The sequence below is a fragment of the Trachypithecus francoisi genome, unplaced genomic scaffold (genome assembly GCF_009764315.1).
Source record: "Trachypithecus francoisi isolate TF-2019V2 unplaced genomic scaffold, Tfra_2.0 Contig00366, whole genome shotgun sequence".
In the NCBI taxonomy this organism is placed as follows: Eukaryota; Metazoa; Chordata; class Mammalia; order Primates; family Cercopithecidae; genus Trachypithecus; species Trachypithecus francoisi.
The window spans coordinates 37865-182043 of NW_022680596.1; the positions used below are offsets into that span (position 1 = coordinate 37865).

General features: G+C 41.7%; 2 protein-coding genes across 6 annotated transcripts; one reads left to right on the top strand and one right to left on the bottom strand.

Annotated features, from left to right (window-relative positions):
* Nucleotides 1-11412: 11412 nt before the first annotated feature.
* LOC117083475 (zinc finger protein 254-like) lies at nucleotides 11413-115713 on the bottom strand. Of its 5 annotated transcripts, XM_033211162.1 has the most exons (8): nucleotides 115524-115713; nucleotides 102964-103059; nucleotides 100122-100276; nucleotides 50008-50088; nucleotides 29953-30079; nucleotides 29378-29473; nucleotides 14003-15053; nucleotides 11413-13834 (listed from the first exon to the last, which is right to left on the bottom strand). In XM_033211162.1, exons 3-8 carry the CDS (start codon nucleotides 100161-100163, stop codon nucleotides 13303-13305), a joined length of 1929 nt encoding a protein of 642 aa, XP_033067053.1. In that variant the 5' UTR covers nucleotides 100164-100276; nucleotides 102964-103059; nucleotides 115524-115713; the 3' UTR covers nucleotides 11413-13302. The 5 variants fall into 5 exon arrangements, with proteins under 5 accessions (XP_033067053.1, XP_033067071.1, XP_033067062.1 ...); XM_033211180.1 differs by lacking the exon at nucleotides 100122-100276; XM_033211188.1 differs by lacking the exons at nucleotides 11413-13834; nucleotides 14003-15053 and adding an exon at nucleotides 18958-19008.
* LOC117083489 (mitochondrial import inner membrane translocase subunit Tim17-A-like) lies at nucleotides 45637-46970 on the top strand. Its single transcript, XM_033211215.1, is given in 2 exon segments — nucleotides 45637-46080; nucleotides 46082-46970. Coding segments are annotated over 2 exon segments (606 nt in total). The 5' UTR covers nucleotides 45637-45667; the 3' UTR covers nucleotides 46275-46970.
* Nucleotides 115714-144179: the final 28466 nt, after the last annotated feature.

Sequence of the window (144179 nt, forward strand, 5' to 3'; positions counted from 1 at the left end):
GACAAAAAATGCTCCTATTTGACAGCTAGAGAAGAAAAAAAAAATGACTTTCTAGGAAACATCTCCATTGAAGCAGAGCATCCCAATACGACATTTTAAGGTTTGGAATTCTTTGACCTTTATACCTCTCGTCTGTGTTATCTGCTTCATTCATGCTTAGCTATCTGAGTATTTGACTACTGTCTCATGTCTCTTCACATTCCAGGGCTCTTTTATTTGCTCAAGGCAGGAGATCAGATCAGGGTTAGAGATATCAAGACCTGTTTTGTTAGAAAAAAAAGTAATATGACTTTCTGGGATTCTCCAGTTACCAACCTAGTACTCTGTTCAGTAGAGAGGAGAGAATAGTATGAAAGATTCTAGAAACTTAATTCCAAAATACTGTTTTCTGACAGAATCTTTTGAATATTTAGGTTAAAATTTAGGTTACATTTCTAGATCCTTAGCTCTACTATTCAATACTATTGAATTTAAAATTGGTGATGAACATTGGATTTTAATACTTGGGGAACAATACTTTATGCCACTGAATTTCTAGAATTATCATTAGAGTGAAAGATACAGTATCGTTCAAGAAGGGGGAAGGTTCCTCTTAAAACATCTTGAAAATTTTCTTCTCTGTTCCAATAAACTTCAGGTTTTCCTTAAATGTGCTGATCTAAAAATAATTTATACAGAGCAAAAACTCCCAAAATTGTTCTACAGAGGGAGAAAACAGAAGCCTTAAGGTATATTAGGAAATCTGGGGAAAATTTATTCTCACCTAGAGAGAACTGGTTTCTGTAGTTCTCTAACACTGCATCTCTATACAAATTTCACTGAGCAGGATTCAGACATACCCACTCCTCCTGAGAGAATGCTATGGCCACACCCTTGAAAGTTAACATTTTCTAAAAAACCACAAACATCCACACATAATTATCAAGTGGCCATGGGCAGAATTGTTAATTTTACTCTAGGTGTTTGAGAGTTAAGACAACTGGCTCTGTTTTACATGAGACTGAAATTATCCAGTAAAATATTATTTAATAGAGCAAGGTTCTCTAATGTATTCCATCATTCTGAGGAAAGAGAATAAAATAAGATCCACAAAACCAGGGTAGGTATATAGTTTTCTGATGATACAGCATAAAATTTATGGCATAAAAACAAGCATATACAGTTTTGAGTGCCATATTTACATCATACAAAGTTATGTATAGTTCTCATACGGAGAAGTCACAGGAAGTTAGGAGGTACCTGTCAAACTTTTAATGCATACATCAATAAACTGGAGATTTTAAAAAAGTATGTATTCTAACTCAAGACATCTGGGATGAGACCTGAGTTACCGCATTGCTAACAAACTCACCAATGATGTCAATGATTCTAGCTTAAGGAAAATACTTTGTAAAACATCTAGTAAGTGATCGAACCTGGGTTTATTCTAGTGTATAAGACCAGTAAAAAAAAAAAAAAAAAAAAAGACGACAGCCTTCATTTTCCAAAGCAAGGTGTAAACAAAGAGAAACTATTAAGAAAAGGAATGCAAGAAAAATAGATGTGCTGTGGTCAAGAATAGGCCAAGGTAAACATCTGGTTCAGCATGACTCTGTGAGTTTGGAGTGCAGATGTACAATTCTGCTCATTATGTAACCTGGTTGTGTAAGCTCATACTTGGCTCTGAGCCGCTATTAAGTGTTAGGAGTACACAGAAAGGTGGACAGGAGAGGGAGAGAGAGTAAAGCTGCTGACCCTGTACACAGGCCTCATGACCAGGCTTGTGCCCAGAGAGAATAAAGCCATGTCAAAACTCCCCACCATTCCTCGAGTGTTTTTCCAGCAACCCACCACTCACCCACCCACTCCTGTTAGACCTCATCTTGGACTGGAACCTGACACTTGGTGTAACAGGGGAGCTTTCAGATTAAATGTGATTGTTTATTTATGTTAGTCAGAAAGTCTCTCCAAAGTAACTGTGAATAATACAGTTTTTATAAAGTAACTTTATAGTGAAGAAATCCTGGTTGGAGGTGGTGGCTCACACCTGTAATGCCTGCACATTGGTAGGCCAAGGCAGGGGGATCATAATGTCAGAAGTTCAAGACCAGCATGGCCAACATGGTGAAACCCTATCTTTACTAAAAATACAATAATTAGCTGGGCGTGGTGTCTCATGCCTGTAATCCCAGCTATTCAGGAGGTTGAGGTAGGAGAATCACTTGAACCTAGGAGGCAGAGGTTGCAGTGAACTGAGATCGTGCCATTGCACTCCAGCTCTGGGTGACAGAACAAGACTCCATCTTGGGGAGGGGGGAATAAATCTTTCAGAAAACACATTAACCAAGTGAATAAAAGTAATGGCACAGATTGGCATCACGTGCGGATACATATAGGATGATGCAACATGACTTTGGTGAGATTACTGGTCAAAAAACAAACTATAATCTGAATCTGATCATGAAAAAAAATGTTTTATGTAAAGTTCAAGCCACATCTGTTGCCCATGTTTTGTAATTTCTAATAGTGTATCTAAATACTCTCTCTTTAGCATTCTAGAAGGTAAATTTATTTGAATTCATTCCCTTACGTATCTTTCTAAATTATTCCAGGCTATTAATTCCATTCTTTTTAAGTGTGCTTTTAAAAATTATGTTCTTCACAGAGCTGATGGAGCATTCAGGTGGAACATAAATGGTGCACTTTTCTTCCTCACTGATATCTGAGGACCCAGCACCATCCCCAATAAGAATGTTTTATATTCCCACCTGCCCAGGCTGATCTGTTAACATAGGGAATACTTTCAATTATTTCAGCATAAAAATTCAAGGTGAGTATCAGTTGTGATATGTAAGAAACCTGGATGGAGAGAATAAATATAAGGCTCTGATATATAAGGCGAATTATTTTAAAGAGGTCCTTTCACTGTCATGAGAAACGAAAAGGCAGTTGAAATAATCTTCTTAGGCAAAAGCATCAGAAGTAGAAATGTAAATGATTGCAATTCTAAACACATGACATTCTAAAAGAAAATGTGGACACAGTTTTTACCTGGGACATGCTTATGTGAATCAGCCATTTTTTCTCTTCTCTGATTCCTTCTCAGGAGAGATTATCTGAACAAATCACCCCATTTATCTTGAGAATGTGTCTTTAAAGGCATCAGGGCAGACCCTATGAAGGAAGCAGACTGCTCCTGCAGGACCCTGGAGACACTCCAGATACTGTGAGTGCCCCAACTGCAGAAGTGAGAAAGGGAGACCCTCCTCTCCAGAACACATACCCCCACTGGAGAAGCTGAAAGTCTGTTTGTGGGATCATTTCCTGACTACCTGGAGCTGCGTCAAATTAGAGCGCCAAGCTGAGTGAAATACAGGGGTTGAGCAGGCAGCAGGGAGGCCCTGGGGGCTCGATAAATCCCCAAGCAGCCCATTCCTGCCTGGCACCACAGGGATCCATCAGGAGGGAGGACAGAGGAGCAAGGGGTAAAACTCCAAGTGGAGAAGGAATTCCTTAGCTGAACTTTGTAACAATTTGAACGGGGCAAGAAGCCTTCTTGTCAGAACTCAGAGAAAGGCATGAATCTGGCTTGCAGACTTCACAGGTGGGGAAGAAGTAAAGCCCTTTTTTTTTTCGCAGCTGGAAGGCAGAAAGCCTTGGGCAATTTTGAAGCCCAACTAGCCTTCCACCTGGAAACAGACTTGGGGTTCCTGTGGGGTGCACAGTGGGAATGAGACTGGCCCTATGGTTTGCATGGGGGCTGAGTGAGGCCTGTGACTACCCACTTTCCCCCATTTCCTTGACACCCTGCGTGACTCAGCAGAGACAACTATAATCCTCTTAGGTACACAACTCCAGTGACCTGGGATTCTCACCTGCATCCCCTATACCAGCCACAGCAAGACCCGCCCAAGGAGAGTCTGAATTCAGACAGGCCTAGTGCCCCCTGCACCCGATGGACCTTCCCTATCCACCCTGGTAGTGGAAGACAAAGGACATATGATGTTGGGAGTCCTAAGGCCCCACCCATCACCAGTCCCTCTGCACACTACTACAGCTGATGCTTTCTGGGAAGCACTACTTCCTGGCAGGAGGCCCACTAGCAAACAAATAAATAAATAAAGCATTAAACCACCAAAACTAAGGACTCCCACAGAGTCCATTGCACCCTTCACCACCTCCACTGGAACAGGCACTGGTATCCATGGCTGAGAGATCTATAGTCGATTTAAATCACAGGACTCTGTGCAGACAACCCCAAGTATCAGCCTGGAGCAGGGAAAACTCACTGGGTGACTAGACCCAGAAGACACACAACCAATCACTGCAGCTCAGCTCACAGGAAATCATATCCACAGAAAAAAGAGAACACCTTGTGGGTCAAAAAAATCTAAACTGCTTTCAGCCCTAGACCTTCCCTCTGACAGAGCCTACCCAAATGAGAAGGAACAGAAAAGCAAATGACAAAACAACGTTTATCAACACCCCCCTAAAAAATCACACTAGTTCACCAGCAATGGAACCAAACCAAGAAGAAATCCCTGATTTATCCAAAAAAAGAATTCAGGAGGTTAGTTATTAAGCTAATCAGGGAGGGATGAGAGAAAAGCGAAGCCCAATGCAAGGAAATCCAAAAAAATCATACAAGAAGTGAAGGGCAAAATATTCAATGAAATAGATAGCTTAAAAACAAACAAACAAACAACAAAAAATTCATGAAACATTGGACACACTTTTAGAAATGTGAAATGATCTGGCAAGTCTCAGCAATACAAATTAAAAAGTAGAAGAAGAAATTCTGAGCTCAAAGACAAGGTATTTGAATTAACCCAATTCAACAAAGACAAAGAAAATAGAATAAGAAAATATAAGCAAAGCCTCTAGGAAGTCTGGAATTATGTTAAATGACCAAACCTAAGAATATTTGGTGTTCCTGAGGAAGAAAACAATTCTAAAAGCTTGGAAAACATATTTGAGGGAATAATCAAGTAAAACTTCTCTGAACTTGCTAGGGACCTAGACATACAAATATAAGAGGCACAAAGAACAGCTGGGAAATTAATAGCAAAAAGATCTTCACCTTAGCACATTGTGATCAGGTTATCCAAAGTTAAGACAAAAAAATCTTAAGAGCTGTGAGAGAGAACCAGGTAACCTATAAAAGAAAATCTATCAGATTAACAGCGGATTTCTCAGCAGAAACCTTACAAGTTAGAAGGGACTGGGGCCCCAACTACGGCCTCCTCAAACAAAACAATTATCAGTCAAGAATTTTCCATCCCATGAAACCAAGCATCATATATAAGGAAAGATACAGTCATTTTCAGACAAACAAATGTTGAGAGAATTCACCATTACCAAGCCCCTAATAGAAAATCTGCTAAGAGAAACTCTAGTTCATAAAATAAATCCTGGAAACATATCCAAACAGAATCTCTTTACAGCATAAATCAAACAGGATTTATAAAACAGAAATACAAGACAAAAAACAAAAATGACAAACCGAAAAACAAAAAAAAGGCCAGGCACAGTGGTCCACACCTGTAATCTCAGCACTTTTGGGGGCTATGGCGGGCAGATCACAAGGTCAGGAGTTCAGGACCAGCCTGGCCAATATGGTGAATCCCCGTCTCTACTAAGTACAAAAAAGTTAGCCATGCATGGTTGCGGGCACCTCTACTCCCAGCTACTTGGGAGCCTGAGGCAGGAGAATCGCTTGAACCTGGGAGGCGAAGTTGCAGTGAACCAAGATGGCGCCACTGCACTCTAGCCTGGGTGACACAGTGAGATTCCATTTCCAAAAAACAAAACAAAACAAATCACCAAAGTATGCAGGCAACAAAGAGCATAATGAACGCAGTGGTACCATACATTTCAATATTAACATTGAATGTAAATGGCCTAAATGCTCCACTTAAAATAGAACTGCAGAATGGATAAGAACTAACCAACCAACTATCTGCTATCTTCAGGAGACTCACGTAACACATAAGGACTCACATAAACTTAAAGGGGTGGAAAAAGGTGCTTCATGCAAATGGACACCAAAAACAAGCAGGGGTAGCTATTCTTTTATAAGACAAAACAAACTTTAACAGTGGTTAAAAGATATAAAGAGGGGCATTATATAATGGTAAATGGCTGGTCCAACAGGAAAACATCACAACCCTAAACATATATCCACCTAATACTGGAGGACCCAAATTTATAAAACAATTGATAACAGACCTAAGAAATGAGATAGACAGCAACAACGTAATAGTGGGGAACTTCAGCTCCACTGACAGCACTAGACAGGCCATCAAGACAGAAAGTCAACAAAGAAACAGTGGATTTAAACTATACCCTGGAAAAAAATGGACTTAACAGATATATATATATAACATTTCATTCAACAACTACAGAACACACATTCTACTCAACAGTGTATGGAACTTTCTCCAAGACAGACCATATGACAGGTTATAAAATGAGCCTCAACCATTTAAGAAAACTGAAATTATATGCAAGCACTCTCTCAGACCACAGTGGAATAAAACTGGAAATCAACTCCCAAAGGAAACTTCAAAACCACGTAAATATACGGAAATTAAATAAGCTGCTCCTGAATAAGCTCTGGGGCAAAAACCAAATCAATATGAAAATTAAGAAATTCTTTAAACCGAATGACAATAATGACACAACCTATCAAAACCTCTGGGACACAGCTAAGGTGGTGCTAAAAGGAAAGTTCATAGCCCTTAATGCTTACATCAAAAAGTCTGAAAGAGCACAAACAGACAATCTTAGGTCACACCACAAGAAACTAGAGAAACAAGAACAAACCAAACCCAAATCCAGAAGAAAAAAAAGAAAATAACCAAGATCAGAGCAGAACTAAATGAAATTGAAACAAAAAAATACAAAAGATAAATGAAACAAAAAGCTGCTTCTTTGAAAATATAAATAAAATTGTGCTACCACTAGCAAGATTAAGCAAGAAAAGAGAGAAAATCCAAATAACCTCACTGAGAAATGAAACAGGAGATATTATAACGGACACCACTGAAATACAAAAAATCATTCAAGACTACTATGAACACCTCTACACACATAAATTAGAAAACCTAGAAGAGAAGAATAAATTCTTGTAAAAATGCAACCCTCCTAGCTTAAATCAGGAAGAACTAGATACCCTGAACAGACCAATAACAAGCAGTGAGATTAAAATTGTAATTTAAAATATTACCAATAAAAAGTCCAGGACCAGATGGATTCAAAGCAGAATTCTACCAGACATTCAAAGAATTGGTACCAATCTTCTTGACACTATTCCACCAGATAGAGAAATAAGGAACTCTCCCTAATTCATTCTATTAAGTCAGCATCACCCTAGTACTAAAATCAGGAAAAGACACAACTATGAAAGAAAACTGCAGGCCAATATCCTTGATAAACATTGATGCTAAAATCCTTAAAAAAATACTAGCTAACCGAATCCAACATGTCAAAAAGATAATCCACCATGATAAAGTGAGTTTCATACCAGGGATGCAGGGATGGTCTGACACACACAAGTCAACAAATGTGATACACCACAAAAATAGAACTGAAAACAAAAATAGCATGATCATCTCAATAGATGCAGAAAAAACATTCAACAAAATCCAGCATCCCTTTCTAAGTAAAACCCTCAGCTTGGTCTGGCACACCGTGGCTCACGCCTGTAATCCCAGCACTTTGGGAGGCAGAGGCAGGCAGATCACCTGACGTCAGGAGTTCAAGACCAGCCTGACCAATATGATGAAACCTCGTCTCTACTAAAAGTACAAAAATTAGCCGGGCATGGTGACATGTGCCTGTAATCTCAGCTACTTGGGAGGCTAAGACAGGAGAATCATTTGAACCCAGGAGGCGGAGGTTGTGGTGAGCCGAGATCATGCCATTGCACTCCAGCCTGGGCAACAAGAGCGAAACTCTGTCAAAACAAACAAACAAAACCTCTTAGCAAAGTTGGCATACAAGGAACAGCTTAAGGTAATAAAAACAATCTACAACAAACCCACAGCCAACATAATACTGAATGAGGAAAAGTTGAAAGCATTCTCTCTGAGAATGGAAACAAGACTAGGATGCCCACTCTCACCAACATAGTCCCGGACGTCCTCCCCAACATAGTCCTGGACGTCCTCCCCAACATAGTCCTGGACGTCCTCCCCAACATAGTCCTGGACGTCCTCCCCAACATAGTCCTGGACGTCCTCCCCAACATAGTCCCGGACGTCCTCCAGAGTTATCAGACCAGAAAAAGAAATAAAGGGCCTCCAAGTCAGTAAACAGGAAGTCAAACTGTCCCTGGTTGCTGATGATATGATAATTTACCTCGAAAAGCCTAAGGACTCCTCCAGAAGGCTCCTACAACTGATAAAAGAATTTAGCAAAGTTTCTGGATACAAGATTAATGTACACAAATCAGTAGCTCTTTTAGTCACCAACAGAAACCAAATGGAGAATTAAATCAAGAACTCCCCTTTTACAATAGCTGAAAAAAAGAAAAAGAAAAACTTAGAAATATACCTAATGAAGGAGTCAAAAGACCTCTAAAAGGAAAACTACAAAACACTACTGAAAGAAATCATAGATGACACGAACAAATAGAAACACATTCCATGCTCAAGGATGGGTAGAATCAATATTGTGAAAATGACCATACTGCCAAAAGCAATCTACAAATTCAGCACAACTCTCATCAAAATACTACCATCATTCTTCACAGAGTTAGAAAAAATAATTCTAAAATTCATATGGAACCAAAAAAGGGCCCACAAAGCCAAAGAAAAACTAAGCAAAAAACAAATCTGGAGGCACCACACTACCTGATTTCAAACTACACTACAAAATCATAGTCTCGAAAACAGCATGGTATTGGTATAAATATAGACACACACACCAATGGAACAGAGAACCCAGCAATAAAGTGAAATAATTACAGCCAAGCAATCTTCAAAAAAGTAAAAATACATAAAGTGGGGAAAAGACACCCATTTCAACAAATGGTATTGGGATAATTGGCTAGTCACAGTAGGAGAATAAAACCAGATCCTCATCTCTCACCTTATATATATAAAAAAAAAATCAACTCAAGATGGATTAAGGACTTAAACCTAAGACCTGAAACTATAAAAATTATGGAAGATAACAATGGAAAAACCCTTCTAGACATTGGCTAGGCAAAAATTTCATGACCAAAAACCCAAAAGCAAATGCAGTATAAACAAAGATAAATAGCTGGGACTTAATTAAATAAAGAGCTTTTGCATGGCAAAAGGAACAATAAACAGACAACTCACAGAGTGGGAGAAAATCTTCACAATCTATACATCTGACAAAGGACTAATATCCAGAATCTACAAGGAACTCAAACAAATCAGTGAGAAAAAAAAAATCAAATACTGTGCTAAAGACAAATCTCAAAAGAAGATATACAAATGGACAACAAACATATGAAAAAATGCTCAACATCACTAATGATCAGGGAAATGAAAATCAAAACCACAATGCAAAACCACCTTATTCCTGCAAGAATGGTCATAATCAAAAGATCAAAAGACTGTAGATGTTGACGTGGATGTGGTGATTAGGGAACACTTTGTAAAAAGTAACGTAGAGGTTCCTCTTCAAAGTTTTTTCCCCCCATCTAATTAGGAATAAATGGTAACTTTTCTTAGAAGCAAAATTTATTCAAAGACTTGTACTCCTAAATATTTGCCCTGGCATGCTTATAGTGGTCCACGCAAGCATTAGGTCATAGCCTGTTCCTCTTCCTTATTTAAAAGTGGTTTTACCTTTCTTAGCATTCCACAAGTTACTCACTCCTTTCTTTGTTCTCCTTTACCTTTTGCCTCTTTTAAAAACTTCTAAGTTGCTAGCTAATCAGGACAAATACAGAATGTGAGGTCCCATTCCAGCCAACGGAAACCAGACACAGCAGTAGGGTGGAAGCGTCAGGTTATAAATGATCCTGTCTCCTTTGTTCATTGTACTCTCATGGCAAAACTGCTGGTGAGTGTGCACTTTCTGCTGGAAGTAAAAATGGCCTTATTAAACAAATTAAATTTATGTTCAAGTGCTATTTCTTTATGGCACTAAGGAACAAACATTTCAAACAACTTCTACACTGCTGTTGGGAATGTACACTAGTACAGCTGCTATGAAAAACAGTGTGGATGATATTCCTTAAAGAACTAAAAGTAGAACTACTATTTGATCCAGCAAGCCCACTACTGGGTATCTATCCAGAGAAAAACTAGTCATTATTTGAAGAAGATACTTGCACATGCATGTTTCTAGCAGCACAATCCACAACTAAAAAAATCACAGAACCAACTGAAAAGGCCAGCAATCAATGAGTAGATACATACACACATACACACACACACACACCGGACTACTACTCAACCACAAAAAGGAATGAATTAACAGCATTTGCAATGACCTGGATGAGACTAGAGACTGTAATTCTAAGTGAAGTAACTCAGGAATGGAAAACCAAACATCATATGTTCTCACTGATATGTGGGAGATAAGCTATGAGGACACAAAAGCATAAGAATTATACAATGAACTTTGGGGACTTTAGGGAAAGAGTGGTGGGGGGGAGATAAAAGACAACTTATATGGTGGAGTGTATCCTGCTCAGATGATGGTTGCACCAGGATCTCACAGGTCACCACTTAAGAACTTATTCATCTAACCAAATACCACAGGTACCTCAATAACTTAAGGAACAGCAAAATTAAAAAATATATATATTCTTATAATTACAGACCAGCTCACATAATACTTCTAAAACTATTACATAGGTCAGGCACAGTGGCTCACGCCTGTAATCCCAGGACTTTCAGAGGCCAAGGTGGGTGGATCACCTAAAGTCAGGAGTTGAAGACCAGCCTGATCAACATGGTGAAACCTCATCTCTACTAAAAATACAAAAATTAGCTGGGCATGGTGGCGGGCACCTGTAATCCCAGCTACTTGGGAGGCTGAGGCAGGAGAATTGCTTGAACGTAAAAGGCAGAGATTACAGTGAGCCAAGATCGCACCATTGAACTTCAGCCTTGGTGACAGAGCAAGATTCTGTCTCAAAAATAAATAGATAAACAAACAAACAAGCAAACAAGTAACAAAAAAAACAAAGTTGTGGGTCTAGCATGAGTACCAGTCAAGTTAAAACATAGAATTCGCATGGGGAGATTCTGAATCATAAGCTCAAAGACTGTACAGTAATAAATTCAACACAAAGCAAATAGCATAAATTTGGTTTCAGCATTTTTGAAAATTTTTGTTTCCTAGTAAATTAGACACTTTATTAAAATAATTTATTTTGTTCCAAGATTGCTTTTTGCTGCTAAAAACTTTCAAACCTATACTCACACAAATATACTTACTCCATAATTTATTTACACCTAAGGTTTATCTTTAACAGATGTATATATATTTAATTTTATGTAAATCAATTCTAAGAGTCCATATGTGCTTGCGGGCAGAGGCCACATGTTCAAAGAAAAATATATTAAAAATTTTAAAAATATTTATTCAGAACTCAGGAATGTATGGATTTTACGTTTGTATATAATTTTTTATTATGACCATAAAAATGACCCTGTAGTCAATAACAATTGTAAATTTAAAAATAACTAAAACAGTAGAATTGAATTGCTTGTAATAAAAAGAATAAATGCTAGAGGTAATGGATATCTCATTTCCCCTAATGTGATTATTATATAGAGTATGCCTGCATCAAAATATACCATATATGGCATACATATATACACATATTATGTATCCACAAAAATTAAGAAAAATAAATTTAAATCTGAAAATAAGAATAAAAATTTAACCCATAGGAAGAATATTCTTTAACTTATTGGCAATTTAAAGTCACTGGCAAAAAAGATTGCTAGAGATGTCAGTCCATTATCTTACAAAATAGTGTACTGTTATCATCTTTTACCTACACCCTTGAGTAAGGTGGAATAGGTTAATGTTAGTGGCATAAGAACACTTCATTGAATTCACAATAGTATTTAACTAATGTTAAAAATGTTGAATTGAAAAGCGAAGTTCACACATAATTTATAATTTAAAAATATACTGCATATTATTCCATAGAAGTACAATTAATAACATATAACTTAATTCTAACTAAAATTAAGAATATTTTTCATTCATAATAATGAACACCTACCTCATGCATCACTCAATATTATAAGTTAACCACAAAGAGCCTACTTAAATTTTCATCATGCATCTTACATTTTAATGTCCTTATCTTTTCATAGAAAAGATCATAAATAATGCCTAATAAAAAAGAATCTCATATATTTTATGCAGCAACAATTAGTCACATGCTTTCACATGTGAATACACTAGGAATGATGAAACAGCATGAAGTAATTTAAGAGTTTAGCACATTATTCACTTTTTTAAAAATCTGTATTTTTTTAAAAAAGTACTTTGAATGTAAAATTATATACAAATAATGTTTACACAAATTTTAGTTTGTATTATTTTCTACACTCAGCACTGATTTAGTGTACTGTCTAATGTTTGAGCGCCCTAGATATTTCTACTGTGAATTGTTCCCTGATATACACATAGACTTAATTTTGGATTGAATATCTTTCATATTTAATGTATCTACAAAAATATATTTTAGATGAACACCTCGGTGGTTTGTAATTTGTAGTTTTTGAAAAAAATGTTTTTCCAAACTCATTACACTTGCAGGGTTTTCTTCAATATAAACTCCCTGATGTTCAACAAAACTTTAACAACTGCCTGAGGGTTTTCTCTAGTACAAAATGTGTACAATAAGATCTGTGATGCAAGTAAAGATATTACAATCCTCTTCATATTTGTAGTGCTTTTTCAAAATAAATACTCTTCTATAAAGACATATTTTCTGATCTTCTGAGAGTATATTTTAATGCTTTTATTTAGTATGAACTCTATGATTTTGAGTAAGATGTGGGCAGGCATTAATGGCTTTTTTACTTTGCCTATATTTGTACATTTGTTCTCAAGTATAAATGCTTTCCTGTGCAATAAGGTGTAAGCATTGGTTCGAAGCTTGGCCACATTGTTCACACTGGTGGTTTTCTCCAGTATTTATTATCTTACCTACAATCAAGTGTGACAATCATTTAAAGACTTTGTCACATTCTTCACATTTTTAGGATTTTTCAGCAGAATGATTCTCTTTAAAGTTTGAGGTATTGTCAAAAGCATCAGCACCTCTCTCAGGTTTGTAGTTTCTCTCCAGTATGAATAATCTTATATCTATTAAGAATTGAGGACTTTTATAGGCTTTGGCACATTATTCTCTCCAATATGAGTTATCCTATCTGTCGTGAGGTGTGAGGGCTGGTTAACGGCTTTGCCACATTTTCCCCATTTGGAGGGTTGCTCTCCAGTATGAATTCTCTTATGTTTAGTTAGGGTTGAGGACCAGAAAAAGGCTTTGCCACATTCTTCACACTTGTAGGGTTTTACTCCAGTATGAATTACCTTATGTTTAGTAAAAGTTGAAGACCGGCTAAAAGATTTGCCACATTCTTCACATTTGTAGGGTTTCTCTCCAGTATGAATTCTCTTATGGTTAGTAAGGATTGAAGACTGCTTAAAGGCTTTGCCACATTTCTCACATTGGTAGGGTTTCTCTTCAGTATGAATTATCTTATGTTTAGTAAGAGTTGAGGACCAGTTAAAGGCTTTGCCACATTCTTCACATTTGTAGGGTTTCTCTCCAGTATGAATTATCTTATGCGTAGTAAGGGTTGAGGATTGGCTAAAAGCTTTGCCACATTCTTCACATCTGTAGGGTTTCTCTCCAGTGTGCATCCTCTTATGTCTAGTTAGGGTTGAGGACCATATAAATGTCTTGCCACATTCTTCACATTTGTAGGGTTTCTCTCTAGTATGAATTCTCTTATGTTTAGTAAGGGTTGAGGACCAGATAAAAGCTTTGCCACATTCTTCACACTTGTAAGGTTTCTCTCCAGTATGAATTATCTTATGTGTAGTAAGATTTGAAGATCGATTAAAACCTTTGCCACATTCTTCACATTTGTAGAGTTTCTCTCCAACATGAATTATTTTATGTGTAGTAAGAGTTGAGAGTTGCTTAAAAGCTTTGCCACATTCTAAACATTTGTAGCGTTTCTCTCCTGTGTGAATTATCTTATGTGTAGTAAGGGTTGAGGATTGGCTAAAAGCTTTGCCACATTCTTCACATTTGTAAGGTTTCTCTCCAGTGTGCATCCTCTTATGTCTAGTTAGGGTTGAGGACCATATAAATGCTTTGCCACATTCTTCACACTTGTAGGGTTTCTTTCTAGTATGAATTCTCTTATGTTCAGTAAGTGTTGAGGACCAGAAAAATGCTTTGCCACATTCTTCACACTTGTAAGGTTTCTCTCCAGTATGAATTATCTTATGTGTAGTAAGATTTGAGGGTCGATTAAAAGCTTCACCACATTCTTCGCATTTGTAGAGTTTCTCTCCAGCATGAATTATTTCATGTGTAGTAAGGGTTGACAGTTGCTTAGAAGCTTTGCCATACTCTGCACATTTGTAGGATTTCTCTTCAGTATAAATTTTCCTATGATTATTAAGGGTTGAGGACCAATTAAACGTTTTTCCACATTCTTTACATTTGTAGGACATCTCTCTATGATAAATGCTTTTGTGTTGGGTTTTATGTGAAAGCATGTAAAATGGTTTGACACATTTTTTACCTTTGGAAGATTTCTTTTCAGTATGTCTTATCTTATGTCTGTTTGAATTTAAAAATTTAAATAAGACTTTCAAATATTTATCACATTGAAATACTTTGCTCTGAGCAGTTGTGAAACACTGGTTATATGCATTATAACCTTCTTTGTTCACCTTACACTCATCCACACTTTTATAGCCTTTTCTTAACTGTAAATTCTCAGGTCCATATTTTTCATGTCTTCTCAGTATTACTTTTTGAAAAGAATCATCCATGCCCTGCTCTGGCCAAAGGTCTTGAGCAAAATGAGGACATATACCTGAAAAAATAAATACATAAATAAATTACTCCATTTACTAGACTCAGATGAATATAGTTTTAAAATCTTACCTATAAAATTATACAAACTACATAAACAAGATGGCACTGCAAAATACCACAGGCCCTAATTCTTTCATAGACATAAATGTAACAAAAACATACAGACCAAAATACATCTGTGGAAAAGTTATAAATGAGTCAAGTGTGTGCAGTGTCCCAGGTGAGCACAAGGCAAAAGAAACACGTGGAAGAAAAAGAAAAGTTTGTTAAATTACTCAACATATCTTTTCCTGGTTCCCACTATAACATAGTGCCTTTACAACTAAATTGCCAACTCTTGGTTTCTGTTTTAAAAGAAAGGTAAAATACTGGCACATTCATTGTCATTTCTGGCTTTTAGTGGTTTTTCTTGACACTGGTTTCTGTCTCTCATGACATAAAGCACTGAAAGAAATGGTGGTATATTTTGGAATGAGAGTTTGAGTCTGCTGAGACCAAAGAAAAATGTTACAGCAGCAGACAGACTGCAGTACCACAGATATGGAACAGGTGTAGCAAATGATGACTGACTCTACAAAGTAACATGAGTTACTAACTCTCTTAACTAAAGAATAAAAATTTCAGACAACACATATCCTAAGAACATGTTTAAGGAACTCCCATAATCAACAGCCAAGAAAATTATTTTCAGAATATGCCAGGACAAAGCTACATTATGAAGATTTTGACAAGAAGCTTTTTTTAAAGTCCAAATCTCAATCAAAGATTATAATATATACAAAATAGGGCAATACAATCCCACCAAAAATATCATAAAATTTTCTGAAACCATAAAAAAGATGTATACATTAATTTTAATATTTGGTAATAAACTGAATACTGATTAAAATAGGAACAGAGACAACTATGGAAAATTAGAAAAATGAGGATGAGAATAAAAAATATTTAAGATATCAAAAAACAGAAATTGTGGAGATAAAATATACACAAAAAAACTGGCAGATCCTGAAAGTAAAAAAAAAAAAAAAAAAAAAAAAATGCAAAAATAAAAAAGCTCAGCAAACAAACTAGAATAAGAAAAAGATATTTATTACAAACACATACATAAGCACAATTTCAAAAGTCACAGGCAAAAAGATTATCTTTGAAGCTGCAAGATAAAACTGATGTGCCAGGTCAGGCACGGTGGCTCACACCGGTTAATCCAGGCACTTTGGGAGGCTGACGTGGGCTGATCACCTGAGGTCAGGAGTTTGAGACCAACCTGACCAACATGGTGAAACCCCATCTCTACTAAAACTACAAAAATTAGCCAGGCATGGTGGTGCATGCCTGTAATCCCAGCTACTCAGGAAGCTGAGGCTGGAGAACCACTTGAACCCGGCAAGTGGAGATTGCAGTGAGCTCATGTCGCACCACTACACTCCAGCCTGGCTGAGGGATACAGTGAGACTCTGTCTCCAAAAAAAAAAAAAAAAGAAAAGAAAAAGAAAAAGAAGTGATGTGCCATTTACAAACATACTCTTATGAGATAATCAGTGAACGGTTAACAAAAATTTTGCAGGCCATAAGGGAACTGTGTGATATAGTCATGAAAAAAATTGTGAAAAAAAAAGCTTCAATTAATTGAGAATAATACCATCAGTGAATCTGTCATGCCAAATAAAAAAAGTAAACACCTTCCAAAGTAACCAAATTCTAAAAAAGTATATTGGAAGCGCATATGCCCTACAGATAAAAGGTGCTGAAAACAGTTCATTCTACTGAAAATAACATTATTTAAAAATATATATATATATAAAAATATATGATTTTCTGGGAAAAAATATGCAAATACACAAAAGTAGAAATTCTTAGCATTACCCTAGTGGTGCAGAAAACATTTTTAATTATTCTCTGAAATTTGAAGGATAAAAGCATAGAAATCATCATAAATATTCATTAATGAATATACAATATAAAAAGATACCATTAACAACATCAATGACAAATTTGAGGGAAGGTGTAATAAGAACAAATTTTTGTATACAACTTAAGTTTATTTACCAGATTAAAATATGTTGTTGTATCTTTTAGAGGTTATATGTAACACCCCAAGGTACCACAAAAATATTTGTATAAATACACAAAACAAAATAAGTGAAAGCCTATCAATACAAATATCAAAAAGACACAAAGATGGAAAGCGAATAAAAGACAAAGATGGAAGGATCAAATAAAATACTTAATAAAGTAACAATCTTTCTATTTCAGAAAATTATTTAAATATATATAAAATTAACTTTTAAATTGAGACATACTTTCAATAAATAGTTTTATTAAAATATTTTAAAAACCGAGATTCATCTTGCCTTTCTGCAAGAGTCAGTTGAAATCTAATGATAAAAAAAGACTAGAAGAGGCAGGAAGAAAGTAGACATTCCATGAAAATATTAATCAAATGAGAGCAGAAACAGTCAAAATAATCTTACACAAGCTACATCTTAAGTGAAAAATTATAATATATTATAAAATGTACTTGAAATTGAAACTCCAAAGAAACAAAGAAGGACATCAAAAAATAATAGATTTATTCACTGGGAACCTATGAAGAGTGTGTGTGTGTGTGTGTGTGTGTGTCTCACATTAGGGTTCCAAATATACAAAGCAAATATTGACAGAATGGAAGAAACACACAGAAAGCAATATAATTATAGCAAGATATTTTAATACCACACTTTCTGCAATAAAAGTAAAACAAGAAAGAATGTTAATAAGTGAACAGACTACTTAAAGGTAGTATAAAACATTTATTCCAGAGTTATGGAGAACACTCCTCAACAACATCAGAATACACACCCTTCTCAATAGCTCATACATTTTCCTTGATAAACCACATCTTAACCCAAAAAGGAAGTCTTACCAAAATTTTTAAAAGTAAACTTCTATGAACTACTTTCTATGAGTAAAATGGAGTATGAGTATCCAACAATAAGAGAGAAAAACTGAAAAATTTACAAATACATAGAAATTAAACAACACACCCTTGAGTGTGCTTTTATACAAAGGTGGAAATAGTTAATATTGTGAAAAGGTCCATCCTGCTCAATGCAATCCACAGACTTAATGCAATGTTTTTCAAATTTCTCACTGCATTTTTGAAGAAACAGGAACAGCAACCCCAAAAGTATACAGAATCGCAAGAGACAATAAAGTACCCAACAATCTTCAAAAAATAAAAGAAACAATGCTGCAGACATTAAAGTTCTTGATTAAAACACACTACAAAGCTACAGAATTAAAACAATTTGGTATGAGTATAAAGGTGAAAAAGTAGACTAATAAAATAGAATGCAGCACATATATAAACGTTCACATACACGGTCATATAAGGAGTCATTTACATACTCATAATTATTGCAGCATTGTTACTGCAAGCCAATAGGTAAAAGCAATGCAAATTTCTTTCACCAAATCATTCAGTAGACATAATTTGAAATATAAAAATTCTGAAATATTACTCAGTCTTCAAAAAGCAGGAAATACTGTACCAACTGTAAAAATAAATGTTGATGGCATTATGCAAAATGAAATTAGCCAGCCACAAAAAGACAGATTGTATGAGATACATGAAGGAGTTACACTCTTAGAAACAAAGAACAGAGTGGTGTTCACAAAGTGACATAAAACAGAAAAAATTGGGGCCAGGCGTGGTGGCTCACACCTGTAATCCGAGCACTTTGAGAGACCCAAGCAGGTGGATCACCTAAAGTCAGGAGTTTAAAACGAGCCTGACCAACATGGTGAAACTCCATCTCTAATAAAAAATTAGCCAGGCATGATGGTGGGCACCTGTAATCTGAGCTACTCAGGAGGCTGAGGCACGAGAATCACTTGAACCTGGGAGGTGGAGGTTGCAGCGAGCTGAGATGGCGCTACTGCACTTCAGCCTGGGTGACAGAGCAAGACTCCACCTCAAAAAAGAAAAAAAAAAAAGAAACAATTGGTAATCAATATGTACTAAGATTTAACTTTGCAACATAAAAACATTTTAGCAATGTGTTGCATGGCAATGTCAAGATAATTAATATGACTAAACTGAATATTTAAAAATATTTTGTGGTAAATTTTGTTATTTTTTTGACAAGTAAACAATAACACCCAAAAGTGATACAGAGTTATGATAGTTATAAATTATATTCAAATCCAAAAGTGTTTCTCCCAACAAAAATCATATAGATTCATAAATAGGATGTTGAAATTACAAGAATTTTATGAGTACTCATCTACACAGGATTAGAAAACCATTCACAACAAACCTAAACGACAAATATACAAGTAATTAAAACAACAACAACAAGGGTAGCCAGGTGCGGTGGCTCACACCTGTAATCACTTTGGGAGGTTGAAAAGGGAGGATCAAGAGGTCAAGAGTTTGAGACCAGTCTGGCCAACGTGGTAAACTATCTCTACTAAAAATACAAAAATTAGTCAGGCGTGGTGGTGGGCACCTGTAATCCCAGCTACTCGGGAGGCTGAGGCAGGAAAATCACTTGAACCTGGAAGGCAGAGGTTGCGGTGAGCCGAGATCAGGACACTGCACTCCAGCCTGGTCAACAAGAGCAAAACTCTGTCTCGGAAAAAAACAAAAAACAAAACAACAACAACAACAAAAAAATAAGGATAACATTTACACAGGCAAACAAACACAGAAATAATTCCACTGGAAAAAACATATGGCTGATCCATATTTGATTTTTCTCCACATTGTCTTAAATTGTACAAAGTTACATATTGTCATGCACAATTATGATGTATACTACAAAATCAAAACACAAATAATGGATGTGTGGTGGCACACGCTAGAATATATAACACAAAAATATAAAATTGCAAAACAAAATTAAAACATGGAATGTAAAATTTAATTAGATACCATCAAGTAGATCAATATATTCATTAAGGGAATCTTAGAAGAATATGGGAAAAAAATAATACAGTGGTTACTTGAAGATAAAGGGTGAGAACTTCCCAAATTTTGATGTAATAAAAGAAAAAAAATTGTAACCAAGAATATTTGATTTAAATTTATTTCCCTTTAAGAATAAGATGAAAATTAAAAATTTCCAAAATAAAAGAGGGAGTTCATCACCACTAGCACAGTTCTACAAAAAAATGCTACATGGTGGCCAGGCACTGTGGCTTATACCTGTAATTCTACAGTTTTAGGAGGCCAAAGCTGTCACAACACTAAAGACCAGGAGACTCAGATCAGCCTGAGTAATACAGCTGAGACTCTGCACGCTGGGCGCGGTGGCTCACGCCTGTAATCCCAGCACTTTGGGAGGCCGAGGCGGGAGGATCACAAGGTCAGAAAATCGAGACTATCCTGGTGAACACGGTGAAACCCTGTTTCTACTAAAAATACAAAACATTAGCCAGGCATGGTGGTGGACGCCCTTAGTCCCAGCTACTCCAGAGGCTGAGGCAGGAGAATGGTGTGAATCCGAGAGGCAGAGGTTGCAGTGAGCCAAGATCGCACCACTACACTCCAGCCTGGGCAACAGAGTCAGACTTTGTCTCAAAAAAAAAAAAGAAAAGAAAAAAGAAATGGGCCAGGCGCGGTGGCTCACGCCTGTAATCCCAGCACTTTGGGAGGCCAAGGCAGGAGGATTACAAGGTCAGAAAATCGAGACTATCCTGGTGAACACGGTGAAACCCTGTTTCTACTAAAAATACAAAACATTAGCCAGGCATGGTGGTGGACGCCTGTAGTCCCAGCTACTCCAGGGGCTGAGGCAGGAGAATGGTGTGAACCCGAGAGGCGGAGGTTGCAGTGAGCCGAGATCGCGCCACTACACTCCAGCCTGGGCAACAGAGTCAGATTTTGTCTCAAAAAAAAGAAAAAAGAAATGGGCCAAGGCACGGTGGCTCACGCCTGTAATCCCAGCACTTTGGGAGGCCAAGGTCAGGAGATCCAGACCATCCTGGCTAATATGGTGAAACCCTGTTTCTACTAAAAATACAAAAACAAAAAACAAAAAACAAAATTAGCTGGGCGTGGTGGGGGGCGCCTGTAGTCCCAGCTACTCGGGAGGCTGAGGCAGGAGAATGGTGTGAACCCAGAAGGCGGAGCTTGCAGTGAGCCCAGAATGTGCCACTGCACTCCAGCCTGGGCAACAGAGGGAGACTCTGTCTCAACAACAACAACAACAAAAAAAAAAGAAGGTAAAATGAGTCAACTTTGTTTAAAAATAAAATAATACTGGACAGCATCATAAAACCATACATAAAAATAAAGCTCTCTATTAAATGTAAACATACAAATGTATAAATCTTTACTATCATAATCATGACGCATAAAACCCTTAAGAGGTCTTCTGTAGAATATTTAAAACAATAAAAATCTGCATAAATGTTAATACACAAAATAAATTTTAATATTAATACACTGAAAAATATAGAGGTATAATTTTTATATTCAATTGAAGTTGTCATGAGATTAAAATAGATTGTTTTAATTTTTAGATGTTTTACGTGAACTCCATTTTTAACATGATATGGTTTAGCCGTGTCCCAACCCAAGACTCATCTTTAATTCCCATATGTTGTGCAAGGGACATGGTAGCAAGTAATTGAATCATGGGGGCAGATCTTTTCTGTGCTGTTCTCATGATAGTGAATAAGTCTCATGAAATCTGAAGGCTTTATAAGGCAGTTTTCCTGCACAAGCTCTCTTTCTTTTGTCTGCCACCATGTGGGACATGCCTTTCACTTTCCACCATGATTGTGATGACTCCTCAGTCACACGAAACTGTAAGACCAATAAACCTCTTTCTTTCGTAAATTGCCCAGTCTGAGGTATGTCTTTATCAGCAGCATGAAAACAGACTTTTTCATGCTGTTTTGATTATGAAGATAATATTTCTAGAAACAACACAAAACAAAATTTAAAAAATAATTCAAGCTTGTCACTATACAATTAAAAGGCAATAAAACAGTAAATAAGGAAAAACATACCACTCAAACACATAAAACAATAGCAATAAAACTAATAATTTCATTTTAAGAAATAATTTGAAATATAAATTCATTAAACTACTTAATAAAAAGAAATGTAATATCAGGACTTTGGGAGATTAAGGTGGGCTGATCACTGGATCTCAGAAGTTTGAGACCAGTCTCAGCAAGGTGGCAAAACCCTGTCTCAACCAAAAATACAAAAAAACTGGCAGGGCATGATGCTACACACTTGTAACCCAACTACCTGAGAGGCTGAAATCAGAGAATTTTCTGAGTTTGGGAGGTTGAGGCTGCAGTGAGCCATGATCACAACACTGCAAACCAGCCTGGTTGAGACAGTGCGACCCTATTTCAAGAACAAACGAATAAGGCTGGGCGTCATGGCTGATGCCTGTACTCCCAGCACTTTGGGAGGCTGAGGCAGGTAGATCACCTGAGGAGTTCAAGACCAGCCTGGCCAATACGGTGAAACTCTGTCTCTACTAAAAACACAAAAATTCACCAGGCATGGTCGCACACACATGTGGTCCCAGCTGCTTGGGAGGCTGAGACAGGAGAATCACTTGAACCTAGGAGGCAGATGTTGCAGTGAGCCAAGACTGTGTCACTGCACTCTAGCCTGGGCAACAGAGTGAGACTTCATCTTGAAACAAATTAAAAAAATAAAAATAAATAAAAGTTTGATTATTTCCTTAAACCATATGTGGAAAAATCTTTTAATTAGACATAAGAAGATAACGTTTTTTGTTTTTTGAGTCAGAATCTCACTCTGTTGCCCAGGTTGGATGGAGTGCAGTGGCATGGTCTCTCCTCACTCCAAGCTCTGTCTCCTGGATTTAAGTTACTCTCCTGGCTTAGCCTCCCGAGTAGCTGGGATTACAGGCACCCACCATCATGCCTGGCTAATTTTTTGTATTTTTAGTAGAAACAGGGTTTCACCATATTGGCCAGGCTGTTCTCAAACTCCTGACCTCATGATCCACCTCCCTCAGCCTCCCAAAGCACTAGGACTACAGGTGTGAGGCGCCACTCCAGGCCGCATAACTTCTTCATCATTTAAAAATATATAGGGGAAACACATGATAATAATCTTGGCGCCACTTTCTTAGATACAACATTAAATGCATAAGCAACAAAGAAAAAAACAGAAAGATCTATACTACACTTCAAAATTTCTGCACATCTAAGTAAACATTTAATAGAGGAATAGGACCTCACAGAAAATGGGTGAAAATATTTACAAATCACATGTGATAGGAGTCAATATTCAAAAAATATAAACAACTTTTAAAACTAAACAATGAATTTGACTGAATTTATTTAGAAATAGGCAAATAATTGAAATACATTTTCATCAAAAAACACAAATAAAAAAATTTGAAAGGACACACAAAATTTCTCATTTCTAGAGAAATGCATAAAAATCACAATGAAAAAAATTCCCTCACACCCATTTAAATGGCCACTACCAATTTTTTAAAAACACCAAATCTGTTGATGATGCAATAAAACCCTTGGCCAGGCTGTAGTCCCAGCACTTCGGGAGGCTGATGCGGGCAGATTTCAAGGTCAGGTGTTCAAGACCAGCCTGACCAACATGGTGAAACCCCATCTCTACTAAAAATACAAAAATTGGCTAGATGTGGTGGCACGTGCCTGTAATCCCAGCTACTCAGGAGGCTGAGGCAGGAGAATTCCTTGAACCTGGGAGGTGGAGGTTGCAGTGAGTCAAGATCGTGCCACTGAACTCCAGCCTGGGTGACAAAGGGAGAGTCCGTCTCAAAAAAAAAAAAAAAGAAATCCATGTGAATTTTTGGTAGAAAACTAGGACGCACATATTATTTTATAATGTTATAAATGTACTTCAAATAAAAATAAACTTATCAAATACAGCAATTACATTTATGAATCTATATCTAAAATGTGCAAGAAAAGACCTTGAAGACATGTTTGATACAATGGAATATTATTCAGCCTTAAAAAAAATCTTATCACATTTAAAGATACACTTTGAGAATATTATGTCCACTGAAATAAACCGGTTATGAAATAATGGATGTTATGATTTTACTTATATGAAATATATAAAATAGTCACACTCACAAAAACAGAAAGTGGAAGGGTGTTTTTCAAGGGCTGGAGAGAACATAAAACAAGTAAATGTTATTTAATGGATATTGAGTTTTAGTTTTAGAAGATGTAAAACTTCTAGAAGTCTTTAGCAAAACAATGTGAATATAGTTAACATGCCTGAAATATACAGGTTTTTTGTTTTTTGTTTTTTTTGAAACAGGGTCTCAATCTGTAACCCAAGATTGAATGCAATGGCACAATTATGGCTCACTGTAGCCTCACAATCCCAGGCTCAAGTAATCCTGCCCCTCAATCTCTAAAGTAGCTGGGACCACAGGTGTACATCACCATGCCTGGCTATTTTTTAGAAAAAAAAAATGTTTATATAGAGGGTGTCTCCATATTTTGCCCATGTTTGTCTCAAACTTTTGGGCTCAAGCAATCCTCCTGTCCTGGCCTCTCAAAATCCTGGTTTTAAAGATGTGAGCCACCACCATGCCTGGCCCTTACATGTACTTTTAAGTAGCTTTAAGAAGGTAAATTATATGTTAAGTGTTTTTACAACAAATTTTTTTTTTAAACTGGAAAAAATACAATATATGTCTTTTTAAAAATTACCTTCAAATCACGAAAGTGTTTTTCTCACACAAAGGAAATACATATTTATCATTAAACACATGGTGAAAATAAGACTATTTCCAAGGCTACTCACCTAGACAAGATAAAACCAACATTGAAAATGAGCTAAGAGGCCGGGCACGGTGGCTCATGCCTGTAATCCCAGCACTTTGGGAGGCCAAGGCAAGCTGATCACCTGAGGTCAGGAGTTCGAGACCAGCCTGACCAATATGGCAAACCCTGTCTCTACTAAAAAAAATAAATAAATAAATACAAAATTAGCCGGGGATGGTGGCACATGCCTGTAAATCCCAGCTACTCAGGAAACTGAGGCTGGAGAATCACTTGAACCCAAGAGGCAGAGGTTGCAGTGAGCCGAGATCATGCACTGCACTCTAGCCTTGGCAACAAGAGGAAAACTCTGTCTGAAAACAAAAAGAAAAGAAAAAGACAATGAGCTAAGAAAGAATATATACAATATATACAAGTAAACTACAACCAAATTTGGGTTATATTTGTAGCTATAAACACACACATATAATCTGACTGTGACAGACATATGGCTCATTTATCTTTTAATTAAACCAGACACTGACTTAAAGTATACAAACAGAATTGTAAATTGTCTAAAATTATAATACATGAAATCGACAGACACAATAAACTGATATTAAGAAACTTGCACTAAAAAAAACACTAATATAGAACCGTAAGACAATAACAAAAGAAATGTTTACTCATAAAATCTAGTTGGCAACAATAATGTACATTAACAAATAATTTGTCTAGATAACTGTCATTATTTGTCTAACAATGTTTGACTGTAACTGTGCATTCAGGGAAGGCAGGCATTTTAAATTACTGGCATCTGTTATGTGGCAATAAAATTTTAGACAAAATGCAGTAAAATTGTAAACAGGAGATGCTAATGAGAAACTTTTAATAGATAAGCATTTGACAGATAAGATAGTCAATTTTTATGTTTTAAATATATGTTATTTTACACAAAAAACTACTGTAATCCAAGTTTAGAAGCAAAGAATAGTCTTACATTACTAAATTATGTATATATTTAGCAGAATATGGTTAGAGCCTCACATATAAAACAAATATTGGGGGAATAAATTATGTTATTATTTAGATATAGGCTGATAAAAGTGGTTGAAATTTCTATAATTCCTTTTTTTTTTTTGAGACGGAGTCTCCACTCTGTCTCCCAGGCTAGAGTGCAGTGGCACGATACTAGCTCACCGCAACCTCCACCTCCCAGGTTCAAGCGATTCTCCTGCCTCAGCTTCGCTAGTGGCTGGGACTACAGGCGCATGCTGCCACGCCTGGCTAGTTTTTTGTATTTTTAGTAGGGATGGGGTTTCATCGTGTTAGCCAGGATGGTCTCGATCTCCTGACCTCGTGATCCACCCGCCTCAGTCTCCCAAAGTGCTGGGATTACAGGCATGAGTCACTGTACCAGGCTCTATAATTCCTTTTTGCTTGCCTGCATACTAGTTATCTAATTCAGGCACAACGTGTATATTCTAGTATATTGCCCTGAATGTCTGACTCTAAAATTACAGACAAATTTGAAGTAGAAAATAGTAAAAATTTACGTGGAGAGTGACATTAATAAGATAAAAAATTAAAGGTGCCCTATTTGCTTATTCTCCAACAGCAAGAAAATTTGTCAGTCATTGCTGACAAAAATGCCTTTATGAGAGAACCAGGCATCATGGTTCACACCTGTAATGACAGCTACATGGTACATAAAAGTTGGAGAATTGCTTTCGGTCAAAATATTAAGACCTGCCTGGGTTATGTTGCAAGACCCCAGCTCAAAAATAAATGCCTTTAAAAGTAACTCTGAGATCGGCCGGGCGCGGTGGCTCAAGCCTGTAATCCCAGCACTTTGGGAGGCCGAGACGGGCGGATCACGAGGTCAGGAGATCGAGACCATCCTGGCTAACACGGTGAAACCCCGTCTCTACTAAAAGTATAAAAACTAGCCGGGCGAGGTGGCGGGTGCCTGTAGTCCCAGCTACTCGGGAGGCTGAGGCAGGAGAATGGCGTAAACCTGGGAGATGGAGCTTGCAGTGAGCTGAGATCCGGCCACTGCACTCCAGTCCGGGCGACAGAGCGAGACTCCGCCTCAAAAAAAAAAAAAAAAAAAAAAAAAAAAGTAACTCTGAGATCCAGGAAAGGAGTTGTGAAACTCTGCTAAAGCCCAAGATTGAAGGTAATCCTTTTTAGAAGGCAGGCCCTCATTCAGGTGGCAAAGTACAGAACTACTGTTTTTGGCTACAGACAAGAAATTGTTCTACCGAACTTGGTTCCCCTGAGAATTTTAAACTTACTCTGTAAATGTCCCAAACTCTTCCCAGTCACAGTGTGGGGGAGGTCCTGCCTTTCCAGAGGCCTGGAGAAAGATACCCATTTATAGCCATGCTGGCAGGCCTGCAGAACTTGGTCCCAGGAGCATTTCCATGACTCAGTTCCAGCTCCCTGAGCCATAGTTCATGGCCAGTTTTGCCTATGTGGAAACCCAAAGCTACCTGGGAAAATCCGCTCTTGTACTTGTCATCCACATCCTGATATAAAACCCACCATAGGCCGGGCGCGGTGGCTCAAGCCTGTAATCCCAGCACTTTGGGAGGCTGAGACGGGTGGATCACGAGGTCAGGAGATCAAGACCATCCTGGCTAACACGGTGAAACCCCGTCTCTACTAAAAAATACAAAAATCTAGACGGGCGAGGTGGCGGGCGCCTGTAGTCCCAGCTACTCGGGAGGCTGAGGCAGGAGAATGGCGTAAACCCGGAGGGGTGGAGCTTGCAGTGAGCTGAGATGCGGCCACTGCGCTACAGCCTGGGCGACAGAGCGAGACTCTGTCTCAAAAAAAAAAAAAAAAAAAAAAAAAAAACCCACCATAGGCAGGCCTGACTGCAGAAACCTGCCCTTAGGTCTGCCCTGCAGAGCGAAGTCCTGAAGGATATTCACTCTGTCCAAAAATTAAATGAGAATTACAACTATCCAAGCTCCTTTTAACAAGACAGCTAAAGGTGCACTCTTGTGCAAACTCAGCAGCCTTAAGGCCAAGCTACAACCCCGCTTTACTACAAACCTAGAGGGCATTTTATCACTCTGTGGGCCCAACAAAAATACATTTTTACTTTCTGAATCCAGTTTATAAAAACTTAAAGAGGTGTTTGCTCCTTCAATTTTTTTTTTTTTTTTTTGAGATGGAGTCTCGCTCTGTTGCCCAGGCTGGAGTACAGTGGCGCGATCTCGGCTCACTGTAAGCTCCACCTCCCAGGTACACGCCATTCTCCTTAGTCAGCCTCCCGAGTAGCTGGGACTACAGGCGCCTGCCACCACGCCCAGCTAATTTTTTGTATTTTTAGTAGACACGGGGTTTCACAGTTTTAGCCAGGATGGTCTTGATCTCCTGACCTCGTGATCCACTCGTCTCGGCCTCCCAAAGTGCTGGGATTACAGGCGTGAGCCACTGCGCCCGGCTGCTCCTTCAAATTTAGACACTAATGCAAAACTAGCTTCTATTTTAACACAGCGCTCAAAGTATATGGAAGGCAAAATAGTCAAAAGAAAAATTTAAAGTCATTGAAATTGAAGACCAATAAGTAAAATGTTGCTGTTTGTAGATCATGTAATCATATATAGATATAAATATAGTATATTAAAACCTGTTTAAACTAATGAATACACTCAAGTAGCAAAATATAAAATTAATATACAAGTATAAGTTATGGTTCCATACACTTAAAACAATCTGATAAAATAGAGGAAAAAAAAATCTTATATACAATAGCAATGAAATAATCAATTTTAGAACAAATTTAAACAAGGAGTTCATAAATCTTTTAAGTGAAAGATACATCAAAGAACAAAATTAGAGAAGACACAAATACATTTTAAAATATTTTATTTCTACTGAAATAAGTATTGATTTCTATTGAAAGAATAAGTATTGTGAAACTGCTATATTATCCAAAGTGACCTGTAGATTCAATGAACTCCCTATCAAAATTTCAGTGTTTTTCTTCACAGTAATAAAAAATACAATCCTAAAATATACATGAAACTATAATAAACTTGGAATAGCCAAAGCAATCTTGAGGAAAAATAAGGAAGCAGAAGGACATCCTACTTTGTAATTTCAAACTAGATTTCAAGACTACAATAATGAAAACTGAGATGAAATATGCAGGGAAAAAAAAAAAACCAATAGAACAGAAACTACTACTGTCACACATTTCAGATGTGATGCAAAAAAAGAACTTAAAAAACAGTTTAACAGAGTATCTCAAAATTATGGAGATATCTGTCTGTCCACAAAACAAGAAAAAAGAAGTCAGACTGCACACTCTTTTGTATGCCATGAACAGTACTCTGGCTGTCACTGTAAACTAGAAGGAAGATCATTGAAGGGAAAGTAGAATTCTTAGATTTTATAGGCATAAGCAGAAGATACCCTTATGTGAGAGTATAATTAAAAAAATTTTTTTTAGGCTTCCCAGAAACTGTTTCCTTTGGAACACAGCTTCCCAAATTAAAGAGTGGTTTCTTCTTGACTTTGGACCTCTCAACCATGTCATCTGTTGTATTCATTCTCACCTACCTGGGGACTCATCCGCCATCTCATGTCGTGTCATATTCCAGGGCTCTTTTCCTTGCTCCAGACAGGTGATCAGGTCTGGCTTAGAGACAGCAATACCTGTTTTATTAAAAATAACTAACATGAATCTTGCTCATATTCTCCAATTACCAACTTAGTAATGTGCTCAGCAAAGAGGATATAATAGAATATTCTAACAACTTTATTCCAATATACTAGTTTATAAAAGAGATTTTTAAATATTCAGAAAATATTTTAATTTTTTAGGTTCTTAATTTCACTGCCTGGTACTACTGAATCAAATTTGGTGATGCCAATTAGATTTTAAGGTATAACAATATTTCATGCCACTAAACTTCTGAAATTAGCCTTAATCTAAAGTGCAGGACACAGATCAGCTCAGGAATGTGGAAAGTTCAGGTCAAGATGAAACATCTTGAAGAAATTCTTTTCTCAAGACAAATCCCCACTATTTTCTTGAAGACAGAAATCTGAAAGCATAAATTACCAGAAAACATTCTACAAAAGAGAAATGAAAGCTTTAATAATTAGGAATTTTGTATTAAAGTTATCCTCACCCAGGAAGGCCAGGTTTCTGTAGTTCTCTAACATCACATTTCTATATAAATTCTGCTGTGCAATGTCCAGGTGTTGCCACTCCTCCAGAGAGAATTCTATGGCCACATCCCTAAATGTCAACAGTCCCTGGAAAACACACACAAACACACATATTTACCAAGTGGCTATGGGCAGAATTTTTCATGTGATTCAAGGTAAAATTAGAGTAAACAGAACTGATTCTGACTTATAAGAGTGATTGAAATTATCCAATAAAATAATTGTCAACACATAAACATTTTCTAATGTATTCTCTAACTCTGAGAAAAGACAGTGGAAAAATATTCACAACATCAGTGTATATATGATAACTGTCTGGATGATAAAATGTAAAATTGAGGGCATAAACACTAACATGCATTTTTGAGTGCTATATTTACATAATACAGAATGAGTTATGTATATTTTTCAGAAGAAAAAGACATAGTTCTTTATATTTTTCAGACAAAATAGACATCTTGGGTTAGAAGGTTCACTCAAATTTTAATGTGTACAATAAACTGGACATCTTGTTAATGCAGATTTTTTTTTTTTTTAGGAGATCTGAAATAAAGTCTGAGTTACTGAATCTCTGCCAAGCTCACCAGTAATGCCAGTGTTTTGGCCCCAAAAGACTATTTTGTCAAACATCCAGTAAGTGGAAGAGCCTGTGTTTTTTTGTTTGTTTGTTTGTTTCAGTTTTTCTAGCCTGTAAACAAGATGAGAGCTTTCATTTACCAAAGAAAAATAAATGCAAAGAAAATGTAAAAAAAAAAAAAAAAAAAAGGGGGGGGGGCGGCCAGATTAAATGTGATGGTTTATGCACATCAGTTCCATAAAGATGCTTAATGATGAAGAGAAAAATAACTCTATAGTGAAAAAAATCTGTAAGAGAGATTATTAAGTGAGTTATTAACATCAACATCAACTGCACTAGGACAAGTTTTTGTAGTGTGCTGATGCACCCAGAAGGACATGGCATTATTACTGAGATACTGTACTTTACTGTAAAGTAAATTACAGTCTGAATTTAACCATAAAAAAAAATCAGTTTTATGGAAAGTTCAAGATACAGATATCTTTCACGTTCTGCAATTTTTAATAGTGATTTTAAGTAGTCTTTCTATGGCACCCTAATAAGGAGGTATCTCTTGATAATTTTTTCAGAACTTTCTGGGTAATAAATGGCATCCTGTTTAAATGAGCATTTTCTTAATTGTGTAATGCATACAGATAATAAAGAACACAGATAGAACCTCAACATTACACATTCTACATCTTTACTAAGAACCCCAGGGTTTCCCCATAGAAATATTAAGTATCCACACCTCTCCATGTTCAACAGCCACAAGGAGAACATTTTTAATATTGCAGACCACAAATTCATGGTAAGAATTCTGCATGGCATATAAGAAGCCATGATGTAGAGAAGGCTCTGGTATATAGAAAAATTTTTCAGACACCCTTGACTATCATAAACATTTTTAAAAGTAGTTAAGATAAACTCACTAGGGAGAAAAAACACAGGTATAGAAGTGAAGATTTGCAAGTACTAAATGCATGTCATTCCAAAAAGCAGAGTAGACACAGCTCTTGATCTAAGACATGTTTAGCTGAAGAAAAGTCACTTTTTCTCTTTCTCCTCCTCCTTTAGAATTCTTTCTCAGATGAGATTTTCTGGACTAATTACACCTGCATCTTGAGAATATGCCTTTAAAATTCTGAGCACCACATGTTCACCTGTTACCACCACACTCAAAGTCAGAAGGCCCAAGACAGAAAAACTCTACCCGTTTCTGTCCTTTATAACAATAAAGATTCAGGAACAATGAGCTGCTCCACAGAGATAAAAATTTAAGTTTCTCTTTTTTATGTCCCCAGGTGCTCTCCCCTGTTACAAACACTGGCAATTTCTGCTACAGTTATAGAAATATTGAATCCCAGCATTTCGGGAGGCCAAGGCAGGTGGACACCTGAGGTCAGGAGTTCGAGACCAGCCTGGCCAACAGGGTGAAACCCCGTCTCTATCAAAAATACAAAAATTAGCTGGGCATGGTGGCAAGCACCTGTAATCCCAGCTACTCGGGAGGCTGAGGCAGGAGAATCGCTTGAACCCGGGAGGCGGAGGTTGCACTGAGCCGAGATCGTGCCATTCATAAAACTCCAGCCTGGGTGAGAGAGCGAGACTCCATCTCAAAAAAAGAAAAAAAAAGGGCAAGAAATATTGTCCACAGTGTCCTGTCCTTATCAAACCCAAACAGAATAGGTTCCTGGATCGTTCTTTAGTGCAAAGGCGGAACTTAACTCTGATGAATGTATCTTGAACTCCACGTATTTGGTTCTGGCACCTGAGAGTCACATGAGGCACTTAATTAAAACAAATAGATGCTTTCACCCAGAACAGAAACTGTGAAACGGGTACAAGTAAAGAGATTTCTGTGAATTGGTCATGAGATTCTAATTAGCAGCCTGAGCTTATAACCACTTACCTAAGCATTGTCATTCTAGCTTTAATGAGCTTATAAATCACTTAGTAAACATGGCCCCACTCTATGTAATGTGATTCTGCAGGTTTGGAAATGGACCATAAATGGGTGTTCTAAACAAGTCTTCTATCAATGCTGGTGTCACTCTCTCTGGGTTCATTATTAGCATTAGTCAGAAAAATGAGGCACAGCACAGAGCTCCTTACACTCAGCAGTTTTGTAACAACACAAATACTTCTGATGCAAATGAAGACAACCATTCTCTATCTTAAAGTATCATATTATTTTCTAGCTCTTTAAAGTTTACAGAGAAAACAGAAAGCAGCAACCTCTGAGTAAGTCTGCATTTGGAAAACAACATGTGCACTTGTCCTAATGCAATGTTTATTAAGTAGGTACTATGTGATCAATAGGATGTTACAAAGCACTGTGATAGCACATTATTTGATTCTAATAACACCCTGTAACTTGATACTAAGTGTCCAATAAGTCCAAGGATTTAGAATAAAGACCCAGCATTTTAATTTCCTCTTCTGTTTATCTTTCATTGATTTTTTTTTAAATGCACAGAATAAAACCTAAATGCAGACAGTTGAGAAGGATACAAATAGAGTTTAATGAAATGTAGATGAATTTTTATTGTGTTTATATTTGCTATTTTGTGACTTGTGAATCAACTACTATATCTGCAGGAACAGAAAACAAGCTGCTAAATGGAATGTCTCTGTAAACACTGGTTTTAATATAAAATTAATAAATTAAGACCCTATAATACATGTTATATTTTCCAGTTATCTGCCATTGGGTTTCAGAAAATTGTGAGCACCAACTCTAAAAAGGCAACAGGATTTATCACCCAAAACTCTGATCTCTTCTAGTTAGTTGTGTGAGGCAAGACTCCAGGGTAGGGAAAGACCTAAATAAGGCCTTCAAAAAGGGTGAATCTGAACAGGGCTGGGGGAGGGTGTAGAGCTGATGTAAAATTCTGTTCTTTATGCCACTGGGGAGTATTTTTATTTCTGTTTCTTTTTTTTTAAGCTTACCTAAAAGAAAAAAAAAAAAAACTTAAATCTCAAGAGTTTGTGTAATTTTAATCTTTTTTAGCCCCACTGCCCTCTCAATTTTTTATCACATACTAATAAGCAATTTTAACAAATCCCTTAAGGTTTTCTAGAATAATTTTTAGAAGTATTCTTAGCAAGGCAAAAAAATAAATAACTTTGTTTATTAATATATGCTCAGGTATAGACATCAGAAGTCACAATATAAAAAAAATGGCCCAAATAAAGCCCATATTTTTGCACACATCTATTTATTGTACCCACCATGATGCACAATTAAATCATTTATCCAGTTGCTAGTCTAGACTAAAAGTTCCTGCATGGTAGGGACCATGACTGCTTCATCTATTTTTCTAATGACTATATGAAATGGAAGCAATTAGTTTATCTGTTTGAGTCTGCAGACCTCCTCCTTGTTTTTCACCCAAGTATCAGGGAACTGGAGAAACTCTCATCTGGGTACCAACCAAAGACATCTCTTGTATGAGGGGAGGAACAATCACAGGATGATTCATTTCGTTTATACTTAGACAGAAGCAAAATTAACCAGTCTTGTCAGCCTGACGCAATTCTGTTCTGGAGATTCTCAAATGTCTCAAAGATGCCTAGGTGATTGTGAGAGCATTTCCAGTGACTCTGGGCTGACGGTTCAATAATAAGCCAGCAGGAGAGACTCAGGCTGATTCTAAATAGAAAATGGAAGTACCCTGGTGGAGCTTTAGAACCTGGATCACCTGTCCTGATTAGCTAGCTTTTAGGTATGTAGAAGTGCAAGAATACTCTAGTATCACATTCTCCAGGTAGGTATAGTTGTGCTCAGGGATCTAGCTACTTTGTAGCTTTGATCTCTCACTCCTCAGATGCTTGTTTACACTTAGAGATTCTGCCATCAGATTCTATTTACACCTGGAGCCTCTCACATAACTAGCAGGTGAACACACAAGATGTGAAAAAGTCAAAGAGCCACACTCTCAAAGGAGGGATCTAAAATGTCTATGTTGACATCTCACAATGCAGAAAATGCCTCCTGTTGGTTTTCTGTATATTCTCAATCTCAAGTCGGACCCTGTTTCGTAAAAAAAGAAACAGAAATAAAAAGGCAGAGACCAGACCTTATTTGCAGATTCTAAATAAAATAAACATCACTCTGCATTTTTGGCTGTTACAGAAAGTGGAATACAATCAAAAGATCTACTCATAGAGGCTGCTCTTGAAAATTCTAAGTAATATTTTACCTAAAAAAAGGCTGATACAGGTTGGGTCCCATGGCTCATGCCTGTAATTCCAGCACTTTGGGAGGCCAAGGCAGGTGGATCCCCTGAGGTCGAAGATCACCTGAGGCCAGAAGTTTGAGACCAGCCTGACCAACATGGAGAAACCCCATCTCTACTAAAAATACAAAATTAGCTGGGGAAGGTGGCCCATGCCTGTAATCCCAGCTACTTGGGAGGCAGAGGTAGGAGAACCATTTGAACTCGGGAGGCAGAGGTTGCAGTGAGCCAAGATCAAGCTATTGCACTCCAGCCTGGGCAACTAGAGCAAAACTCTGTCTAAAAAAAAAAAAAAAAAAAAAGCTGACACAACATGACTAAAAGTAGACGGTTTATTTGGGCCAAGTTTAAGTATTTTAACTTGAGAAGAAATATTCAAGATGCCTGGAATTTACACTTTGATTAGCAGCAGTTACAAGTGGATTTGCGAAGGCAAAAAAAAAAAAAAGAGAGAGAGAGACATACAAACTTGTTTGTCAAAAATTCTTGTTTAAATAAATAACTTTAATTATTGATTGACTGTACACTATGGGTAAGGGTATACAATATAGTGTCCAGTGTGTCATTATTAATTTAACTTACACCTACTTGTGGCAATAGTGAACAGTTTCAAGAGATGAATACATAGTTGAAGGAAGGGAGAAAGACTTAATTGTGCTCTTATTTTAATGTCTCTCTGAGTTTCATAAGTAAAAATAGTTGCATTCTCGAACAAAAGTTTTGGATTTTTTTTTTTTTTTTTTTTTTTTTTTTCAAATTTCAAGACCTAGATTTAGAATTTAGAGCTGCAGACTTAGGTCGGAGTAGCAGCAGTTGTTACATGCAATTGTGAGCATTTTAGCGAGAGAAGGAAAAGAGAAGTGGAGATTCTCATGTCTCCTATCAACTCAATGCACACTGTTACTATGATCAGGTTTCTGGGCTCCACGGTCTCTGAATCAGTTTCAGTTCTGAAGATACAAGAGTCATTGAATGAAGTAAAATGATTAATATCTGCTCTATAAAGTTTGCAGAAATCTGGTCTAGCCACTCTAGATACCAAATAGGCAGAGACACAATTCTGCCTGCATCTTTAGGTGACAGCATGCACTTTACAGCATAATTGTGAATTGACTGGAAGACTACGAGGGAAAGTCCCCCCTACAGTAAAGCTTGATTGGTACCTTATGTGTTTATATGTCTGGTAATTCTAGACAGCGTTTGGAAAATATAATTTTTTAAAAATTCTCTTTAGCCCCAGAGAAACCACAATCATATAACAGAAAGAAAACTGTTTCATTACACAGTTAAATCTGAATGTCACATATATTACAGTCAGTCTACTTAATAGATTGAAAAGACAGAAAGACAGTTACCATAATTAGTTCACAAGCAGAAGATTTTACAGCACCATGTCATACATAGTTCATCCTAAATTCACCTGGTCACTGGGGAGGCCATCCATGTATGCTAATTGGTTATATTCAATGACAAAATAAGCTTTTCACATCTTCATGACAGAAGGTAGTTTTGCAACTTCAAGCCAGGTAACTGCTTAAGGTAGACTTTCACTATTCTACAATAGTGATTGAATAGGGTGCTATCCTTTTGGCTACTTGCATTTTAAATCAGTGGCTCTCTACTCCCTGAGGACTGGGCTAGAGCACTCTTGCTTCACCTCTTCTGGTGGCCAGTGCCCTCTTTTGTTTCCTACCATCTGCCACTGATGTACAGCCCACAGCACAGGGCTCACGGCTGGCAGCTCACATCTTAGGTGAATGCCAATTGTCACAGCAGCACTTCATTGTCACATCAAAGAGTGAAGCCTGGCTGGGCACAGTGGCTCATGCCTGTTATCCTAGCACTTTGGGAGGCCGAGGCTGGTGGATCATGAGGTCAGGAGTTCAAGACCAGCCTGGCCAACATAGTGAAACTCCATCTCTACCAAAAAAAAAAAAATAGCTGGGCGTGCTGGTGGGCACCTGTAATTTCAGCTGCTTGGAGGCTGAGGCAGAGAATCGCTTGAACCTAGGAGGCAGAGGTTGCAGGGAGCTGAGATCGTGTCACTGCACTCCAGCCTGGGAGACAGGGCAAGACTTTGTCTCAAAAAAAAACAAAAAAGAGTGACGCCTGAGCTGCAGAAGGAGAGTCTGCAGGCCTCTTGGGTAGAACTGCACCTTCACAATATGGTAATGAGAGCATTATTTAAGCCACAGGGGTTACATGGAAAAAATACTGCTGGAGTTCCAGCATGCATCCAAATAAAAGATAGCTCCAAGAGTTCTCACTGTGATAGCCCATGTCTTTCAGAGATACTATGGGATACTAATAGAGATTCTAAAACAGACATACAAAGCATTCAAAAGAAAAACAGCTCTCACTCCAAGAAAGATTATACTGAGAAAAAAGGAAGTTAAAAGCCTCTTTAAAAAAAACCTGAGATTAGATATAAGATTGATCAAGTCAGCCAGAAAATATTCCTCTAAAAAGAATTTCTCTCTAAATACTCAGAGTGCATAGCTACTCTCAGCATGAGTAACATGAGTAGTATGAAGAAAGGGGGCATATTATCAGTGGAATTTTAAGTTTTTATTCATCTCTGCTGCTCTCATCTAGCCACTGAAGGCAGAATCTATATTGAAATATATTTGACAACTTCCACCAGTACTTTTGATAAAAAATTAAAATCTGACTGTGATAGTACAATGGAATATATATGAGCCTGCAACATAGCTTACTAGAGAGTTATTACAGTTTTTGGGTGGCCACATCACTTGCCTTTATTTGTCCTGTAATAGCAGCATTCCAATTTGTGAAATGAAAGACATTAACATTATGCTTACTTATAATTATCCCTATTGGTTAAATTAATAAGCCTATCAGACTAACATCTACTGTAAAAATTTGGTAGTAAATTTTCTTTGGATATTAAACATAAATATGTAAGTATGAATAATTTTAACGTACTACTCATGATGTATGTGGAATCTTTAAAATTTTTCTGTAACTATAATTCAGTTCAAAAACTATATTTCTGGCCGGGCGCGGTGGCTCAAGCCTGTAATCCCAGCACTTTGGGAGGCCGAGACGGGCGGATCACGAGGTCAGGAGATCGAGACCATCTTGGCTAACACAGTGAAACCCCGTCTCTACTAAAAAATACAAAAAACTAGCCGGGCGAGGTGGCAGGCGCCTGTAGTCCCAGCTATTCGGGAGGCTGAGGCAGGAGAATGGCGTGAACCCGGGAGGCGGAGCTTGCAGTGAGCTGAGATCCGGCCACTGCACTCCAGCCTGGGCGACAGAGCCAGACTCTGTCTCAAAAAAAAAAAAAAAAAAAAAAAAAAAAAAAAAAAAAAAAAACTACATTTCAAAAGTATGAATCACAACACTAAAATAGCTATTTAAGGAATTCATTTAAAGTAAATAGTATGGCTTTATTCATATTATTGTAGAAAATACTAGTGAATGTATATGAATGAGACTGTCTACAAACACTGCACATAACTATACTAATTGTACTGAAGTAATAAATAGAAACCAAGGTATGACAACAGACTCCACTGTTCAGTTTATAAACTGAACTTTTGTTTGTTTGCTTGTTTTTTAATTTTATTTTTGAGACAGAGTTTTGCTTTTGCTGCCCAGGCTGGAGTGCAATGACATGATCTCTCTCAGCTTACCACAACCTCTGCCTCCCAGGTTCAGGCAACTATCCTGACTCAGCCTCCCAAATACCTGGGATTACAGGCATACGCCACCCTGCCCTGCTAATTTTGTATTTTTAGTAGAGATGGGGTTTCTCCATGTTGGTCAGGCTGGTCTCGAACTCCCAACCTCAGGTGATCTGCCCACCTCAACCTCCCAAAATCCTGGGATTACAGGCATGAGCCACCACGTCCAGCCATAAACTAAACTCTTTTTGCTTTTGTAGTATAAATACTTCAGCCTGCAAACAATCACCATGGATAATCAGGTTTCTGTCAAACAACTTAGTATCTTTTAATCTTCATAATTCTGTATTGCTAAATTTTATCTATTTTTATGCTCAGCTTTTGTGTGCTTTTGGAATGAGCTTTACTCTGAACAAATCTGTGTCAACTTTAAAAGACTAAAAATCATAATAATCTTTTGCCAAAGCAAAAACAAAGCAATTAATCTCAGGTCCCAGATAAAGACAATCCTGAGACAAAAAATATGACAAAAGGTTTATTTTGCTGTTAATATGACATATATATTTCAAAAAAACAGGGATAAAAATCTACACATAATCTAAATGTTTTAAGAAAAGAGGTTTTAGTAAGATATTTTCTCTTATTTTAATGTAGACTAAGCCTCTTATTTCTAATTTATATTTTGTTTTACAACAGACAGGTCTCTAAACATGTCCTTGAACTCTTGGACATCTGAATTTTGCACACTGTGCGCACACATAAGAATGATTATGGGAGAAAAAGCAGAAGACAGAAAGGTGTTATATAAAATTCATGGGTTCACATGAATAAAGCAAGTTCTTAGAGACCTATGAAGAGTTTCAGATTCTGACACAATAATAGTGGGAGACTACAACATCCCACAGGCACTAATAGATAACTGAAGAAGGCAATTAACAAAACATTAGGATCTAAACTCCACACTTGACCAAATAGTCCTAATAGACATCTACAGAAGTCTTCATCTAAAAATAACATAACAAACATTGTTCTCATCATCATGTGGCACATACTCAAAAACTGACCACACAATCAGAAACAGAATAATCCTCAGCAAATTCAAAAATCTCAAAATTATACAAACCCAAACACACAGACCACAGCTGAACAGAAATAAAGTTCAATAAAAATATAACAACTGATACAATTACATAAAAATTAAACAACCTGCACTTGAATAACTTTTTGGTAAATAATGATATTAAGGCAGAAACCAAGAAGTTCTTTTAAACAAATAAGAACCAAAAAACAGGCCAAGCACTGTGGCTCATACCTGTAATCAAAGCACTTTGGGAAGCTGAGGCAAGCAGATCACATGAGGTCAGCATTTCGAGATCAGCCTGGCTAACACAGTGAAATCCTGTCTCTACTAAAATTACAAAAATTAGGCAGGCATGGTGACACATGCCTATAATCCCAACTACTTGAAAGGCTGAGGTAGGAGAATGCTTGAACCCGAGAGGCGGAGGTTGCAGTGAGTTAAGACTGTGCCATTGCATTTGGCCTGGGCAACAAGAGTAAATCTCCATCTCAAAAAAAAAAAAAAGAACCAAAAAACACATCAGAATCTCTGCAATATAGCTAAGATGGCATTAAAGGGAAATTTATAGCATTTTATGCTTAAATCAAAAAGTTAGAAAGATCTTCATTTTACAACCTGACATCAATAAAAGAATGAAAGACGCAAGAGCAAATCAATCCCTAAGGTAGCAGCAGACAAGAAATAACCAAAATCAGATCTAAACTGAGATTTAGACATAAAACTTCACAAAACATAAAAAAATCCCGGAATTAAATCTATGAAAAAAATAAATAAACCACTAACCAGATTAATGCAGGAAGAAGGGATGACCCAAATAAATGCAATTAGAAATAACAAAAGAGACATTACCACTGACCCACAAAAATATCTTGAAGTCTACTATGAACACCTCTGTGCACATAAACAAGACAATCTAGAAAAAATGAAAAAAGTATTGAACAAATACATCCTTCCAAGAATGAACAAAAAAGAAATGAAACCCCTAAATAGATGAATAAGAAGCTCAAAAATTGAATTAGTAATAAATAGCCTACCAACCAAATAAAGCTAAGGGCCAGACAGATTCACAGCTGAATTCTATCAAATGTACAAAAAAGTGCTGATATTATTTCTATAGAAACTATTTTAAGCAATTAAGAAAAAGGAACTTCTTTCCAACTCATTATATAAGAACAGCATTATTCTGATGCCAAAACCTGGCAGAGATAAAACAAAAACAAAAAAAAATTAAGACCAGTATCTTTGAACATTGATGCAAAAATCTTCAACAAAACACTGACAAACCAAATCTGGCAGCATATCAAAAAGCTAACCCAGTATGATCAAGTAGAATTTATTCTGGGAATGCAAGGTTGGTTCAACATACACAAGGCCGGGCGCGGTGGCTCACGCCTGTAATCCCAGCACTTTGGGAGGCCGAGACGGGCGGATCACAAGGTCAGGAGATCGAGACCATGGTGAAACCCCGTCTCTACTAAAAATACAAAAAATTAGCCGGGCGCGGTGGCGGGCTCCTGTAGTCCCAGCTACTCAGGAGGCTGAGGCAGGAGAATGGCGTGAACCCGGGAGGCGGAGCTTGCAGTGAGCCGAGATCACGCCACTGCACTCCAGCCTGGGCGGCAGAGCGAGACTCCGTCTCAAAAAAAAAAAAAAAAAAAAAAATTACACAAATCAATAAATGTGATTCATCACATAAACAAAACTAGACAGAAACCACAAGATTACCGCAATAGATGCAGAAAAAGCTTTTGATAAAATTTAACATCTTTCATGTTAAAAACCCTCAACAACTTAGCCATTGAAGGTACATACTTTAAAATAATAAGTTATCTATGACAAACCATCAGCAAACATACTGAATGGACAAAAACCTGAAAGTGGACGGGTGCAGTAGCTCATGCCTATAATTTCAGCAATTTGGGAGGCCAAGGCAGGTGGATCACCTGAGGTCAGGATTTCAAGATCAACCTGGCTAACATGGCAAAACCCTGTCTCCACTAAAAACACAAAAATTAGCCAGGTATGATGGCAGGTGCCTGTAATCCCAGCTACTTGAGAGGCTGAGCAAAGAGAATCACTTGAACCCAGAAGGTTGAGGCTGCAGAGGGCCGAGATTGTGCCACTGCACTCCAGCCTGCAAGACAAAGTGAGACTCTATCTCAAAAAGAAAAACAAACAAACAAGCAAACAAAGCATTCCTCTTTGAAAACTGGCACAAGGCAAAGATGCCTTCTCTCAACACTACTATTCAACATAAAATTGGAAGTAGTGGTTATAGTAATTAGGCAAAACATAAAAATAAAAGGCAGTTGGCCAGGCACGGTGCCTCACGCCTGTAATTCCAGCACTTTGGCAGGCCAAGGCGGGCAGCTTATAAGGTCAGAAGTTCGAGACCAGCCTGGCCAACATGGTGAAACCTCACCTCTACTAAAAATACAAAAATTAACCAGGCACAGTGGCGGACGCCTGTAATCCCAGCTACTCCGGAGGCTGAGGCAGGAGAATCGCTTGAACCTGGGAGGCGGAATTTGCGGTGAGCCAAGACTGTGCCACTACACTCCAGCCTGGGTGACAGAGTGAGACTCCATCTCACAAAAATAAAAATAAAAATAAATAAAAGGCATTTAAACAGGAAGAGAGGAAGTCAAACAATCCCTATTTGCAGACAACATAATTCTCCATCTGGAAAACCATATAGTCTTAGCAAAAAAGCTCTTTAACTTGGCAGAAAAGCTCTTTCTTGGCAGAAAAACAATTTCAGTATCATTTCAGGATACAAAATAAGTGTATAAAAATTAGTAGTGTTCCTGTAAATCAACAACATCCAAGCCAAAAACGAATCATAAACACAATCCCTTCACAACTGCTGCAAAAAGAATAAAATATCTACAAATACCACGAAGGTGAAAGAGCTCTATAAGAATTGCAAAACAATGCTTAAAGAAGTCAGAAAAGGCGCAAATGGAAAACAACTTTATACTCATAAACAGAAAAGATCAATATCCTAAAAATGATCATAATGTCCCCCAAAATATTTATAGATTTAATGTTATTCTAATCAAATGACCAAAATATTTTTAACAGAACTAAAAAAAAAAAAAACTATTGTAAAATTCATATAAAACCAAAACAGAGTCTGAATAGCCAAGGTAATCATAAGCAAAAACAGCAAAGCTGAAGGCATTACATTACCTGTCTTCAAACTATACTTCAGAGCTACAGTAAACAAAGCAACATGGAACTGGCACAAAAACAAATTCATAGACCAATGTAACAGAATAGACAGTCCAGAAATAATGTCACACACCTACAACCATCTGATCTTCAACAAAGGTGACAATAGAAATGTGGAAACAATTCCCTATGCAATAAATGGTGGTGGAATAACTAGCTAACATTATGTAGAAGACTGAAACTGGACCCCTTTATTACACCATATACAAAAACCAACTCAAGATTAATTAAAGACTGAAATGTTTATTTTAACACTATAAAAAACCCTGGAAGATAACTTAGGAAATACCATTCTAGACATAGAATCTAGTAGAGATTTCATGATGAAGATACCAAAAGCAACTGCAAAAAAAGCAAAAATTGACAAATTGGACCTAATTAAACTAAAGAGCTTCTTTACAGCAAAGGAAACTATCAACACAGTAAACAGACAACCTACAGAATAATAGGAAATATTTTCAAACTATGCTTCTAACAAAGGTCTAGTATCCAGAATCCATAAGAAACTTAAACAAGTTTACAAGAAAAAAAAAGACCTCACTAAAAAGCAGGCAAAAAAACATGAAAAAGATGCTTCTCAAAAGAAGACAAACATGTGGCTAACACACATATAATAAAATGCTTATCAATAATTATTGGGGAAATGCAAAGAAAAACCATGAGATACCATCTCACGCCAGTGACAACGGCTATTAAGCCAAAAAATAGATTATGTCAAGGTTGCAGAGAAAAGGGAATACTTACACACTGCTGTTAAAAGGGTACACTGCGGTGGCTCAAGCCTGTAATCCCAGCACATTGGGAGGCCGAGACGGGCGGATCACGAGGTCAGCAGATCGAGATCATCCTGCCTAACACGGTGAAACCCCGTCTTTACTAAAAAAATACGAAAAAAAAAAAAAAAAAAACTAGCCGGGCGAGGTGGCGGGCACCTGTAGTCCCAGCTACTCGGGAGGCTGAGGCAGGAGAATGGTGTAAACCAGGAGGCGGAGCTTGCAGTGAGCCGAGATCCGGCCACTGTACTCCAGCCTGGGCGACAGAGCGAGACTCCCTCTCAAAAAAAAAGGGGGGGGTACATTGATTCAACCACTGTAAAAAGCAGTGTGGCAATTTCTCACAGAACTAAAAACAGAATTACCATTTCATCAAGCAACCTCATAATTGGGTATATACCCAAAGAAATATAAATTATTCTGTCATAAAGACACATGCACAAGGGTGTTCACTGCAGCACTATTCACAGAAGCAAAGACATGGAATCAACTTGAATGTCTATCAATGGTAGACTGAATAAAGAAAATATGGTATGATCAGGCACAATGGCTCATGCCTGTAATCCCAGCACTCTGAGAGGCCAAGACAGGTGGATCGCCTGAGCAACATGGAAAAATCCCATCTCTAAAAAACCACAAAAATAAAAATTACCTAGGCATGGCGCTGTATGCCTGTAGTCCCAGCTACTTGGAAGGCCGAGATACAAGAGGATTGCTTGGCCCAGCGTGATGGCTCACACCTGTAATCCCAGCACTTTGGGAGGCCGAGGCGACAGATCACCTGAGGTCAGGAGTTCAAGACCAGCCTGGCCAACATGGTGAAACTCCGTCTCTACTAAAAATACAAAAATTAGCCAGGCATGGTGGTGGGCGCCTATAATCCCAGCTACTCGAGAGGCTGAGGCAGGAGAACTGCTTGAACCCAGAAGGCATAGGTTGAGGTGAGCTGAGATCACCTATTGCACTCTATCTTGGGCAACAAGATCAAAACTCCATTTAAAAAAAATAATAATAATCACCTAGGAACACTTCTAGGAGGTACCAAGTTTCATCACATAAAATATAACAGTAAACTCAAAAATCAAAATAACAGGATATTGGGCTGGGCGCAGTGGCTCACGCCTGTAATCCCAGCACTTTGGGAGGCTGAGATGGGCAGATCACTCGAGGTCAGGAGTTCAAGACCAGCCTGGCCAACACGGTGAAACCCCATCTCTACTGAAAATACAAAAACTAGCCAGGTGCGGTGACACATGCCTGTAGTCTCAGCTACTCAGGAGGCAGAGGCAGGAGAATCAGTTGAACCTGGGAACTGGAGGTTGCAGTGAGCTAAGATTACACCATTATACTCCAGCCTGGGTGTTGCAGTGTGACTGTTCATCTCAAAAACAATCAAACACACAAAAAAACACAGGATATAGAACAAAGATACTCACTATCAAAAACTTACCCTTCTAAAAAAAGGAACTGAAGTTTTCAGGAATCTATGTAATTCATCAATTATCTACCACATTGTTTTATGGAAATGTATTCATTGTCTACAGCTGAAATTGAAGAGAGATTTTTTTTTCTTTTTTTCCTTGGTAGCTACCAGTCTAAAAGCTAGATGGAATTCTGTTTGAAATCACTCAGCCACAGGCCAAGCATGGTGGTTCATTCCTGTAATCCCAGCACTTTAGGAGGCCGAGGCGGGCGGATCACTGAGGTCAGGAGTTTGAGACCAGCCTAACATGGTGAAACCATCTCTACTAAAACTACAAAAATTAGCCAGGTATGGTGGTGTGTGCCAGAAATCCCAGCTACCAAGGAGGCTGAGGCAGAAGAATCGCTTGAACCTGGGAGGCAGAGGTTGCAGTGAGCCGAGATGGCACCATTGCACTCTAGCCTGGGCAACAGAGTGAGATTCTATCTCAAAAAAAAAAAAAATCACTCAGCCATAAAAAAAAAACATGCCCGAGAAGCTTGCTAAACTCACTCTGAGAAAGAAAAAGGGAAATGAAAATTTTCAACAAATAAAATATATTATTAGATATTAATGTTTTTGAAACTCACCTCTTTTATGCCCTTTGTAAATATTTTCTTACCTTTCAAGCTCTACTAATAAAACGCAATATACAGTTAAAAAACTGAGGTGTCCAACATGGAGGAGTACGCGCGAGAGCCTTGCCCATGGCGAATTGTGGATGACTGTGGTGGGGCCTTTACGATGGGTACCATTGGTGGTGGTATCTTTCAAGCAATCAAAGGTTTTCGCAATTCTCCAGTGGGAGTAAACCACAGACTACGAGGGAGTTTGACAGCTATTAAAACCAGGGCTCCACAGTTAGGAGGTAGCTTTGCAGTTTGGGGAGGCCTGTTTTCCATGATTGACTGTAGCATGGTTCAAGTCAGAGGAAAGGAAGATCCCTGGAACTCCATCACAAGTGGTGCCTTAACGGGAGCCATACTGGCAGCAAGAAATGGACCAGTGGCCATGGTTGAGTCAGCTGCAATGGGTGGCATTCTCCTAGCTTTAATTGAAGGAGCTGGTATCTTGTTGACAAGATTTGCCTCTGCAGTTTCCCAATGGCCCTCAATTTGCAGAAGACCCCTCCCAGTTGTCTTCAACTCAGTTACCTTCCTCACCTTTTGGAGACTATCGACAATATCAGCAGGACTTTTTTCCTAGGATTTCTTTAACAGAACGAGTTGTAGTTCAAGAAGGATTTCAGAAGATCAAGTTGTACAGTCTGTTTTTAAAACCATAGGTGGGACAGCTATGGCCAATAGGCTATAAAGAGACATTTAGCACTTTTTTCTATTTAAAGGAACAAGGGGGGAGGGGTGCTAAAAGATAATACATTTATTTATTCACACTTGAATTACATTTGTGATCAAATGTTTAAATCGCTAAAGGAAAATACAATAAGTGCTTGAAAGATGAAGGACCAAAGGGCCAAAAAACAGTAAAATATGATCATCATCTCCTTGGGGACTTCTCTGCCTTGTTTTGTGTGTTCTGCTATTCAGACAATAAAAAGCTGGTGGAACTTACTCTTTCTTTTAAGATAAGTTGTAGACTTCGACGTTTCATGCTTATGTACTTCAAATAATGCATGTTTTATAGTTAGTCCCTCATCACTTGAAGTGACTTATGAGAATTATGCAGAGTCAACATGGATCATTTCACACTGAGATGCTTTATGGATTGAAGGATATGGTAAAATATTTATACTTTACTTTGAAAGTAAAATATACTATGTCTTGGTTTTGAGGATATTGGATACAAAACTCTCTTCCTTTACGGCTACTGAGTCTTGATTCCTGATCATCAGAAATTTCACCAGAAACAACTTGCTTCCAATATACCCAATTCTATATGAAGAATTCATGGAGAGTGTACTGGCACTGAAAGAGTTTAGTGTTTCTTGTATGCTTGAAAATAAAATATGTACTGTTTTGAATGTGAAAAAAAAAAAAAAAAAAACTGAGGTGAGCTGGGCACAGTGGCTCAGGCCTGTAATCTCAGCACTTTGGAAGGCCCAGGCAGGTGAGTCACTTAAGGCCAGAAGTTTGAGAACAGCCTGGCTAACATGGTGAAACTCCATCTCTACTAAAACTACAGAAACGAGCTGAGTGTGGTGGTGCACACCTGTAGTCCCAGTTACTTGGGAGGCTGAGGCATGAGAATCACTTGAACTCAAGATCTGGAGGTTGCAGTGGGCCAAGATGGCACCACTGTACTTCAGCCTGGGTGACAGAGGGAAACTCTGTCTCAATAAAACAAAAACAAACCTTTGGTCAAAATAAGTGAAAAAACCTTTTCAAGACACAGATATGTCTTAATCATGTGTCAAGTCAGGCAACCCAAATATTTGAGAGACTGTCCCACCCCATCCTACTCACTAAAGTGCTCAATAACCCCCTCTCAGGAGACTCTGAACTATGCTCCATTGAGTGCCTCAGGCGCATTTTATTCCTCAAGTTTTTACACCATCTCACTGGGGTCAGTTTTTTGGGGTTTGTTTTTGTTTTTGAGGAGGAGTCTCACTCTGTCGCCCAGGCTGGAATGCAGTGGCGTGATATCCGCTCACTGCAACCTCCACCTCCGAAGTTCAAGTGATTCTCCTGCCTTAGCCTCCTGAGTAGCTGCGATTACAGGCGTGTACCACTACACCCAGCTATTTATTTACTTATTTATTTTTTTGTATTTTTAGTAGAGATGGGGTTTCACCATGTTGGCCAGCTGGTCTCGAACTCCTGACTTCATGATCCGCCCTCCTTGGCCTCCCAAAGTGCCAGGATTACAGGCGTGAGCCACCGCGCCTGGCCCTGGTTTTGTTTTGTTTCTAGAATTTTTTTTACTATTTTTCTGCCCTCTAAAGGAAACCAGGAGTTAGAAACTATTTGTTTTCTCCTCAATACTAGTACCTGACTGGCTGACCAGCAATGTGTCTTTAAGAAATGAAAGCTGGGTTGGGTGAAGACAATATTAATGTCTCAAAAAATTAGCTTTAAAACAAAAAAAGTGCACCAGGAAATGCCTCTTAGACTCAGGGCATCCACCTGCACACTTGGGAAGCTACACTCAATACCTCAGATTTTCCTATGAGAGAAAATGACCCAGAAGCTGATATTTACTAGACACTCTAGCAGACACAGCCACGGTGGGTATCTTAGTTTATCCCAATACAGTTCTGAAACCCAGGTCCAAGAAAACCGAACAGTGACTGAAGACACATCACACTATAGTTTCCAAAAGGAAAACTTGACCCAAAAACATTCTGATAAGATATCTGTGTCTAGGGAAAATAGAAGAAAAAAACACACAGAGATATTTTACAATACAGTGTCACGAGATTATTCTTTGCTTTCTTCTCATAGGAAATATTTACAAAAAGAAAACAAACCTTTTTAAATGTGCCATCAAATGCTGTCAAAAAATGATTAATTGACCAGGCGAGGTGGCTCACGTCTGTAATACCGAGGCAGGCGTATCGCTTGAGGCTAGGAGTTTGAAACCATCCTGGCCAATACAGTGAAGCCCAGTCTCTACCAAAAATACAAAAATTAGCCAGGTATAGAGGCGGGCACCTGTAATTCCAGCTACTTGGGAGACTGAGACAAGAGAATCGTTTGATCCCATAAGGCAGAGGTTGCAGAGAGCCTAGATCGCACCACTGCACTCCATCGGGGCAACAGAGCAAGCCTCTGTCTCAAAAATTAAAAAAAAAAAAAAAATTAAAATAGGTATCAAAATGTACACTAAAGGACAAATAGATGATAAAGTGAATTAGGGAGGGGAACTGGCATTTGGGAATGTCAGACGAAACGGGACATTTAGTATTTTCCTGCAAGCCAGAGTTAGGCTGGAGGAACAGGGGATGAGGGGTGAACTTGAAGCCCTGCTTGGGACACATGTGAAAATTTCAGAAAAAAATCAGTCCCCTATGGAATGTGAAAATAATTAAGTGGCAGGCAATTAGATTGAGGTGGCTCTAGTCCCCAGATTTCTACTTCTAAAAATAAAAATCTAAACTCAGGAGCATTTTTTGGTATATTACTACATTAGCAGAAACAAAATTCAGGCTTAACCAAGAATAAGCTGCCAATTGAGCTCTGATTACATTACCAGGCTATTTCTACCTTGAATGTAAAAATCAAGAAACTAGGCTGGGCACGGTGGCTCACTCCTGTAATCCGAGCACTTTCGGAGTCCGAGGTGGGTGGATCACCTGAGGTCAGGAGTTGGAGACCAGCCTGGCCAACATGGTGAAACCCCGTCTCTACTAAAAATAAAAAAATTGTGGTGGCGCGCGCCTGTAGTCCCAGCAACTAGGGAGGCTGAGGCAGAAGAATCGCTTGAACCCACGAGGCGGAGGTTGCGGTGAGTCTAGATCACACCACTGCACTCCAGCCCGGACAAAAGAGTGAGACTGTCTCAAAAAAAAAAAAAAAAAAAAAGCTAGATAACTGTACCTAGCCAATTATTGAATTTGGTTTTCTTTATCATGAACCTCAAACAATCTTTTCTTCAAGCCCCTTCCATGGACCACAAATTACAAACCACAGCTGGTGCTGTACAATTTTTTCAATCATTCTTTTATTAAATTACTTAGTATTTTTGCAGTGACGCCCATAAATTTTTAATGGGAAAAAAGAGGGCCTGGGAACCCCACAGACCAAAGCTCTTCCCGTTCATGAACAGGCAACCCGAGTCAGGATTCTCCCCTGACGACCATCCCTGGGTCCCTGCACAATTTGGGAGAGAGGCGGGACTGCGGGTCACTGCGCAGGGAAGAGACAGGACGCCTGGGGATCTGGCTGTCAGCGTAGCCGCCATCTTATTTCTGCAGGGGACTGAGGCCGACCTGGGCAAGGAGAAGTCCGGGCGCAGATTGTGGAGCTGACTGCCGGGAGGCCTGCGTCCCGCTACAACCGCTTCCCACCAGTTCCAACCAGCCCCCTCCCTCTCTCGGGATGTCGGACTGGAATTCTTACCATTTCTAGGCTTCTAGGGGGTCCCGGCATCTTAGCTGTGGATCTATACCTGCTGGTAACAGCGCCACAAACGCGGGGCCTCTAGGAGCAGAGGATACAGATCAGTGAAGACAGACCTGGAGCTCCGGCGGCAGCAAGAGACAAAGGCCCCGCCATATCCCGGAAGCCGCCCTGTCCGCTCCAGCTGTGTGCCTGATTGGACAGTTCCCAGCCCAACGTCTCTGATTGGATAACGTTTAAGGCCCCGCCTAGTCAGACCCTGAGTGATAAAGATGTGATCAGACGCTGGGCTGAAGAAAGAGTGACAGCCTAAGCTGCAGCCTTATCAGGCAGGGCTTCCTCCCTGAGCTGAGCCAGGCCCACCCCAGAGCATGGGAAAATTCTATATCCGTTTTGCTCTCTCTCTCTTTTTCAACGTATTCAAAATGTGAACAAACATATTTTATGTATATTAATAATACATAAAATTTTTGTTAAAGAGAAAATCAACTTTTACTTTAGTCATAATGTATTATCAGTACTAAAGCTAATTTACTAAACCGTTATAAGTAAATCCATCCGCTGGGCGCGGTGACTCACGCCTGTAATCCCAGCACTTTGGATGGCCAAGGCGGGCGGATCACATGAGGTCAGGAGTTCAAGACCAGTCTGACTAACATGGTGAAACCTCATCTCCACTAAAAATACAAAATTAGCTAGGCGTAGTGGCATGTGCCTGTAATCTCAGCTTCTCGGGAGGCTGAGGCAGGAGAACTGCTTGAATCCAGGAGGTGGTGGCTGCAGTGAGTGTAGATCGCGTCATTACACTCCAGCCTGGACAACAAGAGTGAAATTCTGTCTCAAAAAAATAAAAGAAAAAAAAAATTAGCTGGGCATGGTGGCGCATGCCTGTAATCCCAGCTTCTCAGGAGGCTGAGGCAGCAGAATTCCTTGAACCCTGGGGGCTGAGGTTGCGGTGAGTCAAGATCTTGCCACCGCAGCCTAGCCTGGGTGACAGAGCGAAACTTTGTCTCAATAATAATAATAATAATAATAATAATAATAACAACAAAATAAAGTCCCTCGAATTTGTCTTTTTGACCATTCTAGATTTTTATACATATTTTATGATCTCTTATCAATTTTTACTTTTTATTTTTTGTCTAGGCAAAGTCTAGCTCTGTTGCCCAAGCTGGAGTGCAGTGGCGCCATCTCGGCTCACTGCAACCTCTGCCTCCTGGATTCAAGCGATTCTCCTGCCTCAGCTTCCCGAGTAGCTGGGATTACAGGCATGCATCACCAAACTCGGCTAATTTTTTGTATTTTTAGTAGAGACGGGGTTTCACTGTGTTGCCAAGCTGGTCACGAACTCTTGGCCTCGGGTAATCCACCCGCCTCAGCCTCCCAAATTACTGGGATTACAGGCGTGAGCCATCGTGCCCGGACATTTTTTAAGTTTTTATATTTTATTTAATTTACATTATTTTTATGTTTTCAATTTGAAACAACCTTTAAGTAATTTCAAAGTAGACAAAATGTTTCTAACTTTCTTCATCAAAAGCATATTTTGCTTTTGTTTATACAGTCTCTTTTTTATTTCTGGGAGCGAGGCTTGTTCTTTCACCCAGGCTGAAGTGCAGTGGTGCAATCTTGACTCACTGCAACCTCTGCCTCCCAGGTTCAAGCGAATCTCCAGCCTCAGCCTCTGAAGTAGCTGGGACTACAGGCGTAAGCCATCAGGCCCGGTTTATTTCCATATTTTAAGTACAGACTGGAATTTGCCTTGTTGCTCAGGCTGGTCTGGAACTCCTAAACTCGAAATGATCTGCCTGCCCTGGCCTCCCAAAATGTTGGGATTACAGATGTGAGCCACTGCACCTGACCTTTGTTTATACACTCCCTACGAAAAACTGGTTTTCTTACAGCTAGAAATCTTAGTTTTATATATATAAATTACATTAACCCTTAACAAACTAATTTTTAATGAAATCCCTAGAAAGTAATTTTGAACTGTTTTGTATCAATATTTGTAGATTAAAAAAAATTTATGTTTTTTAATGTTCATTCAAATTTTCTATATCATGTTTAAAGAAAATTGTGGGCTGGGTGCAGTGGCTCACGCCTGTATTCCCAGCATTTTGGGAGGCCGAGGTGGGTGGATCACGAGGTCAGGAGTTCGAGACCAGCCTGGCCAATATGGTGAAACCCCGTCTCCACTAATAAATACAAAAATTAGCTGGGCATGGTGGCGCGCACCTGTAGTCCCAGCTACTCTGAGGCTGAGGCAGGAGAATCGCTTGAACCTGACAGGCGGAGGTTGCAGTGAGTCAAGATCAGATCACTGCACTCCAGCCTCGGTGACAGAGTGAGGCTCTGTCTCCAAAAAAAAAGAAAAGATTGTCACTTATGATGGCTCATGCTTATAATCCCAGCACTTTGGGAGGCCAAGAAATGAAGACTGCTTAAGCCCAGGAATTCGAGATCAGCCTGGGCAACATGGCAAAAACATGTATCTAAAAAAATACAAAAGTTAACTGAGCATGGTGGCCTGCACCTTCAGTACCAGCTATTCAGGAGGCTGAGGGAGGAGGATTGACTGAACCAAGGAGGTCGAGGCTGCAATGAGCCCTGATCAAGCCATTGCACTCTATTCTGGGTGACAGAGTGAGACCCCTTCTGAAAAATAAAAAATAAACCAAAAACAGCCAAAGCACAGAAAGTTAAACTTACGGGGTTTGGGGTTATTTTGTTTTTGTTTATTATTATTTCCAAAGTTTCTAAGGTACAGATGATGTTTGGTTACATGGATAAGTTCTTTTGTAGTGATTTCTAATATTTAGGTGCACTCATCTCCGAAGCAGTGTGCACTGTACCCAATATGTAGTCTTTTATCCCTCACTCCTCTCCCACCCTTGCCACTGAGTACCCAGAGTCCATTTATGTAATTCTTATGCCATTGCATTGTCATAGCTTAGTTCCCACTTATAAGTGAGAACATATAATGTTTCGTTTTTTATTTCTTAGTTAATTCACTTAGAATAATGGTCTTCAACTCCATCGAGGTTGCTGCAAATACTATTATTTTATTCCTAGTTATAACTGAGTAGCATTCATTGGTGTGTATATATGTATGTATATATACACACATATATGTGTGTGGCATATGCCACATTTTCTTTTTCTACTCATTAGTTGATGGGCATTAATTAGGCTGCTTCCATTCTTTTGCAATTGCAAATTGTGCTGCTATAAACATGCATATGCAAGTGTCTTACTCATATTACGACTTCTTTTTCTCTGTGTAGATACCCAGTAGTGATTGCTGAATCAAATAGTAGTTCTACCTTTAGTTTTTTTTTTTTTTTTTTTGAGACGGAGTCTCACTCTGTCGCCCAAACTGGAGTGCAGTGGCCGGATCTCAGCTCACTGCAAGCTCCGCCTTTCAGGTTCATGTCATTCTCCTGCCTCAGCCTCCTGAGTAGCTGGGACTATAGGCGCGCGCCACCTCGCCCGGCTAGTTTTTTGTATTTTTTAGTAGAGACGGGGTTTCACCAGGTTAGCCAGGATGGTCTCAATCTCCTGACCTCATGATCCGCCCACCTTGGCCTCCCAAAGTGCTGGCATTACAGGCGTGAGCCACTGTGCCTGGCCAATCACATACATTTAAAAAATGCACTGGTGGGCAGGTGCAGTGGTCTGAGCAACAGACCAACACTCTGCCTCAAAAATAAATAAATAAATACATTGGTTTGATTCAGAATGGTTGGACAACTCAAGCAGAGGGCTCCCAGGTAAATTTAAATATTTTCTGGTTGACAATTGGTGGAATTTATCTGAAGACCTGGGATCAACAAAAGGGAATTTTTAGGTTAAAGTAAAGAATTGTGGAGACCAAGTTTTACTGTGCAGAGAAATCTCTCAGATAGCTGACTTCAGTGACAGAACAGGTTGTAAAATGTTTCTTATCAGACCTAAAAGGGTGGTTGGCTCTTAGTTGACTATCTCCTGGATCTGCACAGGAAGAAAGGAAAACAAAGGGGGAAGGAGATTCTCTACAGAATGTGAGTTTTTCCCGCAAGAGACTTTGTGGGGCAATTACCAGATATGGCAAGGAAATCTATTTTGGGTTTAAATACTTTTTTCTTGTCTCATAATGTTATGAGAGAGTTAGACTGAAAAGTAAGTCATGACATATAGGGTCAAATAAACTGCATCTGATGGGAATTTATGGTTTGTAGGGCATGACTCCCTATATCTCCTAGGTACAAATTTGGGCAAGATAAAAAATCAGAGGTCAGTCCTCAGTCCTCCTCTTGGCCAAAAAGCATTCCACAGAATGCATATGCAAGCTAACAGCAGCAGGTCCCATGGTACTAGGAAGGGTTCTTCCTAGAGTTATCTGATCTGCTCATTAGGTGAGCTCCCACAATGCTAGGAAGGCTCATTTCTAGAGTAGTCTGGTTGGTGGTAGTTTTAAATATTAGCAATTTGGATAATGCTATGAGGACATAGTCTGACCTGATGTAACAGTCAATTGTTTAAAGGGTGAGATGGAGTCAGGCCTAGGTTTAGTCTAAAATAAAAAATCTTGAATAAAATCTATTTTCTGAGCTATCGTGATGCAGGTCTTTAATTGTGCCTTTCCTTCTGCTGCATCCAGCATAACATCTTCAAAAAATATATAAAAAGATAGCAAGAATTAGGCACCCAAAAGGTTATACGTAGAGTCAGAGGGCAGTAAACAGCCTCTGACTGTTTACTAACCAGCCAAAAAGCCACTGCATGCATCATCATACTTTTTGATCAGACTCACAATGTGTTTATCCTCCTTATAAAGGGTTATTTGGACCTTGTGATAAATCTTGAGAATTGTGGGACCAACACTAAATTAGAATTTAATAAATTTAACTTTTTTCCAGCCAATTTATCTCCATAGGTATAGCATCCTGAGGAGTGTATAAATTCAATGCAAGAAATGCCTGGTCCTTGGTGTCTAAATTGTTACAGACTTGTTAACAGTAGACAAATCTATTTTTCCTCCAATTTTTGTGTTGCACCATATACTGGTATTTGGGAGAGAAAAGGTTTTGTCACAGGAGAAGTCATATAACTCTACAGTGTCAATTTTCCTGTGGCAGGATTCCCTATGACTGAGGGCCTTAACAGTCAAAAGACTTAAAGGCAATCAATTGTTCCAGGCCAGATAGGAATGAATGTGGACAGGAATTTGTTATTTTTCTCTTTTTGTTTTTGTGTGTGTGTGTGAGATGGCGTCTCGCTCTGTCGCCAGGCTGGAGTGCAGTGGCATGATCTTGGCTCACTGCAACCTCCACCTCCCCGGTTCAAGCAATTCTCCTGCCTCAGCCCCCTGAGTAGTTGGGACTACAGGTGACTGCCAGCACATCCGGCTAACTTTTTGTATTTTTAGTAGAGACAGGGTTGCACCACATTGGCCAGGATGGTCTCCATCTCTTGACTTTGTGATCCGCCCGCCTCCGGCCTCCCAAAGTGCTCGGATTACAGGCTGAGCCACCGCGCCCAGCCGGTTTGTTACTTTTTAAAATTATTTTAAATAAAAAGACCGACAGAAAAACCAAAAGGAAACGTTACAAGACGGATTTATTTTTAACTTCTGTGTTGAGCTGCTGTGAGCTTGGTTTTTGTTAAAGACTTTTTTTTTCTTTTTGAGACGGAATCTCACCCTGTCGCCCACGCTGGAGTGCAGTGGCGCAATCTCTTGCACTACAAGCTCCACCTCCCAGGTTCACGCCATTCTCCTGCCTCAGCCTCCGGAGTAGCTGGGACTACAGGCACCCGCCACCATGCCTGGCTAATTTTTTGTATTGTTTTTCTTGCTTAGTATGGATGGGGTTTCACCGTGTTAGCCAAGATAGTCTCGATCTTCTGACCTTGTGATCCGCCGCCTCGGCCTCCCAAAGTGCTGGGATTACAGGGCAGAGCCACCGCATCCGGCCGTTTTTGTTAAGGACTTAAAGAAATTAGCCGTAGGAAACACAAGCATTGTTCTGAAAAATTAAATAAAATAAATAATTTTGAATAATTTTAATAATTAATTAATTTACTATTGAGGAACACATTTACCATAGTTACAGTGTTTCTACGCATGAAGAGATGTGCTCTGCTGCAAGGGTTTGTGATAAAGAATTTTCTTAATTACTATATTTCGTGAGACTTTTTTTTTTTTTTTTTTTTTGAGACAGAATTTCACTCTTGTTGCCCAGGCTGGAGTGCAATGGCACGATCTCGGTTCACTGCAACCTCTGCCTCCAACGTTCAAGTGATTCTCATGCCTCAACCTCCAGAGTAGCTGGGACTACAGGTGCACACCACCACATCCAGCTAATTTTTGTATTTTTAGTAGAGACGGGGTTTCACCATGTTAGCCAGGCTGGTCTCGAACTGCTGACCTCAGGTGATCCACCCTCCTTGGCCTCCCAATGTGCAGGGATTACAAGTGTGAGCCACAACACCCACCAGAATTATTTCTTTTAGTAGTTTAGAAATCTCAATTGCCCTTTCAGACTGCGTAGGAAAAGCCTCAATCTAAACAATAAAGGTGTCAATGAATGCCTAATAAATATTTAAACCCTTTACATGGGGGCATCTGATGTAGTTTATTTGCCAATCTTCACCAGGGTACGTTCCTCTATGCTGAACAGGCCTTACTAAAGGAGGAGGTAAACATTGGTCATTTGGGTTGTTCCAGGCATATAGTTCACAGGCCTGAGTGACCTGGTCTACTCTTTTAAGTATTTTTTTTTCTATAAAAAGCCAAGATATTAATTTAAACAGGGAATTTATTCCCAAATGAGTAGAGTCATGCAAATGTTTAACTATTTTTTATTGATTAGCACCTCGTATCAGGTTTATCGGAGTGTCTGGCAAAATGCCTGCTATTTCAATAAAAGTTCCCTGTCATCCACTGGTGTCTTTTAGCTTATAGAACTCCTTGTACTTGGTGTGGGCTTAAACCTCAGGGTGTTGTTCTAAAGCCAGTTTATTGGCTTTATCTACCAAAAGAGAATTTGCTACAACTTCCCTGAGGCATCCAGGCACGATAAGAAAATTATGTAAGAAAACCAAAGTCACTGAAAAACAGCTTAGAGATTAGGTAAAATGGCATCTATGGGCTTGTCAATCTATCCCTGTGACCATACAGTTTTGGGGTGATAGAGACCCATTATAATGGGTCAAAACAGAGTAAGCAGCCCAGAAGAAAGTTATTATTATTATTTTTTTTTTTTTGAGATGGAGTCTAACTCTGTCGCCCAGGCTGGAGTGCAGTGGTGTGACCTCGGCTCATTGCAACCTCCGCCTCACGGGTTCATATGATTCTCTTGCCTCAGCCTCCTGAGTAGCTGGGATTACAGGCATGTGCCACCACGCCCAGTTAATTTTGCATTTTTAGTAGAAATGGGGGTTTCTCCATGTTGGTCAGGCTGGTCTTGAACTCCCGACCTCAGGTGATCCACTCGCCAACCTCAGGCTCCCAAAGTACTGGGATTACAGGCATGAGGCAACGCATCTGGCCTCTTTCTTTTCTTTTCTTTACTTTTTTTTTTTTTTGAGACAGAGTCTCTGTTTCCCGGAATGGAGTGCAGTGGCACGATCTCAGCTCACTGCAACCTCCACCTCTCAGGTTCAAGCAATTTCTGGATAAGTTTTTGTATTTTTAGTAGAGATAGGGTTTCACCATGTTGGCGAGGTAGTCTTGAACTCCTGACCTCAAGTCATCCACCCACCTCGGCCTCCCAAAGTGCTAGGATTACAGGTGTGAGCCACCACACCTGGTGAAACTTCATATTCTTACTTGCCATGGCAAAGGTTACTGAGGCTTTTCCAGATATATGGCTAGTTGTCTGATGGAAACGGTGATGGAAGGTCTCAGGTCCCGTCACTCTTGGGTGCTTGCCTGGCTGTTTTACAAGTCACTAGTTCAGGTGCTGATGGCTCTCTTCAGAACACTGGACAAACCCTCTTCCAATGGTCAGTTTTCTTACAGTGTACACCCTGATTGATGCCCAAGGCACAGTGACTCTGATGCCCAAGTTTGGGCTTCCCACTTTTCAGCTTCCCTTGTTCAAGCCAAGACCCAGGAGGGCAACCCCATTTGGGAGGTTAGCTTAAGGTTGCAACCAAGAGCTGCAACTTATGGGAGGTTCTTCTTCCTCTTTCTGCTTCCTCCGCTTTGTCCCTGTTATTAAAAACTAAAAATGCCACGTCCAAAGCTGTTCCAGAGAAGTTTGGGAACCCATAGCTGCTTTTAGTAGTTTTCTATAGATAGGGGCAGACTGGGTTATAAAATGTACTCCCAGAAGGGTGTATGTTTTCTTGTGGCAAGACCAGTGTTAGTATATTTCCTGATTGCCTCAACTAAATGCTATTAAAACAAAGTTGGATTGTCATCTTTGCCCTGAGAAACTTCCTTAACCTTTTCATTGTTAATGGGTTTTTTCATACATTTCTTCATCTGTTTCAACAAACAAGTGACCATATGATCTCTTCTTCCAAGTCCTCACATCCCCTTTGATAGTTCCACTCTAGATCTTGATCTGGAACTGCTATACCTCCTGTCTGATATATATTATGGTTCGGGTTATGAGCCAATACCTCATCTGCATGAATCCTAGCTGTCCCCAAAATGCATTGTTTTTCTTCCACTGTACAACACAGAGACAACAAAATATACAGATCCTGCCATGTTAAACTGTAGATCAGAGTTAACTTCTCAAGCTCACCTATGAATTTTCCTGGATCTTCAGAGAAATGACCAAACTTGTCTTATTATAGAGCCATACCAGACAGAGAAAAGGGGACACATCCTCTCACAGGTCTTCTTCCCCATTTGCAACCTCTGTAAGTGATCAAAGATTTCCCCTTGGAAGTTGATAGGCAGCTCCACTACAAGTAGTACTCACAGGGCTAAGTTCTTCAGGAAATGGTGGGTATAGAGTAGGACTAGACAGGTAAGGAGGGACAACAAATGGTTCTCAACAGAACTTTCAGGTGTACTAGTGGGAAAAAGGACCAACACATCTGAACCTTCAGACCTGAGAGAAAGAGGTTCTGCTTCACCCAAAAATGTCCACTGAACCAAGTGGCAGGGGGGCTTGTAATAAAGGATCATCTTATATGTCCAACTCTTTTTCTTCTATTTCTCTCATGAAACATGGACATGCCTGCTGCAGAGTTTCATTCTGACTGAGCAGCAAAAATACTCGAACATATGGTATTTTATCCCATTTTCCCTACCACTTACAGAACAAATTGAGTTGAAGTATACATACCCATTAAAGGCAACTTTTCTTGTGTCTTTCTGAAACTGCTTGCTGCTTTTCCATGCATACCATCCTTAAGAAAGGGCACACTCTTAACCCAATCTGTAATCTCTGTTCCTGAGGTTTTGGTAACATGATGTTTCTCTTTTGTCGTCGACAGCCCTGAAGATGAGTTTTCACACCAGAGAACAGAAAGGTCAAGATATGCTTGAAAAAGCTGATGGGGAGCATTGGGTCAGGAAAGACCAGGCTGTCTAAGCATTCAGAGACACCTATGTAACTGTCCTTGCAATTAGGAGCCAGGCCCCCAAAAGCTTCCCACTGCATGTGTCTTTGACCCTAGGCTCAGGCACAAGAGAAAAGTCACATAACCTAGGCCCTTCACCTAGTTATATGTCACAGTCACCCCAGGGGGAAGCACCCAGGCATGGGGAAAAAATTATGTAGGTGCTGAGACAAGTGATCTGTGACAATCTCCACTGTTGACAGGTCTCAGAGACAAAAAATAGTCATATCATCTTGTTTAGTAGGCCAAGGACATTCACGATGTCTCCTGTGGACAAAGAACAGGCAGAAATATTACATCACCTGTGTGTTGTGCCTAGGGATTAGTCAGTCCCCCTTCTGTGGTCAGGGCCCAGGCAGGAGCAAAGAGTAACATCACATAGGTACCTGGCCCAGATATGTTACAATGTCTCCTAGGGAAAAGCCTACGTAAAAGTCCAGAGTAGGGGGCCTTCTCTTTTGGCTTTGGAGCTCCCCTCCCTCTGTCTCTGTACAGGGGAGCTTCTTCCTTCTGTCTTCTCCCTTCCTTCTTGCCTATTAAACTCTCCACTCCTTAAAACCAAGAAGAAAAAAAAAAGTGGAGAGTAACATCAAATAAATGATGGGTTCAGAAATACAGCAAAAATGGTCCCTGTAGTCAGGATATAGGTAGGAGATTCATATTACCTGGGTGTTAGACCCAGCAATATGTTATAATAGCCCATGTGGGCAGGGCATAGAAAGGACAAACACATTACCTGGGTGCAGGGACCAGTGATATGTCACAATGTCCTCTGTGGCAGGAACAAGACAAGAGTATAGGGTCACATCATCTACATACTGGTTCCAACAATATGTCCCAATCCTATCTGTGTGCTAGGCCCAGGCAGGAGAGTCAAATCCCTCAGGTTTTGAGCAGAGATGTGTGTCACAATCACACACGCAGAAAGGCTCAGGAATAACATGAATAATTCCTCACATATTCCCATTATAGGTATGAGAGGCAAGACCATTTGGAAGCTGGGTCTAAGTGCACAAATCACAATCTCAATATGGATGAATTCATGAAAAAGAGCCTCAATCTCTCCTTCAGACTGTCTTCTCAGTAAAATCATGCCTCACAGGTGTGCTGAATCTTGATCTGAGTCAGCAGCCCAGCTGTGGACCAGATCCACATATGGGAGTCAATTTTGCAACTTTCCACTGCCTCCAGGGGTGAGATTCAGAACTTCAGAAGTAGGTTGTGTTTTTCTAAAAGGATGACATATTTACTGTTGACTGGGTGTGAAAACCAGTATCACAATGTCACCTGTGTGCTGGGCCATGTAAGGGCATTTCAATGCATTACCTGAGGACTTTATGCAATGTGCACATGAGTCACAATCCACTCTAAGACATTTGTGATGGTATGGACCCTTGGAAGTACACGTTGCTCTGATCCCAGAAATGAGAGTCAACATCTCTTCAATTGGCGGATCCATATAGGAGAGTCCTCATCTGCCTATGAGCTACATTTAGAAGTGAGTCATCATTTGTAGCTTTAGAAATGAGCCATTCCTGGCTGGATGTCTGCATATCACAGTCACAATTCCAACTATGGACTGTATCTACATATGAGATTTAGGACCTCACCAGTGGGTTCTGTCTATGTTGAGGTTACAATTGTAACGAGTGGCAGGATTTTTTTTTTCTTTTTTGAGACAAAGTCTCGTTCTGCTGCCCAGGATGGAGTGTAGCGGCACGATCTCGGCTCACTGCAACCTCCGCCTCCTGGGTTCAAGTGATTCTCCTCCCTCAGCCTCCTGAGTAGCTGGGACTACAGGCGAGTGCCACCACACTTGGCTAATTTTTTGTATTTTTAATAGAGATGAGGTTTTACCATGTTAGTCAGGATGCTCTCAATCTTGTAACCTCGTGATCCACCCACCTAGTGCTGAGATTACAGGCATGAGCTGGCCTCCCAAAGTGCTGAGATTACAGGTGTGAGCCACCACGCCTGACAGGATATTCCTTTTTTTTTTTTTTTTTTTTTGAGATGGAGTCTCACTCTGTCACCAAGGCTGAATGGCAGTGGTATGATCTCGGCTCACTGCAACCTCCGCCTCCTGGATTCAAGCAATTCTCCTGCCTCAACCTCCTGAGTAGCTGGGATTACAGGCACCTGCCACCACGCCTGGTGAGCTTTTGTATTTTTAGTAGAGATGGGGTTTCACCATGTTGGCCAGGCTGGTCTTGAACTCCTGATCTCGTGATCCACCTGTCTCAGCCTCCCAAAGTGCTGGGATTACAGGCTTGAGCCACCATGTCCGGCCAGGATATTCTTTTAAGAAACACAATCTTGGGCTGGGAGCAGTGGCTCATGCCTGTAATCCCAGCACTTTGGGAGGCCAAGGCGGGCGGATCACCTGAGGTCAGGAGTTCAAGACCGGCTTGGCCAACATGGTGAAAACCCATCTGTACTAAAAATACAAAAATTAGCTGGGCTTGGTGGCACGCACCTGTAGTCCCAGTTACTCAGGAAGCTGAGGCAGGAGAATCACTTGAACTCAGGAGGCAGAGGTTATAGTGAGCTGAGATCATGCCACTGCACTTTAGCCTGGGTGACAAAGTGAGACTTCATCTCCAAAAAGGAAAAGAAACACAATATCATCAGTGTTTTTGTCCCTTGATGACACTCTATGTGCCACCCGAGGGCTTTATACAATATTTGAGAGAGTGGTAATTCTCTATGACCTTGGCAAAAAGAAGAGACAAAGGATTATTTTTGTTTTCCTAAGCCTAGCTAGGAGAGAGTATAACTCTTTTATTGCCTGGTTCAAGGTATATGAATCATCATAGCAATTGCAAGTTGAAGCAAGATATATGTCGCAATGACTGGGTGCAGTGGCTCATGCCAGTAATCCCAGCACTTTGGGAGGCCAAGGCAAGTAGATCACCTGAGGTCAGGAGTTAGAAACCAGCCTGACCATCATGGTAAAACCCCGCCTGTACTAAAAATACAAATATTAGACCAGTGTGGTAATGCATGACTGTAATCCCAGCTACTTGGGAGGCTAAGGCAGAAGAACTGCTTGAACCCAGGAGGCGGAGGTTGCAGTGAGCCAAGATCACATCACTGTACTCTAACCTGGGCAACAGAGTGAGACTCTGCCTTAAAAAAAAAAAAAAAAAAAAAGACGAGATGGGCATAGGCCACAAATCACATTACCTGGTTGCTGGCCCAGTGATATGTTACAATGGTCTCTTTAAGCAACACCCTGAGAGGATAGACACATACCAGGTGGCTGATCCCAGTGATATATCACAATCTTTTATTTGTGCATGGTGCATGTAGGTGAGGAGAGTCACATTTCTTAGGTGATGGATGCCAAAATATGTCACAAGGCCATCTGTGTGGAGGGCCCAGGCAGAAGTCTCTCATCCCCTAATGTCAGATGCAGTGATATGTAACAATATGTAAAATATGAAAGGTCCAGCCAAAAGATGAGTTACATCATCTACGTGCTGGGCCCAGTGATACATCACAATTCTCTTGTGGCAAGGTACAGGCTGAGGAAGAGTCACATCACTACCTAGGTGATAAATAAAAAGTTATTTCATAATACTCTTGTGGGTGGCCAGGGCTTATGTGGAAGACTCATGTTACCTGGGTGGCAGACCCAGCTATATGTCACAATGCAAAATGTTTGTAGGGCCCAGATAAGAGAAAAGAGTTCCATTATGTAGGTGCTGTGCCCAGTGATATATCACAATCCCTTTTTGGTAAGAGTCCCAGCTGTAGAGGAAACATCGCATCACCTAAATGCTGTATTCAGCAACATGTCACAATTCCCTCTGAGAGGACAAGGCAGGAAGAAAAGTCACATCACCTAGGTAAAAGACCCAGAAATATTTTATAATGCTATCTTTTTGTAGGACTCAGGAAGAAAACAGGAGTCAGATAACATAGGAACAGGAGTCAGATAACATAGGAGCTGGACCCAGCTATATGGCACAATCACTACAGTAGGCAAGGCCTTGGCATGAGAGGAGAGTCACATCAGATAGGTGCTGGGCCCAGAGATATGTAACGTTTCCCACTGTGGACAGGTCCAGAAAGATAAAAAGAGTCCTATCATTTAGGCGACTGACCCAGAGATATGTCACAATGACAATTTGGGCAAGAACCAAGCAGAAGAATCACATCCCCTGTGTGCTGGGCCCAGCAATAAGTCACTCTCGCTTCTGTTAGTGTGACCCAGGCCCAAAGATATATTATAATCTACCCATGGACAGAGTGAAGATGAGAGAGGAGAGTCACATAAAATAGCTGACAGGCAGAAAACTCACACCATCTAGGTTTAGGGCCCAGCAATATGTCACAATGTTTTACATGGGCAAGTCCAAGAAAAAAAAACATATCCCTTTGGTGCTTAGTTGAGTAATATTTCACAATCTTTCCTGCAAGAAAAAACTAAGAAATAAAAGAAAAAAATTAGCTATATGCTGTGAAAGGTCACAATACTTCCTGGGAGCAGAGACCAGGTAATACAAGAGAGTCACATCACCTGTGGGATTAGTGCAAAGACTTTTTTTTTTTTTTTTGGAAATGGAATCTCACTCTGTTGCCCAGGATGGAGTGCGGTGGCATGACCTCGGCTCACTGCAATCTCCACCTCCTGGGCTCAAGTGATTCTCCTGCCTCAGCCTCCTGAGTAGCTGAGACTACAGGCACCCATTACCACACCTGGCTGATTTTTGCTTTTGTTTGTTTGTTTTTAGTAGAGACAGGTTTTCACCATATTGACCAGGCTGGTCTCAAACTCCTGACTTTGTGATCTGCCCACCTTGGCCTCCCAAAGTGCTGGGATTACAGACATGAGCCACCGTGCCTAGCCACAAAGACATTTCAAAATGCCTCCTGTAGGTAAAGCCCAGGCATAAAAGTTACATCACCTGAGTATTAAACCCAGCAATATGTCACAATGGCCCAAGTGGGCAAATCACAGGCAGAAGTGTCACAAATTGTCAGTGCAGGGTCCAGCAATATGTCACAATATCCCCTGAAGGCAAAAACCTAAAAGAAGAGTCACATAAGCTAGGTGCTGGATGTAGCAATATGCTACAATTTCCCTGTAAGCAGGGACCAACAGAAGAAGAGAGTCACATCCTCTGGATGCTGGGCCCAGTAATGTGTCAACCATCTTTCCTGTAATAAAGATCCAGGCAGGAGAAACACATCATCTGGTTGCTGACCATAGCAATATGCCACAACTTTCTGTATAGGCAGGGTGTAGGCAGAAGAGTCACATCTCCTGGATGAGGAATGCAGAGACATGTCACAATGCCCCCTGCAGGAAGGGCCTAGGTAGGAGACTCCCATCCCTTAGGTGTTGAGTTCAGCAATACGTCACAACACCCAAATATGTGGAGCCTGAAAAAAAGAGGAGAGTCGCATCACCTAGATGCGAGGCCAGTGATATGTCACAATTTCTCTGTGAGCAGAGATCAGGTAGGAGAAGAGAGTAACATTACCATGGTGATGGGCATTGAGTTATGTCACAAGGTCCCCTGTAGGAAGGTCCAGAAAAAAAGTTACATCCATCACCCAGGTGTTGAACCCAACAATATTTAACAATGTCTAATGTGATATATTGAGCCACAATATGGCACAAGATGTAAGGCACACTTGGGAGAGTCACATAACATGGGTGCAGGATACAGCAATAATTGACAATACCCAAAATTTGTGGGATTCCCACCCCCCCCCAAGAAAAGAGGAGAATCAAATCACCGAGCTGCTGGATTCAGTGATAAATCACAATCTTACCTTTGGACAGAGACCAGGCAGCAAAATCAAATCACACAGGTGCTGAAGGTAGGTATATGTAACAATCATACCCACAGGAAGGTCCAGTAATGAATTAACAATCCTGCACAGGTCCCAGTTCTAGGTATGAGAGTCACCACATTTCCTATGTTGGGTCTAAGTATGGTAGTGACAATCTCACCAATGCACTGGATGGGAGCCTGAGACCCTTCATTCCTCCTGTAAACTCTGTTTACTCTGGCACTAAGCCCAGGTAGAATTTTCATGGGGTCAGACAGAATTCTCATCTGCCAATGAACTCGGTTTAGAAATAAGTCATCATTCCAACTCTGGCTGGATGTTCACATTATGATAGTCACAATTTCAACTGCTGACTGTGTGTGTGTGAAATTCAGGGCCTTACCAGTGGGCTCTGTCCATGTGTGAGAGTGACAATCCTAACAATTGGTGGGGTGTGCACATGAGAACCACAATCTCATCTGTGTGCTGAATGCTGAAATGATACTCTCTGTACCACAAGAGATTTATTGAAAGAGATCAAATGAAGAGACTAAGAGGCAGAAATGAAGTCCACAGGCAAACAGCCCGGGCGGCGCCCTGAGCCTAGTTAAAGATCGACCCTGGACCTAACCGATTAAGGTTATCTATAGACTCCAGACATTGTAAGGACAAACGTTGTGAAAGTCTCTGTCCTGCTCTAATTACCAGTGTCTGCCACATATCTTAGTCCTGGGCCCAGTACAAACAATCCTCTATTTTGTCCCAACTTCCTGAGCCCCATATGCCTGCCCGACACAAACACATGAAGAAAAACAACACCTGGGGAAGCTGCAATAAGGTTACAACCGTTTGTAAAAGCGCAGGAACCAATCAGAAGGCTGCTAAAAGCATAACTTCACATTAACATGTAAACCCATTGTAATGCTGTAGCCTAGAGAAATGCCTTGTTCCTCTGTAACCTGACAAGTCCTGTTTACCTCGAGCTATAAATAGCAAGCGCACGCATTGTTTGGGGCCCTCTTGTATGTTGTGGAACGGAGGGACCAAGTTCGAACTTGCATTAAAGATCCTTGCCGCTTGGCTTTGACTCTGGACTCTGGTGGTCTTCTTCGGGGAACAAACGGTCTGGGCATAACATTTGGGGGCTCTCCCAGGATTCCCCAAGCCCACCAGACCCCTGGTCAATGGATCTACTAGGATCGATCTGCTAATAGGTGAGCCGGCTCGTCTGTTTGTCTGTCTGTGTCCGTTCTAAACCTGCGGATCTCTAAGTCCGCTCTGAGGCTGTTAGCCTGTCTGAATCTGCGGCTCTCTAAGTCCGCTCTGAATCTGTGACTCGCGAGGTCTGAAGCTGAAAGCTGGCATAAGTCCTGGCGGACGCGCTATAGGACAGCCAGTGGAGACAGGTGGGAGACGTCCCCTGGCTCTCATCTGATTCTTGTCTGAATTTATTCTGACCCAGATTTCTGGAGCACGCCTGCGACTGACATAACTTGTTCTGACCCAGATTTCTGGAGCGCGCCTGCGACTGACATAACTTGTTGTTGATATTCCGTAACTCACTTTCCCTTGCAGGACCTGTTTACCTGATAGCGGGGACTCACTGTTCACAGAACCCCCTCCGTACCTCTCCGGGCCGCAGGCCTCAGCCCCTCCCCCAGGTTGAGCCGCGGGAGGGAGCAGGCGGACGGGAGGCGGCCAGCGCACCCGGACCCACTACAAGGGAAAGTAACTCTGAAGGGCCGGCGTGGGTCCTCTGTAAGCTGAGCGCTGGTCCCATGGGCCCCGCTTTTCTTTCTCTATACTCTGTCTCTGGGTCTTATTTCTTTTCTAAAGTCTCTCGTTCCACCTAACGAGAAACACCCACAGGTGTGGAGGGGCACGCCACCCCTTCATCTGGTGCCCAACTTGGAAGCTTTTCTCTAAAGTGAAGGTACGCCGGAGCATGGTCATTGAGGACAAGTCGACGAGAGACTCCCGAGTACGTCTACAGTCAGCCTTGTGGTAAGCTTGCGCGCTCGGAAGAACCTAGGGTAACAATGGAGCAAACTAAAAGTAAATATGCCTCATCGCAGCTTTATAAAAATTCTCTTAAAAAGAGGGGGAGTTAAAGTGTCTAGCAAAAATCTACGCTCTTTCAACAATAGAACAGTTTTGTCCATGGTTTCCGGAACAGAGAACTTTAGATCTAAAAGTTGGGAAAAAAATTGGCAAAGATTAAAACAAGCAAGTAGGGAAGGTAAAATCATCCCACTTACAGTATGGAATGATTGGGAGATTCTGGCAAAATCCTCACTTTCACCCTCTCATTTTTACAATTTAAGACTTGGTGGATTGATGGGGCACAAGTGCAGGTCCGAAGAAATAGGACTGCCAATCCTCCAATTAACATAGAGGCAGATCAACTATTAGGAATAGGTCAAAATTGGAGCACTGTTGACCAACAAGCAATAATGCCAAATGAGGCCATTGAGCAAATCAGGGCTATCTGCCTTAGGACCTGGGAGAAAAATCCAAGACCAGGAAACCGCCTGCCCCTCCTTTCACTGTCAGGAAATGAGAGGAGGGGCCAGCCTCAGGCCCGCGCAACAAACTGGGGCATTTAAAATTCAACGCTTTGTTCCTCAGCGTTTTCAGGAACAACAACCCCCACTGTCACAAGTGTCTCAGGGAATAAGCCAGTTATCACAATATAGCAATTATCCCCCACCACAAGTGGTAGTGCAGCAGTAGATCTATGTACTTTACAAGCAGTCTCTCTGCTTCCAGGGGAGCCTCCACGAAAAGTCCCCACAGGGGTATACGGCCATTGCCTGAGGGGACTGTAGGACTAATCTTAGGAAGATCAAGTTTAAATCTAAAAGGAGTTCAAATTCATACTGGTGGTTGATTCAGACTATGAAGGCGAAATTCAATTGGTTATTAGTTCCTCAATTCCTTGGAGTGCCAGTCCAGGAGACAGGATCGCTCAATTATTACTCCTACCTTATATTAAAGTTGGAAACAGTGAAATAAAAAGAACAGGAGGGTTGGAAGCACTGATCTGGCAGGAAAGGCTGCATATTGGGCAAGTCTGGTCTCTGAGAGCAGACTGTGTGTAAGGCCATTATTCAAGGAAAACAGTTTGAAGGGTTGGTAGAGACAGGAGCAGATATCTCTGCCATTGCTTTAAATCAGTGGCCAAAAAATTGGCCTAAACAAAAGGCTGTTACAAGACTTATCGGCGTAGGCACAGCTTCAGAAGTGTATGAAAGTACAATGATTTTACATTGTTTAGGGCCAGATAATCAAGAAAGTACTGTTCAGCCAATGATTACTTCAATTCCTGTTAATCTATGGGGTCAAAATTGGTTACAACAATGGGGTGCAGAAATCATTATGCTGCTCCATTATACAGCTCCATGAGTCAAAAAATCATGACTAAGATGGGATATATACCAGGAAAGGGATTATGAAAAAATGAAAATAGCATTAAAGTCCCAATGAGACTAAGAAAAATCAAAAAGAAAAGGAATGGGGTATCCTTTTTAGGGGCGGCCACTGTAGAGCCTCCTAAACCCATTCCATTAACTTGGAAAACAGAAAAACTGGTATGGGTAAATCAGTGGCCGCTACCAAAGCAAAAACTGGAAGCTTTACACTTATTAGCAAAGAAACAATTAGAAAAGGGACACACTGAGCCTTCATTCTCACCCTGGAATTCTCCTGTATTTGTAATTCAGAAAAAAATCAGGCAAATGGCGTATGTTAATGGACTTAAGAGCCGTAAAGGCTGTAATTCTACCCGTGGGGCCTCTCCAACCTGGATTGCCCTCTCCGGCCATGATCCCAAAAGACTGGCTTTTAATTATAATTGGTCTAAAGATTGCTTTTGTTTACCATTCCTCTGGTGGAGCAAGATTGTAAAAAATTTGCCTTTACTATACCAGCCATAAATAATAAAGACCAGCTACCAGGTTTCAGTGAAAAGTTTTACCTCAGGGAATGCTTAATAGTCCAACTATTTGTCAAGCTTTCGTAGGTCAAGTCCTTCAACCAGTTAGAAACAATTTTCAGATTGTTATATCATTCACTATATTGATGATATTTGGTGCTGCAGAAACAAGAGACAAATTAATTGACTGTTACACATTTCTGCAAGCAGAGGTTGCCAACACAGGACTAACAATAGCATTTAAAAGATCCAAACCTCTGCTCCTTTTCATTATTTAAGGATGCAAATAGATAATAGATTCTTTAGCCCCACTCCAACTTTTGATTTTCGCCACTGCGCGTTCTCCAAAAGGCATCATTTTCGAAATACTGATCTTGTAGAGTGGTCATTCCTTCCTCACAGTACAATTAAAACTTTACATTGTACTTGGATCAAATGGCTACATTAATTGGTCAGACAAGATTACGAATAATAAAATTGTGTGGTAATGACCCAGACAAAATAGTTGTTCCTTTAACCAAGGAACAAGTTAAACGAGCCTTTATCAATTCTGGTGCATGGCAAATTGGCCTTGCAGATTTTGTAAGAATTGATAATCATTACCCAAAAAAAAATCTTCCAGTTTTTAAAATTGACTACTTGGATTTTACCTAAAATTACCAGACATAAACCTTTAGAAAATGCTCTGACAGTATTCACTGATGGTCCCAGCAATGAAAAAGTGACTTACAGAGGGCCGAAAGAGCGAGTAATCAAAACTCAATATCAATCAGCTCAAGAGCAGAGTTGGTTGCAGTCATTACAGTGTTAAAATTTTAATCAACCTGTTAATATTATATCAGATTCTGCAATGTAGTACAGGCTACAAAGGATGTTAAGACAGCTCTAATTAAATATAGCATAGATAATCAGTTACACCAGCTGTTCACTTTGTTACAACAAAGATAGGACATGAGAAGGGAAGGTAATAACCTGGGGAGAAGTTTTGCTTGTGTTTCACTAGGAGAAAATCAGCTTCCTATTTGGATACCCACTAAACATTTGAAGTTCTACAATGAACCCATCGGAGATGCAAAGAAAAGCGCCTCCACGGAGACAGAAACACCGTCATCGAGCACCATTGACTCGCAGGATAAATCAAGTGGTGATATTAGAAAAACTGATAAAGTCACCACGCACCAGGAAGGCAGAGCTGCCGACCTGAGCACAGTTAAAGAAGCTGACACTGTTAGCTAGAAAAAGCCTAGCCAGCGCAAAGGTGACACAAACCTCAGAAAAAAAATGCTGCTTGCAGCTTTAATGGTTGTATCAACGGTGGTAAGTCTCCCCATGCCTGCAGGAGCAGCTGCAGCTAACTATACCTACTGGGCTTATGTGCCTTTCCCGCCCTTAATTCGGGCAGTCACAAGGATGGATAATCCTATTAAAATATATGTTAATAATAGTGTGTAGATACCTGGTCCCACAGATGATTGTTGCCCTGCCTAACTGGAAAAAAAAGAATTGATGATAAATATTTCCATTAGGTATCGTTTCCAGTTACAGTGTGACTGGAATACTTCAGATTTTTGTATTACACCCCAAGTTTATAATGAGTCTAAACATCACTGGGACATGGCAAAACACCATCTACAGGGAAGAGGAAATTATCTCACTTTAGACATTTCTAAATTAGAACAACAAATTTTTTTTTTTTTTTTTTTTTGAGGCGGAGTCTCGCTCTGTCGCCCGACTGGAGTGCAGTGGCCGGATCTCAGCTCACTGCAAGCTCCGCCTCCCGGGTTTCCGCCATTCTCCTGCCTCAGCCTCCCGAGTAGCTGGGACTACAGGCGCCCGCCACCTCGCCCGGCTAGTTTTTGTATTTTTAGTAGAGACGGGGTTTCACCGTATTAGCCAGATGGTCTCGATCTCCTGACCTCGTGATCCGCCCGTCTCGGCCTCCCAAAGTGCTGGGATTACAGGCTTGAGCCACCGCGCCCGGCTAGAACAACAAATTTTAAAGCCTCTCAAAGTCATTTAAATATTGTGCCTGGAACTGAGGCATTAGATCAAGTAAAAAAAAATTTTTTTATGGATTAAAACCCCACAACTTAGATTAAGTCTATTGAGAACTCTACTGCAGTAAATTTTGGAATTATGTGTCTCTGTTTAATCGGTTTGTTTTTAGTGTGCTGGACCAGTCAAAGAATCCTATGCCACAATGGAGAGAACGAACGAGCCTTCATCGCCATGGCACATTTATATAGAAAAAAAGGGAGAGAGAATGTTGCGGGGAGTCAGAGACCTTAAATGGAGGGACTGGCTGAAGCCACGGCAAAAAAAAAAAAAAAAAAAAAAAAAAACATAAAATATGAAGGTTTCATGGACATTTTATTAGTTCTCCGAAATTAATACTTTTGTAATTTCTTATGTCTGTCTTTACTTTAATACTTTTGTAATTTCCTATGTCTTTGCTTTAATCTCTTAGTCCCATCATCTTCTTTGTAAGCTGAGGAGGATATATGTTACCTCAGGACCCTGTGATGATTGAGTTAACTGCACAAATGGTTTGTAGAGCATGTGTGTTTGAACAATATGGAATCTGGGCATCTTGAAAAAAGAACAGGATAACAGTGATGTTCAGGGAACAAGGAGGTAACCTTGAACTGGCCGCCGATGAGCCGGACGGAACAGAGCCATATTTCTTCTCTTTTTGAATGCAAATAGGAGAAATATCGCTGAATTCTTTTTCTCAGCAAGGAATATCCCTGAGAAAGAGAATGCGCTCTGAGGGTAGGCCTATAAACGACCCCCTTGGAGGCGTGCCGCCTTTTACAGTTGAAGCCGAAGGGATGAAATAAGCCCCGGCCTCCTGTAGTGCTCTCAGGCTTATTAGGATGAGGAAATTCCCACCTAATAGATTTTGGTCAGTCAGGTTGTCTGCTCTTAAACCCTATTTCCTGATAAAATGTTATCAATGACTATGTGTGCCCAAAATTTCATTACCAATTTTAATGTTAACACCATCCTGTGCTCTCATCCTGCCCCCACTTACTTTGTAATATTCTATTACTTTGTAAAGTTTGTAATCTCAGTGTCATGATGACAATGGTAAAATTCCTCTATGTTTCCCCTGTTAGCCCCCTTCCTTGGACCTCTGCTAAGTCTACTATTTCTGCTTACCGTAGGACCTTGTGTTATTAACAGAATTTTGCGGTTTGTCAGGGAAAGGTTTGACACCATACAGCACATGGTCCTCAGAGCCCAATAACAACCTGTAAACGCTGAAACAGAATCAGACTTATAAGACCCAAGATTGGCTCCAGAGGTACCTGAGAAAGGGGGGAATGAAAGAGATCAAATGAAGAGACTAAGAGGCAGAAATGAAGTCCACAGGCAAACAGCCCGGGCGGCGCCCTGAGCCTAGTTAAAGATCGACCCCGGACCTAACCGATTAAGGTTATCTATAGACTCCAGACATTGTAAGGACAAACGTTGTGAAAGTCTCTGTCCTGCTCTAATTACCAATGTCTGCCACATATCTTAGTCCTGGGCCCAGTACAAACAATCCTCTATTTTGTCCCAACTTCCTGAGCCCCATATGCCTGCCCGACACAAACACATGAAGAAAAACAACACCTGGGGAAGCTGCAATAAGGTTACAACCGTTTGTAAAAGCGCAGGAATCTATCAGAAGGTTGCTAAAAGCATAACTTCACATTAACATGTAAACCCATTGTAATGCTGTAGCCTAGAGAAATGCCTTGTTCCTCTGTAACCTGACAAGTCCTGTTTACCTCGAGCTATAAATAGCAAGCGCACGCATTGTTTGGGGCCCTCTTGTATGTTGTGGAACGGAGGGACCAAGTTCGAACTTGCATTAAAGATCCTTGCCGCTTGGCTTTGACTCTGGACTCTGGTGGTCTTCTTCTGGGAACAAACGGTCTGGGCATAACATATTTTTTAAATCTAATTTGTTTTTTTGTTTTTCTTTTCAGTCTGAGATTTGCTCTTGTTACCCAGGTTGGAGCGCAATGGCACAATCTTGGCTTAATGCAGCCTCCGCCTGCAGGGGCCATTGAAAACAATATGCTAAGAATGGATAAGTCTCAAGGACAGTATCTCTAGCTAGTTGCACTTTTAATGAACTCCAGTAGTCAAGGATACTATCTCTAGTTGAACTTTTAATGAACTCTAGTAGGCGCCAAGGAGGCAGACAAAATAAGAAAGAACTTAGAGACAAAGAACTAAGCAGAAGGTTATATCTGGGTGCAGAAAGTTTGTTTTGCATTGTGTTATTTTTGCTGACGTGGGATTTATGGAGTATAAATAAAGTGAGGCGGAGGCTCTAGGTGCGGCCGCCATGTTCTCTGTTTGTCTTTGTCTCTTGTATCTGTTCATTCTCCACCACCCCCGGCACGGGCCCCAAGAAGTGGCGCAGCGAACAGGGTGCACAGGGTGAGTAGTGGGGAACATAAGGGGAACCCCCTAGGAGCGGGTAAAACCCGGGAATTGTTAAGGGGAACCTTCTTAAGCTTTCATTATGGGGAATTCCAGTTCCTTGGCCTCAGAATATTTAAGATTATTACAATGGCTTTTACTTTCAATTGGGGTTGATGTAAAAGAGAGAACTTTGCGGAAATTGTTTGCTCATGTGGAACAACATTGCTCTTGGTTTCAATATCAAACTGAAGTACAATTAAATAAGCGAGAGTGGCAACAGGTTGTTAAGACCCTTCGTCAAGCGCATCAGCGCGGCGATGTAATGTCAGCACCTTTGTGGGCCCTTTGTGCCTCTATTACTCAGGCTTTGGAGCTCTTAGAGACAGACTCTGAAAAGGGAGAAGGCGGGGATGAGGAGTCTTTGAAGTCTCCGATAGCCGTTTCCCCTCCTTTAGATAATTCTGTAACTGAAGGAGAAGGTCCTTTGTGTGATAATGTGTCTCATGAAAAGGAATCAGAAATTCAAAAGGAGCTTCAGTCGGTTGTTCAATTGTTACAACAAATTTTACAATGCAGTTATCTCCCCCTCAACCTTCTCTTCCACCCACTCCTGTTTTTACTTTTCCCGTGGTTCATCCACCCCCATCAGTACCTAAGGCGGAGGAGGAGGACAGTTTTCCTCCACCACCACCACCACCGCCAGTGGAAATGCTGCCTCGTTCAGGCACGGTTTTTGCTGTTCCCACTTCTACTGCTAAAGCTGTAATTAAGGTATTGAATTCTCAGGAGGATGAGGATCCTCTACAATTGTTCCCCATTATTAGGCAACCTTTTGGTCCTAATGACCAATTTCCTCAAGGGGTATAAATGTGCAGTATAATGTTCTTCAATTTAAATTTCTTAAAGAAATGAAGGCAGCTGTTGCTAATTATGGCCCTCAATCTCCTTTTGTCATGGGGCTTCTAGATTCTTTCTCCTCTGAGAATTTGTTTTTGCCTCTTGATTGGGAGACTTTGGGGAAGGCTGTTTTGGACCGCTCTCAGTGGCTTCAGCTACGCAGTTGGTGGCTGGAAGATGCTAAAAAACAGGCCCGCCGTATTGCTGCTAAAAATCCTCCAGGGCCAACAGAGGAGCGATTAACAGATACTGGTCAGTTTGCTACCGTAGCGGCTCAATCTGGACTCGATGATATGGCATTATCATAAGTTAAAGGACTGTTTTTAAAGGGTTGGTGTAAAGTAGAATCATCGGGGAAAGCTGCCTTGTCTTTTGTTAAGGTTTTGCAGAGTGCCAATAAACTTCATCTTGATTTTGTTGCTCGGCTCCAAGATGCTGTAATAAAGACTGTGGGTAACGGGGCAGCAGGCAAAATCCTGGTAACCACACTAGCTTTTGAGAATGCTAATCAGGAATGTCAGAGGTTGTTGTGTCCTCTAAAAGCTACTGGAAACTTACAAATAGAAGATTTCATTAGAGCCTGTGCAGGAGTGGGAGGGGCTGCCTACAATGCTCAGTTGTTTGCTGGAGCTTTATCTAAGGCATTCATGGGGAAAAAGGGAGTTTGCTTCTAATGTGGAAAGACCGGTCATTTTAAAAAGGAGTGCCGTAAGTTATCTAATAGGAGTGACTCCTCCAAAGTAGAATTTAAAAAGCTTCCTACTGAGCCCTGTCGTTGTTGCGGCAAAGGGCGACACTGGACTAATGAATGTCACACTAAGGTGGACAAAGATGGTAATCTTTTAACCTCTGGATCAGGAAACTTGCAAAGGGGCCCTTCAGCTTGGGGCAACAACAACAATACAAGCCCTCTTCATTTGCAATTTCCAGTCAGCTCGGGGGTCCAGCATCAGCAAGCCATTCAATCAATGTTAACTCCCAATTTTTAGTAGCTCAGCTTTTTTCTGCTACCTCTGGTAGCGCTGCTGCTAATGTTGTGACTTTGCAGGCCATCGAACTCACCCCAAAAATGGGGATTGTTAAATTGGCTACAGGTGTTTTTGGGCCACTACCTCCACATACTGTTGGATTGCTTATAGGATGCAGTAGTAGCATTTTACAGGGTTTACAAGTTCATTTGGGTGTTATAGATTCTGATTATAAAGGGGAAATTCAAATTATGGCTCAGGCTCATAAACCTATATCCCTGAAAGAGGGGCAGTGAATTGCACAACTCCTTGTACTACCCTATTTTCAGTTTCCTTCATGGAGGCAAGAAAGAACCGGAGGTTTTGGAAGCATGGGTAAACATATTTTTTGGGAAACTTTAGTAACTCAACAAACACCCTTATTTCCCCTCAAAGTAGAGGGACAAATTTTTCAGGGCTTGGTTGACACTGGAGCTGACGTTTCCATTATTGCCTCTGATCAATGGCCTTTGCAGTGGCCTAAACAGCCTATTGCTGTTTCTCTTACAGGATTAGGTTCCGCCTCTGAGGTGTATCAAAGTTCTCAATCCTTAAATTGTTGAGGGCCGGATGATCAAATGGCCCAAGTTCAGTTTTATATTGTTCCTATTGCCCTAAATGTATGGGGCCGAGATTTATTGCAACAATTTGGAGCTTTTGTTTCTATTCCTCATGTCTCTAATTCTTCCAAGAATATGATGTTCTTCATGGGCCACAATCCCCTTGAAAAATCTTTAAACATGTAGCCACTGTTCAGCAGCCTCAAGCCCTTCCTTTGACTTGGAAAACTAATGTTCCTATATGGATTAAACAGTGGTCTTTAACACGTAAAAAGCTTAAGGCCTTGGACAACCTGGTTCAGGAACAATTATCCTTAGGCCATATAGAGCCTAGTACTTCTCCATGGAATTCCCCTGTCTTCATGTAAGTAAAAAAAAAAAAAAAGAAGAAGTAAATGGAAACTATTAACAGATCTTCATGCTATTAATGCATGTATTCAACCCATGGGATCCTTACAACCTGGCCTTCCTAACCCTTTTATGATTTCTCAAGATTGGTTGCTCATGGTTATTAATTTAAAGGATTGTTTTTTCTCTATTCCTTTGGATCAAAAGGATTGTGAGCATTTTGCCTTCTCTGTCCCTGTTTTTAATAATTCTCAGCCACTTTCTCGGTATCAGTGGAAGGTTTTACCTCAAGGAATGTTAAATCGCCCTACCTTGTGTCAAGAATTTGTCCATCGGGCTCTGGATCCTGTTCGAAAGTGTCACCCTTCTGTTCTTTTATATCATTATATGGATGACATTCTTCTTGCTGCACCTACTAAAGAAAAGCAGCAAGATGCTTTCGCATCGTTACAAACTCAGCTTTCTTTATACTCACTTAATATAGCCCCAGAAAAAATTCAAGTGGATTTTCCTGTTCAATATTTAGTTTATGCCTTGGGACCACAAAATATTCAACCCAAAAGATTAAAAATTCGATGTGATCATTTAAAAACATTAAATGACTTTCAAAAGCTTTTAGGAGACATTAATTGGATGCGTCCTGTTTTAGGAATACCAACGTATCAATTACAACATCTTTTTTCTATTCTAGAAGGAAACAGTCACTTGGACAGCCCACGTCATTTAACTCCTTTGGCTTTACAGGAACTCCAGCTGGTAGAAGAGCAGCTTCAAAAAGCCCATTTACATTATATCCTTCCCGACGTTCCCCTTTCCTTTTGTTTATTTCATACTTTACATTATCCCACAGGAATGACTCATCAAACAAATCAGCCGTTAGAATGGATCTTTTTGTCCAACAAAACATCTAAACGCTTGACTACTTATATTGATCATTTAGCTAAATTAATCATCAAAGGATGACATCGCTGTCGACAGCTCTGGGGAGGAAATCCTTCCTTCGTTATTTCTCAATTTACTCATAGTCAGATTACTTATCTTCTTGCCACTTCTGATTCTTGGCAAGTTGCTTGCGCTTCATTTGTCGGACAATTTTCTACCCAATATCCTAAGTCTCCAATTTTTTCATTCTTTAGGCAGCATTCTGTATTGCCCTTCTCACCAATATCTATATTTCCTGTTCAAGGTCCTACTTTTTTCACTGATACTAGTAGTAATGGTAAAGCTGAATATTGGAGTGTTCATCAATCTCGAGTTACAGTTTATTCTTATCCCTCGGTGCAACAGGGAAAATTGTTTGCTATTCTCATGGTCTTACTTGATTTCCCTTCCACCAGTTGTAACATTGTTAGTGATTCTCAATACGCCGTGTATGTTACTTCTTATATTTCTCAAGCCACTCTACCTCTTTGTGCTACTTCTTCTCTTCAAAAACTCTTTTTTTGTTGTCTTCTACTTTGAGCCAACGTCAAGCTCCTTTATTCATCACTCATCTTCGTTCTCATTCTCAACTTCCTGGACTGTTAGTTCATGGTAATGCTCAGATTAATTCACTTTTAATCAGCCACCTACAGACTACAAAACAAGAACATGCTCTACATCACGCTAATAGTTCTGGCCTTCAACAACAATTTCATTTAACTCGTAAACAAGCTCGTTCTCTTATTCGAGCTTGTCCTTCTTGTGCTCCTTTGAGCATTCCATCTTTCCATCCTGGGTTTAATCCACGAGGTACTCAAGTTAATCAGATTTGGCAAATGGACGTCACACACGTCCCTTCTTTTGGACGATTAAAGTATGTTCATCATACCATTGATACTTTCTCTCATTTTCAATGGGCAACTCCTTTGCCATCTGAAAAAGCTGATTCTGTTATTACTCATCTCTTAGCTTGTTTCGCCATCATGGGCATTCCTCTAATACTTAAAATTGATAATGCCCCTGCCTATGTTTCTTGTAAGTTACAAGTTTTCTTACAGCAATACAATATTCAACATCTCACCGGTATCCCGGGCAACAGTCAAGGTCAAGCCATCATTGAGCGCGCAAATTTAACCTTAAAAACTCAACTGCTAAAACAAAAAAGGGGGAAATGAGTCCCCCAGAAATCAGATTTTAAAGGTTTTGTTTACCTTAAATTTTTTGAATCAATGGAGACAATTGCAGGACTCTGCTGCCGTAACTCATCTTTCCTCACCTCCCTCGATGATAGTCCCCACCGACAATTTAAAGGTTTGGTATCCTAATGAAGAAGGTAAGTATGCACAGGGGCAAGTTCTAAAACAGGGACGGGGCTATGCTCTTGTCCTTACAGGGAGCGGACCTGAGTGGTTTCCTACAAGGCGATTGAAACCCTGTTGAAAAGAAAACTGGACTCAGCATGCATCTCTTCCTTTGTTGGATGTGCCTCAGCGGGGGACTTATTTCCCTTAGTGAGGCTTTGTATGAATATTGGACTTATATTCCCTTTCCACCCTTGTATCAGGGAGTCGCCTGGGGGGAGGTGGAAGTTAAGGTTTTCACCAATGACACTACTTGGATGCCGTCCCCCTATATGGACAAGGACAACATAGAACGGGAAACGGGAATAATAACACATACCAATTTGGAGTGGAAGGACTTCTGATTTGCATGGGAAATAGTCCTCATTGTCTCCGAAAATCACATGAAGCTTGGGCTGTTCGCTATAATCATAGCCATGTGGCTGCCAATACTGTTATTATTGTAACTAGAAGTTTTCATTATAATCATACTGTATATATTAATGAGACTATTCCTAGTTCCTTACCTTTTTGTCCTATTCCAGAGGTTTCCCCTAATATTGAGGTATTGGAGTGGCAACATTGTCGGGGAACTAAGCCCCGGATTTTATTAGAATATAATGGGCTGCAAGTAATTGATTGGAGTGTGCACGGTGATTTTCAAACAAAATTTAGTCACATACCTTTGAAATGGCACTGGGTAAATAAAAATATTGCTGCTGTCGGTAATGAAACTTTGGTATGGCGTGAAGGAGGCTTGTCGCCACCTATGCCTCATCTTAAATACTCTTTACAAGTACAAAGTCATCTTTGGAAGTTATTAGCTGCAGGTGATGCCATTAGTACTTTTGTGGGAAATATGTCCCTTAATCTTTCTAACCCAAATAACCCCTTTCATATTCAATTACATCGGAATATCTCCCGATATATTATTGCTTGTGTCCGAAAGCCTTATTTATTGTTAGCGGGGAATTTAACATGGGATAATGATACGGGGATTGTTAATTGTAAAGATACGTGTACATTTTTGTCTTGCCTCAATCATTCCTGGTGGCGCAGTTTTACGGGGGATATTTATATCCTCAGAGCTCGTAAGGAAATTTGGCTACCTGTCAACCTTACGCGACCGTGGGGGGCATCACCTCTTGAGACTTATATTTGGACTTCCCTTCAGCAGACCCATCGTGCCCTTGGACTTATAATTGCCTTGGTGATGAGCCTTGTTGCCATTGCCTTCACTGTGGCTGTGGCAGGGCTCGCGCTACACCAAAGAATACAAAATGCTGAATTTGTGCAGCAATGGCATGAGCAATCTCATCGGTTGTGGCTTCAACAACGGAACATTGACTCTCAACTCGCTGAAAGATTGGACAAGGTGGAGCAAGCCTTAACGTGGCTTGGAGATCAGCTCACTGTCCTCAGTACTCGAATAACATTGCAATGTGATTGGAACTCCACTCAATTTTGCGTAACACCTGTGCCTTTTAATGTTTCTCAGAATTGGACCGAAATCCGAAGATTATTAATAGGCCATGAAAATATTAGTTTGGACACCCAAGAACTCACTCAAAACATTTCTGAAGCATTTCAACAACAATTACATGTATTGTCCGGAGCAGCTACTATGTAGGAGTTGGGTCAACGCCTTGCTGCTTTTAATCCATGGACCCAGATGAAAGCATGGATTTCTACAATCTCTGGAAGTATATTGCTTTGGGCGCTTGGATTGAGTCTACTTCTCCTGGTAATCCGATGCTCCCTCCGTCGCATCCAAAAACAAAGGAAAAAACAGGAACAAGTATGGGCTACCTTTCTTAGATTGAGGCAAAACAAAAAAGGGGGAAATGCAGGGGCCATTGAAAACAATATGCTAAGAATGGATAAGGCTCAAGGACAGTATCTCTAGCTAGTTGCACTTTTAATGAACTCCTGTAGTCAAGGATACTGTCTCTAGTTGAACTTTTAATGAACTCTAGTAGGCACCAAGGAGGCAGACAAAATAAGAAAGAACTTAGAGACAAAGAACTAAGCAGAAGGTTATATCTGGGTGCAGAAAGTTTGTTTTGCATTGTGTTATTTTTGCTGACGTGGGATTTATGGAGTATAAATAAAGTGAGGCGGAGGCTCTAGGTGCGGCCGCCATGTTCTCTGTTTGTCTTTGTCTCTTGTATCTGTTCATTCTCCACCACCCCCGGCACGGGCCCCAAGATCCACCTCCCAGGTTCAAGCGATTCTTCAGCCTCAGCCTCCCAAGTAGCTGGGATTACAGGCATGTGCCACCACACCTGGCTAATTTTTTGTATTTAGTAGAGATGAGGTTTCACCATGTTGGTCAGAGTGGTGTCGAACTCCTGACCTCAGGTGATCCACCCACCTCAGCCTCCCAAAGTGCTGAGCCACTTTGGGAGGCATGAGCCACCATGCCCAGCAAGGGATTGATATAGTATGCAAGAAAGTGGTAATTTCCTATGACTTTGTACAAAAAAGGAGACTCTGGATCTTAATCATTACCCAAGGCCTAGCTATAAAAGACAGCCTCTCTCCTATTGGATGGTTTGAGGTATGAGACTCACCATTGCACCTGTGAGCTAGGCCAAAATATAATTTACAATCCTACCTACGAATAGGCAGAGAGGAGAAGAGTCACATCACCTGGGTTTTTGGCCAGGAATACATCACAATCTTTACTGAGGGCAGGAACCAGACAGGACTGTCACATCACTTTAATACTCAGCTAGGAATATGTTACAACCTTCTCCTGAAAGCAGGATACAAGCAGCAGAGTCACATCTCCTGGGTGCTGAGTCCAGCAATAGGTAACAATGCTTTCTAGGGTCAAGGCCTATGTAGGAGAGACACATCACCCTGTACCTGGGCCTAGTGATAATTCACAATTTTTCCTGTGGGCAGAATGCAGGCAAAAATGGAGTAACATCTCCTAGGTGACTGATGCAGAGATATGTCACAAGGCCCTCTGTAGACAGGGCCCAGACAGAAGCCTTCCATTTTATAGATTTTGGGCCTAGTAATATGCCCTAACATGCAAATATAGGGCTTAGAAAAAAAAAAAGGAGTCACATAACCTGAGTGCAGACCTTAGTAATATGTCACAATGCACTCTGTGGGCAGCACCAAGAAAAAAAGACATCACCTGTGTGGAAGGTCCAGCCATACGTCACAATGGCACCTGTGGGCAGCACCAAGGCTGGAAGAGAGTCACATCTTTGAGGTGCAGAATCAAGAGATATGTCACAATCTCATCTCTGGGCTGGGCCAAGGCAGGAGAGTCAAATCACTACAATGCTTAGCAGACATAATCACACCTGAAGGAAATTCCAGGAATTAGATTAGAAATTTCATACATGTCCACATTCTAGATATGAGAGTTAACACCTCCTGTATGTTGGGTCTGAGTACATGAGTAAAAATCTCAAGAACTGACAGACTTTTTGCAAGAGAGCCACAATTTCTTCTGCAGACTTATCCTTTCAGTGCAGTCACTGCCTCATGTGTGTGCTGAAGTTTGGTCTGAGAGTCACCAGCCCACCTGTGAACCAGATCCACATATGATAGTCAATTCTCCAACTTTCAACAGCCTCCACGTGTGAGATTCAGAACCTCAACAGTGGGATATGTTTATGTGGGAGAATGACAATCTTTATTGTTGCCTGGATGTGCATTCAAGAACACTATCTCACCTGTGTGCTGTGCACTCCTGTGACACTCTCCATGTCACCTGAGGGCTTTATACAATATGCAAGAGTGGTGATCCTCTGTAACCTTTGTACAAGAAGGAAATCCAGAATATTTTCTGTGGTTCTAAGCCCAGAGTCAACATCTCTCTAATTGGCTGAGTACAGATAAGAGAATTCTCAACTTCCTATGAGCTGGGTTTAGAAATGAGTCATCACCAGCTGGGTGCAGTGGCTAACGCCAATAATTCCAACACTTTGGGAGGCCAAGGTGGGCGGATCACCTGAGATCATCAGTTTGTGACAGCCTGACCAACATAGTGAAACCCTCGTCTCTACTAAAAATACAAAGAATTGGCTAGGCTTGGTGGCAGGTGCCTGTAATCCCAGTTACTCAGGATGCTGAGGCAGGAGAATTGCTTGAACCCGAAAGGCAGAGGTTGCAGTGAGCCGAGATCACACCATTGCACTCCAGCCTGGGCAACAAGAGCGAAACTCTATCTCAATAAAAAAAATAATAATAATAATTTAAAAAAAGAGAGTCACCTGGTGCAGTGGCTCATGCCTGTGATCCCAACACTTTGGAATGTGGTGGCATATGCCTGTAATCCTAGCTACTTGGGAGGCTGAAGCAAAAGAATCACTTGAACCCAGGAGGCGAAGGTTTCAGTGAGCCAATATGGTGCCACTGCACTCCATGCTTGGGCAACAGGAGTGAGACTCTGTCTCAAAAAAAAAAAAAAAAAAAAAAAAAGAAAAGAAAAGAAAAAGTCACTATCTTAGCTGTGGCCATATGTTCACATATGACAGTCAAAGTTCCAACTGTGGAGTGCACATTGATGTGAGATTCAGGATCTCACCAGTGGGTTCTGTCCGTGTGTGAGGATGACAATTCTTCTAAACTTTGGTGGTGTATTCATAGGACAAACACTATCTCATCTGCAGGGTGGACCCTGTTATGACATTCTCCAACACACTAGGGCTTTACATATGTGAGGGAGTTGTAATTCTCTATGACTTTTGTATAGAAAGAAGAGCCAGGATCTTCTTCCAACCCCTAGGTGTTTGTTTCGGTAATATGTCACAATAACCAAAATACGCAGGTCTCAGGCAAGTGAAAAGTCACATCACCTAGGTGCTAGGTCCAGCGATCTGTCACAAACTTTTCTTTTGGCAGTACTGAAGTGGAACAGAAAAGTCAAATCGCCAAGATAATGAATGAAAAGATGTGTTAGAATAGTTCTGTGTGAGAGCCCATGCAGGAAAGTCACATCACTATGTTGTTGGACCCAGGGACAGGTTGAAATACGCTGGCCAGGTGTGGTGGCTCACACTGGTAATCCCAGCACTTTAGGAGGCTGAGGTGGGTGGATCACCTGAGGTTGGGAGTCCGAGACCAGCCTGACCAACATGGAGAAACCCCATCTCTACTACAAATACAAAAATTAGCCAAGCTTGGTGGCACATGTCTGTAATCCCAGATACTCAGGAGGCTGAGGCAGAATTGCTTGAACCTGGGAGATGAAGGTTGCGGTGAGCTGAGATTGCGCCATTGCACTCCAGCCTGGGCAACAAGAGTGAATCTCAAAAACAAACAAACAAACCAAAAAAACACACAAAAAAGATGCATGCAGGTCTCAGGCACAAGAGGAGAGTAACATCACTTAGGTGCTAGATGCACCTAAATGTACCTCACAATTTCTTCTTAAGCACAACCCAAGCAGTAGCAGAGACTCCTATCACCTAGGTTCTGGGTCTAGCAGTATTTCACAATACCCCTGAGGGGAGGACATAGGTAAAAAAGTCACATTACCTAGGTGAGAAGCCTAGAGATATGTCACAATGTCCTTTGTGAGTAGGGCTTATAAAGAAGAGGAGAGACACAGCCTAGATGCTGGGCTCAGCTTTACATTCCAGTCACTCCAGTGGAAAGAAGCCAAGAATGAGGAAGAGTCACATCACATAGGCGCTATGTCAAGTGGCATATCACAATTCCCACTGTGGACAAACCCCAGAAGAAAAGAGGCACATCAGAGTCACATCACATAGGAGCTACATCATGTGGCATATCACAATTCCCACTGTGGACAAATCTCAGAAGAAAAGAGGCACATCATCCAGGTGGGAGACCCAAACAAATATCACAGTGACTCCTGTGTGCAGGGACCAGGCAGAATAATTACATCGCTGTTTTGCTTGCCCCAGCAATAAGTCACTCTCTATTCTGTGGGCATGGCCCAGGCAGAAGAGGAAGGTCACATCACGTAGGTAAAAAGGGCATTTACCTCAGTTTTGCCCATAGGAGAGATTGTAATGGGTCAAGAAATACGTCACAATGCTCCCTGTGGTCAGGCTTCAGGCAGAGGACTCACATCTTCTTAGTGCCGAGCCCAGCCGTATGTCTCAATGCCTTCTAAGGGCAGAGCCAAAGCAAAAAATAGTAACAACACCTTAGTGTTAGGCACAGTCATATGTCATAATCTCTTTTGTGAGCAGAACCTAAAAAATAGTATCACATCAGCTAGGAGCTGGGCCCAACAATATGTCCCAATATCCCCTGTGATTAGGGAAGAGCCAGGAAAAGTAAGTCACATTTCCAGGATGACTGGTGAAGACATATATTACAATCCCCTCTGTAGACAGGTCCAGGATGAAGTGTTACATCACCTAGGTGTTGGACTCAGCAATGTTACAATGGCCTATGTGTTTAGCGTACAAGCAAAAGATTAACATAACATAGGCCCAGCAATATGTCACAATACATCTGAGAGCAGCACCAAGGCAGAAGAGTCGACTCACCTGGGGGCAACACCCAGCAATATGTCACAATGACCACTGTGGGCTGTATCAAGGCAGAATAGAATCATACTACCAAGGGTCTGGGCCCAGTGATATGGCACTGTGAGCTGGGACTAGGAAAAAAAGACAAATAACTCAGATGCTGGGCTAAGATGCATATCACATGACACTTGTAGAAAGGTCTTGTGATGATATTAACAATTACTCATGTTCTGAGTCAAAGGATGAGTCAACACCTCCTGCGTGTTGTATCTAAGTACGGGGTCACAATCTCAATGGTGGACTGGATCTGTGCATAAGAGCCTCAATTTCTTTTGCAAATGATGTGCCTTAGTCTGGGCATGGTGGCTCACACCTGTAATCCCAGCACTTTGGGAGGCCAAGGTAAGCAGATCACTTGAGGTCAGGAGTTCAAGACCAGCCTGACCAACATGGTGAAACCCCAGCTCTACTAAAAATACAAAAAATTAACTGGCACAGTGGTGGGCACCCAAAATCCCAGCTACTCAGGAGGCTGAGGCAGAAGAATCACTTGAACCCAGGAAGCAGAGTTTGCAGTGAGCCAAGATCACACCACTGCTCTCCAGCCTGGGTAACAAGAGCAAAACTCCATCTCAAAATAAATAAATAAATTATGCTCCTTAGTGAAGTTGCAGTCACAAAGGTGTGCTGAATTTTGGTTAATAAGTCACTAACCCAACTGTGGACAAAATCCACAAATGAGAGTCAATTTTCCAACATTGAACTGCCTCTAAAAGTGTGATTCAGAACCTCAAAAGAAGAGTGTAAGTGGATGAATCTTTGGTACTGACTGGGTGTGAATATAAATTTCACAATCTCACCTGTGTGTTTGTCCCTGTCAGGGCACTCTCTTGTGGACTGTATATGGTGTGCATGAGAGTTGCAACCTGCTCTGAGAACTTTGCACTGCTTTGGACCCATGATCTAATGTGACCCTAAGTCTAGGTATGAGAGTCAACATCTCTCCAATTGGCTGGGTCCAGAGAGGAGAGTCCTCACCCACCTATAAACTGGGTTTAGAAATGAGTCACCATCTCAACTGTGGCCACATGTTCACACATGATAGTCACAATTTTAACTGTGGACTGCATCCATTCACAATTATGATCTCATCAGTGGGCTTTTCTATATGTGAGGATGACAATCCTAAAACTTGGCAGAGAGTGCTTACATGAAACATGATCTAACCAGTTTGCTGGGTCCTATGATGACATGCTCTGTACTATCCGAGTGCTTTATACAATATACAAGAGAGTGGTAATTCTCTATAACCTTCATACAGAGAGCAGACCGGCATTTTACTCCTTTTTTTTTTTTTTTTTTTTTGCGAGATGGAGTTTCACTTTTGTTGCCCAGGTTGGAGTGCAATGGCGTGATCTCAGCTCACCACAACCTCCGCCTCCTGGGTCCAAGCAATTCTTCTGCCTCAGCCTCCTAAGTAGCTGGGATTACAGGCACGTGCCAACATGTCTGGCTAATTTTTTGTATTTTTAGTAGAGACAGGGTTTTTCCATGTTGGTCAGGCTGGTCTTGAACTCCCAACCTCAGGTGATCCACCCACCTTGGCCTCCCAACGTGCTGGGATTACAGGCGTGAGCCACCACACCCAGCCAGGAATTTTACTCCTTTTTCTAAGCCTAGCTGTGAGAGACAGTATCTCTTCTATTGGCTGGTACGAGGTATTAGAGTCATCATCAAACCTGTGAGCTGGGCCGAGATATATGTCACCAACCAACTTGTCACTCAGGAGAGTGACATCACCTGGATGCTGGGCAAATGATAGGTAATTTTTTTCCCTGAGGGCTGTGAAAAGGCAGGACAGTCACATCATCTGGATTTTTAACCAGTGGCATGTTACAATTTTCTCCTGAAAGTTAGGCACATGCAGGAGACACATCACCTGGTGGCTGGGCCCTGCAGTGTGTCACAATCATTCCTGTGGGCAGAGTGCAGGCAGAAAAGGCATCACATCTTTTATGTAATGGATGCAGATATATGTCATAAGAACCCTTGTGGACAGGGCTGAGGTGGGAGCCTCCCATTTTTTAGGTGTTTGGCCCAGTGAAATGTCACAACAACCAAAATATGTGGTTGTTAGACAGAAGAGTCACATCAACGAAGTTCTGGTTTGAGTGATATGTCACAATCTTTCCTTTTGACAGGGATCAGAGAGGAGTCATATCACTTAGGTGATGAACAACAATAACAAAAAATGTCCCAGTAACCCCATGCTCATGGTACATGTGAGAGAGTTGAATCACCCATGTGTTGAACCCAGTGACATGTCAAAATGTACAATTTATGCAGGGCCCAGGCAGGAGAAGACAGTATCTTCACCTAGGTGTCAGGCCCAGTGATACATCACAATACCTTCTGTGACAGAGTCCAAGCAGTGGGGAAGAGTCACATTACCTAGGTGCTGAGTCAAAAACTATGCCACAAAAATCACTGAGGGGAGGGCCCAGGCAGGAGTCAAATTACCTAAATGAGGGGCTCAGCGATATGTTGCAATGACCTCTGTGGGTAGGAATCAGGAGAAACAGGACAGTCACATAATCTAGGTGCCGAGTAAAGCTATATGACACAATCACCCAAACTGATAGGTCCAGGCAAAAGAAGGAAGTCATATCACATAGGTGTTGGGCCAAGTGATGTGTCACAATCCTCATTATGGACAGCTCCCAGGAAGAAAAGGAGAGTCACATCATCTAGATGATGAACCTAGAGATGTCACAATAAGCCATGCAGGCTGGGATCATGCAGAAGAATGGAATCATTTGTGAGTTGATCCTAGTATAAGTCACTCTCTTTTTTGTGGGCATGGACCAGGCAGGAGAGTCATAACATCTAGGTGCTGGGCCCAGAGATAGGTCACAATCTCTACTATTGGCAAAGCCCAGGTAAGAAGGTAGAGTCACATCAAATAGTTGATGGGCCAAGAGATATGTCACAATGCCCCCAGTAGGCAGGGTTTAGGCAGGAGACAAATTACATTGGTGCTGGGCACTGCAGAATGTCATAATGTCTTTTAAGGGCAGGGCCAGGCAAAATAATTTTGCTGATGGGCCTAGTGATGTGTCAGTTTTTTTGTTGGCAGAATCTATGAAGAAGAGGCAAGTCACATCAGCTTGGTGCTGAAACCAGCAATAGACAGCATTATCCCACAGTGAACAAGGACCAGGCAGGTGAAAAGATTCACATCACCTTGGTGACTGGCACAAAGGTATGTAACAATATCCCTGGAAGGCAGTGGCCTGGCAGGAAAGTTACATCACCTGGGTATTGAAACCAGTTTCACAATAGCCTAAGTAGACAGGGCACAGGTGGCAGAATTCCATCACCTGGGTGTTGAGCCCAAGGATACGTCACAATGATCCTGTGGGCAAGGCTCAGGCAGGAGAGAAACATCTTCTAATTGCTGGGTCCAGTGATGTCACAATCTTCTGAGGGAAGAACGCAGGTAGAAGAGAAGACTCACATCTTTCTAGATAATGAGGCCAGAGACATGCCACAAAGCCTCTGATAGGCAGGGCCCAGGAAGGAACCTCTCATCCCCTAGGTGTCAGGCCCAGAGATATGTCACAACATTCATAATATGACATGCTCTGACAATAAAGGCAAGTTAAATCACCTAAGTGCTAGGGCCAGGGATATGTCACAATTCCTCTTTCATCAAGACCCAGGCATAAGTGGAGAGTCACACCATCTGGGTGATGAATGAAAAGATACATCATCATACCCCTGTAGGCAAAGCCCATGCAGGAGAGTTACATCACCTCGGTGTTGGCCCCAGTGATGTGTCAAAATATATAATGTATGCAGGGTTTAGGCAGGAGAAAAGAGTAACATCACCTAGGATCCTGGCTAAGCAATATATCAAACTCTCTTTTTGGAACTATTGCAAGCACTAGAGGAGAGTCACATCACCTAAGTTCTCAGTCTACCAATATGTCACAATGTCCCCTGTGAAAATGACTGAAGAATAAGAGGAGAGTAACATAATCTAGGGGCTAAGCTAAGCTGTGTGTCACAATCACACCTGTGAGCAGGGCCTAGGCATGAGAGGAGAGTCACATCAAGTAAGTTCTGAGCCACACGATATATCACAGTCCCCATATGGACAGGTCCCAGGAAGACATCACCTAGGTGCTGGGCCAAGAAACATGTGACAATGTCTCTTATAGGCAAACATAGGGTAGGAAAGGGGAGGTGATAACATTAATCATCTGATGGGCCAAGAGATATGTCACAATGCCCCCTATGGGCAGGATTCCAGGCTGGAGATACACATCACCTCAGTGTTGGGGCCATGAATATTTTATAGTGCCTTCTGAGGGCAGACCCAAGGCAAAAGAGCAACGTCATTATGCTGTTGGGCCCAGTGGTATGTTACAACTTTTGCTGTAGGTGGAACCTAGAAAGAAGAGAAGAGTCACACCAGCCACCTACTGGGCCTAGCCATATGTCACAAGATGCTTTGTGAGAAGGAACTAGGCAGTAAAAGGCAGTCACATCACCTGGGTGATGAGCACAGAGATGTGTGACAATGGTTCCTGCAGGCAGAACCTAAATAAAGGAGTTACATTTTCTGGGTTTTAGACCCAGTAATACGTCACTATGACCCATGTGGGCAAAGTAGAGGCAGGAGAGAAACATAATCTAGGGGTGATGGCAGCAAATATTTTACAATGCTCACTGTGGTCAGCACCAAAGCAGGAGAGAAAACTCCCATCACTGGCCAGGCACGGTGGCTCATGACTGTAATCCCAGCACTTTGGGAGGCCGAGGCAGGTGGATCACCTGAGGTCAGGAGTTCAAGACCAGCCTGACCAACATGGAGAAACCCTGTCTCTACTAAAAATACAAAAATTAGCCAGGCATGGTGGCGCATGCCTGTAATCTTAGCTACTTGGGAGGCTGAGACAGGAGAATTGCTTAAATCCAGGAGGCGGAGGTTGCTGTGAGCCGAGATTGCACCATTACAGTCCAGCCTGGGCAACAAGAGCAAAACTCTGTCTCAAAAAAAAAGAAAAAGAAAAGAAAAAGAAAACTCCCATCACCTGCATCACCTGGATGCAAGGCTCAGTGATATGTCCCAATGCCTAATGTGGAAAGCACAGAGGTAAGAAAATAGAGTCACATCACCTAGTTTCTGGTCCAGCGATATGTCACGATTCCATCTGTGGGTTAAATCCAGGCAGGAGAGTAAACTCACTCGGGTTCTACACAGAGGCATGTGTCACAGTCACACATGCAGGAAGGTCCAAGATGAGATTAACAATCCTGTACACATCCTGCGTCTGTGTGCAGCAGCAAGGCAGGACAGGAGACAATTATTACCTGGGTGCAAGGCTCTGAGATATGCTACAATGTCTTTTTCAAATAGCACCAAGGCAGGAGAATAGTTACATCATCTAGGTGCTGGGTCCAGCAGTGTGGCACAATCCTATTTGTAGGCTGGGCCAATTCTGAAGAATCACATTACTCAGCTGCTGGGCAGAAGTGTGTCAAAATCGCACCTGAAGGAAAGACCAAGGATGAGACTAACAATCCTGTATATACCACAGTTCTTGGTATGACAGTCAACACCTCCTGCATGTTAAATCTAAGTACACAAGTCACAGTTTTTAGAATGAGCTGAATCACTGAATGAGAGACTCAATCCCTTTTACTGGCTGTGCCACCTTAGTGGAATCACAGACTAACAGTGTGTTCAATCTTGGTCTGAAAGTCACTAACTTAACTGTGGACTAGATTCACTTATAGTAGTAAATTTTCCAACTTGCAACTATCTCTGGATATGAGATTCAGAACCTCCAGTGGACTGTGTTGATATGAAAAGAGTATAATCTTTACCGTCGGCTGGGTGTGCGTGGGTGTCAAAACCTAAACTGTACACTGAGCCTAGTTAGAACACTCTCTTTACCAACCGAGGAATTTATAAGGTTCCCATGAGAGTCGCAATCTTTTGTGATGGGGAGACATTTGTGCTGGTATGGACCCATGATCGTACCTGTGGCTCTATGCCCAGATATGAGAGTTAACACCTCTATAATGACTGGGTCCAGATATGAGAGTTGTCAACTGCCTCTAAGCTACGCTTACTAATGAGTCACCACCTCAGCTGTTGCCTGATGGTCACATATGACAGTCACAGTTTCAACTCTGCGCTGCATCCACATGTAAGATTTAAGATCTCTCTAGTAGGCTCTATCCATGGATGAGGGTGACAATCTTAACAATTGGCAAAGTGTGCATACATAAAACACAATCTCATCTGTTTTCTAGAGCCGTTATGACACTCTGTGTACCACTTGAGGGCTTTATACAATATATGAGAGAGTGTAATTTTCTCTGACCTTTCTACAAAGGGGAGAGTGAGAATCTTACCCATGTACCTAAGCCCACATATATTAGAGATAGTATGTCTCCTATTGGCTGATTTCAGATATGAGAGCCAACATCATACCTATGATCTGAGCAAAGACATATGTCACAATCTCCCCTGTGGATAGGGAGTGAGCAGGAGAGTTACATCATCTGGGTAACAGGCCAGGGATATGGCACAATCTTCTCTGAGAGCAGGTACCAGGCAGAAGAGTTAAAACCTGGGTGCTCAGTCAGTGATATGTTAAATTTCCTCCTGAAACCAGGGCACAGAGAGTAGAGTCACATCACCTGGGTGCTGAGACCAGTGATATGTCACAGTGCTCCCTGTAAGCAATGCTCAGACAGGAGAAACACATCACCTGATTTCTGAGCAAGAAGATACATCACAATCTCTCATTGTGGGGAAGCCTTGGTAGAAAAGGAGAGTCATATCAAATAGTTGATGCTCTTAAAGATATGTCACAATGCTTTGTTGTCATGGTCCATACAGGAGACTCATGTCACCTTGTTGCTGGGCCCAGCAATATGTCACAATACCTTTTGAGGTCCAGGGCAAGGCAAAACAGTAATGTCACATTGGCATAGAGCTCCACAATATGTCTCAATCTCCCTTGCCAGCCGAACTTACGATGGAAGAAGAATCACACTTGTTTGGTACGGAGCCACATGATATATCACAAACTCCCCTGGTGAGCATGCATCAGGTAGAAGACAGTCATATCATGAAGGTGAGGTGTGAAAATATATGTCACAATGCTCCTTTTTGGCAGTAGAGTTACATTACCAGGGTGTCAAACCCAGCAATATGTCACAATTGCTTATGTGGTCAGGGGACAGGCAGGAGAGTCACATAACCTGGGTATAGGGCCCAGAGACATGTCCCAATGCCTTCTGTGGGCAGTGCCAAGGCAGGGGAGGAGACTCGCATCAGTTAAGTGTAAGGTCCAGTGATAGGTCACAATGGCCCCTGTGAGCAGCACCAATGCAGAAAAATAGAATCACATCCCCTCAGTGCTGGGTTCAGCAATATGTCACTATTCCATCTGTGGGCTGGTCTTAGGCAAGAGTCAGATCACTCAGGTGCTGGGCAGAGAAAAATGTTACAATTAAACCTGTGGGAAGGTGCAGGGATGAAATTAGCAATCCCACACATGTTCCAGTTTTAGGTAAAGGGGGTTAACCCTTCCTATATGTTGTGTCTAAGAACAGGAGTTACAATGTCAACAGTGAACTAAATTTGTACCTGAGAGCCTATACTCCTCCTGTGGACTTTGTCTAATTAGTGAAGTCACAGCCTCATAGGTATGCTGAATCTTGCTCTGAGTGTCACCAACTCACCTGTGGACTGGATCCATATATGAGAGTCAATTTTTCCACCTTTGGCTTTCTCTATGTGCTATCCAGAACTTCAAAAGTGGGCTGTTTATGTGAGAGTATGATGATGTATACTGTTCGATAGGTGTTCATATGACAGTAAAAATCTCCAGGCCAGCTGCAGTGGCTCATGCCTATAATGCCAGCACTTTGGGAGGCCGACGCAGGCAGATCACAAAGTCAGGAGATTGAGATCATCCTGGTCAGCATGGTGAAACCCCCTTTCTACTAAAAATACAAAAATTAGCTGGGCATGGTGGTATGTGCCTGTAATCCCAGCTACTCAGGAGGCTGAGGCAGGAGAACCACTTGAACCCAGGGGCGGAGGTTGCAGTGAGCTGAGATCACACCACTGCACTCCAGCTGGGGTGACAGAGTGAGACTTCATCTCAAAAAAAGAAAAAGAAAAAACGAAAATCTCCCCTGTGTGCTGGGTGTTGTTAGTACACTCCTTTTTTTTTCTTTTTTTTTTTTTTGTGAGACAGAGTCTCGCACTATCAGTCAGGCAGAAGTACAGTGGCATGATCTCGACTCGATGCAACCTCCACCTCCCGGGTTCAAGCGATTCTCCTGCTTCAGGCTCCCAAGTAGCTGGGATTACAGGGCCCGCCACCATGCCCAACTAATTTTTTGTATTTTTTAGTAGAGTCGGGGTTTCACCGTTGGTCAGGCTGGTCTCAAACTCCTGACCTCGTTTCACCCACCTCAGCCTCCCAAAGTGCTGGGATTACAGGCGTGAGCCACAGCGCCTGGTTAGTACACTGTCTATACTACTCAAGGTCTTCATCCAGTATAAATGAGAGGCACAATTTACTCTTAAATCATGTTTGTAAGCACCCATGACCATACTTGTGGCCCTAAGCCTAGGTATTAGAGTCAACCTGTCTCTAGTTTGTTGGGTTTAGAGAATAGAGTCCTCATCAGCCATGCTCTGAGTTTAGAAATGTGTCACCATCTCAACTGTGACTGGAGGCTCATATATGACAGTCACAATTCCAATTGTGCACAGTGTTTGCATTTGAGATTCTGTTTGCATTTGAGAGTCAAGACTTCAGCCATGGGCTCTTTCCTTGTGTGAGGGTGATAATCCTAATAGTTGGTGAGGTGTGAATATAAGAAACAATCTCACTTTTATGCTGTGACCTGGGATAACACTCTTTGTAACACTCGAGGGCATTATATGATATGTTGGAGTGTGGCAATTCTTTATGACATTCATAAAAAGAGAAGACCAAGGTTGTGACTCATTTATCTAAGGCAAGCTATGAGAGACACTATTTCTTCTAATAGCTGACTTGAGGTATGCGAGTCATCATTGCACTTATAAACCAACTACAGTATATGTAACCATTTAACCTGTAGGTAGGGAGTAAGCAAGAGAGTCACATCACCTGGAATTTCAGCCAAGGATATCTCACAATCTTCCCTGAGGGAAGGAACCAAGCAGGAGTGTCACATCACCTGGCTGCTCAGCCAGGGATGTTACAATTCTTTCCTGAAAGCACAGCACAGGCAACAGAGTCACATCACCTGGGTGCTGAGCTCAGCACTATGTCACAATGCTCTCTGGGGGCAAGACAGAGGCAGAACAACCACATCACCTGGTGTCTGGTTCCAGGGATATGTCACAATCTTTCCTGTGCAGGGCAGGGTACAAGCAAGAAGTGCCACCTTTTAGGTCATGGATGTAGATATATGTCACAAGGTCCCTGTGGGCAGAGCCCAGGCAGGAGCATGTGATCCCATAGGTAGTGGACCTAGTAATATTTTACATTATCCAAAATATTTGAGGCCCAGAGAAAACAGGAGAATCACATCACCTAGGTGCTGGGTCTAGTGATATGTCCCAATCGTACCTTTTGGCAGGGCCCAGGCAGAAGAATTACATCACCTAGGTGATAAATGAAAACATAAGTTATAACACTTCTGTGGGCAGGGCCCATGCAGGAGATTCACATCACCGAGGTGTTAGAACAAGCCACATGTCAATACATAATGTACAAGAGCAACCAGGCAGCAGAGGAGAGTCACATCACCTAGGTTCTGACCCAGCAATATATTACAATCCCTTCTTAGGAAAAGCCCAGGAAGTAGAGGAAAGTCACATCATCACCAGGGTACTAGGCCCAGTGATATGTTCAGTGTTCTCTGTGGAAAGCACTAAGAAAAGAGAATAGACTCACATCACCTAAATGTTGGGTCCAGAAATATGGCACAATCCCATCTGTACATTTGGCTCAGGCAGTAGAGTCAAATTACTCAGGTGCTAAAAAAAGGTGTATGTCACAAACACACCTGAATTAAGGTCAAGGTATGAGATTAAAAATTTCACATATTTCTTAGTGCTAGGTATGAAACATAATACCCTCTGTATGTTGGGTGTTAAGTACATGAGTGACAATCTCAATGATGGTCTGGATTTGTGTATGGGAACTTCAGTCCCTCCTGCAAATTGTGTCGTTTCAGTGAAGTCACTGACTCACAGGTGTGCTGAATCTTGGTCTCAGAGACACTAACCTCTCTATGGACCGAATTAACATGAGATTTAATTTTCTAACTTTCAACTGCATCTGCATATGAGATTCAGAACCTCAACAGTGAGCTGTGTTTATGTGGAAGGATGACAGCCTACTGTTGGCAGGCTATGCATATGAGTGTCACAACCTCCCCTGTGTGCTGAGTTCTGTTAGGACACTTTCTTTACCTCTTGACAACTTTACACAGTATGTGAGAGAGTGTGAATTCTTTATGATCTTCATACAAAGAAGAAACCCAAGACATTACTCATTTTCCTGACCCTGGCTATGAGAGACAGTATATCTGCTATTGGTTGTTTAGAGGTATGAAAGTCATATTGCACCTGTAAGTTTGGATAATATGCATCACAATCCACCAGTGAACAGGGATTAACCAAAAGATTCACCTCACCCGCCTTTTGGGGCAGTGATATGTCACAATCATCTCTGAGGGCAGGGACAGGGCAGAAGTGTCACATCACCTGGGTGTTCGATTAGGGATATGTTACAATCTCCTCTTGAAAGCAGAATACAGTCAGCAGAGTCACATCACCTGGATGCTAGGCCCAGTGATATGTTACAATGATCTGTGGGCAAGGAGCAGGCAGGAAAAACACAACACCTGATTGCTGAGTCTGGTGATTTGCCACAATCTTCCCAGTGGTCAGGGTGCAGGCAAAAAGGGGAGTTAAACCTCCTAGATAATGGATGCAAAGACATGTCGCAAGGCTACTTATGTGCTGGGCTCAGGCAGAAGCCTCCCATTTCATGGGTGTTAAACTCAATGATATGTCACTATACCCAAAATATGCCAGAAACAGGAAAAATAAAAGAATCACATCATCTAAGTGATGGAAAGATGATAAAATACTTCGGTGGGCAGTTCCCATGCCATAAAGTTGTATCACCTAGGTGTTGAATCCAGGCATATGTCACAACACACAATGCATGCAGGGCTTAGGCAGAAGAAGAGAGTCACAACACATAGGTGGTGAGTCCAGCAATACATCACAATCCCTGCTTGGGCAAAGCCCAAACCATAGAGAAGAGCCACATCACCTATGTAGTGCGCTCAGCAATATGTCACACTACCCCTTATGTGAAGGGCCCACGCAAGAGAGTCAAATCACCTATATAATGGGCTCAGCAATATGTCACAGTACCCACTTCGGGGAGGGCCCATCCAAGAGAGTCACATCATCTAAATTATGGGCCCCAAAATATGTCAAAATGCTCTCTATGAGTACAGTTCAGCAAAACAAAAGAATCACACCACCTCGGGTTTAGGCCCAACTATATGCAATAAACACCCCAGTTCACAGAGCCCACGCATGAGAAAAGAGTCACATCACCTAGGTGCTGGGCCCAGTACGTTTTTTGGCAGTTCCCAGGTAGAAGTGGAGTGTCACATCACCTAGGTGATTAACAGAAAGATATTTCATAATACCTCCATGGGCAGGGCCCATGCAGGAGAGTTGCATTACCTAGGTGTTAGACCCAGTGATATGTCTCAACACACAATGTGTGCAGGTCCCAGGCTGGAGATGAGAGTCCCTCATCTAGGTTCTTGACCCAGTGGTATGTCACAATCCCTTTTTGGGCAGAGATGGAACAGCAGAGAAGAGTCACATCACTTAGATTCTGGGCCCAGCAATATGTCAAAATATCCCAAGGAGAGGGTCCAAACAAAAGTTACATGGGCCGGCTGTGGTGACTCATGCCTGTAATCCCAGCACTTTGGGAGGCCAAGGCAGGTGGATCACTTGAGGTCAGGAGTTCAAGACCAGCCTGGCCAACATGGTGAAACCTCGTCCCTACTAAAAATACAAAAATTAGCTGGCTATAGTGATGTGTGCCTATAATCCCAGTTACTCAGGATGCTGAGGCAAGTGAATCACTTGAACCCAGGAGGCGGAGGTTGCAGTGAACCAAGATCGCACCACTGCACTCCAGCCAGGGCAACAGAGCCAGACTCTGTCTCAAAAAAAAAAAAAAAAAAAAAGAATTATATCACCTAATTAAGGGATTAAGGGTCTCAGAGATAAGACACAGCGCCCCTCATGGATAGGGCTCAGGAAGAAGTGTGTAGTCACATAACATTTGAGCTGGTCCCAGCTATGTGTCAAAATCACTCCAGTGGGCAGGGCCCTGGCATAAGAAGAGAGTCATATCGAAGCTAGGTGCAGTGGCTCATGCCTGTAATCCCAGCACTTTGGGAGGCCAAGGCAGGCGGATCACCTGAGGTTGGGAGTTGGAGACCAGCCTGACCAACATGGAGAAACCCCATCTCTACTAAAAATACAAAAAAAGTTTGCCAGGCGTGGTGGCGCATGCCTGTAATCCCAGCTGAGCCCAGATGGCACCACTGCATTCCAGCCTGGGCAATAAGAGTGAAACTCTGTCTTAAAAAGTAAATAAATAGTCACATAATGTAGGTGCCTCGCCAAGCAATATGCCACAATCCCCACTGTGGACAGGTCCCAATGAGAAGAGAGTCACACAGTCTCAGTGATGGGCCCAGACATATGTTACAGTGACTTCTGGGAGTCAGCAGAAGAATCATATCACCTGTATGCTACATTCAGCAGTAAGTCACTCTCTATTCTATAGGCAAGGCCCAGGCAGGAGAGGAGAGTCACATCACCTTGGTGCTGCATCCAAAGATATGTCACAATCTCTTTTTGGTCAATGTCCAGGTAAGAGAGAAGAGTCACATAAAATAGTCAATAGGTGCCAAGAGCAATGGCTCACATCTGTAATCTCGGCACATCGGGAGGTCAAGGCAGGCAGATCGGCTGAGGTCAGGAGTTTGATATCAGCCTGGCCAACAGGGTGATATCTTGTCTCTACTAAAAACACAAAAGTTATCTGGACTTGGTGGCACACACCTATAGTTTCAGCTACTCTGGAGGCTGAGGAAGGAGAATCACTTGAACCCAGGAGACAAAAGTTGAAGTGAGCAGAGATCACGCCACTGCACTCCATCCTGGGTGACAGAGTGAGATTCTGTCTCAAAAACAAAATTAAAATAAATAAAATATAATACAATAAATAAAATAGTCAAAGGGCCCCAGGTATGTTACAATGCACCCTGTAGGCAGGGTCCAGGCAGGAGACCCATATTACATTTGTTCTGGGCCCAGTAATACATCACCACGCCTTCTGAGGGCAGTGCCATGACAAAAGAGTAATGTCACCTTAGTGTTAGGCCCAGTGACATGTCACAATATCCCCTGTGAGCAAAAACCTAGGAAGAGGAGAAAAGTCATGTTAGCCAGGTGCTGAGCCCAGTGATACGTCACAATCCTTTCTGTGAATTGGGGCCAAGCAGAAGAGAACTGCATTACCTGTGTGATGGATGCAGGGATATGTCACAATGTCCTCTGTAGGCAGGGCCTAAGCAGTAGAGTTATATCACCTGGGTTTTGGACCCAGCAATATGTCACAATGGGCCACATAGGCAGGGCACAGGCAAAAGAGTCACATAACCTACGTGTGGAGCCCAGCGACATGACACAATGCCCCCTGTGGAAGAGCCAAGGCTGGAGAGAAGATTCACACCACCTGGGTACAAGACCTAGCGATATGTCACAATGTCTTCTGTGGGCAGTGCCAGGGCAGTGGAATAGTTACATCACCTCAATTCTGGGTCCAACGATATGTCACAATCCTTTCTGTGGGCTGGGCTCAGGAGGGAGCATCAACTTACTCTGTTGCTGGGTAAAGTCATATGTCATAATCACACCGTCAGACATGTTCAGGGATGAGATTATACATCTGGACTGGAAAGAATCAACACATCAAAAATATGACCAGACCATGCATGGTGGCGCATGCCTGTAATCCCAGGAGTTTAAGACTATCCTGGGGGCCACATGGTGAGACAACACCTATATTAAAAAATAATAATTAAATTTAAAAATATATATATATATATAAAATACCAGAGCCTGAAAAACATAGTAAGACCACATCTCTTCTTAAAAAACAACAACAAAAAAAAGAGATAGATAGATGATTGATTGATTGATTGATAGGTAGGTAGGTAGGTAGAGAGAGAGAGAACCAGTCATGGTGGCTCACGCCTATAAGCTCAGTACCTTGAGAGGCTGAGGCCAAGTGATTGCTTGACTGCAGGAGTTTGAGATCAGCTTGGAAAACATGATGGAACTCCATCTCTACAAAAATAAAAAGCAAGGTATACAAAATAATGTGCCAGTGTGGTGCCGTATACCTTTAGTCCCAGCTACTAAGGAGACAGGGGGTCTGAGACAGGAGGATCACCTGAGCCCAGGGAGGTCGAGGCTGCAGTGAGCTGTGATCAGGTAACTGTACTTAAGCTTGGATGAAAGAAATCTAAAACAACAGCAACTTCAGTATACAGGAAGGAGCATGAGAGAGAGAAAAAAAACGCAAAAAACAAAAACCTACAGAACTCAATGTACTGTGGAAACAAACTCAAAGTGGGGCTAGAAAACAAACAAACAAACAGAACGATCCCCAGATCCTCAGCTATTTGGGAGGCCAAAATGGGAGGATCACCTGCATGAGTCCAGGAAGGTGGAGGGCACAGTGAACCATCATTGAACTTCTCTGCTGGACCTAAGCGGTACTGCACTGGCGAGAGCCATCTGGTCCATCTTAAACATTTTAAGCTGGTGACCAAGTCCTACGCTTGTGGCTTACGTCCTGTAGACCTGGTGGCCAGAAGGAAAAGCCAGCTGATGGCGGAGGCAGAAGCCCCCTGGTTCCACCCTACAGGCCACGTGTGGCACTCGCGGCCTGAAGCTGTCCCCATTGGAAACTTATTCCCCCCAAGGTGGCCCACCTCAGCGGCCGGCCTCTAAGTCCGCCGGCCTTCCTTCCTAAGCTTTCAATCTCTGATCAACCCAAACGTGAGGCCAGCAGCCTCAAGTACTGGCCACAGCTTGCAGCCCACATCTGGTCACATGACAGCCTGACTAGGAAGCCACTGGGTCCACCCTGCCAGCCATGTGTGGCGCTCACGGCCAAAGCCATCCCTCTGGCAACTAAGTCTGAGAGCTTCCCACCTACTCTGGGCGACAGAGCGAGACTCCATCTCAAAAAAAAAAAAAGAGGCCGGGCGCGGTGGCTCAAGCCTGTAATCCCAGTACTTTGGGAGGCCGAGATGGGCGGATCACGGGGTCAGGAGATCGAGACCATCCTGGCTAACACGGTGAAACCCCGTCTCTACTAAAAAAAATACAAAAACTAGCCGGGCGAGGTGGCGGGCGCCTGTAGTCCCAGCTCCTCGGGAGGCTGAGGCAGGAGAATGGCGTAAACCCGGGAGGCAGAGCTTGCAGTGAGCTGAGATCCGGCCACTGCACTCCAGTCCGGGCGACAGAGCGAGACTCCGCCTCAAAAAAAAAAAAAGAAAGAAAAGAAAAGAAAAAAAGAGCCGGCGCAGTGGCTCATGCCTGTAATCCCAACACTTTGGGAGGCTGAGGCTGGGCGGATCACCTGATGTCAGGAGTTTGAGACCAGCCTGACCAACATGGAGAAACCCCATCTCTACTAAAAATACAAAATTACCTGGGCATGGTGGCATATGCCTGTAATCCCAGCTACTCAGGAGGCTGAGGCAAGAGAATTACTTGAACCAGGGAGGTGGAGGTTGCAGTGAGCTGAGATCGTGCCATTGAACTCCAGCCTGGGCAACAAGAGTGAAACTCCATCTCAAAAAAAAAAAAAAAAAGAAAAAAAGAAAAATGTAGAAGAAAGAAAGAAATGAAGGAAAGAAACAAGCAAGCAAGCAAGAAAAGAGAGAGAGCAAAAAAAAAAAAAGGAAGAATGAAAAGGAAAAAGAAGAAAATAAAAGTGGGCAGAACATGGTGGCTCAAACCTATAATCCCAACACTTTGGGAAGCTGAAATGGAAGAACTAGCTGTTGACACAAGCCCTGAGAACACAGCGAGGCCTTGTCTCTACTACAAGAAATAAAAAATTTAGCCAGGCATGATGGCATGCTCATGTAGTAAGAAAGAAAACAGGCAGGAGGAAAGGAGCGAAGGAAAGAAGAAAGGTAGAAAGGAAAAAAGAAACCAAGTTCTACAAGGAAAAAAAATCAAAACGAAACAAAAAGAGAGAAATATAAAAAAAAAAAAAAGGAAGAGAGAAATAGAGGGAAAGACAGAAAGAAAGAGACAGAAAGGGAGAAAAAAATAGGAAAATAGGAAAGAAGGCCAGGCGCAGTGGCTCACACCTGTAATTTCAGCACTTTGGGAGGCCGAGGCAGGAGAATCCCTTGAGGTCAGGAGTTCGAGACCAGACTGGCCAACATGGCAAAACCCTGTCTCTACTAAAAAATACAAAGAATTAGCCGGGCATCATGGTGCACGACTGTAATGCCAGCTATTCAGAGGCTGAAGCATGAGAATCACTTGATCACAGCATTCAGAGGTTGCAATGAGCTGAGACTGCACCACTGCACTCCAGCCTGGGCAACAGAGCAAGACTCTATCACAAGGGAAAAAAAAAAAAGAGGAAAGAAGAAAGATGAAAAAACAGAACCTACAAAAAGAGAGGCAGAGAAGAAATTAGCGCTGGTTGAAGCCTCCAGGAGGCCACACCAGCTGTTTGCCCACCTGCTATGCAATGACCTTAGATGTTCAGAAGCCACTCCCTCTACCCTGAAGAGCTATGAGATATGTGAAGCACTTGCTGTCCACATTGTGACTCTCATGCAAACAAAATATACGGTTTCATTGTTTGAATCCTGTGGTTTCTTTCAGCCCACTTTTACTGATTTTTTTTTTTTTTTTTTTTGAGGCGGAGTCTCGCTCTGTCGCCCGGACTGGTGTGCAATGGCCTGATCTCGGCTCACTGCAAGCTCTGCCTCCTGGGTTTACGCCATTCTCCTGCCTCAGCCTCCTGCGTAGCTGGGACTACAGGCGCCCGCCACCTCGCCCGGCTAGTTTTTGTATTTTTAGTAGCAACGGGGTTTCACTGTGTTAGCCAGGATGGTCTCGATCTCCTGACCTCGTGATCTGCCCGTCTTGGCCTCCCAAAGTGCTGGGATTACAGGCTTGAGCCACCGCGCCCGGCCCACTTTTACTGATTTAACCTAGTTAATGTATATTTTGAATTGTGTGTATGGCTTCAGAACTAAAGTTGATAATGAAATCTCAAGTTTTGATAGCCCAGGAAGTGCATAAATATCTAATTTCACGTGAATTGATTTGAGGGAAAATTACCAGTGGAATGCCTTGGTCTGATTATCTGATAGAATCAATTGTTGTACATAAAACAGATCTGCACACACATATATATTATAACAAAATAAAGGAAGACAAAAAAAAAAAATCTGGCTTCTTGACCTTCGAACCTCTCACCCAGGCCACCTACCATCTTTACTCCCACTTACCTGGCTGTGCAGCTATGGTCTCCTCACTCTTCACAGTCCAGGGCTCTTTCTTTCCCTCCAAAAAAGTCACCAGGTCCAGCTTAGAGATGGCAAGACCTGTTTTTTAATAAAAAGTCAGATGACTCATGCTGGAAGATCTGTAATTTCCAGCTCAGTACTGTGCTCAGTAGAGAAAAGGGAACATTATATGAGATTTTTAAAATTATTCCCCAAAATACTGTTTCCCATCAGCTTCTTTAGAATATGTAGGAAGTATTTTAAGTTTAGAAATTCTTTTTTTTTTCTTCCTTCCCTCCTTCCCTCCCACCCTCCCTCCCTTCCCTCCCTCCCTCCCTTCCTTCTTTCCTTCCTTCCTTCCTTCTTCCCTCACTTCCTCCCTCCCTCCCTCCCTTCCTTCTTCCCTCCCTTCCTCCCTCCCTCCCTTCCTCCCTCCCTCCCTCCCTTCCTTCTTCCCTCCCCCCCTTCCTTCCTTCCTCCCTTCCTTCCCTCCTTAACTTCTAAGCTTCAAGTTTGGATGAATCAAAACTAAGGGGGAGGGCTGGAAACACTAGGAAGATTTTTTTCTACATCAACAAACTTACAATTTTTTTTTTTTTTTCCTGAAAGCAAAACTCTGAAATTCACCCAGACAAAGCACTACCTCCCAAGGAGACATTCTAAAAAGGAAAGAAATAAAGCCCTTGTTGTGTTGTAACCCAGCGAGTTGTAGAGAAACACCACACTCTGAGACTAATTCAGGAGTCCTTTATTGCCGGTGGCCAAGAGACGGCTAGTGCTCAAAATTCTCTCAGCCCCGAAGAAGGGGCTAGATCTCCTTTTATACCTTGGTCTAAAAGGGGAGGGGGGAGCCTAGCTGAAGCAATTTTACAGAAGCAGAACAGGCAAAACGTTAAAAAGATAAACTTGTTAACTTGCAGCTTTTTAAAATATAATCATTTCAAAGCTATACATTTCCTTCCAAGTAAGGCTTAAGACACATCCTATGAGTTTTGTTTAATTATAATTTTCTTCTGATTCCTACTGTGATTTCCCTTGGCCCGTGAGTTAAAATGTTCCTAAATTCTAGGCCGGGCGCGGTGGTTCATGCCTGTAATCCCAGCACTTTGGGAGGCTGAGGCGGGCAGATCACAAGGTCAGGAGATCGAGACCACGGTGAAACCCCATCTCTACTGAAAATACAAAAAATTAGCTGGGCGCGATAGTGGGCGCCTGTAGTCCCAGCTACTCAGGAATCTGAGGCAGGAGAATGGCGTGAACTCGGGAGGCGGAGCTTGCAGTGATCCGAGATCGCTGCCACTGCACTCCAGCCTGGGCGACAGAGCGAGACTCCGTCTCAAAAAAAAAAAAAAGGCCGGGCGCGGTGGCTCAAGCCTGTAATCCCAGCACTTTGGGAGGCCGAGACGGGCGGATCACGAGGTCAGGAGATCGAGACCATCCTGGCTAACACGGTGAAACCCCGTCTCTACTAAAATATACAAAAAATTAGCCGGGCAAGATGGCGAGCGCCTGTAGTCCCAGCTACTCGGGAGGCTGAGGCGAGAGAATGGCGTAAACCCGGGAGGCGGAGCTTGCAGTGAGCTGAGATCCGGCCACTGCACTCCAGCCTGGGCGACGGAGCGAGACTCCGTCTCAAAAAAAAAAAAAAAAGTTCCTAAATTCTAAATACACAAGGTTTATGTAACTATTTTGTTATTGATTTTTAAATCTAATTGCATTGTAGGTGGAGAACGTGATCTATAGTAGCCATCTTTTGAAATTTGTTGAGGATTGCCTTACGGCCCTTTATAAAGTAAATATTTATAAATTTTTAGTGTGTGCTTGAAAAAAATATGAATTTCTCCATCTGGGGATGTAGTGTCCTATGTATGTTCATCACATCAGGTATGTTAGTTACATTGTTTAAACTTCTATATCCTTACTGATTTTTTGCCTGCTTGATTTAAAGATTATGAAGAGATATGGTTGAGTCTTCTGTTCTGTTGGTCGATCTGTCTGGTTCTTCTTGTCATTATTTGCATTTTTTTGTTTTATGTATTTTGAGACTGTGTGACTGGGTGAATATTGATTAAAAGTTATCTGTTCTTGGTGAACGGATTCCTTTTATTATTGTGTAGTGACCTTTTATCTCTTGTAAATTTTTTTGCTCTATTAAAGTTTATTTTACCTAAAAAAAAAAAAAAAAGATAAATGGTTACAGAAACAGTTACAGAAAAAATAAACAGTTCCAGGTGCAGGGGCTTAAATTATCACAAAGTGATAAACCCAGGGGCTTCGAATGCATTCCCAGGAGCTGCTGGTACAGCTTGCCTCAGTATCTTATCAGTAAGTGTATTCCTGGATGTGTTTGGAGTCAGCTTTCACTAGTTATGTCCGTAAGGGAGTGGGGTAAGGGGGCTGCAAGCGAAGAAACTAAAATGGACTCTGTCCAGCTCTCTCAGCTACGAGAGACAATCGGGTTAAAACAAAGTAGGGTATCACAGTTATTAGACATTAGATATTTTGAAGGCAAGTTATTCCGACTCAGAGACAACGTATGTATAGTTCTCTAACATCAAATCTTTATACATATTCTGCTGAGGATTCAGGTATTTTTACTCCTCCAGAGAAAATTCTATGACCACACCCCTGAATGTCAACAGTTTCTGTAACAAAAATAAATAACACATTGATCATGCAGTGAAGGATAGAGTTCCTAATTTGACCCAAGATGAAATAAAAAAGTTAAGAGAAGAACTGGTTCTGACTTATGAGTAACCTGAGTTATTAAATAGGATACTTTTAAACACAGTAATATTTCAAATATATTCTCTAATTCTGTGGAAATAGAATAATATAAGATCCACAAAACTAGCAGAAATATGTACATATAAAACAAAATCTAAACAGGAATCAATAAAAGAATATACATTTTTGAGTGCTATTTTTGTTTTTTGTTTTTTTTTTTTTTTGAGATGGAGTCTTGCTCTGTCTCCAGGTTGGAGTGCAGTGGTATAATCTCGACTCACTGCAACCTCCGCCTCCCGGGCTCAAGCAATTCTCCTGCCTCAGCCTCCTGAGTAGCTAGGATTACAGGCGCCCGCCACCATGCCCAGCTAATTTTTTGTATTTTCAGTACAGATGGGGTTTCACCATGTTGGCCAGGCTGGTCTCAGACTCCTGACCTCGTGATTTGCCTGCCTCAGCCTCCCAAAGTGCTGAGATTACAGGCTTGAGTCACCATTCCCAGCCGAGCTTTGTATTTTGCCCCTATTTATCTGACTTGAAATTTATCTCAAAAGGACTTATGAGCCAATACACAGAGATAACTGTAAAACAACATCCAGAGCAGTTTTCATAACTGAGTAATATAAACAAGGCAACAACAGAAAATTGATCAAATGATGCTTACATTTTATGCATACACCCATAGAAATGGTAACTATGTATACATGAAAAGTGGGAGAGTAGAACATTTCTGTTTAAATGAAATTAAGAAATATTTTAAATTGTATAAAAATTATAAGCCTTTCTGTGTATGCTTTTTTGTGTTTCCTAAAACAAGGATGAAGATCAAAACATTTAATGATATAAACTAAATTAAGAGCTATTGTTACTGAATCAGGTGTTTTTTAAAATTTTTTTGCTTTGGCTGGTACAGTGGCTCATGCCTGTAATCCCAGCAGTTTGGGAGGCCGAGGTAGGTGGATCACCTGAGGTCAGGAGTTTGAGACCAGCCTGACCAATATGGTGAAATGCCATTTCTAGTGAAAATACAAAAAGTAGCCAGGCGTGGTGGCATGCACCTGTAGTACCAGCTCCTCGGGAGGCTGAGACAGGACAATTGGTTGAACCCAGGATGTTAAGGTTGCAGTGAGCTGAGATCATGCCACTGCACTGCAGCCTGGGTGACAGAGTAAGACTCTATCTCAAAAAAAAAAAACAAAAAAAATTTTTTTGGCTTTATGTGCCACATTATATTTTAGATTTTTAAGATGATATATTAGTTATATATTATTTTTGTTCTCTTTCTCTGAAAATACAAAAAATAAAGTGCATGCTTGTAAAATAAAGATGAAATAAAATAAAAACCTACAAAACTAATGCCTTTTTTAGAACTTCCAGTTTCAAAAGCTGATATCTACAGTCAACAAATACAGATCATTTGTTCTCTAAAGCAAGCTATAAGCAAAAAACAAACAAAAAAACCTAAAAAGAAAAAGACACAGAGTTTTTGGATTAAATGTGACAATTTATAAACGTCACTTAGGAAACCTATCCATCCAAGGTACTCATTTCATAATAAAGAGAAAAATATCTTTATAGAGAAGAAACTTGTCAGAAAACACCTTAGCCAGATGAATAAAGTTAGTGTAAGCTGTAATTAGACAAATTGGATCCAGAGGCCAATGCACAGATGGGCCCATAATTACTGCTATGATATTGGTGGAGGGAAAAGTAAATACTAATCTGAATCTAATAATGAAAAAACAGAACCTGTAGGGAAGACACAGGTACTGGTATTTCTTCAAACCTAACTGGAAGCCTGGGCTAAGAACCACTTAGCTGACCATTGCTTCTCAAGCTTCGATGTGCACATAGCTCATTTGGTATTCTAAGCCACTCTCTAACTAATGTGATTCTGCAGGTTTTGGAGGGGTCCAGAAATTAGCTTGTTTATTGAAAGCTCCCTGTTAATACTGATGTTGCTCTCCAGCACTCAGAGAAAGCAGGCATAGCACAGAGTCCCTTACATCTAATACCTTTATTGCAACACAAATACTTTTTGTTATAGTGAAGACCACAAGTCACTGTCTCAGAGAATCACATGCTTCGTCAGCTTTTTAAAGTTTACAGAAGGCTGGAGAATGTAGTAATGTCTACATCTGCATTTGAATAACAACATGTACACATACATTAATATGGTGTTTATTGAGCTTGTACTATGTGCTCACCAAGTATGCTATAATATACTGTGCTGGGAAACTCGCATGGTGTCAGCTAGGCCTCAAAAAACTTTGAAAGGTGGGTACTAAGTGTCTCATAATTCCCAGTAGGATTTAGATGACGGCTTAGGCTATTTCTTCTGGTTTCCCTATCACTATAAAAGCTAAATACACATAGATGGGAGGGATATAGAAAGGAAGGCGTAAGTAGAGAGACTTTTAATTGTTGTGTTTCTATTTACTTTCTCATGACTGTGGAACAACTATTGGATCTGCAGAAGTGTAAAACAGGTTGCTGTGTAAAATGTAAGCACTGGTTTCACTGAGAAAGAAAGACATTAAGATTCCAAATGTATACTCCTTTGTTCCCATTTATTTGCTTTTGTGTTTGGAAAAATTGTGAGCTCCAGCTCTGAAGAGACACCAAGGGTAGACACCTGTTTCACACTTCTGCAGATCCAATAGTTGTTCCAAACAGGAGTCTCATCTCCTCTAATTGGTTCTGTGAGGGGAGATTTCAGTGTGGGTCAGACCTGGACAAGGCTCAAAGAGGGTAGGTCTGGATAGGGCTGGGGCAGGGAGCTGGCCCTCATCTTCTTATCTCTATGCTGCTGGCTTATTTTGTGTTCTATCTTTTCTAAGCTGGACCAACAAGAGCTTGACTCCCAGAATTTTTCTGATTTTAATGGTTTAAGCTTCATCTCTATTCTGCATGACACACTAACAACCGATTTAACCAAAACATGTAGTACTTTCTATAAAAACTATATTAGAAATGATTCTTAACAAGGGAAAAGCAACAGAAATAATTGTATCAACTCTTCTGTCTATGATGTCCCTTCAGGTGGTGACATCAGAACTCACAACATAAGAGCAGTGTCCCAAATAAAGCCCAAGTCTTCTGTGCAACTCCCTTCTTCATTCTGATCACATTACTCTTAATTCAACCATGTATTTATTGGCTCTAGAATAATAATTCCTGAATAGTAGAGTCCATGACTGTTTCACCTGTTCTTCTAATGGCAAATAATAATAATAATAAAAGTAATGTGTTTAACCTATCAATTTGAGCCTCCAGACCTCCTACTTGTTCTTCACCCAAGTATCAGGAAACGAGAGCAACTCCCATTTGGATGTCAAATAAGAATATTCCATGAGGGGAGAAACAAGCCCTGGATTACTCACTCTTCTTTGAGATAAGAGGAAGAAGATTGGACTCTGTTGTCAGCCTGACCCCAGTCTGCACAGGACACCCCCAAATGCCTCAGACTTTTAGGCGCTAGTGAAAGGGTCTGTAGTGGCTCTGGGTTGATGCTCCAAAAGTTATTCAAACAGAGGAGACTCAGCCTGACTCTGTGGGGCCAGAATAAAAACTAAAACAGCTGGCCAGATGCGGTGGCTCATGCCTATAATCCTAGCTCCTTGGGAGGCTGAGGTGGGCAGATGACTTGAGATCAGGAGTTCGAGACCAGCCTGGCCAACATGGCGAAACTCCATCTCTACTAAAAATAAAAAATTAGCCAGGCATGGTGGTGGGTACCTGTAATCCCAGCTATTTGGGAGGCTGAGGCAGCAGAATCACTTAAACCCAGGAGGTGGAGTTTGCAGTGAGCCGAGATTGCACCACTGCACTGCCAGGGCCACAGAGTGAGACTCCGTCTCAAAAAATAATAAAAAATCACAAATAACAAAAACTTAAAAAATAAAAATGAAACTGCCTCTAATTCTTGATCCTGATCTGATATTACCTATAGCTGTTCAGCTAACTGTTGGGTACAAGGACAAGAATACTTTTCTTGGCCAGGCGCAGTGGCTCACGCTTATAATCCCAACACTTTGGGAGGCCGAGGCAGGCATTTCACCTGAGGTCAGGAGTTCGAGACCAGCGTGACCAACATGGAGAAACCCCGTCTCTACTAGAAATACAAAATTAGCTGGGCATGATGGCACATGCCTGTCATTCCAGCTACTCAGGAGGCTGAGGCAGCAGAATCACTTGAACCTGGAAGACAGAGGTTGCAGTGAGCTGAGGTAACGCCACTGCACTCTAGCCCGGCAACAGAGAGAGACTCTATCTCACTTAAAAAAGAACAAAAAAAAAAAAAACAACTTTCTCCAGTAATACAATTCACACATAGGAAATGGGGTTGTACTCATGGCTCTAGACAGTTGTGCCCCTGACTTCCCTCTGCAAAGGTGCTTCTTCACTCTTAGAGATTGTGCCACCAGATTCAGTTTACACCAGGAGCTACTCATACAATCTTAAAAGTTCACTGGACAAGATCCAAAGCCTGGCTCTGTCTTGTGAATCCCAGGTGGATTTCAGCCCTTATGTGTGGATTCTAGGTACCATTAACTTGGATCCATATTGTGTTACAGCAAGGAGAGGAAAAGTGCAGGAGAAATCCCCACATGAAGACTGCACCAACACATACTGGAAAACCCTATTAGCTGGACTCAAAATTTGGAACTGCAGATTTAGGTTTAGGAAGGCAGAAAAGCAAGGCAAAGGCACCCTTACCACATGCATAGGCATTTGGACAAGAGAATAAGCAAAATGTTTAGATTCTCAGGCTTACTCAATGCAAATGTGTGAACCTGGTTGGGTTTTCAGGCCACATGGTATTTGAAAGAGTTTCACATCTGAAGATGCCAGGGGCATGGAAAGAGAGCTGGAATAGTTAATTGTTGCCCTATAGTAATTTTTGTAGAAATCTGGTAAAAGTATGCTATTAACGATTGTAGATCCCAAATACGAAGAAAGGCCATTCTGCCTGCAGACTTTGAGGGCAGTGTGCACTTTACTGAACAATTGTGTGTTGTGAATGGAAGCCCAATTGCACAATTGTGTGTTGTGACTGGTCCATACAGAATGAAGCATGGTGGGCACATTATGTGTTCATATCCTGTTTAGTAATTCTGGACAAACTTAGAGAAACATAATTATAAAAAGAATTATCTGAAACCTCAGAAAAATTATCCACAATTGGAGAACAGAAAAAAAAAAAAAAAAAAAAAAACTTTATTACGGAATTACACCAGAATGTGAAAGGCATTATAAGCAAACTGCTAAGAAATTGCAAAGACACTCAATTGCAAATAGCTACCATAATTAGTTCTCAGGTAGAAGACTTGACAGCACCATTTGTCACATACAGTTTATCTTAAATTCACCTAAAAACTGGAGGTCTTCTCTGGTTGCTAATTGGCTATATTTAAAGGAAAAATAAACTTATGTCTTCATGAGAAGTAGTTGTGAAACTTAGAGCTAGGACTGTGCTAAAGGTAAACTCCTATCTTCCAACAGAAAATGGAATAAAGCTCTCTTTTCTTTGCTATTTACATTTTAAATAAATGATTCCTAGGTTCTAAAAACAGACAGTCCTGAGTCAAAAATACTGACAAAAAGCCTACTTAGCAGTTAGAATAATTTGTATATATTCCAAGTAGGCAGAAAAGACTTATATAAAAGTTTTCTGGCCAGGTACAGTGGCTCACGCTTGTAATCCCAGGACTTTTGGAGTCCGAGGCACGTGCATTACCTGAGGTCAGGAGTTTGAGACCAGCCCAGCCAGCATGGTGAAATTCCACCTCTACTAAAAGTACAAAAAATTAGGGCTGGGTGTGATGTCTCACGCCTATAATCCCAGCACTTGGGGAAGCCAAGGCAAGCAGATCACCTGAGGCCGGGAGCTTGAGACCAGCCTGACCAACATGGAGAAACCCCATCTCTATGAAAAATACAAAATTAGCTGGGCGTGGTGGCATGAGCCTGTAATCCCAGCTACTCAGGAGGTTAAGGCAGGAGAATCACTTGAACCAGGGAGGTAGAGGTTGTGGTGAGCCGAGATCGCACTATTGCACTTCAGCCTGGGGAACAAGAGTGAAACTACGTCTCAAAAAAAATAATAAAAAAATAAAAAAAAATTAGCCAGGCATTGTAGCGCATGCCTGTTATCTCAGCTACTTGGGAGGATGCAGCAGGAAAACTGCTTGAGCCTGGGAGGTGGAGGTTGCTGTAAGCTGAGATTGTGCCACTCCAGCCTGGGTGACAGAGCAAGACTCTGTCTCAAATAAATAGATAAATAAATAAATAAATTTTCTAAAGTAAATCCTTTAAGAAAAGGAAAGAGAAAAATCTTTTACTTTCAAGGATAAAGCCTGTATTTCTAATTTTTATCTGTTCTTATGACAGCCAGGTCTAGGGCCATAATTTTGAACTCATGGACATCTGACTCCCAGTAGGTGCTGGATTCAGGCACCTGAGGCACACTGTGTACATCAGAAAGGGTTTGTAGAAAAGTAAAAGACAGAAGAGGGAAAGGGGCTATCAAGGACCCATGAGTAGGGGACAGTGCATGGTAGCTGGAAAGACTGGTTTATGCTATAGATACTGATTCAGGCAGGGCTATGTTCTGACATATTCCTGTGTCCATGCAGGTGGATGAGATTATGATTGGTAATCCATAAGCCCAGGGTGATAGAGAGACCAGGCTGCTGCTTCAGGTTCAGGGTTTGTGGTAGGAATAATCCAGGAGTTCTCGAGGCACTTGTGTAAATTCTTTGGTGAGAAATTTTAGAGGCAAAGGCACTATAGAGTCATTCCTCAGGTCAAGTCCTCTTGTTTTGTGAAGGTTCTGGCCACACCCATTCCTAGCAGGTATGTTCATGAGTAGGTGGAAATCATTGGTGGTAACAGGTTGAGGGCAGGGAGTCTGTTTTCAGAACTCTTTTCTTCCAAGCATGCAGTCCCCTTTCTCCCCGGGAAGAGATCTGGAATCACAGGACAATGTGCACTGTGACAGCCTGTGTACAGGAGAAAAGAGTTCCCCTTGCCAGAGAAACTAAGAGTCTCCTCCAGCTCAAACATCTATGATATTCTTTTTCTGACAACAAATGTGTGGAGTTTGCTGAACAGCAACCAATTCTTCAACACCAATTGGTTGTCTACTAATTCAATTCTGATACCTCCTTGAGTCAGCATAGACCCCACAAGTTCAGGGCTCAGTCCCACAATACTGCCACCACTGCAGATGCCAGTCACAATTCCTAGGGGCTCATCTATACTTCTGAGCCAGTTCCTATAAATTGGGGGCTCTCATAATCTTCTCAAGTTAAATAATGATACAGCTACTCACAGAACTTAGCAAAACATTATACTTGCATTTACCAGTTTGTTATAAAAGATACAAGTCAGGAAAAGCTAAATGTAAGAAACATACAGGGCAAAGAAAACTCATGGTAGAAGATGAAGTGGGCAGGTAAGAGCAGTGATTAAAGAAATTCCTGAACCTTTGTGTTTTTCAAGAGCATCTTACTGCAAAGAAACACCCTTGCTATTTTTGATATCATGAAGCCACAGACTGTCTAAATTACTACTTTTTTTGCCTTACAAACAATTAAATAATACATTTGTTTTTAGTAGTCAGAACAAAATACCTGTTAATCAAACTTTGCTTAGGTTTCTTTCTTTCCTCAGGCTCCCAAATTTTGACCCAACCACAACCCCTTTATGTTCCTCTTTTTTCTTTGAGACCGAGTCTGGCTCTGTCACCAGGCTAGAATGCAGTGGTCCAATCTCGGCTCACTGCAACCTCCACCTCCCAGATACAAGTTATTCTCCTGCCTCATCTTCCGGAATAGCTGGGAATACAGCGTGCCACCAAGCCTGGCTAATATTTTGTATTTTTATATTAAAAATACCGCACCCGGTCTATGTTCCTCTTAAAAACAGGCTGACTTGGCCCAGGTGTGGTGGCTCATGGCTGTAATCCCAGCACTTTGAGGGTCGAGGAGGGTTGATCACCTGAGGTCAGGAGTTCTGGGCCAGCCTGGCTAACATGGTGAAACCCCATCTCAACTAAAAACACAAAAAATTAGCTGGGCATGGTGGTGTGCCTTAATCCCAGCTACCTGAGAGGCTGAGGTGGGAGAATTGTTTGAACCTGGGAGGCGGAGGCTGCAGTGAGTGGAGATCGCACCAGTGCACTCCAGCCTAGGCAACAGAGCGAGACTCCAGCCTAGGCAACAGAGCGAGACCCCATCTCACAAAAAACAAACAACAACAAAAAAAACCAGGCTGACTTCTGGGTAAAATATTCCCTAATCTAGCATCTGCTTTCACCATGTTCTATCTCTCCCTCCCCTTCCCACTTTTTTTCTGACTTTGTTTTCTTCTCCTTATGAAAGAAAGTCCTTTTCTCTCTAACCTTTAAAATTCTTCAATATCTTATAGCTGGTGCTTTCCCCTTGTTGCAATATTCCTTTAAAATTAAGTAACTTCATTAAGCTGCGCATGACGACAGGTGCCTGTAATCCCAGCTACTCGGAAGGCTGGGGCAAGAGAATCGCTTGAACCCGGGAGGTGGGGGCTGCAGTGAGCCAAGATCGCACCATTGCACTCCAGCCTCGGCGACTAAGAGCAACTCCGTCTCAAAAAAAAAAAAAAAAAAAAAAAATGAAGTAACTTTTTGCCAGGCACAATGGCTCACACCTGTAATTCCAGCACTTTGGAAGGCCGAGGTGGGTGGATCACCTCTTGTCCACAGTTGGAGAACAGCCTCGCCAAAACGGTGAAACCCCGCAAAAATTAGCTAGGCGTCGGGTCACCTGCTTGTAGTCCTAGCTACTAGGGAGCCTGTGGCGGAAGGATCGCTTGAATCTGGGAGACAGAGGTTGCAGTGTGCCGAGATCGTGCCACTGTACTACAGCCTGGGTGACCGAATGAGGCTCTGGCAAAAAAAAAAAAAAAAAAAAAAAAAAACCCTACTTACCTAAATCTAAATTTGTCATATGTCACAAAATCTAGAAACAACTTCAGAACAATAACAACTCTATTCCCAGAAAGAGCCTCCCAACTCCATTTTTGTGCCAATCCCAACTGCGTCTGCCTGTGGATTTATAGGTTTTCTGAGCCCTGTAGCTTCTCTAAGCATAAAGGCTCTGTCCATGGTTATTGTGAGCAGCTGGGACATCTGCAGGGGAGGCTCTGCAGGCAGAACTAAACTATCCTTAGCTTGGAGTCACTGAGTTCAGATTTCTATTTCCCGGTCAGGCAGAGGCGGGTGGATCACTTGAGGACAGGAGTTCCAGACCAGCTTCCACCATGGCAAAACCACTTCTCTACTAGAAATACAAAACTAGCCAGGCATGGTGGCGCAGGTATGTAATCCCAGTTTTTCGGAGGGCTGAGGCACGAGAATCGCTTGAGTCTGGGAGGCGGAGGTTGTAGTGATCGCGCCACTGCCCTCCAGCCTGGGCGACAGGACCAGACTCCGTCTCAAATAAAATGTTTAAGAAAAGAGACTTGGGAGCCCCATCTACGGCAGCTCCTGCCACGAACACACTGAGTCAGGATTCTGCCCTGATGATCCGCCTGGCATGCCTGAACAATCTGGGAAATACTCGGGACTGCGTGCAGAGCTGCCCAGGGAGCTCCAGATAGGGCGCCGCAGGGACCGGGCGGAACGCGGGGGTCCTGGCTGCGGGCCCAGCCGCCATCTTGCGGCTAGAGGGGCCTGGCGCGCAACTGCGCCAGGAGGGACTCAGGTCGGAAACCCGGGAGCAGTGAGTAGACCAGTCCCGCCGGTTACACAGCACGCTCTCTCCTCTCGGGATGCCCCAACCCCGCACGCTCACCCTTTTCCAGCTTTCAGGATGTCCTGGCATCTTAGCTGTGCGTCTCTCCCGACCTGCAGATCACAGGGCAACAGAGGCAGTCACAGAGTCACCAAGGACTCTCGAGGTGAAGAATGTAGAAGAATGGAGACAGATCCCAAGCTCTGGTGGGAGCCACAAACAAAGGCCCCGCCAAATGGCGGAAACCACGCCCCCCTCTTCAACTGTGCGCTTGATTGGGCGGTTCCCGCGCCAGCGCCAATGATTGGATAAAGCACAGGCACTCTCCCCATACCACCCCCGCCCCCTGCCCTCCTCTCAGCATTAGTGCGTTTTGTGAACAGAAAAACAGGTAGGCCAGGCGCAGTGGCTCACGCCTGTAATCCCAGCACTTTGGGAGGCCGAGGCGGGTGGGTCACAAGGTCAGGAGTTCAAGACCAGCCTGGCCAAGATGGTGAAACCCCGTCTCTACTAAACATAGGAAAATTAGCTGGGCGTGGTGGCAGGTGCCTGTACTCCCAGCTACTGGGGAGGCTGAGGCAGGAGAATCACTTGAACCTGGGAGGCAGAGGTTGCAGGGAGCCACGATCGTGCCACTGCACTCCAGCCTGGGCGACAAGAGTGAGACTCTGTCTCAAAAGAGAAAAGAAAAACAGGCTAAAGTAGGTAGGGTAAAATGCACAAGGAATTACAGCTAATTAAGAAGTGAGTTGAGACTTGAAATGCACTTGCTCTTTCCCTTGCCTGGGTCTGCTTGTATAATACATCTTATTTGCTACTTAATGGTAAGAAAAGATCACTTGGATTTTTTTTTTTTTTTTTTTTTTTTTTGAGACCGAGTTTCACTCTTATTACCCAGGCTGGAGTGCAATGGTGCGATCTTGGCTCACTGCAACCTCTGCCTCCCGGGTTCAAATGATTCTCCTGCCCCAACCTCCCGAGTAGCTGGGATTACCCTGAGTAGCTGGGATTACAGGCATATGCCACCATGCCCAACTACTTTTGTATTTTTAGTAGAGACAGGGTTTAACCATGTTACCCAGGCTGGTCTCGAACTCCTGACTCCACGCTGCTCTGAACTCGTGACCGCCTGCCAGAGCCTCCCAAAGTGCTGGGATTACAGGCGTGAGCCACCGCGGCCGGCCCATTCAGACATTTTTTAAACAACTTTTTAATCATTTTGATAATGCAGGAAAGACCTTCCTTCATCCCATCCCTGAGCCCCTTTCTCACCATGCTGTACCACACTGCTGACCACATCTTGGGATGTCCATTTGGAATGGGGCTGGGGTAGAGGGCAGCAGAGGCTGAGAATGGTTAAGCAAGAATTATGTTACCCACATTTGTTCATCTTAGAAAGCCTCCTCTATCGTTCCCTGTGAAGTGGCTATTCCAGGGTAATTGTGCCCTGACTGCGCTGCATCTCAGTCTGACTTCTCTTTTTTAAAATCACTGGATTACTCTCACTAACTGGGTATATCATTTTCTATTTGAAAATGGCCAACAGTCCTTTGTGGGCATCCTGATTTGATTTGCTAGTTTAGACCCTGGAGATAGAGGTGAGGAAATATTGGGCCACATCAGAATACCTTATTCTCACTTAGAGGATATATAGGAATTTCTTAATATCTAACAGTTTTCTCAATAGAAAAAATTTAACAATGATAGCTTACAGGGCAGAAAGGGGACACAGATGACACAGTCTTAGAAGTTTAATTTGGTCATAATTTTTTTGTTTTGCTTTGTTTTTGGAGACAAGGTAAGGGGAAGAAAAGATTATTTGGATTTTTTTTTTTTTTTTTTTTTGAGACCGAGTTTCACTCTTATTGCCCAGGCTGGAGTGCAATGGTGCGATCTTGGCTCACCGCAACCTCCGCCTCCGGGTTCAAATGATTTTCTGGTGCCCAGGCTGCAGTGGAGTGGCACAAGCATAGTTCATAATTTGGTTGTAATCGTTCTTATAAAAATATTTTTGGCTGGGTTTGATGGCAAACACCTGTAATCCAAACACTTTCGAAGACCATGGTGGAATGATTGCTTAAGCCCAGGAGCTCAAGACCAGTCTGGGCAACATAGTGAGACTCGGTTTCTGGAATAATTTTAAAAATTGGCCTTTGTGTGATGTTACATGCCTATAGTCCCAGTGGCTTGAGAGGCTGAGGTGGAAGGATCACTGGAGGTTGAGGCTGCAGTGACCCATCATTTGGTCACTGCATTCCAGCCTGGGTGACAGAGGGAGACCTGTATGTGTACACACACACACACACACACACACACACAAACATATACATACATACACCCCCCACACACACGCATATACATATATACATATATGCGCGCGCGTGTGTGTGTGTATATATTATCAAAATAATATGTATGTCGAAAGAAATTCAAGCACAGAAGAAAAATGAAAGACCATGATGGGGAATGTGATAAAAGGTGAGTGTGACTCCTACAGCTCAGTGAGGCTTGGTTTCCATCTTAAGGAACTGCTGTCCCACACTGAAACCACAACCCAGCACATGCCAATTCTCACACTATTTATACTTTGCCCAAAAGCAACAAAAGGAGGTCAACATCATCATTTGTGGCATGGAAGTCTATTCCCCACTGAGACCTTTTAAAAATGTTATTGTCTTAAACCCTCTTCCTTCTAATAAAGTCTATACAAATACATACATACAAGCCTGAAACTTCTAAAAATAAAATATCAGGGGTTTTTTTTGGCCAGACGCGGAGACTCATGCCTGTAATCTCAGCACTTTGGGAGGCCGAGGCGGGCGGATCAGCTGAGGTCGGGAGTTTGAGACCAACCTGGCCAACATGGAGAAACTCCTTCTCTACTAAAAATACAAAATTAGCTGGATGTGGTGGTGCATGCCAGTAATCGCAGCTACTCAGGAGGCTGAGGCAGGAGAATTGCTTGAGCACAGGAGGCAGAGGTTGCAGTGAACTGAGATTGTGCCATTGCACTCCAGCCTGGGTAACAAGAGCAAAACTCCGTCTCAAAAAAAAAAAAAATTAAGTTTTTAAATTCCCATAAATAAACAAGCAAACACAAAAACAGCCATTCTGATTGAGGAGATAGTGGGATAGAGGGGGTTAGGAGGCTGCTCACATCACCTCCAGGCCCCGTGTGGAGGAGGGGATGGAGTCTAGGAAGACCCTGGCTAGTCACTTGTTCTGACTGGGCTTTCCCCCCACTCCACACTTTAACCATTTCCTGGGAAGAGCTTAGGAACCTCTTGTGCCCTAGTGAGGAAGGGCCTCCCCTCACAGGGTATTGGTGAGGAGGCATTCTGAGACTCTGTGAGAAGCTAGCACAGTGCTTGACAAGTACCTGTGGGAACTGTCATCCTCTGTAACTATCATGTGGCCTTGGAGTGTTCAGATGGCCTGGCCTGGCCTGGGGCTTGGCAGAGCTGTTTGAGGGTCAGCTGCTTTAGGCTCCCACTTTCTCGTCAATCAAAGTGGCTGTTTTCGTGGCTGTTTGTTTATTTTGGTTTTTAAAATCCTCATATATAAATAGAAAGTGCAGCTGGAGGTGCCAAGGCTCAGGGTCTAGAGCTGTGCCGCTTGGACTTTCTTGCTGGCCTGTGACCAGGTGAACTCTGGGTGTGAGATGATTCCCACCCTGGATCTACAATCCCCACCACCTCTCCCCAGGCCCTGAGAAACCAACACAAGGCAGTGCTAAAGAGCAGGTAAGTGACGGGCATCAAGCCCATTCACGAAGATTTGAATGCTATCTGGGCTGAAGCTGTCGACAGTAGGGACTATGTCTGCCTTGGCTTGTCATGGCTCCACCCACAGATGTGCTTGCCCTGTGCTGTTTCTCCAGCAGCCAGCGATCCATGGCCTTGAGCCTCTTGTACCATGCCTGCTTCTTCATGTTGATCATGTTTTTTTAAAAAAAATTCCTGAGATGGCACTGCTGGATATGAGTGCTGGAAAGGGGGAGGCACCTTTGTCCTAGGGAATTAGGAGCTAACCAGATCCCTCCTGAGTGCCCCCCAGAACAAGTGGGGAGTGGTGCTGCACTAAATGATGCCCCCCGAATATGTATTTGCACTGGCTCAATGAATACACGATGCAGAGGCCTAAATGAAAATATGTGAATGGTGTATGTGGCCATCAGCGTGCTACTGGGAAACAGGTGCCTCTCATTCTCCCCAGGAAGTGTGGAATGTGTCCATGCCCTAGGGTGGCCTTCTTTTTTTTTTTTTTTTTTTGAGACGGAGTCTCGCTCTGTCCCCCAGGCTGGAGTGCAGTGGCCGGATCTCAGCTCACTGCAAACTCCGCCTCCCAGGTTCACGCCATTCTCCTGCCTCAGCCTCCCGAGTAGCTGGGACTACAGGCGCCTGCCACCTCGTCCGGCTAGTTTTTTGTATTTTTTAGTAGAGACGGGGTTTCACTGTGTTAGCCAGGATGGTCTCGATCTCCTGACCTTGTGATCCGCCCGTCTCGGCCTCCCAAAGTGCTGGGATTACAGGCTTGAGCCACCGCGCCCGGCCAGGTGGCCTTCTTAACTTGTACACAACTGCAGGTCTGTTCTGAGTGAATGACGTGCAGATGAGATTTCTCAAGTCATTCATATGTTTGACATTGTGGCTGTTGCTTTTGGTACCACTACCCCCAGGCCCCAACCTGGCTTAAAGTCCAGGCTTTAGGTCAAAAAGACGGAGGGCTTCCTGTGTTCTGGGATGGGAAGTTGCAGATCTCTGGTAGCACTGCGGGTTGGGGTACACTTAAGTTTTGTGCAGGACGTGAGCTGCAGTGGTTTTATTAATTGTGATTGGCCTGGCCTGGTTGTAGCTCCGGGTGGGGAGAAGGAATTAGCAGTGCCGTTTCCCCAGATATTCATGTGCCCAGCCCTGGCCTTCCTGCCCTCGGGCCCGGAAGTAAGCACCACCACAGACTCTGATTTGCCTCCCTACTCCCTGTACCCTAGATGGGAATACCTTGAAGGCTACAATCTGAATGTATTATTCTCCCCATTTTAACAAGACCTGCCTAACACACGATGAGGGCATGAGGGCAGGATGGGTGGGGGACCTGGGGAGAACCAGAGTGGAATCATAAATCCCTGAGAAAAGTTAAAGGTACAGAAGTGGTGGTTACCTCTCCATGAAGCCCAGCTCCCTACCTGATTCTTGCCACACAGCCCCTCCTGCAGGGGCCATTGAAAACAATATGCTAAGAATGGATAAGGCTCAAGGACAGTATCTCTAGCTAGTTGCACTTTTAATGAACTCCAGTAGTCAAGGATACTATCTCTAGTTGAACTTTTAATGAACTCTAGTAGGCGCCAAGAAGGCAGACAAAATAAGAAAGAACTTAGAGACAAAGAACTAAGCAGAAGGTTATCTCTGGGTGCAGAAAGTTTGTTTTGCATTGTGTTATTTTTGCTGACGTGGGATTTATGGAGTATAAATAAAGTGAGGCGGAGGCTCTAGGTGCGGCCGCCATGTTCTCTGTTTGTCTTTGTCTCTTGTATCTGTTCATTCTCCACCACCCCTGGCACGGGCCCCAATAAGTGGCGCAGCGAGCACGGTGCACAGGGTGAGTAGTGGGGAACATAAGGGGAACCCCCTAGGAGCGGGTAAAACCCGGGAATTGTTAAGGGGAAACTTCTTAAGCTTTCATTATGGGGAATTCCAGTTCCTTGGCCTCAGAATATTTAAGATTATTACAAGGGCTTTTACTTTCGATTGGGGTTGATGCAAAAGAGAGAACTTTGCGGAAATTGTTTGCTCATGTGGAAAAACATTGCTCTTGGTTTCAATAACAAACTGAAGTACAATTAAATAAGCAAGAGTGGCAACAGGTTGTTAAGACCCTTCGTCAAGCGCATCAGCGCGGCGATGTAATGTCAGCACCTTTGTGGGCCCTTTGTGCCTCTATTACTCAGGCTTTGGAGCTCTTAGAGACAGACTCTGAAAAGGGAGAAGGCGGGGATGAGGAGTCTTTGAAGTCTCCGATAGCCATTTCCCCTCCTTTAGATAATTCTGTAACTGAAGGAGAAGGTCCTTTGTGTGACAATGTGTCTCATGAAAAGGAATCAGAAATTCAAAAGGAGCTTCAGTCGGTTGTTCAATTGTTACAACAAATTTTACAATGCAGTTATCTCCCCCTCAACCTTCTCCTCCACCCACTCCTGTTTTTACTTTTCCCGTGGTTCATCCACCCCCATCAGTACCTAAGGCGGAGGAGGAGGACAGTTTTCCCCCACCACCACCACCACCACCGGTGGAAATGCTGCCTCGTTCAGGCACGGTTTTTGCTGTTCCCACTTCTACTGCTAAAGCTGTAATTAAGGTATTGGATTCTCAGGAGGATGAGGATCCTCTACAATTGTTCCCCATTATTAGGCAACCTTTTGGTCCTAATGACCAATTTCCTCAAGGGGTATAAATGTGCAGTATAATGTTCTTCAATTTAAATTTCTTAAAGAAATGAAGGCAGCTGTTGCTAATTATGGCCCTCAATCTCCTTTTGTCATGGGGCTTCTAGATTCTTTCTCCTCTGAGAATTTGTTTTTGCCTCTTGATTGGGAGACTTGGGGAAGGCTGTTTTGGACCGCTCTCAGTGGCTTCAGCTACGCAGTTGGTGGCTGGAAGATGCTAAAAATCAGGCCCGCCGTATTGCTGCTAAAAATCCTCCAGGGCCAACAGAGGAGCGATTAACAGATACTGGTCAGTTTGCTACCGTAGCGGCTCAATCTGGACTCGATGATATGGCATTATCACAAGTTAAAGGACTGTTTTTAAAGGGTTGGTGTAAAGTAGAATCATCGGGGAAAGCTGCCTTGATTTTGTTAAGGTTTTGCAGAGTGCCAATAAACTTCATCTTGATTTTGTTGCTCGGCTCCAAGATGCTGTAATAAAGACTGTGGGTAACGGGGCAGCAGGCAAAATCCTGGTAACCACACTAGCTTTTGAGAATGCTAATCAGGAATGTCAGAGGTTGTTGTGTCCTCTAAAAGCTACTGGAAACTTACAAATAGAAGATTTCATTAGAGCCTGTGCAGGAGTGGGAGGGGCTGCCTACAATGCTCAGTTGTTTGCTGGAGCTTTATCTAAGGCATTCATGGGGAAAAAGGGAGTTTGCTTCTAATGTGGAAAGACCGGTCATTTTAAAAAGGAGTGCCGTAAGTTATCTAATAGGAGTGACTCCTCCAAAGTAGAATTTAAAAAGCTTCCTACTGAGCCCTGTCGTTGTTGCGGCAAAGGGCGACACTGGACTAATGAATGTCACACTAAGGTGGACAAAGATGGTAATCTTTTAACCTCTGGATCAGGAAACTTGCAAAGGGGCCCTTCAGCTTGGGGCAACAACAACAATACAAGCCCTCTTCATTTGCAATTTCCAGTCAGCTCGGGGGTCCAGCATCAGCAAGCCATTCAATCAATGTTAACTCCCAATTTTTAGTAGCTCAGCTTTTTTCTGCTACCTCTGGTAGCGCTGCTGCTAATGTTGTGACTTTGCAGGCCATCGAACTCACCCCAAAAATGGGGATTGTTAAATTGGCTACAGGTGTTTTTGGGCCACTACCTCCACATACTGTTGGATTGCTTATAGGATGCAGTAGTAGCATTTTACAGGGTTTACAAGTTCATTTGGGTGTTATAGATTCTGATTATAAGGGGAAATTCAAATTATGGCTCAGGCTCATAAACCTATATCCCTGAAAGAGGGGCAGTGAATTGCACAACTCCTTGTACTACCCTATTTTCAGTTTCCTTCACGGAGGCAAGAAAGAACCGGAGGTTTTGGAAGCACGGGTAAACATATTTTTTGGGAAACTTTAGTAACTCAACAAAAACCCTTATTTCCCCTCAAAGTAGAGGGACAAATTTTTCAGGGCTTGGTTGACACTGGAGCTGACGTTTCCATTATTGCCTCTGATCAATGGCCTTTGCAGTGGCCTAAACAGCCTATTGCTGTTTCTCTTACAGGATTAGGTTCCTGTAAGGCCTCTGAGGTGTATCAAAGTTCTCAATCCTTAAATTGTTGAGGGCCGGATGGTCAAATGGCCCAAGTTCAGTTTTATATTGTTCCTATTGCCCTAAATTTATGGGGCCGAGATTTATTGCAACAATTTAGAACTTTTGTTTCTATTCCTCATGTCTCTAATTCTGCCAAGAATATGATGTTCTGCATGGGCCACAATCCCCTTAAAAAATCTTTAAACATGTAGCCACTGTTCAGCAGCCTAAGCCCTTCCTTTAACTTGGAAAACTAATGTTCCTATATGGATTAAACAGTGGTCTTTAACACGTAAAAAGCTTAAGGCCTTGGAAAACTTGGTTCAGGAACAATTATCCTTAGGCCATATAGAGCCTAGTACTTCTCCATGGAATTCCCCTGTCTTCGTGTAAGTAAAAAAAAAAAAAAAAAGTAAATGAAAACTATTAACAAATCTTCGTGCTATTAATGCATGTATTCAACCCATGGGATCCTTAAACCTGGCCTTCCTAACCCTTTTATAATTCCTTAAGATTGGTTACTCATGGTTATTGTTTGGATGAGCGGAGGCAAGATGGTGCACTTCCGAGTTCTTCATCCACCCCCCTCCAACTTTTCCCGCGGGCGCGAAAATGCAGCGGACGCCCGGGAAGGTGCAGACCAACTGGGCATGCGCCAGGTGACGTCAATCTGAAGAGACCAAGCTTTACCTGGGCGCACCTGCGGAACGCCCCCGGACACGCCCGTGCCCCGCCTATCGCCCTCCCACTCCCAGAAAAGCCGCTCCGGACCAGTGCCACGCGCGGACTTCCCAGCTTCCCCACTGCGGTGCTGTCGGGACTGTCAGAATTCCGTCCGAGAGCAGCATGGAGAACTCTGGGGGCCTCATTTGCCGGAGGCCAACAGACCTCTCCTTACCCACCTTCTTCCCCTGAAGCTAGGTGACCAAAATAAACTTGCAGTTTTGCTCCTACCCTTGCCTAGTCACTGGTTCTTTTGTGCCCGCTCTGGTGGTCTTAGAAAAAGATTGTTTTTTCTCTAGTCCTTTGGATCAAAAGGATTGTAAGCGTTTTGCCTTCTCTGTCCCTGTTTTTAATAATTCTCAGCCAATTTCTCGATATCAGTGGAAAGTTTTACCTCAAGAAATGTTAAACAGCCCTACCTTGTGTCAAAAATTTGTCCATCAGGCTCTGGATCCTGTTCAAAAGTGTCACCCTTCTTTTTTTATATCATTATATGGATGACATTCTTCTTACTGCACCTACTAAAAAAAAGCAGCAAGATGCTTTCGCATCGTTACAAACTCAGCTTTCTTTATACTCACTTAATATAGCCCCCAAAAAAATTCAAGTGGATTTTCCTATTCGGTATTTAGGTTATGCCTTGGGACCACAAAATATTCAACCCAAAAAATTCAAATTCGATGTGATCATTTAAAAACATTAAATGACTTTCAAAAGCTTTTAGGAGACATTAATTGGATGCGTCCTGTTTTAGGAATACCAATGTATCAATTACAACATCTTTTTTCTATTCTAAAAGAAAACAGTCACTTGAACAGCCCACGTCATTTAACTCCTTTGGCTTTACAGAAACTCCAGCTGGTAGAAAAGCAGCTTCAAAAAGCCCATTTACATTATATCCTTCCCGACGTTCCCCTTTCCTTTTGTTTATTTCATACTTTACATTATCCCACAGGAATGATTCATCAAACAAATCGGCCATTAGAATGGATCTTTTTGTCCAACAAAACATCTAAACACTTGACTACTTATATTGATCATTTAACTAAATTAATCATCAAAGGACGACATCGCTGTCGACAACTCTGGGGAGGAAATCCTTCCTTCATTATTTCTCAATTTACTCATAGTCAAATTACTTATCTTCTTGCCACTTCTAATTCTTGGCAAGTTGCTTGTGCTTCATTTGTCGGACAATTTTCTACCCAATATCCTAAGTCTCCAATTTTTTCATTCTTTAGGCAGCATTCTGTATTGCCCTTCTCACCAATATCTATATTTCCTGTTCAAGGTCCTACTTTTTTCACTGATACTAGTAGTAATGGTAAAGCTAAATATTAAAGTGTTCATCAATCTCAAGTTACAGTTTATTCTTATCCCTCAGTACAACAGGAAAAATTGTTTGCTATTCTCATGGTCTTAATTGATTTCCCTCCACCAGTTGTAACATTGTTAGTGATTCTCAATACGCCGTGTATGTTACTTCTTATATTTCTCAAGCCACTCTACCTCTTTGTTGTCTTCTACTTTGAGCCAACGTCGAGCTCCTTTATTCATCACTCATCTTCGTTCTCATTCTCAACTTCCTGGACCGTTAGTTCATGGTAATGCTCAGATTAATTCACTTTTAATCAGCCACCTACAGACTACAAAACAAGAACATGCTCTACATCACACTAATAGTTCTGGCCTTCAACAACAATTTCATTTAACTCGTAAACAAGCTCGTTCTCTTATTCGAGCTTGTCCTTCTTGTGCTCCTTTGAGCATTCCATCTTTCCATCCTGGGTTTAATCCACGAGGTACTCAAGTTAATCAGATTTGGCAAATGGACGTCACACACGTCCCTTCTTTTGGACGATTAAAGTATGTTCATCATACTATTAATACTTTCTCTCATTTTCAATGGACAACTCCTTTGCCATCTAAAAAAGCTGATTCTGTTATTACTCATCTCTTAGCTTGTTTCGCCATCATGGGCATTCCTCTAATACTTAAAACTAATAATGCCCCTGCCTATGTTTCTCGTAAGTTACAAGTTTTCTTACAACAATACAATATTCAACATCTCACCTGTATCCCGGGCAACAGTCAAGGTCAAGCCATCATTGAGCGCACAAATTTAACCTTAAAAACTCAACTGCTAAAACAAAAAAGGGGGAAATGAGTCCCCCAGAAATCAGATTTTAAAGGTTTTGTTTACCTTAAATTTTTTGAATCAATGGAGACAATTGCAGGACTCCGCTGCCGTAACTCATCTTTCCTCACCTCCCTCGACGATAGTCCCCACCGACAATTTAAAGGTTTGGTATCCTAATGAAGAAGGTAAGTATGCACAGGGGCAAGTTCTAAAACAGGGACGGGGCTGTGCTCTTGTCCTTACAGGGAGCAGACCTGAGTGATTTCCTACAAGGCGATTGAAACCTTGTTGAAAAGAAAACTGGACTCAGCATGCATCTCTTCCTTTGTTGGATGTGCCTCAGCGGGGGACTTATTTCCCTTAGTGAGGCTTTGTATGAATATTGGACTTATATTCCCTTTCCACCCTTGTATCAGGGAGTCGCCTGGGGGGAGGCGGAAGTTAAGGTTTTCACCAATGACACTACTTGGATGCCGTCCCCCTATATGGACAAGGACAACATAGAACGGGAAATGGGAATAATAACACATACCAATTTGGAGTGGAAGAACTTCTGATTTGCATGGGAAATAGTCCTCATTGTCTCCGAAAATCACATGAAGCTTGGGCTGTTCACTATAATCATAGCCATGTGGCTGCCAATACTGTTATTATTGTAACTAGAAGTTTTCATTATAATCATACTGTATATATTAATGAGACTATTCCTAGTTCCTTACCTTTTTGTCCTATTCCAGAGGTTTCCCCTAATATTGAGGTATTGGAGTGGCAACATTGTCGGGGAACTAAGCCCCGGATTTTATTAGAATATAATGGGCTGCAAGTAATTGATTGGAGTGTGCACGGTGATTTTCAAACAAAATTTAGTCACATACCTTTGAAATGGCACTGGGTAAATAAAAATATTGCTGCTGTCGGTAATGAAACTTTGGTATGGCGTGAAGGAGGCTTGTCGCCACCTATGCCTCATCTTAAATACTCTTTACAAGTACAAAGTCATCTTTGGAAGTTATTAGCTGCAGGTGATGCCATTAGTACTTTTGTGGGAAATATGTCCCTTAATCTTTCTAACCCAAATAACCCCTTTCATATTCAATTACATCGGAATATCTCCCGATATATTATTGCTTGTGTCCGAAAGCCTTATTATTGTTAGCGGGGAATTTAACATGGGATAATGATACGGGGATTGTTAATTGTAAAGATACGTGTACATTTTTGTCTTGCCTCAATCATTCCTGGTGGCGCAGTTTTACGGGGGATATTTATATCCTCAGGGCTCGTAAGGAATTTGGCTACCTGTCAACCTTACGCAACTGTGGGGGGCATCACCTCTTGAGACTTATATTTGGACTTCCCTTCAGCGGACCCATCGTGCCCTTGGACTTATAATTGCCTTGGTAATGAGCCTTGTTGCCATTGCCTCCACTGCGGCTGTGGCAGGGCTCGCGCTACATCAAAGAATACAAAATGCTAAGTTTGTGCAGCAATGGCATGAGCAATCTCATCGGTTGTGGCTTCAACAACGAAACATTGACTCTCAACTCGCTAAAAGATTGGACAACGTAGAGCAAGCCTTAACGTGGCTTGGAGATCAGCTCACTGTCCTCAGTACTCGAGTAACATTGCAATGTGATTGGAACTCCACTCAATTTTGCGTAACACCTGTGCCTTTTAATGTTTCTCAGAATTGGACCAAAATCCAAAGATAATTAATAGGCCATAAAAATATTAGTTTGGACATCCAAAAACTCACTCAAAACAATTCTGAAACATTTCAGCAACAATTACATGTATTTGTTGAACAGTGTGCTTGGTTGAAATGAGTAAAGCACTTATCTAGCTAACTATTCAACCTATTTAATTTTAGTTGGTTGTTCATGGGGACCCTGGCTAAAAAGCATGCTTCAAACTCTTGGTATCATCTTCCTGATAGTTAAAATAGTAGTATCTTCCTACTTCACTGTATTCTCTCAAAAGTTATAAATATTTGCATGTGGTCATCTCTAGAATGTCAAATGGTCTCTTTTAAACCAGAATGACAGAAACTCAAAGACATATGTGACTATGAAGACACCATAACCTATGAATGACATGATAAGGACAAAAACCCAAAATAGGCCAGGCACGGTGGCTCACGCCTCTAACCTCAGCACTTTGGGAAACTGAGGTGGGTGGATCATGAGGTCAGGAGTTTGAGACAAGCCTGGCCAACATAGTGAAACTCCATCTCTACTAAAAATACAAAAATTGGCCTGACGCAGTGGCTCAGGCCTGTAATCCCAGCACTTTGGGAGGCCAAGGTGGGAGGATCATGAGGTCAGGAGATGGAGACCATCCTGGCTAACACGGTGAAAACCTGTCCATACTAAAAATACAAAAAATTAGCCATGCAGGGTGGCACAGGCCTGTAGTCCCAGCTACTTGGAAGGCTGAGGCAGGAGAATGGCTTGAACCTAGGAGGCAGAGGTAGCAGTGAGCCGAGATAGTGCCACTGCACTCCAGCCTGGACAACAAACTGAGATTTCATCTAAAAAAAAACAAAAAAAGAAAAAAATAATGGAAATAGAGTGGGACTAGAGCCCTGAGTTTTGGTCACACCATGACCTATGTAAGAACTTAAACAAATGGGGTGATTTTTTTTTCTTTCCTTTTTTTTTTTTTTCCTGAGATGGAGTCTCGCTGTGTTGCCCACACTGGAGTGCAGTGGCACGATCTGGGCTCACTGCAACCTCCGCCTCCCAGGTTCAAGAGATTCTTCTGCCTCAGCCTCCCAAGTAGCTGGGACTACAGGTGCATGCCACCACGTCCGGCTAATTTTTGTGTTTTTATTAGAGACAGGGTTTCACCATATTGGCCAGACTGGTCTTGATCTCCTGACCTTTTGATCCACCAGCCTCGGCCTCCCAAAGTGCTATGATTACAGACCTGAGCCACTGTGCCCAGCCTGGAGTGAATTTTTTAAACAAAATTATTTATGGTCATCATCTGGACTGAGCATGTGCACTCATCTCAAACAGAACAAAACTAAACAAAATGAGTCACTCATGCTGAAAGTGAGCTTATCAAACCTAAAATTTAAGAAAATAGGTAGATCTTAAAACAGACCAATTTTTCTTTGGGAGGCCAAGGTGAGCAGATCACCTGAGGTCAGGAGCCTGAGACCAGTCTGACCAACACGGAGAAACCCCGTCTCTACTAAAAATACAGAATTAAGACCGGGTGCAGTGACTCATGCCTGTAATCCCAGCACTTTGGGAGGCTGAGGTGGGTGGACCACCTGAGGTTGGGAGTTTGAGACCAGCCTGACCAACTTGGAGAAACTCCTTCTCTACTGAAAATACAAAATTAGCTGGGTGTGGTGGCAAACGCCTGGAATCCCAGCTACTTGGGAGGCTGAGGCAGGAGAATCACTTGAACCTGGGAGGCAGAGGTTGCAGTGGGCCGAGATCATGCCATTGCACTCCAACATGGGCAACAAGAGTGAAACTTTGTCTCAAAAAAAAAAAAAGGCAAAACAAAATACAGAATTATCTGGGCATGGTGACACACGCCTCTAATCCCAGCTACTCCTGAGACTGAGGCAGGAGAATTGCTTTAACCTGGGAGGCAGAGGTTGCAGTGAGAGGAGATCATGCCACTAAACTCCAGCTTGGGCAACAAGAGTGAGGAACTCTGTCTCAAAAAAAAAAAAAAAATACAGACCAATTTTTGTTTCTTCTGTAAATAGCAGATTTCAACACAAGGAGATCCCCTGTAGTCTAATCCTTTAAAAATAATAATAATAAAATAATAACCTGAAGTTCTTGCTTCCACTTTACAAAACCCACAGTTCTGCTATTTCACAATGGGATTTAAGACTAAATAAGTTCATTTTTCATTTTGACACAGTGATATCAATGTCTAAATTTTGGTCTATCTCGGCCGGGTATGGTGGCTCATGCCTGTAATCCCAGTACGTTAGGAGGCAGAAGCAAGCAGATAACTTGAGGTCAGGAATTTGAGACCAACCTAGGCAACACGGTAAAACCCCATCTCTACTAAAAATACAAAAATTAGCTGGGCGTGGTGGCACACACCTATAGTTCCAGCTACTTGGGTGGCTGAGGTGGGAGAATTGCTTGAACCTGTGAGGTGGAAGTTGCAGTAAGCTGAGATAGCGCCACTGCACTCCAGCCTGGTGACAGAGCAAAACTCTGTCTCAAAAAAAAAAAAAAAAGTTTTGGGCTATGACCATAGGGAGAAATTGTTAAATTAATTATACCCTAAAGCTGCCCCTTTTCCTGTTTATTTAGTCAATAGTTTTTGTTTGTTTGTTTTACACAGTAAACTGAAACCTAACTGGATATGTGAATAGACTGTACCCATTCTTGTACCAACCACTGTGGTTTGGTCAATAAAAGGATGTCAACTGTTCAAACCGTGTTCAAATAAGGCAAACCTCAAGCTATAATCAATCTGGCTGTTTCTGTACCTCACTTCCATTTTCTGTATGTCACTTTGCTTTGTCTGTCCGTAAGTCTTTGTCCATGTGGCTATGCTGAAGTCTCTCTGAGCCTACTCTGGATTCACAGGCTACTCTATTTGCAAATCACTCTTTGTTCAATTGAACTCTGTTGAATTTAATTTCTCTAAAGTTTATTTTTTATTTAAAAATTTTTCCAGGCTGGGTATGGTGGCTCATGCCTGTAATCCCAGCACTATGGGAGGATGAGGCAGGTGGATGATAAGGTCAGGAGTTCAAGATCAACCTGGCCAATATGGTGAAACCCTGTCTCTACTAAAAATACAAAAATTAGCAGGACATGGTGGTATGCACCTGTAATCCCAGCTATTCTGGAGGCTGAGGCAGAAGAATCGCTTGAACCTGGGAGGCGGAGGTTGCAGTGAGCCAAGATTGCACCAGTGCACTTCAGACTGGGCTACAGAGGGAAGACCCTATTTCAAAAAAAAAAAAAATTTTCCTCAAATTTTTTTCTATCATTAAAATGAATAATGTGTTTTTGGGCTTTAATTTTCTAAACTCATTCCTCATCTGTTTTCTCAAATTATTTTGTCCTTTCAAAATGTTTCTGCATTTTTTTTTTTTTTGAGACAGAGTCTCACTCTGTCTCCCAGACTGGAGTACAGTGGTGTGATCTCGGCTCACTGCACCATCTGCCTCCTGGGTTCAAGCCTCCATCTCCCAGGATCAAGCGATTCTCCTGCCTCAGCCTCCTGAGTAGCTGAGACTACAGGCATGCATCACCACGCCCGGCTAATTTTTTCTATTTTAGTAGGGACAGTGTTTCACCGTGTTGCCCAAGGTTGTCTCGAACTCCTGAGCTCGGGCAATCTGCCTTCCTTGGCCTCCCAAAGTGCTAGGATTACAGGCGCGTGAGCCACTGTACCCAGTACATTTTTTTTTTTTTTTTAATGACACAGAGTCTTGCCCTGTCACTCAGGCTGGAGTGCAGTGGTGGGATATTAGGTTACCTCTGTCTTCCAGGTTCAAGCGATTCTCCTGCCTCAGCCTCCTGAGTAGCTGGGACTACAGGCACGTGCCACCATGCCCATCTAATTTTCTATTTTTAGTAGAGATGGCATCTCACCTTGCTGGCCTGGATGATCTGGATCTCTTGACCTCATGATTCACCCACCTCGGCCTACCAAAGTGCTGGGATTACAGGCATGAGCCACCGCACCCAGTTGTTTTGTTTTGTTTTTAAATCCGGAGTCTCGCTCTATCGTCCAGGCTGGAGTGCAGTGGCATGAACTCAGCTTACTGCAACCTCTACCTCCCGGGTTCAGGCAATTCGCCTGCCTCAGCCTCTCGAGTAGCTGGGATTACAGGCATGCGCCACCATGCCTGGCTAATTTTGCTGTATTTTTAGTAGAGATGAGATTTCACTATATTGGCCAGGCTGGTCTGGGTCTTCTGACCTTGTAATCTGCCCACCTCGGCCTCCCAAAGTGCTGGGATTATAGGCGTGAGCCCCCGCGCCCAGCTGAACAAGTTTCTTGAGGTGAAATAGTTGTATAAACCACATATGCAAAAAGGCAGAATGATAGTGATTTCAAAAATTGTAGCAATTTTTTTTTTTTTTTTTTTTGAGACACAGTTTCACTCTTGCCCAGGCTGGAGTGCAGAGGCACGATCTTGGCATCTTGGCTCGCTGCAATCTCTACCTTCTGGGTCCAAGTGATTCTCCTGCCTCAGCCTCCTGAGTAGCTAGGATTCCAGGCAGCCACTACCACACCCAGCCAATTTTTTTTGCATTTTTAGCAGAGACAGGGTTTTAGCATGTTGGTCAGGCTGATCTTGAACTCCTAACCTCTAGTAATCCACCCACCTTGGCCTCCCAAAGTGCTAGGATTGCAGGCGTGAGCCACCGTGCCTGGCTGCAATTTTTTGTCTTTTTTGTTTTTTTTTTTTTGAGATGGAGTGTTGCTCTTTTTGCCCAGGCTGGAGAGCAATGGTGCAATCTTGGCTCACTGCAACCTCTGCCTCCAAGGTTCAAGCGATTCTCCTGCCTGAGCCTCCCGAGTAGCTGGGATTACAGGCATGCACCACGATGCCTGACTAATTTTGTATTTTTAGTAGAGATGGGATTTCTCTATGTTGGTTAAGCTGGTCTCAAACACCTGACCTCAGGTAATCTGCCCCCCACTCAGTCTCCCAAAATACTGGGATTATAGACATGAGCCACCACACCTGGCCCTTTTTGTCTCTTTTATATTCATTTCCCAATGCTTTTACAGCTCTCCCCATTGAAATACAGAATCTGGTTTCCAAACCATATATCTGGCTGGTCTTATTTGCTCAGGGCAATGGAAATCTGTGAATATGACAGTGGGCTAGTTTAGAGCTTAGGCTCAAAAGGTTTCAAATGCTCCTGTTTTTCTTTCAGAATGCTGCCATCTCCATGAGTAAAACCCATGTTAGACAGATGGAGGATAAGATAACATGAGAAGGAGAAGCAAGTTGCCCCCGTTGACAGCCCCAGAAGCAGATGCTCACTGTCAGAAGTACAGCTGCCTAGTCAATAAGCAGCCGATGATACATGTTTGAAGGAGCTCAGCTGAGACCAAAAGAATGGTCCCACTGAGCCCAGCCTAAATGGCTGACCATTTCAATTATGAGCTAAAAAGTTTTGGATGGTTTGTTATGCTGCGGTAGCTAATACATGCACCCAGTGCAGATAGGATGCCAGGATTCAACGACAGGTTGGTTATTAGTTATCTTCTAACAGTGGGGACCCTAAAAGTTTTGATTTTTTCCCCTAATTTAAAGTTGGATGTCTTGTGAAATAATGTTGAGTAATGAAAAAATACATGCAGACATATATGCATGTAATTGGTCCTTATACTCACATAATCACCCACACCATAGGAAAAAACAGATGACTGCAGCCTGACAATTAGGGCCAAGGCCAAATAGCAGAATAAGTTTGCCTTAACCTATTTTCTCCATATCTAAACATTGGAAATCAAGACTGTGGACAGATCTGAAAACATAGTTTTCTTCTCGTTTTTTGTTCACTGGAAGAAAGATGGACAACAGGTAGCCAGCAGTGGTCTGCCTGTGGTTATTTTATTCTCATTACCTTCTGCTTTTTCTATGGCCATTATCTGTTTCACCTTTTTAACTGAAGAAGTTGTTGGTAGGTAGAGGCCTCCCTTGTGGCAGAAAAGGGATGTCCCTTTACCTCCACTGACATTGAAGCTGTACTTCAATGTGGCAGCTATTGGCCATGTGTGGCTACTGGGTGCCTGGAATGTTCCTGCTTTGAACTGCAATGTGCTAAAAAGGTAAAATACAGAGTTGGTTTCCAAAGTTTAGTTCCAAATATATATACTTATTAATAAATATTGCTCACATAGTAAAATAATATTTTGGGAGCTGGGCATGGTGGCTCACACCTGTAATCCTAGCACTTTGGGAGGCCAAGGTGATCAGGGTGGATCACCTGAGGTCAGAGGTTCAAGACCAGCCCGGCCAACATGGTGAAACACCATCTCTAGTAAAAATATAAAAAAATTAGCAGGGCATGGAGGCAGGCACCTGTAATCCCAACAACTCAGGAGGCTGAGGCAGGAGAATCATTTTAACCTGGAAGGCGAAGGTTGCAGCAAACCAAGATCCTGCCACTGCACTCCAGCCTAGGCGACAGAACAAGGCTCTGACTCAGAAAAAAATAAAATAAAAATTATTGGCATCAGCTGGGCAGGGTGGCTCATGCCTGTAATCCTAGCATTTTGGGAAGCCAAGGTGGGCAGATCACTTAAGACCAGGAGTTTAAGACCACCCCGGCCAACATGGTAAAAGCCCGTCTCTACCAAAAATAAAAAAAATTAGCCAGGTGTGGTCATGGACGCCTGTAATCCCAGCTACTCTGGAGGCTGAGGCAGGATAATGGCTAGAACCCAGGAGGCAAAGGTTTCAGTGAGCCAAGATCGCGCCACTGCACTGCAGCCTGGGGAACAGAGCAAGACTCTATCTCAAAGAGAAAAAAGAAAAATTTATGGGAGTCACTGCAAAAATATTAAAGAATTAATTGAAAGTGTTGTTCAAAAACTGTAGTTTGTGGTCAATGAGAGGAGCTTGAAGGAAAGACTGTTTTTTTTTTTTCTGACCTCAAGTGATCCACCCACATCGGCCTCCCAAGGTGCTAGGATTACAGGCATGAGCCACTTCCCCCAGCCAGAAAGACTTTTTTTAGGATGCATGATGCAAAAACTTAAATTCAATAATTGGTTAGTTACAGTTACATAGTTTCTTACTTTTTACCTGGAGCGTAAAAATTTCCTGGTTATATAGTCAGAGCTTAATTGACAGTTTGTAGTTGGTTAAGCCTAAATTTTGTTTCTCTTGATGCAGTAATTTACCAAAGAAAGCATGTCAGTCAGATTTTTTAAAAGTAGGAATTCAAGGATTAGAGCTACCTCAGTGGAATTGCCTGCCACTTAAAGATTTTCAGACTCCACAGGGGACTGATATTTTCCTGCATTTTTCACAGATGTCCCAAGCAGCTTCTCAAGTCTACCCGTTTCCCCTCATTCTTCCAGCCTAACTCTGGCTTGCAATAATATACTCAATTAACAGCTGCTTCTGACTATTCCAAATGTCAACTTCCTCTCTCTAATTCACATTATTAACTATTTGTCCTTCAGTGTACATTTATGATACCATATTTTAATTAATCATTTTTTGACAAAGCATTGGATAGCACATTTAAAGAGATTTGTTTCTGTTTGTAAATATATCCTGTGAGAAGAAACCAAAGCATAATCCCCCGATACTGTATTGTGGAAAAAAAGAAAAGAAAAGAAAAGAAAAGAAAAATCTCTGTGCCTCTTTTTCTTTTATCGTCCCTAGGCACAGGGATCTTATAAGAATGTTTTGGGGTCAAGGTTTTTTGTGGTTTTTTTGGAAGCTTTATTGGGTGATGTGTTCTCAGGCACCCCAGATTTCACTACTGTCTGTGAATAAACCAATATACCTGCCATGACTATGTCTGCTAGAGTGTCTAGTGAATATCAGCTCCTAAGTCATTTTCTCCCATAGGACAACCTGAGGTACAGAGTGTAGCCTCTCAAGGGAGCAGTCAGTTGAATGCTTGATGCTGAGAGGAATCTCCTGGTGTACTCTTTCTTTGGAAAGCTAACCCCTTGAGACATTTAAGATTGTCTTCACTCAGGCTGGGTGCGGTTGCTCACACCTGTAATCCCAGCATTTAGGGAGGCTGAGGTGGGCAGATCACCGGAGGTCAGGAGTTTGAAACCAGCCTGGCCAATGTGGTGAAACCCCATCTCTACTAAAAATACAAAAATTAGCTGGGTGTGGTGGCACACGCTTGTAATCCCAGCAACTTGGGAAGCTGAGGCTGGAGAATTCCTTGAACCTGGGAGGCAGAGGTTGCAGCAAGCTGAGATTGTGCTACTGTACTGTAGCCTGGGTGACAAGAGTGAAAACTCCATCTCAGAAAAAAAAAAAAAAAGATTGTCTTCACTCGACTCAGCTTCCATTTCTTGAAGATCCATTGCTGGTCAGCCATCCAATGCTGGTATTGAGGGGAAAACAGACATAATTTCTGCACCCTGGATTCTCTAAGTTTTGTGAAAAAAAATAGTATCCCTAAAAACAAAAAATGAAAACCTGACCCCAGTGAGATTGTGCAAGCACTTGCAAAGTAAAATGTACTTGGGGAACTCACTGGGGCTTAGTGTAGTGTCTCCTGAGAGGGTGGTCACTGAGCACTTAAGTGAGCAAGATGAGGTGGGAGAATCTCTCAAGTGATTGGATGGCCTGACTTGACACATGAATGAGACATATCTGTTTTCTAACCAGCACTGCCACTCCCTGGGTTTGTTACCTTGAAAATATTTGTTTGCTTATATTAACAGCAGTTTTTTAACTATAAATTGCATATTATTAGTAGAGCTTCAAATGTAAAGTATTTATAAGGGCCTAAAGCAGGTGAGTTTCACAAGAATCTAATCATAATTTCTTTGGTTTAAAATTATCATTTACCTCTTTCTTTTTCTCTTTCTTCCCTTTTTTTTTTTTCTTTTTTAGAGATGGAGTCTTACTCTGTTGCCCAGGCTGGAGTGCTGGGGTGTGATCTGGCTCACTGCAACCTCCACCTCCCGAGTTCAAGCGATTCTCCTGCCTCAGCCTCTGGAGTAGGGGGGATTACAGGCACCTGCCACCACGCCAGCTAATTTTTGTATTTTTTAGTGGAGACAGGGTTTAGGCATGTGGACGAAGCTGGTCTCCTGACCTCAGGTGATCCATCCATCATCCTCCCAAAGTGCTGGTATTACAGGCGTGAGCCACTGCACCCGACCTATTTTTTTTTTTTTTTTTTTTTGAGATGAAGTCTCGCTGTGTTACCCAAGCTGGAGTGCAGTGGGGTGATCTCGGCTCACTGTAATCTCCACTTTCCAGGTTCAAGAGATTCTCCTGTTTCAGCCCCCTGAGTAGCTGGGATTACAGGTACCCACCATCACGTCTGACTAATTTTTGTATTTTTAGTAGAGATGGGGTTTCACCATGTTGGCCAGGCTCGTCTTGAACTCCTGATTTCAGGTGATCTGCCCACCCCCACCTCCTAAAGTGCTGGGATTACAGGTGTGAGTCATAGCACCTGGCCTCACCTGGCTAACTTTTTGTTTTTAGTAGAGATGGGGTTTTGCCATGTAGAGTAGGCCGGTCCCAAACTACTGACCTCAGGTGATCCATTTGCCTCAACTTCCCAGATTGCTGGGATTACAGGTATGAGCCATGGTGCCCACCCTAAAAATTCTCATTTACCTTTTTCTTTCCCAGGGTGAGTTTAGAAATTTTCTCAGGTGTATTTTTTTATGGCTAAGTGATTTCCAACCAAATTCCAAGGCATCGTTATTAGAATGCTAGCTACCAAAGATAAAAATAAGGGAAATCTTTCTTTTATTTGGGCTGCAGGAAATAAATAGGTTTCCACAAGAAAATGTGGTAGATAACTAGTGAGTCACATCGATTCATTAAAACATCAGTTTCTCTTTTTACAGGGTAAATTCATGATGTGAATATTTTGTGATTTTTATTTCTGAGTTTTATGCTAAATTTTATGAGATAAAACTTCAGGCTGGGTGCCACGGTGGTTCACAACCATAATCCTAGCATTTGGGGACGCTGACACGGGCAGATTGCCTGAGCTCAGGAGTTCAAGACCAGCCTGGGCAACATGGTGAAACCCCATCTCTACTAAAAGACAAAAACATTAGCCGGGCATGGCATTAGCCGGGCATGCCATCTACTTGGGAGGCTGAGGCAGGAGAACTGCTTGAACTCAGGAGGTGGAGGTTGCAATGAGCTGAATTTGTGCCACTGCACTCCAGCCTGGGTGACACAGCAAGACTCCATCTCCAAAAACAAACAAAAACTTGGTACCTCCTAGAAGTGTTCTTGTATTACTAATTGTTTACTACATGATTTTTCATGGAAATAATACAATAATACATTTGTTGTCTGAAGGGAATGAATAATTTTGCTTTCCTTGTTGAGTTATGAAATATAAGCACCTTAAAATTTCCTTTTTTTTTTTTTTTTTACATGAACATTGTGTTTGAGTAATTTTGCTGGATTTTTCAAACACTTACTTTCAAAATCCAAGCGCAGTGGCTCATGCCAGTAATCCCAGCACTCTGAGAGGCCGAGGCAGGTGTATCACCTGAGGTCAGGAGTTCAAGACCAGCCTGACCAACATGGTGAAATCCTGTCTCTACTAAAAGTATGAAAATTAGCTGGGTGTGGTGGCAGGCACCTGAAATCCCAGCTACTTGGGGGGTGATGCAGGAGGAGAATCGCTTGAACCCAGGAGGTGGAGGTTGCAGTGAGCCAAGACTGTGCCATTGCCCTCCAGCCTGGGCAACAAGAGTGAAACTCCTTCTTGAAAAAACAAGCAAACAAATAACAACAGCAGCAGCAACAACAAAAAAGAAAACAAGTAACTCTGATGTGGAAATTAAAGCTTGATCACAGTGACTCCAAGTTAAGGCTAATATTGAGCCTGCAAAATGAGGTTATTTTAGGTCCAGGTAGTTTTTTCTTGGGAACCTCCCCTGCAGGTGTCCCAGCCTGCTCACCCCAGCCATAGAAGAAACCTTTATAGTGAGAGAAGCTATAGAGCCCTGAAAAGCTGGGGACTCACAGGCAGATGCTGTTAAAGTTAAGATAGAAGGGGACTGGGAGGGTCTTACTGAAGATAAGGTTGTTCTTGTTTTGAGACAGTTTCCAGACTTTGCAAAGTAAAATAAAGTTAGATTTATACATAAAAAAATTAAGTTCCAAAGGAGTATTGCAACAGGAGGAAGTACCAACTATAATCCTTAACGCTTTAAAGATTGCAAAGTTTAGGCAGAGAAGTGCTTTCTTTTATACGGAGACACAAACAAGATTAGAAAGAAGGTGGGAGGGGAATGGCAAATGGAGAGTGAAAAAATCAGATTCTAGATCAGAGAATGTTTTACCCTGAAGTTAGTATGTTCTTAGGGGAGACCTAAAATGGAGTTGTATGTTGGCTTAGGCAGAGGGTAGCTCAAAGTTCAGGAGCCTGTGGGAAGGTGATAGACTTAAGTGAAGTTTTTTTGTTTTGTTTTTTGAAAGGGAGTCTCACTCTGTGGCTCAGGCAGGAGTGCAGTCACATGATCTTTGCTTACTGCAACCTCCATCTCTCAGGCTCAAGCAATTCTCCTGCCTCAGCCTCCCAAGTAGCTGGGATTACAGGCGTGTGCCACCACACCTGGCTAATTTTTGTATTTTTAGTAGATATAGGGTTTTGCCATGTTGGCCAGGCTGGCCTTGAACTTCTGACCTCAGGTGATCCACCTGCCTCAGCCTCCCAGAGTACCGGGATTAGAGGAGTTAGCCACTGCACCCAACCTGATTTAAGTGAAGTTTCATTTAGAAGTATTTTATTTTTACCACTGAAGAAAAATTCAGCTGATTTTTAAATGAGAACAAGAAGGAAATGTGCAGAGTCTATGTCTGACTATGTGATAGGTGAAATAAAGAGCATCTAAATCATAATGGGAAGGATGTTTCTTTTCATAAATGGTTCCTGGAACACATAATAGATGAAGAATTTTATTTTAATAATCACAGCTATTTACCAGGATTTTCTATGTGCTTCATCTTTTGCCACCTCTTTTCTTTGCCTGGCACATATTTTTCATTTGACTTTTCCTGGATTGTATATTTTATAATAAACTGGTCAACATAACTATAGTGTTTTGCTGAGTTCTGTGGGTAGCTCTATCAAATTATTGAACTTTAGATAGTTTATAGGAGTCCTGATTTTTTTTTTCTTTTTCTTTTTTTTTTTTTTTGGAGACAGAGTCTTGCTCTGTCACCCAGGCTGGGCTGCAATGCAGTGGCACAATCTTGGCTCATTGAAACCTCCATCTCCTGAGTTCAAGCAATTTTCCTGCCTCAGTCTCCCTAGTAGCTGGGATTACAAGTCCACACCACCAAGACTGGCTAGGGAGTCCTGAATTTTTAAACAGTAGCTCAGAGACATAGCTGGGCCCATGGAGTTTGTGACTGGCAGCTGCACTAAGGAGAGTGTCGTGGGACTGAGCCCAGAGTGAGGATGTGTGCTGATTCTGGGTGGTGTCAGAATTCAAATGTTAGACAATGAGTTGGTGTAGAACTGCTTGGTGTTCAGCAAACTACAAATTTGATGCCACAAAAAAAGATACCATTTCTTTTAGATTTTCTAGTTTATTTGCATAGAGGTGTTTATAGTATTCTCTGATGGTAGTTTGTATTTCTGTGGGGTTGGTGGTGATATCCCCTTTCTCATTTTTTATTGTGTCTATTTGATTCTTCTCTCTTTTCTTCTTTATTAGTCTTGAAATTGTGTTGATCTTTTCAAAAAACCAGCTCCTGGATTCACTGATTTTTTTGGAGGGTTTTTTGTGTCTCTATCTCCTTCAGTTCTGCTCTGATCTTAGTTATTTCTTGCCTTCTGCTAGCTTTTGAATGTGTTTGCTCTTGCTTTTCTAGTTCTTTTAATTGTGATGTTAGGGTGTCAATTTTAGATCTTTCCTGCTTTCTCTTGTGGGCATTTAGTGCTATACATTTCCCTCTACATACTGCTTTAAATGTGTCCCAGAGATTCTGGTATGTTGTGTCTTTGTTCTCATTGGTTTCAAAGAACATCTTTATTTCTGCCTTCATTTCGTTATGTACCCAGTAGTCATTCAGGAGCAGGTTGTTCAGTTTCCATGTAGTTGAGTGGTTTTGATTGAGTTTCTTAGTCCTGAGTACTAGTTTGATTGCATTGTGGTCTGAGAGACAGTTTGTTATAATTTCTGTTCTTGTACATTTGCTGAGGAGTGCTTTACTTCCAACTATGTGGTCAATTTTGGAATAAGTGCGATGCGGTGCTGAGAAGAATGTCTATTCTGTTGATTTGGAGTGGAGAGTTCTGTAGATGTCTATTAGGTCTGCTTGGTGCAGAGTTGAGTTCAATTCCTAGATATCCTTGTTGACTTTCTGTCTCGTTGATCTGCCTAATGTTGACAGTGGGGTGTTAAAGTCTCCCATTATTATTGTATGGGAGTCTAAGTCTCTTTGTAAGTCTCTAGGACTTGCTTTATGAATCTGGGTGCTCCTGTATGGGTGCATATATATTTAGGATAGTTAGCTCTTCCTGTTGAATTGATCCCTTTACCATTATGTAATGGCCTTCTTTGTCTCTTTTGAACTTTGATGGTTTAAAGTCTGTTTTATCAGAGACTAGGATTGCAACCGCTGCTTTTTTTTATTCTCCATTTGCTTGGTAGATCTTCCTCCATTCCTTTATTTTGAGCCTGTGTGTGTCTCTGCATGTGACATGGGTCTCCTGAATACAGCAAACTGATAGGTTTTGACTCTTTATCCAATTTGCCAGTCTGTGTCTTTTAATTGGAGCATTTAGTCCATTTACATTTAAGGTTAATATTGTTATGTGTGAACTTGATCCTGTCATTATGATATTAGCTGGTTATTTTGCTCGCTAGTTGATGCAGTTTCTTACTAGCATCGATAGTCTTTACATTTTGGCATGTTTTTACAAATGCTGGTACTGGTTGTTCCTTTCCATGTTTAGTGCTTCCTTCAGGATCTCTTGTAGGGCAGGTCTGGTGGTGACAAAATCTCTCAGCATTTGCTTGTCTATAAAGAATTTTATTTCTCCTTCACTGACGAAATTTAGTTTGGCTGGATATGAAATTCTGGGTTGAAAATTCTTTTCTTTAAGAATGTTGAATATTGGCCCCCACTCTCTTCTGGCTTGGAGAGTTTCTGCTGAGAGATCCACTGTTAGTATGATGGGTTTCCCTTTGTGGGTAACCCGACCTTTCTCTCTGGCTGCCCTAAACATTTTTTCCTTCATTTCAACTTTGGTGAATCTGGCAATTATGTGTCTTGGAGTTGCCCTTCTCGAGGAGTATCTTTGTGGCATTCTCTGTATTTCCTGAATTTGAATATTGGCCTGCCTTACTAGGTTGGGGAAGTTCTCCTGGATGATATCCTGCAGCGTATTTTCCAACTTTATTCCATTTTCCCCATCACTTTCAGGCACACCAGTCAGATGGAGATTCGGTCTTTTCACATAATTCCATATTTCTTGGAGGCTTTGTTCATTTCTTTTTACTCTTTTTTCTCTACACTTCTCTTCTCACTTCATTTCATTCATTTGATCTTCAATCTCTGATACTCTTTATTCCAGTTGATCAAGTCAGTTACTGAAGCTTGTGCATTCATCACGTAGTTCTTGTGTTATGGTTTTCTTTTTTTTTTTTTTATTATACTTTAAGTTCTAGGGTACATGTGCATAACATGCAGGTTTGTTACATATGTATACTTATGCCATGTTGGTGTGTTGCACCCATCAACTCGTCAGCACCCATCAATTCATCATTTATATCATGTATAACTCCCCAGTGCAATCCCTCCCCCTTCCCTCCTCCCCATGATAGGTCCCAGTGTGTGATGTTTCCCTTCCTGAGTCCAAGTGATCTCATTGTTCAGTTCCCACCTATGAGTGAGAACATGCGGTGTTTGGTTTTCTGTTCTTGTGATAGTTTGCTAAGAATGATGGTTTCCAGCCGCATCCATGTCCCTACAAAGGACGCAAACTCACCCTTTTTTATGGCTGCATAGTATTCCATGGTGTATATGTGCCACATTTTCTTAATCCAGTCTGTCACAGATGGACATTTGGGTTGATTCCAAGTCTTTGCTATTGTGAATAGTGCCGCAATAAACATACGTGTGCATGTGTCTTTGTAGTAGAATAATTTATAATCCTTTGGGTATATACCCAGTAGTGGGATGGCTGGGTCATATGGTACATCTAGTTCTAGATCCTTGAGGAATTGCCATACTGTTTTCAAAGAACTCAAACAAATATACAAGAAAAAAACAAACAACCCCATCAAAAAGTGGGGAAAGATATGAACAGACATTTCTCAAAAGAAGACATTCATACAGACAACAGACACATGAAAAAATGCTCATCATCCCTTGCCATCAGAGAAATGCAAATCAAAACCACAATGAGATACCATCTCACACCAGTTAGAATGGCAATCATTAAAAAAATCAGGAAACAACAGGTGTTGGAGAGGATGTGGAGAAATAGGAAGACTTTTACACTGTTGGTGGGATTGTAAACTAATGGTTTTCATCTCTATCAGTTCTTTTAAGGTCTTCTCTGCATTGATTATTCTAGTTATCCATTCATCCATTCTTTTTTCAAGGTTTTTAGTTTCTTTTTGCTGGTTATGTAGTTCCTCCTTTAGCTCTGAGAACTTTGACTGAAGTCTTCTCTCAACTCGTCAAAATCATTCTCCATCCAGCTTTGATTTGCTGCTAGCGATGAGCTGCATTCCTTTGGAGAGGGAGATGCGCTCTGATTTTTTGAATTTCCAACTTTTCTACACTGCTTTTTCCCCATCTTTGTGGTTTTATCTGTCTTTGGTCTTTGATGATGGTGACGTACTGATGGGGTTTTGGTGTGGGTGTCCTTTCTGTTTGCTAGTTTTCCTTCTAACAGTCAGGACCCTCAGCTGTAGGTGTGTTGGAGTTTGCTTAAGGTCCACTCCAGACCCTGTTTGCCTGGATATCAGCAGCAGAGGCTGCAGAACATAGAATATTGCTAAACAGCGAGTGTACCTGTCTGATTCTTGCTCTGGAAACTTCGTCTCAGGTGTGTGCCCCACCCACCATGTGAGGTGTGAGGTGTTGGTCTGCACTTAGTGGGGGATGTCTCCCAGTTAGGCTACTCAGGGGTCAGTGACCCACTTGAGCAGGCA

What these genes read in the sequence shown, in the direction of transcription:
- LOC117083475 (XM_033211162.1), bottom strand. Translation starts at nt 100,163, where the DNA reads ATGATGGTTCACTGTGCCCTCCACCTTCCTGGACTCATGCAG. An exon ending in CAGAAACCTGGCCTTCCTGG is followed by an intron (nt 29,474 to 29,952) that starts GTGAGGATAACT and finishes TTAATAAAACAG; the next exon opens with GTATTGCTGTCTCTAAGCCA. An exon ending in ACTGGAGAGAAACCTTACAA is followed by an intron (nt 13,835 to 14,002) that starts GTGTGAAGAATG and finishes GAAACCCTACAG; the next exon opens with ATGTGAAGAATGTGGCAAAG.